Here is a 122654-nt window from a genome sequence, read left to right as displayed (position 1 = left end):
GCTGCCGGTGTCTTCTTCGATATCACCGTAAAACGCTCAAAAACAGGGCTGGAAGCAACAACAGATACAGTGGACCCAACAAGAGACACAAGCATTTCTAAGCCTCATCCGCACAAAAACAAAACAAATAAAAAAAAAAAAAAAAAACTTGTCACGTTCATTAAAGCCTCGCTCCATTACTGATCCGTGGTCCCTGCTAGTATCAACATCAACTTCCTGTTAGTACAGCCAACACATCAACATATGACGACGTTACGCTGTGCGTCTCCTGGTTATTATGCCTGAAAATTGAATTGAAACACAGCTACTCTTTAATTGCATTACATTGTATTGTATTGCATTGTGGCATTTTGAAAAATGTTTCAAATGCCACTTTAAATACATCATTGTCACGTTGCAGCTGATCACCTAATCACCACGGTTTTCTGTTGGGGTCTTAATGGACCATGAGAACTATTCACCTTGTTGCAGGGGAACATCATGGGTCATTTCCCGAAGATGCACTGCACAGCACCCTGAAGGCCGACCCGATACTGGATGGTAGCAGGCTGAAGAGGAAACATGGTCTCATCAATAGCAGAGTCCAGAGCCTGTTGTGGTGCTGTGGACCTCTTCTAGGTTGTTCATGGAGAACAACCTAGAAGAGGTCTTATCAGAAACTGTCATTGTTTTAAACACCGTCATCCCCGCATGACCACAGAAGAAGCTGGGATGTGCTTCTCAACCTTGAAAAGAATGAAAAATATTAGTCAGAAGCCAGGTGAGGCTGAATCTTCTGACCATGCTTTCCGTGGAAAACAGACTGGTTTGTGAAATCTTAGATCTCAATAAGAAAATCATTGAACATTTGCCGGCCTGAAGGAGTGAGGAGCCAAATTTATGTTCCAGTAGAGTTTGATGTAGTAATCCCTGAACTCTAGCGCATCCGCCCGAATCTCTGTTTTATTTTTATCACCAGCCTCAACTGCTTGTGAGTTTTGTTGTTGTTTTGTCATTGTAGCAGTTTCTGTGTTTTGTCTCATTTAGTTTTGTTTTCAGTTTTATGTGTTTTTTGTATCTCCATTCATTGTTCACTGTTTATTGTATTTGCTACGCATGTTTCCTGTGTTTATTTAGCTTTCCTCGATCCCTCTGTTTTTATGCTATGACAATTTGCCGTTCTCTCTCAGTTCGTAGTCTTGCTTCCCACATGGATGTGGTACATTCAGTCAATTGACCTCTTCTTGTGATCGTTCAGTTGACATTCCAATTACGTTATTCATCCTATGTCCTGTGCGGGTTCCCTCCCAAATTCCTGTAAGTTTGTCCTAAATAAGTATCCATCATGAGACTGTTTTCCTCTTATCTACTGGTCTGACTCAGCCCCGTGAGAATAAATGAAACTGGAATAGCAGCAGAAAGTTACCATATGAAATATAGACTGGAGGTGCCAAACTATTTTTTTTTAATAAGGAAAAAAGCTTTTAAAAAACATACAACATTGTCAGCCACCAACCAATTATGCACTATTTTATGTTGGTCAACATAAAATCCCTCTAAAATACATTAAGGCTTGTGGCGGTCACGTGGCAAAATGTGAAAAACCTCAAGGGAAATGAATCATTTTGTAAGGCTCTCTGTAGGATTACGATCATATTCTATTTCCTCCTTCCTCAGACTCATGCACTCTTCCTGAACCTTCAAACCCTGCTCCTGACTTTTCATCCCCTTATCATCTCTTTAATTTCCTCTAGTCTGCCTCTAACTGAACTTTTCTCTCCCCCCTCTTCTTCTTTCCACGTGTGAGGAAACGCTTTTCCCACGAATCCCCAAATACATTCACGCACACACGAATTCATTTCCTAGAGTCACTCAATTTATGCCGCACTAACCATCGTTGGTTTTGTCCTCACACAGAGCCTCGCGCACAGCTCCCTCGCCCAGCTCCGACCAGAAACCACACCCTGCCTCGAGCCCTCCCACACGCGCGCTCGCGACAGCCGGGGTCAGAGAGCGTGAGCCTAGAGTGGACTGTTTTTTTTTTTAGTGTGTGTGGTTGTTTTTGAGAAGGGGGGCTTCGAGTAAAGATTCCTGCTGTGCGTAACGTTTGGAGGCGTTTAAGTTTCTCTCGAATCTTTCAGTTTTATTTCTTGGAAACTTCACACACATTTGCTTCCTTCACGCTCCAAACTCGGTGAGTAAAGTCGAATTTTTTTTTTTTTTTTTGGTCCACTGAAATGTCTGGAATTCTCAGTTTATTCAGATATGTATTTATTTATTATTGTAAGTGTTTTTATTCTCTGGGAGAAAACTGCGCACTAATACCGGTATTCCACGAATTTTGCTGATTTTAGAGTTACTTTTGAGACTTTTAAAAAGTCTGTTTCCGTCCCGTTTAGCCTGTGGATATTTTTACTAAGCTCGTAACTCAGACGCTGCAGATGAAAGGGGCGTTGTCTGTGTGTGGTGTGTGTGTGTGTGTGTGTGTGTGTGTGTGTTGTGTGTGTTGTGTGTGTGTGTGTTTTAGGAAAAGCCAAAGTTTCAGGGCTTTTGAATGAAGGTTTGGTTCATTGGGAAGGAAGAGAAACAGTCCATCTTTGTTTCCTTCGGTTGAAGCAGGAAATTTGCAGGTCTCCCACGGTAACTCAAAGTTAATGAAGACTTTTCTTTTTTTTTTTTTCATACTTGCGCCTTCAGAAAAAACAAAACAAAAACATCCCCCTTCAAAGTTAAAACTGTATTTTTTACGGCGCATTTAAAAGCAAGAGATGGTCAAATTGCTGAAATCATCCCTAACTTTATCGGCAGATATAACTCAGAATTAAAAAAAAAACGCGGAAATATATCAATATACATTTACTCATAAAATCATCATAAATGTGCGTTGTTACACACATTATCTATTCTGTTTACTGTTCTAGGGGACTCATGCTTGTTCTTCTGTACAACCTCAAACCACTAAAATGGCGATTTCACGGCAATAGTCAAATGTCCTAATCATGACCAGTTGAAATGGTCATTATCAGTAGTAAAATGATTAGGGCTTTCCATTATAATGAAATGGGTATTTTAGTGACTTTGGGATACTTATACAAAAATTCGAGCATGTATGAGTATAAGTGGATTATGTAAAATATACATTTTATAATAGTTTTTGTAATAATTTGTCATGGATAGCGCACGTCTTTTTAATTTATATGTGGTAGTCCATCACTATTAGTCTCCCGCTACTTAGGGCGCCCTCTTGTGGATAAAATTAAAAATACATTGCTAAAAAAACATAAAGAAACTTTAATCAGAGTATAACATCTGGACAGTTAAACTTCTGGAGTGTTGATATGGTCAGTTCAGTGGTAGAGGAAGATGTTAATCTGCTTTGATGTTAAGGAAATTAACTACAGGTGTTCGAAATGGGTCAACAATGAGACGACACCTAAACAGAAATCCTCTTTTTTTGACTGCTTTTCAGTAGTTTTGCATTTGACCAGGGTCAGTGCCACTACTGCTGGCATGGGTCGATACCTGGACCCTAAAGAGGTCGTCCAGTGGGCCGTGGGCTCACTACCTGGTGCCATGGAGCTCGGCTGGCATTTCCCAGAGAACGTCTTAATTGGCAGGTTCGGCACTGGCGTCCTGTTCTTTTCACAGATGAGGGCAGGTCCACTCTGACCTCATGTGACAGACGTTATAGGGTCTGGTGAAGCTGCAGTGAATGTGCTGCTGCCTGCAACATTACTCAGGATGGTCAGTTTGGTGGTGGGTCAGTGGAGGCAAATCCATTTAGAGACGCACAGACCTGTAAAGGATAAATAATGACACCCTGACTGCAATTAGGTATCAGGATGAAACCCTTAGATCTATTATTATACCCTCTGCTGCTCCAGTGGGTCCTGGATTCCTCCAGGTGCATGACAATGCCTGGCCTCTTGTGGCAAAAGTGTGCACCAAGTTCCTGGAGGATGAAGGAATTGATACCATAAACTAGCCTCTATGCTCCCCTGACCTAAATTCAACAGAACCTCTCTAGAACGTCATGTTTAGGTCCATCTGACGCCACCAGGTTGCCCCTCTCACTGTCCAGGAGCTCAGTGCTGCCCTGGTCAGGACCTGGGAGGAGATAACCCAGGACACCACCTGCCTCCTCATAAAGAAGCACTCCTCAATAATATCAGACATGTTTACATGTGCCCGGGGCCATAGAAACTACAGAGGATCATTCTGAGTTGCTGCAGTGACATTTCAGCAGATTGGTACAGCTCGCCGTATCTGTTTCCATTTTCACTTTCTCCCTTTGGGTTAAGCCCTATGTGGGTTTATCTTTTTCATCAAATGATGTGCCATCCTTTAGTTCCTAACATATTACCTACTCCATATCAGTATGAATATCCAGCAGGATTGTATTTTTATCTGATACACTGCAACACTTTTTTTTTATTCTGAATCAAGGAAGACATTCTATGTAAAGCCACATTGTTGCTTTAATGCCACATGAGGTTTGGATAAGTCAGAATTAAACCCTCATAGAATGATAACATTGAGTAAAAAATGGCATGATGTTTCTGTATCACTGTATACTCAAATATTTTAATTAAATCTAATCACTTTTGACAAAAGTGATTTGATCATTTTCCCTTCCCTTTTCTGCATTTTGTTACTGTTTTGATAATGCTATTTATAACTTTTTAATTTATTGTTTATGGGATTTTGAAACAGGAAAAGTTGCAAGAACTACATTTAGTAGCAGAATATTGTACCTTTCTGTTGTTCCTCTCTTCATTGACTAAGATACCTCTACAAAGTTTATATTAGCTGGGGAAAGGGCTTGGATAACCTGCCTGCAGTCAGCTGCTTAACAGACATGCAAGTTGCTTGAAACAGTAATTCCTCAATGAGAAAGATGGGTGGGACATCCTTTGGTTTTCATATCATGCCTTTCCATGTGTTTTGTGACCAGAAATATTTAGCCAAATATAACAGCCAAATCTGTCTTTTTTTTTTTTAAGAGAGTAAAAAGTATAGAAACTTTCTTGTTGCCAGTTGTCCTGCAGTGCACAACAATCGGTGGGGTACGAAACTGGTTCCTCTGGCACTTCCTCTGATATCCCATTGGAAGGACTTTAAACTTCACAAATGATGTGATGAAAACAATTTTTGGATTTGAAATCTTCTAACTTCAAATTACTAACTGTCCTACAAATACAGGCAAGTATGGTATTAGAGAGTTTAAACCTACTTCTCTTTACCGAATCTCTAAATCCTTTTCGTGCCTTGGCAGCTAATTACCAACCCAAACCCTCAGCTTTCTCTGAAGATGGTTCTGTAGAATTCAAGTATGGAGACTGGCTAGGCCACTTCACAACATTATTTGCTTTACCTTTTGCCACTCCTCTGTTTCATTGGTGACATATTTTGGGCCTATGTTATGCCAAGAAAAAGAAAGAAAGAAAAACATTCAGGCTGAGATACAAGTTTCTCCAGGACTTTAGGACACTTAGTCCCTCAGGGAGGCATGGAAAAAGCAGTCAGAATCCATAATTGTTCCACCTTCGTGCTGGACTGCATGGATGGCGCTCTGTGGGTCATACTACCTATTCTTTTACACTGTTTCTCCTTAGCCTTCTCTGAATCATTTTGGAAAAATTAAAGGAGCTTTATGTAAGTCATCCTGGCCAGTAGGTGGCGTGCGCCCCTGCTGTCATTTAAACCTTCAGTTGTACTGTTTGCCAGCCGGTTGCCAGGTTCTGTAGTTGCCATTAGCAAACATTTAATGTACCTTTCCAGACGGAAAGATGCATCCTCTGCTTTCTTAAGTCAGCACCAACCCTCAAAAGCTTGACCGATGTTCACCCTTGTTTAGCTTCTCTTTGGTCAGCTTTAATCTTAGAAATGTAACGCACAGAAGAAGCCATTTGTCAGCACTATGACAGCACTACTACGATCTGGCAACACCTGAGCTCCCTCTCATGTGACTTCAACCTGCTGTTCCTATTGGTGCAGAATCCTTTTGCGGCCATGTTGCCGTCAGAAAATATTTATATATTTTGGACTTGTCAAAATGTATAAAACAAATATTTATATACTATAATTTTGTGAGTGAAATTAATCCTTTTCTTTTGCACAACACTAGACATTCTATGGATGTATTATTTTTTTTAAAATATTAATCGTTTTGATGAAGGTGTAGCTTTGATCTTTAAGATGAACCTGTTGCTCTCTGAAGCAAAGAGCTTAAAGTTGTGAGTCCAGTACTTGGTCCATTGGTGTTCCCGCTGGTCCCAACCAACAGAAGCTCCACCTGTGCAGTTATTGGCGGATCCCCCTGTCTGTCCAATTATCATCCTCACCTCATAAGAATAATCATTCAAAAAGGTATCACATTCTCATCAGGGTTCGCTTACTGTGGGTCTTGAAGGTCCTTTTATTGTTGTACAAATCGACTATCTTGTCCCAGATATCCCTTGGTATCTGTTTGCTTTAGTTCACGGTGGTTGGAGGTGCTGGTAAGTGCGTGCATCTGACAAGAGAGGTGTGCGATATTTTATAAATGGGACAAGAGCAAGGCATGTAAAGGGTTAGAAGCTGTGCTGACAGATATATTGCCGCTGAACAGAGTAGAGGGTTTAGGAGGAGAAGAAAAGAGGCAGACAACAGGGGAATAGTAAACAGGTGGGGATGGAGAGGACAGAAGAGATCTTCTTCCTGTCTCACTATGCCATTTGGAAGTCATTACTCAGGGCTGTCACATAAGGAATGTATGAAAAAAAAAAAAGGAAACTGGCACATAAAAATCCTGTTGGCAATCGACATGAAGGAATTCCAATGTCAGAGGGAGGTCTAAGCCGAGGAAGAAAACACTTGTGTGTGTGTGTGTGTGTGTGTGTGTGTGTTTGTGTCTGCATCATTTTTTTAGGCACCTTTGCAGCCGTCTAGACTTTAATAGCTCCACCAAGTAAAAATATTTGAAAGCTTCAGAAATGCTACGTTTAATGAACAGCGCAGATACAGAGGCATTTACGGAATTAGCTGACAGACCCTGTAGACTCTTAATTAGTTAAAGAGGTGTCAACTTTAATAACTTCACTTTCCGCTGTTCAGTCACTTTATGTTAAACTTTAGCATCCTTTCTGGCTTGGTTTATAGAAATGCTTCACCCAGTGAGTGCTGTAAATGAAGTATATTCGATCTATTCTTTCACTTCATCCAGTACTATCTGCTGGATTCAAGAAGCTGGAGGCTAAATGTTAAATGTCTTGTTTACTGTATGAACAATAAACATTCAGGAATAAAAATGGCGGTGTCCTTACTGGAAGCCTTGAAGGAGCTACGGGTGCAGTTGAGAGAACATTTAGAAAAAGATAATTAAAAGACAAATCCCCCCCCCCCCCCATTACCATATTGCACATTAAGTCTTCTTAAAAAGAGATGAAATACCTTTTAAAGATTCCACATTTGGGTGCATTACATATTTATTTTACTATTTTACCTGGATAGTTTTCATTCATCTGTGTAATTGCAATCGTCTAACTGCAAAACAATAACAACTATTAAAAAAATGACTGAGTGAGGTTCTACAAGAGAGAACAACCCTCCAGCATTATGTGCTTTGGAACCACGCCCACCGTTCACAGAACACCTAAATATGGAGAAGACTGAGCTTTATTCCTGCTGTGAGGGTACTAATGAACTCTGGATAAATGTGGAGAAAAAAATACTTCCCAGGCTGGGATAAGTATAAAAAAAAAGAAAATAGAATTTGGAAAGATATTTGGGCTTTCTATTCCCCATCTCCCTGTCTGTCCATAACTGTATAATAAACTTTTGTATTCACTCATAAAATAGGCTAAAAAAGACTGAGAAAGTAGGAACCTGGACTCTGTAAAAGTATGGCATTTTAACATGAGAATGTTTAGGGACCATGCAAAATTATATTATGCTGCCTCAGCATCCACAAAATTGTAAGAAAATGTATTGTTCTCCTAATTTATGTGCATATTTAATATGGGCCAGTTAAGTTGGATATATTATGGAAAATTTGGCCTTGAATTGGAGCCTATCCTGTCGTTGTACCCTCTGGACGAACTTTGCCTGGAGAAAAGTGCCTTCTCATCTGTTATCCAGTTTTTTTTTTCATTGTTTCAGAAAACCTTTTCCTGTTGTTAGAGTGGACTTGCTTGCCTGTTCTTCTCATTTAAAGGCGTATTACAAACAAAAGCGTTATGGATTACAGCTATTTCAGTGGTTTTATGTAATTATAACTAGAACTAAGTTGTAACTCTGTGGGACTGATGTTTACATTCTGCTGTGCGTGTGTGTGTGTGTGTGTACGTGCTTTTCTTGTGCGCTTCTGTGCGTGCTTCCTAAACAAATCTGTTTGTTTATTAGGTTTGGCGATGAGATGGGATGTGCTTTTTGTGTTTTCTCTAACAATAAACTACAGCATGGCTGCCAATGTAAAGACGCCTGGCTTCCAATTAAAAATGGCAGGGTTTTTTTTTTCTGAAAAAAAAAAAAAAAAAAGTACTACAGAGGATTTTTTTTCTTCAGTTTTTACAATGTTTCCATTTTAGCTGAAGGACAGGAGTTTTCCCCGTCTTTGTTTGGCTGGTAAACTCCAAACATTTTGGGTTTGAATCAGCTCTATTTGACGTAGATGTGAACGCACATGGTAGTTTTTGAATAAAGGTGCTGGAGCTGCGGTCAATGATCTTTACCTGTCTTCAAGGCTTGACGGCTCAATGGATCCCGTGAGCGGAGATAACAAATGAAGTCCAGCCGGTAAATAACAAAGCGGCTTAATTGTCCCAGAAACTTGTATTTACCAGAAACTGTGGTTTAGCACAGGCCACAGATTATAGCGTACCGTCACATTCTTGTGGTCCTAGCTCACTGACTTGCTCTCTTGGATGTTGTAGGAGTTGCTGACTGTAAGTCCGGTATTGTGTATATTATAGCCTTCAGAGTTCTGAAGGTTAACACGTTGCTACTCGCAATAACAATAGTGGAGCTATCTTTGGGGAAAAAAGTTTTGAACATTCTACTTTTACACTGAAAACAGACAAATCATGACTTTTATTTAGGAGCCTACCCAAACTGTAAAGGCCAGAAAAAAAACAAAAAAACTTGAATGACCAGTGCTCAGTGCTTGAGCCAGTGTAGAAGGGGTCCTTTCTGGGCTCTCATGGGACAAGGGCACCAATGGTGTTTGTGTTGTTACAGACAACATTAACATTGTAAGAAATGAAAGAACCTAAATTGTTGAATTCTAATTTGACCTGCCCACTTTGTCATTGTGAGGAATCCATACCTGCTGAGGTCCAAAGTGGATTTCCAAAGAGAAATGACATTTCAGTCTGAATTTTGGACCAAAGTAAGGGAGACAAGAAGCTGATATTATTTTTATTGTTCAACCTTCAGCCAGCTGACTATGCTTTAAATGTTCATATTAATTTCCCTTAAAATGGCATTTAAGTAGTTTCAGGTCTTTGTTTTGTTTCTTTTCTTATTGACAAAATGGATTTTATAATCTTTTTTTTTTAATAATCTGAGACTGATCCGTTTTATTTCAAGCGAGTGATATTTGTGATTTCCTATTATTGCTACTTTATAAATTCACTGATGTTCAGTTGACCTGAAAGTTGTTGTTTTTGTTGAAATCCACCCACATAAATACAATCAAGGCATAATTTTTAAATGTTGGTCGGATTTTTTTTAACACTCTATGCCAAACAGATATTTGAGTATTAAGCCTCCTTTTATAATCAGATTGAGGTTTTTCTGCGTACAAGTTGTTCAGATAGTGAAGAATATTTTTGATGTCTTTATATCTCAGTCACCCTTTTCCACAGCAGGGCTGAGAGAAACAGAGAGGCAGACAGAGAAAGGAAGAGTGGGACACTGCAAGAGACGGGGGGGAGTGAGACTCAGCAGCCCAGTTAAGTCTGTGGCTTTGTGTTTTATGAAAGGAGTAAAAAAGGACATTAAAAGTCAGCATTTTCCATCAGGCAAGGGAATCAGTACACACACACACACACACACACACACACACACACACACACACACACACACACACACACACACACACACACACACACACACACACACACACACACACACACACACACACACTGAGTACCCCAGCCTCCTATTTAAAGGCTGAGTGGAGAGCAGGAATGGCTGCATGTGTGCCGGCTTGTCTTTGTATGTGTTGGTGCGTTCAGGAAAGGTGGTTGGAGTTTATCTGTCTCTGTGGCTCTTTTATATTTGGTTCCACCAAGCCTGAAGTCAGAGTTTCCAAGCATCAAATACGGCGGATCCTCTCATGCAGTGCAGACTAAGCCCGGAAAATGGACTCAAGTTAAAGTGACTTGCATCATAAAAGCGTGCTTTACGTTTGGGTCTCTCTTTTTTCGTACTTCAGTACTTGTCTTTGGCTTTGACTACATGGGCTGTTAAATCAAAAAGTGACAAAATAAAAAAATCCACTTTTATTAGCTCCAAAAGCATTAGTCTTAGAAGGAAAACAGTTAGGTTATGGTCACACTGCAGGGAAATGCGACCCAAATCCGATTTTTTTTATTTTTATTTTGCCTATATGCAACCCATGTCTGTCTTTTTCGCTGTGTGAACGGCCCAATTCCGATCTTTTCACCCCCCAAAAAATCTGACTTCTACCACTTCAATATGTGGTACTAGTTCGGATAGAGTAAGCACATACAGTCCCATCACTTGTTTTCGAGCTGGAGGACTGTTTGGGTACAGAAGGCCCACATCTAATATGCACACAATACCGCTGCTTAAATGAGATTACCAATTAAAATATTTCTGTGATAAATGTAGACCTACGAAATATATGCTTGATGGATGCTTTGCTTTTAGTCACCCAAGGAAAAACTTTACAATCTTTAAATGGGTTTAGTGTATCAAAAAGATTAACGGAAAATAATAATGTAATAATGAAAATGTGAGGTGAGACAGTAGTGTTAATAGTATTTTTTGTTTCCTACATGTAAAACATTATATTCAAAGGAATAGACACACAATGAGGAAATTGCATAATTATATTTACATAATGCATTGCCAAATCATTGATTGGCTTTAATGTCCGGTCTCTATGCAGTTTAGGCTGTTGAATATTTAAAACAGATCCCCCCCCCTTTTTTTAAGTTCCTGGGTAAACCAAAAATATGTGTGTGTTTGTGTTTACACTCGTAATGTTCTTACTCCATTAGAAATTCTTTTCTTCTCACTCTGCCTCCTCCCCTTTTCACTGAGACTGATAGTAGTTACAGCTGCAACTGTGTGTGTGTGTGTGTGTGTGTGTTAAGGTTTATTTTGTTTCACCAAATAATTCTCCTGTCAGTTAGATTAGACCTGGATGTCAGAGGTGGATGTAGTCATTTAGTTTGCTCTGTAGCTTGTCTGATGTGTGGGGGCTGCACGGTGGAGCACTTAGTAGCACTGTCCCTTGCAGAAAGATGGTCCTAGGCTCAAATCCCAGCCTGTGGTCTCTCTGCATGGAGTTTGCATGTTCTCCTTTTGCATGCGTGGGTTCTTTGTGGGTACACTGGCTTCCTATGACCGATCAAAAAACAAGTTATTGGTTTCTCTAAAATTGCCCTTAGCGTATGGGTGTACACACTTGTTGGTCCTGTGTGTCTCTGTGTTGCCCTGAGATGGACTGGCGACCTGTCCTGGGTGTACCCCCACCTCTCACCCAATGACCGCTGGAGATTAGTTGCCCCGCAATGCTGCAAGGACAAGCTGGTAGGAAAAATTGATGGATGGATGATTTGTGTGGCCCTGTGAGATTTTTAAAGGAATTGGATAAAAGTCTTTTTGTGAATCAAATGACACATAGTGGACATTTGTGGAATGGTACTCGTAGTGACAGAACATTTTATAAAGGTGCTGTCACTGGGGAGTTGGCACACCCTGCTTTCTGCTCCTGAGAATAGGGGATCTAGGAGTATTTTTAGTATTTTGTGCAGGACTGCACTGCATTTTATCCTGCTCAGGAATTTAAATGATTTCTGTTTGGTGCAGAGGTGGGTAGTAACTAGTTACATTTACTCAGTTACATTTACCTAAGTAACTTTTTGAGCAAAATGTACTTTAGGAGTAGTTTTACTGCCCTGTACATTTTACTTTTACTTGAGTCCTAGTATTACTCAAGAATCGCTACTCTTACTTCAGTAAAATTTCTGACTACTCTACCTACAGTGAGTAACTTCATGAATTAAGAACATGCTTGTTTTGACCAAAAATGCACCAGTGCAAAAAACTAAATTTATGTTGAAGTGAGACTTCTTGTTTGTACACAAGCTTTGTTATTTTAATGTTATTTTCTATCTGCTGACCTCAATGAACCATTTGGAGGTCAAAGGAACGTACGATAAACATTAGACATTGTTATTAGAAGTACTTTGCACTGTTCTGACATACTTTATGTACATTAACTGCTTTAAGTATTGCTTTCAAGTTTAATGTTGAAAAAAAATATTTAGAAAAGCGTTTCTTCTTTAGTGTTTTTAGTATATCTTTTGTCTTTAAAATACCAGCATTTGCACATAACATTTTGTCTGTCTGATCTGTTATGATTAGTTACTCAGTACTTGAGTAGCCTTCTTACTGAATGCTTTTTTTACTCTTGAGTATTTTTTTTGCTGAATACTTTTACTTGAAAAAAAAATATGTTGAAGTTGTGCTACTCTTACTTAAATATAATTTTTGGCTACTTTACCCACCTCTGGTTAGGTGACAGTAGAAGGCGGGGCATGTCCAATTCTTGATAAGAACCGCCACTGGACACAGGACTCATAAAAAGAACAAAATGAATGAAAATATGGACCTCTGAAAGAGTCTTAAAGTTAAATATTTTATTGCCTTCTACTTGTGTTGTGCATGTACACGTGGGTGTAATTCACAAGTGATTACTATATACATTTTAGACACATTTACTTTTATATGTTTCATTCCAATTATTATTATTTTTTCCTCAGACGCTGCAAGTTAAAACTTACACCATACCTACACATTCAGATGCTTTATTGGGATGCGTGCCCACTCCAAATTTCAATATAAATGCTGCTGTTCCCCCTCCCCCCCACCTCAAACTGGGAGGTTCTGTTCCACGCCACAGCCACATGTACGGCTTGCACACAGAAATGATGGCTGGCTTCCTGTTGGTGGTGGGAGGTTGTTTTTATTGTAACTGTTCTTTGGCAGACAAGACTGATTCCACTACTGTCTGGCTGTCTGTTTTTGCCTGTGTGTCTGAGTGAACACACATGAGCCTTTACATGTGTAGGTCTCTGCCTCCACAGCTTCACAGTGTCATTGGGAGGCTGTTCCTGAAGTCAGATGGTGTAAATAATATCTCCACATAATCTGCACATACACGAGTTTAATGTGGGACACAAAACACAGAAAGCAGACGGTAGTTATTTTTATGTTTGTTCTACGGTCCTGTTTTAACCCACCTATATGCTTAAAGAAGTGCTATAAAGGTAGTTTATACAGATTTTTGGAGGCTTCTATATTTACCAAAGTCGGTGAGTGACACTTGTAGAGAAAAAAGGGAAGGTCAGATCTTAAAAGTTAGATATTGAAACACGTGTCCAAACTCTCAATAATGACAGTGATAGTAATCAGAGTAGCAAAGCTTTGGGGAAAAAAATCTTATTTAGTTATTAATACAGAATTATTTTGTAATAATGCCTTATTTAGTAATATTACACAGCAACAACTTGGTATTTTTTGGTATTCTGTTGTAAGTGTTGACATTTAACTCTTTTTAATAGATTTTTGGTATTACTTTGACATAGTTAAGTGAGCCCTGCTGATGCTATGGGTGGAACACTGGACAGGAAACACTGCATGTAAAATTATTCTTGAGATATGAACATCAACGGCTATTTTGCAGAGCTCAGTCTGTTTCAGTTCCTTAATTTCTAAAGTCACTTGAATGTCTGGCTAAAAATGTACAACATTAATGCAACAATTATAATAGATCAACATAAAGTGGTTTAAATTGTGACGTGGGAGGGAAGTGATACATGGTTTTAAAAACTTTATTTTACAGTAATATCTGAAAATTGTGCAGGGCGTTGTCATTTAGCCCCAAATACAAACCCAGTGCAACATCTCACTGAGCATTCTCTTCAAGGCTTCATCTGAAAATGGAGACACAACTGCAAACTTGCTAAGACATCGTCATCGACCTAAACTGATTATTCATCAGAGAAGCAGCCAGTAGGCGAATGGTAAATCTGGAAGAGCAGTTTAGCTCAGATGGGAGAATCTGGACATCTATTAGTTGTGCAGTTTACAAATCTGGCCTGAATTTTAAAATGGCAAAAAGAAAGCCATGTTCAGTCCCACTCCCCTTTAACACAAGCAATGTAGCGGACACCGCAAAGGTGGAAGGACTTTTTTAACCTGACGCCGCCAGATAGATTTGCTTCGCATATCCATCTGGAAACCTTCCGTTGAAGTAATTTTGGGAAGGGGCGAAAATACTGGTTAGCTGATTGGCCTATGTGGGTGATAGACGGGCCAAATAAACCAATCAGATCAACGAAGCATATGACGTACTCGTCAACATGCTTCGTCGTCGCTCTGTTACGAGCGACAACGAAAACACAACCACAAGCCAAGCTACTCTTGCTGCTGCAGGTAAAGGCTCGTTAGCTCAGCAAAGAAATACTCTGTAATTCCGATAAAACTTGCTCCATAGCCACGCTAACGCTAGTTTCATCGGCTGAAGCCGCCATGTTCTTTAGACTGAACTGTCGCGCTTCTCGTTGCGTCACACCTCAACCCGCCTCAAAGCCAACGCTGATTGGACGTTCGTTTGGTGAACGGCTCCAAATTTTCTTTAACGGAGAGTAGCCAGACTGATCTGCGAGTGAAACCTTGAAAGCTCGCGAGATCAGGATGGTCTCACGAGGCTAGGACTTTTTGGCTTTTGTGTAAAAACAATACATGTGAAGGGTAAATATCTGCTCATTACCTTAAGCACATCATTGTTGTGGTTAAACAGGTTGGTGGCAGCATTATGTTGTAGGGGGTGCTTTTCTTCAGTAGATACAGGAAAGCTGGTCAGATATGAAGGGAAAAAACAGGGCAATGTTTGAAGAAACTTTGTTAGAAACTGCAAGAGATTGAGACTGGGGATAAGGTTCACATTCCAGCTTGACAGCAGCCCAAATCATAGAGCCACAGCAACAAAAGATCAAAACATGGTTTAGATCAAAACATATTCATGCACTAGAATGGCCTAGTCAAAGTTCAGATCTAAATCCAATTGAGAATTTGTGCTAAGCTATTTGTATACTACAGAATTATCCAAAACTTTGTGCTGGTGTTTCACATAATAAAACATATTGAAGTTTATCATTTTAATGTGACAAAGTGTGAAAGAAAATCTAATGTTTTATTCACACTTTTGTAAGGTTCTGTAATATTTCATGAGTAATTAAATAAAAATGAAGTTTCATTTTAACTGTATCTTCTTGCACAGATTATAATCAAAGAATGCAGGGAATTGATATGTAAATGGCTGATAGCATGTTCATCAGATGGTCACACTTTTGTTATGACTTTTATCTGTGTTTTCTGTAGCCAAACCCTATGACTTTGTGTTATAACCACACAGATGCTGAGGGGACTCCTCAAACAACAAACAAAAGGACGAGCCCCGATCCAAACCAAAACCTTGTCTATACTTCATTTACAGTTTGTAGTTTGAATTTGGCTGAATTTAACGGTTCTGCTGTATATACATTGTCATGCTGTTGTCTCCAGCCTAGGACAGAATTGTATATTTAAAGTTTCTGGTTCACTCAACAAGACATTGTCTGAATTAAGGCCTTGAAATAAACACTCCCACTCAAAGCAGATGTATTTACTAACAAGCACAGGATCTCAGATGCAGGCTTAACGGCAGACACAACACAAACATTTCTCTGTAATTTAAAGGGAGACTTTGAGACGACAATTATTTTTTCTGTTTTATTACCGCTGAATTTTTCTCAGATGTTTGGTAAATGCTGAAGGCTGGGAATGGGCTCCAGATGTGTTGAAAACTATGCACAGTATGCACAGTAATGGTGTTTTCTTCACCTCTCATTTAGTTTAAAGTTAGCATACTTTTTTTTAAAAAAATGTTTGAATTTATTCTTATCTTCTAAGAAACAAAAAATTCCTTTCAAGAGTTTATTATGAAATGCTAGATGTTGGAGTGCAGCCTGCAGTGAGAATCTGTATGTGACATTCCTAGGTCTTAAAACTAAAGAACTTAATCTTGTGTTTCCAGTTAAAATATTATATAACAAGTACATTGCTCTCAATAGGATGTTTTTTTTTTTTTTTTTTCATGTGACAGACTTTCCTCCAGTCTTGACCGTCGCCCTGCAGCCCAGCCTGTCTGAACTAAAGCACAAGCATCCGTAAGCAGCCTTACCCAAAAATCATCAACATACATCTTACGGTTCCAGCCAGGGCAAGAACCCCTGAAACAACCTGTCGGCTACCTGCCAGCTGTAAACCAAAGAGACAGACCCTGTGCACTAGTGGGTCAGACTGAACGGGAGCCATGTTGATCATCTTAGCTTTCATCATCCTCTTTCACCTGGCTGCAGCCATTCTGCTCTTTGTTGCTACTATCCACAATGTAAGCGCACACTAATGATGTATGTACATCTTCCATACTCAACAATTTAAGATCTCTCTTATTGATTGTGTCAACTTATCCCTCCCTGTTAAAAGGCGTGGTGGGTCGTGTCACCAGCTGGGCGGGATGCACTCTATGTGGACTTGTGGTACTCCTGTAACACCACCTGCTACCCCGTGGAGAACAGCCACTCTGTCAGTGCTGGTAAGATAAAACATTGCCTCTGTGCTCCTAACCTAATTTTGTTCTGTTTGCATTTGAAACAAATTTTCAATTTTCTTCCTCAGCTTACCTACAGGCAGTCCAGGCTGCCATCATCCTGGCCACCATTTTGTGCTGCGTCAGCTTCTTTGTCTTCATGCTTCAGCTGTTCAGCATCAAACAGGGAGAGAGGTTCATCTTCACAGCTATTATCCAGTTGCTTGCCTGTACGTAAGACACACATGCAACCAGTTTAGCAGCGTGAGGTTGTCAACTGAAAATTACTACCACTGTTGGGTATTGCTACTATTAAAACTGGAGGTGTAACAAGACTTCTTGCCATGAAATCTTGCAAAATTAAAATAAAATAAAAAATGCAATCTTTCATAAGTCAGAATTTCACTGATCTGTGGCTATCAGGTCCTGCATGGGGTTTATAGCGAGAGCAGTATCGATTTTAAAGGAGCAATAAACAAAATGTCATTATTTTAGATAGAGCTAAAAATTGTTTTGTGAAGAACTATGGGGTAGAAAGGGGTAAATGGGTGCAGAGTGCTGTAGGTAGAGTTGGGCGTGGCTTGATACACATCTTGTTTAGGTCTATAGACAGTGCTCAAGCTCCACCTAGTGATGAAATATCACTTATTGCTCCTTTAGATCAACCAACATTATCCCTACAATTTTTCCCCCATCATTCCCCAGCATTGTTTTGGTGTGTTTTTGCAGTTCTGCCACTAAGAATATGCATCTGATGTGGGCAATAACTCAGGCAAAACACGGAGTCTGTGAATTCCCTTTTATGCAAAGCAATGTGCTGCAAGTGACCCGTCGACTGTTTTACTGCAGCTCTGTATTTTTATGTTGACCCTTAGGTCCACATCATTGATTCTCTTTTCCCTCTCTTTTTGTCTTTGTTTAGCTACACAGATGAGCTTATAAACAGTTTGTAGCTGAACTAACCGCAGCAAAGTGAAACTCAGCTGAATCTGAGCGGCATGGATCTCTGTATAACAATATAGTTCCTGTGATTCCATGGTTGTGATGTTAAAGAATCATCTGTTGGCATCCTGCTCAGCAGATGGTCCACCGTAAATTACTTGAGCAATACTTCAACGCATTTTTGCTCAAGTAAAAGTGGAAAAATGAGCCAATCAACGCACAAAAATACTTATGTGCAAAGAATAGTATTTTAAAGGTTAGAATAAAAATAAATAAATACAAAATAAGAAATGTAACCAGAAGAAACACTTTTGCAAAAAAGAATTCTACTTGAAACTCATGACAAAAATACTCAGAGTACGTAATTTATAAATGTAAGAACAGGGTAAAGTACTTCTAGTGACAATATCTACTGTTTACTGCATATTTACATGACTTCCAAATGGCCCAGCAGGCTCAGCAGAATAAAAATAACGGTTGTATAAGTTTGTATACAACCATGTACTCTCACTTAAAGATGAACTGTAGTGATGTGGGTTGGGTGCTTATTTGGTTAAAAGTATTTATGTTTGCAAATTATGTTTTTGCTTTGGCTAATTTATGGAATTTCACCATCGTCCTGTTGTATGTTGGATTGTTTATTAGTACATTTCACAGTGATTTATTCCACTTTTTTAATCATATTTGAAATAAGGCAAGTTCTTCTATAGTATAATGTCTTTTCTGCAGATTTATGTATAGGGAATGCATTTACTTACATGCACAATGCCTTATAATATATACATTATTTTAACTCTTCCCCATTTCTCACATTGCATTCACAATCGATTGATTTCATTGTGGTTTTATTGAATTCACCAACATAAAATAGCGCATAACAGCACATAATTAATTAATTAATTAAAGTAGAAGAAAAATTAGAGCCAGTTTTATCATGTTTTACTAATAAAACTCTAGAAAGCTAACTATGCATTTGTGTTTAGCTCACTTGAATATACCTATAAAGGAGCAGTAAGCAAAAAAAAAATCCTGGCCTTAAGAAGTCATTAAGGATATCTACTTTGTACAATAGAATTCACTTGTGTGTGATTTATATCACTGAATACTGGTGATTGTGACTTGACAAATAGGGGAAAGTTCAAGGAGTGTCAATGCCTTTGCACACCTGGAAACAAATGATAAAAATAATATACAAATGCACAGGTATATGTGGCAAAATGGTAAGATAAACAGGCAAATTCTAGGAAAAAAGTAACAAATGGGTAGCTTGAAATCATAGTTTCTTAAAAAAGCTAATTGAGTACTCTTAAGCTTTTTGAAATATTTAACATGTGACTGTTTTTACACATATTTGATTTTCCTGCTCCAGTAAAATTATCATTATCCAGTAAAATTATCATTATCATGTGTCGCCTTGCTAACTTGTATCTTTCACCTTTTATCTCTTCCTTCCAGCTCTATGTGTGATGATCTCTGTGTCCATCTACACAGCAGAGAATAAGAACTTCCATCTGTTCAGTCTCAAAGAAGGTTCCTACGGTTCTTCTTACATCGTGGCGTGGGTTAGCTTTCCCATGACTCTCATCAGCGGCCTTATGTACCTGGTGCTCAGAAAACGTAAATAGATGTGACACGCAAGCGACAATATTGATAGGACTTTTGGACAGATATGCATAAGAACAATGGGGCATTTACACATTTTCTTTCTAACCATCAGGTTTTTAGTATTGACATCAAGGAAAAAACAACAGCAGAATATCTAGTCATAAGTTCAGAACTGGGTTAAATCCCCTGACAGCAACGTGTGCATTCATAAGCCCTTTGCTAACACATTGTCTCCTCCTTTGTCCTTTCTGTTGTCCGCCAGTTCTGTCAGTTTTCACAAAAAGAAAATGTATAAAAATCTTCGGCTATGACACAGCACCCAGATTTACCAAAGGGTCCATTATTTCAGTAAAAGTCTGCAGCATTTTTTGTACATATTTGAAGTGTATGTTTAGTTCAGTTTATATTTTAGCAGTAGAAGTAAATAAGATATGTTAATCAAAGCATAAAAGCAGTGTAGCGAAATTATAGCGCAAGTGTCACAAGTAGGATTTTGATGCTTGGTTTGTGTTCTTGTAATGCTAATTTGTGTTTTTAACGGTGAAAGAGGAGCCAATGATGTAATGTGTTATTTGGGATTAAAATTAAATGAAAGAAGTAAACTTGAAATATGAATGAAGATTTTCTTTGTTACTGACTTTTGTCATAGCTTTTCTGAGAAGCTATTTATTGTTTTTAACCACTGTTTATCTTGTATTTGTTGAATCAGGTGATTAATGATGTTTGAAGTAATAAACCTTTGCCATGTCTTCCTTTCTGGTCAAGCTCTTGTCTGTTCCTTACTGGAACTATATAATTCATTTAATTTTAATAAAGCAATAGATTTATCAGTCTTATGCCTGGCTTTTATGTTTTAACCATTAAAGAGAACAACTTAAGGTGCTAATTTGCTATAGAAATATTGGCTGTAGTTTAGACCGCATTATATGTAGAGGTCTAAAAGAAAGAGGACTGAGAGAATTGATATGGACATGATTATGCTCTAACGCAAGCTGATACTTGATGAATGGAATACCATATTATAAGGCAAGCTTGTCAATTCCTTTTTATACCTACAGATTTGTTTATATTAAAGAAAATCTTTACGCTTTTAAAATGTACCTTTTATCTCTTTCATTTGAAATAATACAACTCAACCAGATGTCTTATAGTTACCCAAGTTTGACCTGGATTATCATAAATTGTCTTTAACTTAAAAAGGCGACACATTCAAATGAAAGTACAGTAGTCTGTCCTCTCTGATCCCTCATTAGAACCATTAAAAAAAATCCAGTTTATTTTCATCTGAAAAAGCTTTTTTTGAAGTATTAACTCCACATTGGTTGAGCATGTCATATTGTTAAATTAGATTTTTAAGTCCTTGTATTCAACACAACCTTTTCCAATGTAATGATTTTTCTTTTGTATAATTTTGCCTAAAAATGTGTAATGTTGCAGAGTACTGTTTGTGGTTTTTGTTTTATTTTTTCCATGCTATTGTTTTTGACCTCAGTTGCAACATCTCTGCCATCTTCAATCATCGATCAGACATGATGATTTGTTTTTCATGGATCCCATTTCCTAAAACCCTGTTTTTTTGTCTGCTACTGACACTACATGGACTGTTTGGGAACTGCAAACATTTGCTTTTAAGGAAACTGAAATTTGCTCTACATCTTTTGAATATTAATTTTAATAAATGTTAATGTATTAAAATGTTCCTTCATTTTTTTTCCTTCTCCTCTTCAAAGGATAGATAGAAATTAATTACTTCATGTTAACATGTGATATTGTTTTGAGGTGGATGAGATCGGTACTGGCCCCCTGAAGATCTGCATGATTTGGGGCTGTCTTAGTTTGAATGCTTGACCTACATTTAAACTATAAGCGAATCACAAAGTGACAAAATGGAAGCAAGACTCCAGCTGATCATTTGGCAGTGAGAAATCTGAGTGAACAAAGGTCACATATGGGGCTCAACAAGGCTCTGTTCTTGGCCTACTTCTATTCAATGTTTAAAATCTCCTCCCTAGCTCAGACAACCTAGTGTTACAGCATTTCTTACCATACCTATGCTGATGACACACAAGTCAGAATATTAGTTTCACTTGACCACCTTCTCTTATTGTCACATTAAGTGAGTACGTATAATTGAGGGTCTGGTTCAGAAATTCCTCCCGCTTAATGTGAAAAAGACAACTAATTTAAAAAGAATGAAGTTTGAAATGGGTGCAGTATGAGGGGGTGGAAGGTAGAACAATTCAAGGGCCTCCTGACAGGGGTTCCCAAAAAGAAAATGTATAAACATATGAACTTTTGGGATAATTTTTATTTTTATTTATTTATCTATTTATTGTCATGGGGCCCAACATTCCTGACGGTACCCCTGAGACCAGCACTCAATTAGACTTAACGAGGCTAAACAAAGCTGTTTATGCCAGAATCCGTAAAGTAAAAACAACATCAAGGCTAACGCTAAATCAACCAGGTAGTAAAGACCACTGCAACTAATGAGGGTTGGGTTTTAAAACAGGACAAAGAAAAACTGGTCCATAATTTTTGTCAGTAGCTTTTATTGTTGTCTTTGTACGTTTCTGTAAAAAATGATACTTCAAGCAACTGCAGCTCATCCAAAATGGAGTTGTCATCTGACAAATCAATAATGTACCCCTAGTATTTAAATCAGTTCACTGGCTCTTATTTTTCAGAGACCTGAGGCCAACTTGCTAAAATCTGGATCTGCATGAGCCTGTTGAGACAGTTTAAGATAAAGTGAGGATGCTTTCTGAAAAAAGTGTTTAAGACATGTCTCATCAACACCCTGGGAACTCTTCAGAGCTGGAGGAGGTGGTTGCAGAGAGGAACTTCTGGGGTTCTCGTTTCAGACTGTTCCCATTATCCTCAACAAAAGCAGTGGAACAGGTTAATTCGGTGTGTTTGTAAGATGTTCTTCAGTTCTTTCAAAATCCCCAAAACTAATAATAGAATATTAGTAATAACAAAAGTAATGAATATATTGATATTTTAGATATGTAAGATGCATTATTTATATGAAGAGTTATATAACAAAAAAAAGAGACGGATTAGATGAATGGTGTTAGTGCGAATGAGCATTTTAAATTCAACTGACTGGAGGAGACGCTATAATGCATAAAAAAATGTTGTTTTTAAAAGGAAATATTAACTTGATCTGAAAAATGATATGAAGAGGTCATGAATATTTTTATGGAATACAGAAAGAAATATCCGTAATGTTGGACAGCGGTCTTGAACTACTTGCTTCATCTGTTTTCTTCTGTTTAATTATTATAACTTGTTTTTCAGCATCTACTGAGCACGAGACCTGGGCACTGTAAAACAGTAAAAATCTGAACACTAGAATCTATTATTACACATCTCAGAGTAGGTCACACAGGTCTTAACAAAACACTAAAAGTTTCAGCATATCTTCCATGAATATGTGATCATTGCAGTTTGCCTGAGTATGTACAGCAAGTTTTCATGAAATGCAGACAATATGAACCAGAATAAAGACAGATCAAAGAAATGAATGTTAACTACATAATTCAAAATATTTGTGGTGTTATTACAATTAAAATAAAACCTCGAGTACAAGTCTATTAGAAAGAGTCTAGGTTTTTGTCTTTTTCCTGAATTTTCTGTCTACACTCTGGTCTTGTGGTGGTAATACGCCTTTATAGCTGGTCAGCTGACCCCCACTGAACGCCGAAACATTGCAACCGTGCTGGGAAAGGGAGAGGAGACTAACAGAACGTTTTGGATGGATAGGGAAGAAAAAACAAAATTTACTGTAGTCAAATTAACTGTAGTCCAACTGTTCCATTACCAGCAGTCCCTCCCTGGAGTAGATATTACATGGTCACCAACCGATACAGCTATACACCAATAGTTATTATGATTATATTCAAGTGTATACACATGCATCCAAAAGTTTAGGTGATAGGCTAGGTATTGCATTTTATGTTCCAGAATTCAATGTCAAAGTAAAAGAAAGAACAAATGATTGTCAGTATATACTGAGAAAAATGCTAGCAATATTGCCAGCTTTGCAATGGATAGAGGAAGTGAGACCATTAAGAGCAATTATCTGTTCACATTCAAGTTAATCAATAATCACTATACAAAATAATTTTACCGAAAGTAGATTAGACATCTTTGTTCAAATGATAGGTATTATTGTTACATTTGTGTGGCTACCAGCATAAATAGGAAAATTGCAGATAAGACTGCTAAGGTGGCATCAAAAAAACTTAGAACCATTGATACGATGATTAACTTAGGTAAGACAGAAATTAAAAGCATCATTAAACGAAGACTGAAGGAAAGGTGGCAGAAACAGTGGGAAGACGAGAGGAAAGTAGGATGGCTTTTAAGGATCCAATGGAAAGTCGGAGAAATGAGGAAAGCAGAGAGGAACAGAAGTGAAGAAACGGTTATTTCAAGACTTAGATTTGGACATACTGGATTAAATGACACACTATTCAAAATAGGAAAACATACTTCACATATAGATGTGAATATTGTGGACAAGAAGAATCAGTAGAACATGTAGTGATGTGTTGCAAGAGTTATGAAGAAGAAAGAAAGAACTTGGTTCGAAAGCTTACTGAGTAGAAAGTTACATTTGACCTGGTGGACATTCTGCACAAAAAAATAATAATTGTGTTATCAATATGTATTTAAAATCTATAATAATAATAATAATAATAATAATAATAATAATAATTAGGAAGATTTACTATTTGTAAATTATTATTTTACATATACAGATATATATACTGTATAAGCATATTTTGAAATACAAATCGCCATTCTGAGCCACACTCCTTACCAGTTGATGGCGGTAATGCACACCGATAAGATGTTTGCCAACCACCAACAAACTCAAGAAGAAGAAGACCTTAAGAGAAAGAAGAAGACGCTTCAGAAGAAGAAGAAGAAAAAGGAAAACAAACAAATGAAAGCAGAGGGACAAACCGAACATTTGTGAGTTACCATTAGTTAACTATTTAATGACTTTTAGTTTTCGTTTTGCAGAGATTAAAGCGTAAAGAGCAGAATCATAACTTAGTTTTCTAATGCCATCTTCCACTTGGAAGTAAAACAAAGCAAAACCGAGGAGCATGCGGCACATTCTAATAAACAGAGAAGCTGCTCTATATTGTTATTTAGTACAATCCTCATCTGAGGCGTACCTGCCAGAGACGTCTTTGTTTTAACCATAATACGAGTTTACCAGGGGTCTCACACCCCAGTCCTCAAGGGCCGTTGTCCTGCGACCTTTAGAGGCGTCTCTGCTTCAACACACCTGAGCTGATTAGCAGAGCTGGACTTTTAGGGCTGGTTGTAACTGGGAGCTTCATGAACTGTGCAGTTTGATGTGACCCTACATGCCTTTTTGTTGTGTTTTGATGAACTGATGACATTCTTTATTGTCACCGCGTGTTATTACCGTGGTGAAGTTTCTTTTTGGCCACTCAGAGTACACATAATGAAGGCAAACAAGCAATGAGCAAGGGTTACACTACAGTGTTTTTTTTTTTTTTTTGTAATGTTCAAGACAGATTGAATAATAAAGGATGATTAAGAGGTTTGTATGGTTGACCAGGGGTCCGTTCTTCGTTAACTCAGTAAAATTAAATCAAATCCAGCTAACTCAGTTAGCTGGATTTGATTGTTGACGATTTGGCATGATCTTGTATCGTTTGGTTCTTCGATAGACTTCCTGCACTTGTTGTCATAGCAACATGTGCGCCAGCTTAAGCCTGCTCGAGAGCAGGCTTATTTCATGTAAACAGTATTAGATCGCAGCTTTATAAGCGGAGGAGATGGGAAGTCTGTCGTTGCCATGTCCATTTTTACGACAGCAACCTGTTGCGGAAGGTGCAAGAATAATTTTTGAGTTTTTCGAATTAATCGTGTATTGCGCAATAGACAGGATCCTTTAGCGCAGCGCGACAGTGTAATTGTAGAGATATTTTTCTTGGTGGCTGTTATAAACAGACAAACACATCATTTAACAGTGGCTTTTAAAGAGGAAAAAGTTGTGTTAGAGCCATAAATAGAAACTATGTAAGTTATTTGTATGATGGTTTGCTTTTTATTTTTATCATATTCAGTAAGATTTGTTCAGGCCATTTTGTTGTGAATTTTAGTTTTACTTTGAAAGGCTTGCTTCCTGTCGAGCCGTATATTGTATTAGAAAAAAACTATGGATGGATTATCTAGACACGGAGCAATACAGTTTTACCGTGTAAACTGTGGATGACTTGGAAAAGGAAGAACTTCATTTTTTATAGATAAAGATTTTTCTTGTTAAAATTCACAGTTTGCACGTGTCCTTTACTTCCAGTGTCTAAGGAATGACACTGATATTGGATCTTTTGCATTAACAAGTGGCTTTTAAAAATACAGTATAATAATTAAAGGCTACCATTTAGTAGAATATTCTTGTACTTCACTTTTACTTGTTCCCATGTTCTAGTGGGTCCCGTGGAGGCTTTGATATAAAAGAACAAAGTAAATATCAAATTATTAAAATGCAAAAATACATACTGTAGAAAGTGATAGAAACATCTAACATGGACAGCACTTATGCATTCAATTTGTCTGCTACTTTTTGCCAGCCCTCTCTCCTGGCTTTAGCAGACTTTGAGGTGTTCACTGTCGTTTTAATTAATGACTCAAATTCGACATAACCTTCCATTAAAAGCTTGTGTTCTGCTTGAGAGAAAAACTGTGGGCGTTCTTTGTCCATGCTGAACAGCCAATAGCAGCGCTGCTGATCATTGTTTCTACTATCGACACATTTCCCCTTTTAAACAAACGCATGAACGTGCAGTTGTCTCAGATAACTCAATCCAGCCATACTAATCGTAAACAACAGGTGTGTTGGAAGAACCCAATTAGCCGGATCATGATTAGCCGGATGAAATCATCTTGGATGTGTCATTTAATCTCGGATGTTTTAAGCAACGTACGAAGAACGGACCCCAGGTGCCAGGTTGAGCTGGATAATGACAACAGCATCTCTTTAACCTTTGTTAACAGAAGAAAGCATAAAGTGCTCAAAAATATCCTGGTAGTCCATTACATCTGACAAAGAGCATATTATTATTATTATTTTATTATTATTATTTATTTGATCAATAACTTTATTTATGAAGCGCATTCATCCAAAGTGCTAAACAGTAGGTGATAAAAATAGTAAAACAAGAAATAAAACCATACAATTTCCAAAAGTAGATTAGACATCTTGATTGAAATACAGCAAGTATTGTATCAAATTCAATTGATGGGTATTATTGTTACATTTGTCTGGCTACCAGCATATATAGGCATTAATGGAAACAAAATTGCAGATAAGACTGCTAAAGTGGGTTAAAAAAAATAGAACCATTTGTACGATGATTAACTTAAGTTAAACAAAGACTGAAGGAAAGGTGGCAAAAGCGATGGTTTTGTAGGATTAAACGGAATGTCGGAGAAATGAGGAAAGCAGAGAGGAACTGACAAAGAAAACTGACAAAGAGCCCTTGTTGTTGTTATTAAATCAATAACTTTATTTATATAGCGCTTTCAGTCAAAGTGCTGAACAGTAGGTGATAATAATAGTAAAGAAATACATAAAACAATAAAATTTAAAAACAAAAGGAAACGCCAATATTGAAACCATATAGTTTAGGCATCAAATTAGGCTGGATAAGAAAAGGTGAAGTGGGTGTTTAGCTTGGCTTTAAAACCCACCACACAACATGCCTGCAGAATGTATAAAGGGAAATTGTTCCAAAGAGACGGGGCATGAGGAAAGGAAAAAGCATGCTCCCCTACAGTTTTTCTTTTAGCCTTAGGGACTTTTAAAAGACCTGTGATCGAAGCACACCGGGTGGAAGGTACAGGAACTTTCCACTACTGAGTAACAGCTTCTCCAATTGTAATAACTTCCCCTGCCAAATAGGGTTTTCATCACCTTAAATGGCAGCGCTCATTATATTGTGCTCAGTGAATGACTGATTTAGTTTTCTACCGCGGGTCTGTGCCAATGTTGTTGAAAATTGATTGGGGTCACCAGCCGATTTCGTCCTACATCTATTGAATCTGGTCTGCCAAACAAATTAAGAGTAAAAGTGAAGAGGAAGGAAAAGGAGGGTTTAAAAAACTGAAAAACCACATTAATTATTTTTGTTGCAGTCAAGCATGAAATGGGGTTTGGATACTTTTTCTTACCTTTTAATCGACCTGCTGAATTATTCTACTTTGTCAGTAATTTGTCTGCGCTTCTGCGTTTTACATGTTGCTTTTTGGCATTTGGCTTTTCCTGGCAGTGGTGTCAATATGGGACTGCGGTCTCTGCTCCACTGTAATGCAACAGTTTCTGTCTGTTTTCTTGAAAAGAATGAAGACGTTACCTCCTGCGCCGGGTCCAACAGGAGCCAGTGATATGAAGCTAAAGATCTGCCAATCACAGGTGAGAAAAAAAAACTGAGGTTTTGTGGCTGTTACTAATTTAAAGATAACTAATAAAGACAGATTAAGCCAAAGAGTTGAAAAGGAAGCATGCTATCCGTTGAGTTGTAACTATGTCAAGACTTTGGATGTAGGAGATATTTAAAAATGCAAAGAATTGCTGATTCTCACTGACCTTCTGTGTTTCTACAGGTGCAAGCTCTGATCGAGCAGGAGGTCCGTAAAGCAGTGGCAAATAAAGAACGGCAGCTTCAGAGTGTTATACAAGAAATTCAAGACACTAACAATGAAAGCAGCTTTGAAACTTCCATCCAGAAACTAGAGGTGGGGGGAAATGTTTGTGTCTTCTCTTTCTGGTTGATATGTTTTCAGCCTTGATCTCCTTTTTTGTGATTTATACTATGCTTCATTTTATTTCTGTTTCTGTTGCCTAAAATACAAATATTCTGACAACCTTTAAGCATCTATTCCTATTCAAAGAAACAAATCTTTGAGAATGTTTAGCAGAAGTTAACTTAAACTCTAAACTTAACTTAAAACTCTTGGCTTGATGGTATGGTTTTACTGCATTTTATCTTTTTTGTTTAGTATTTTTTGTCTGTTTTTGTCCTTTTTTAAATCTTTAATCAGTTATAAAGTACCTAGAAGAAGTGTTGATGCCAGTTTCACTTTGCACTTTATCAGGTTACAACTACTTATTTTAATTCCTGCATTTGTGGCATTATGAACCTACAGATATCTGACCAAACCAGACATTTCACTGAAAAGGCCCGTGCAGAAGGCTTTCATCAACACTTTAGAGTAATGAGACAGAGTAATGATCTGTTTAGAACTCTGTAAGCCTCTCTTGTCATCTGTCTGTGTCATGGGGCAGTCTTTCCTAAAGTGCTTGAGGTGTGGTTAATCAGCGTTTGTCGATTAGGGCGTGTAATGCTCCAATATCCTGACAGATTGGGAAACCACACCAAACCAGCACCGGAAAGCTTTTGCAGCAATTTTCATATTCAATTTGGATTTTGATTAACTTAAGTTGGTAAATCATTAAGAGAGGAGCATTGTGGCATGCCGTCATGTAGCACTGCTCAGCTCAAGGGAGTGCTAATGCTAACTTAGTATGTAGCACTTTCAGCATTTTGTTTTTCTTGTCTTTCCGCCTGGGACAGTGTCTCTGAATAACGATTTTGTGTTTATCGTCTATAAAGGAGGGTACATATTTTCTTCTGGTCGTTCTCCACATGTTAGCAAACATAAAAACTACCATGTAAATGTTATATATCGCAGTGGCATGTAATACAGTTAGGAAAACCTTGTTGGTATTTTGATGTTTGTTAGTTTTTGTTATACATATCTTCTTTGCTTCAAATAATATGACGGATTTTAACCAAACTATTTTACTTTATAGGTTATCCTTGATTCTATTTCATTGGATTAAATATTCAGTTCCAGTTTAAAGTGTCAGTACTGTAATTCTGAAAAGAAATGCATGATATACAAAGTCATATGAAGTGTTTTTGTAGCACATTTTGGTAAAATTATATTTAATACCTATATTAACATTACTGAAAAAAACCTAACTCAAACAGTTGGAAGAAACCTTTTGTGCAGTTATTCCAATAACTTTTTCTGCCTATTAGCTGGAAGATGTCAAAAAGCCTTGGTTTGGACCACAATCCTTGAACGTTTTATATGATTCAATGCAAACATCTATTGCTAACCAAGTCCTACACATGTATCTGTTTTTTTTTTTTTTTTAGGTGGTTCTTGCTCCTCCTCCCCTGTCACTTTCTTCTTCTCTTTCTCCTGTCCCTCCTCATCTGTCTCCTCCTCCTGCTATGACTGCCATTATTCTGTCTCTTTGCATCAACTCCACGGCTGAAACTGGCCTCCTCAGCTACAACTAACAATAACAGCAACAATAATAAACATTATAGAATTTACAGTGTTAGAATACAATAAAAAAACAACACAAGGAAAGTGCTAAACACCAAACATAGTAAGGGAATTACTCAACTTATTTCTTTTTCTTGGGCTTGTAAAAAATAGTTAATGTAGAAACACAAGAAAACAGGATGTAGTGATGCTGCTTGGTCCATTACTAGCCTGGCTGACTGAAATCACGCTGAACTTGGCCCCTCCAGTAAAGAACTTCGGCCCCACAGTTAAAAAACTGCGGTAAAAACTTAACTGGTTCATCTTGTGCACAGGCTGGTCCTGCAGACATTTTCTCTACTCATTTCTTTCTTCTTACCTTCCAGCATCTTTGCTACTTTAACTTGCTCCAGTTTTTCTTGTAGTATTATTATTATTATTATTATTATTATTATGAAGGCTTGTTTGTATCTTGCAAAATATCAGATTGAGCCTGATTTGCTGGGTTACCTGCGGGTGCGAGGGGGACTTCGCGGCTGCGTTGTATTATTTGGTAGAAAGAAAAAGGAAAAGCAGTTCAACCACGAGCAGTTAGGCCTGAAACAGACCGTCAGAACATCCCTGACTACCCCGCCCCTTAGTGTGACTGACTTTAGCCACAGTGTAGAGTAGATCCCCCGCAGTCCTGTTTCCTGGTCCATTTGAGAGGCCCAGAGGTGAACTGCCTCCACATTGGCCTTTCCTCGTCTCATAAGCCTCCAGCCTGTCAGCCTTTATGCTGTGTGCAGCATCTTCTCACAGCAACCAGGGCGGCCGCAGCTGCTCACTGTGTGAGGAATTGGTGCTTTTGGGCGCAGATTATTAATTTTTTCTTTTTTTTTTTTTAACCGCCCCTCCACGTGTCACTGAAAAAACTGCCACCCTCGTCAACTGCCCGGTTCACCCCTGCCAAAAACTGCTACTGTTTTTGTGAAATACTCTTTCAAAAGAAAAAAAAAATGCAGTTTCTGTTGAATACATTGGGGCTCGCCTACATTTATTCCCCCTTCAAATGGCTAACATTACACTGGAAGTGTATCACATTAGATGCACATTATCAAAAAATTGCCACTCTGTTTTTCAAAAGAGGTTTACCCTGTTTAAGTTTCAGATGTTTGGTTTGGTGAGTCCCTGACTGTTGGTGGAGAGAGTGAATACTATGGTAAGATCCAGAGTGCTTTCTGAGGTCTAAAAGGAATTGGAAACTAGCTATGTCACCTAAAATCAGAATAAAATACATGAAGTTTTTGCAACGTGACACAAATTTCAAGGGGACAAGACCTGAAGGGGTAATATTATAAATGTCCCTTATTTTAAATGACAAATTTTTACTGATGGATTCCTTGTTCCTCAGAGTCGAGTCGATGCGGTGTCCAGGAGAGCAGAGGTGGCTCTCGCCTACATGGCAAAAATTCAAAAACAGGTTTGTATAAACCACTACCCAGTATTTTGTTTTGATTAGGGTTCAGTTATTGTGATTCTATATAAAGGTGTTTTAATTTTAATATGAAAAATATGTCCTCAAGTTTAGTCTAATCTTCTGCGTCCTTGTAGACTTCTCCATCTTCTGCTGGTAACACTGGCGGCCTCAGGTATGTGGGACTTGCTTAGTTCTTAATCAGTGTTATAAAGACTGTTAAATGGGTGTGCAGCTTGAATAAGTGTGGAAATAAAGAGCTTTGTTGTGAACTTTACAGGCAAAGCCCAGAGCGTGTCCCTGTGGAGGCAATGTCACAAAGTAAGAATATTTATAGCAAAATTGTATCAAATATCCTAAAGAGTGCATTTGTTTTAATTGTCAGTTTTCTTTTAACCATAACAGGCACAAAGAAAACAAGCTGTGAAGCCAAAAAAGGAGCTCTTTTTGAACTCATGGTAAATATGTAGCCGTTCACCTTTTTTATTAGTAAATCATTTAAGTTGGTGTCATGTTTTTTTTTTTTTTTTTATCTTTAATCAAAGATCTCACATTTGTTTGAGAAACCTGCACATTGGGATGTGTGAATATGTGGTTTAAATGTGTTGAGGTTTATTTTTATTATTGCAATGACAAGAAACAGGCCAGTGTAAAAGATATATTAGAATGTTGCAAAAAATACTTCATTGTGTAGAGATGCAGGTAAACTCAACTTCATTAGCAGTTTCTGCATAGGGGATCAACCAGTTCAAGTGTGACATTCAAAACTGGTTGTTCACATGCAAAAGAGGTCAGACTACCAACCAATGGTTAGAGCCCTCTTAGTCCACTTATTGTCCCCAGGGGGCAGTCATGCTTGCAAAAACAACATTGTAAGAGAGAGACAGTTGGAACTGGAGGCCACCACTCCTGTTTAACAACGGGTGGTGTCTCTTCACAAAATTGCTTCCTTTCAAACCAACGTTCCTCCCTATCTAGAACGAGATCTCTATCCCTGAAAAAGTGACCGCTTTTTGTGGCCCAGATAATATCAGCCATATACTTTGAGTAAATACAACATGCAGCTTTTTCCTCTTAATGAAATAATCATTTGAAAACTCTGGTTATGATCAACAATCATGTCAAGATGCATGTCATTCCACATATATACTTGACAGTACAAATATTCATTCCACATTTATACGTGACATTAATTAACACATTCCCCCCTTAAAAAGTACAGTGGATAAAATCTGTCTGATATTAAAGTTTGATTGAAGTTTGATTCTGTCTTGTACATAAAGCTACTGATTGCTCTGACTCCTAATGCAACGCCTTTTTCCCCCCAGGAAAGCACAAGAAATGCATTAAAAAGGTTCCGTACACATAATGAAGGTAAGTTAATTTCATAGCTTGAAGAATTTTAACCTTTAATATTGAAATATGTTTTCCAGAATTTTACTTTTGCACTTATGTCGTTTCCTTTTTGTACGAAGGGTTGACCACCGCCTTGGCAGATTTAGATCAGGAGGAGCATCCACCTGTTCTTACTCCTTGGGGTTCTCCTAATGAAAAGGTAGAAATATATTTTTGTTAAATCAAATCCTTTGATTTTTAATATATTTTGAAACATTTAGGCATACATTTACTGCTTTCAATAAACCGTGTAGGTTTTTTTTTGTCAGCATCCAACTACAGGATCAAACTTTGTGAGAAGTAGTGTGAATCTGGACCATAATGCATAATCATAAAATGTTTGCAGATAACCAGACCATTGTTTGGCTAATTACATGGAAGCGCTTTTAAAAATAATCGCCTTTTTTTCCCCCCTAGGAAATAAGAGGGAGTATTTGTTCAAGTAATGAAGGTAAGTTGATTCGCTTACACCAAACATAATTTTTAGTACCGCAAACATTTTGCTGACATAGCATATTGTCAGTGGCACTGTTTTTAAATTTCAGATTTGGAGTTTTTCCTTGTCATATTTTTTTCCACCAACATCTTTTATTTGCAATGGATTAGCTGGATTTCAGTATAAAAACAATATCAAATGTAAAGTCCTTGTTTCAACTCTCATTCCGTTTCAAAGAATATGGTGAGGACAGCGGAGCTTGAATTAACGGCTAACACCGAAGCTAACCGCTGAGCCACAGGTCACCAACCTTTTTGAAACTGAGAGCTACTTCATTGTTGCTGTCAAATGAAGGGCTACCAGTATTGACCTTTTGAACTAGAAGAGTCAGCGCTCACCAATAAACATATTTGCAATTGTTTTTTTTAATGTAACATCAGAAACCAGCAAGTAACGTGCACATTGGCGTTACATGAGTGCGTCACAAAGATTGTCATGTGATACTCGAGGGACAGAGGGGAGTGAGAGCAGGACGAAAACTGACCATTCGTGCCATTCGGACCGAATGACCGGATTGTACAGAGTTTTTATATTCCTGCAGCTCTCACTTTCTACAATACAAGAAATTTTAACCTCCTTTCTCTGAATACATAATGTATTGACTACTGTCAGGATGGAAGGACCATTTCACCAAGTATAACAAAATGTTTCTGAACAGGATTACCAACTGTAGCTTTAACCAATCTTGTTTAGTTAAAGACTGGCTCATGCTTGTTCGGTATGAGGGATTGCTGCAAAGCCATGTACAATGCAGACGACTCTCCCTGTGGCTCTACGCTTCTCCAGGAGTGAATGCTGCTTGTCGGGACTTTGAAGCAATCAGCTGGTTCACTTATACAGGAAATTTTTTGACCAATCTGTATAATCTGATTGAATTTGACTTTGGAAAGTGCCTTGAGATGACATGTTTCATGAATTGGCGCTATATAAATAAAATTTTATTGAAATTGAATAGTTAGGCATATTATACATCCTACTCTCATCAGCATATGAACAAAATCCTTGCTGTTTGTTGTGATTCCTTCCTGATCTTTCTTCTTCGTCTGTGATCTGCGCCAAACTTTGACGGCTGCTGGGTCAGATTTAAGTGAGAGGAAGCCGCCACCACGTCTTATTCCCTTTGACTCTTCAGATGGTGTGGTAGGATCGGAGTCTGTCGCAGTAAGGACCTAACTTGATTATATCAGTAATTTAAAATTATTTTGAGACTTCTCTGTACTTCTATGTATTTGTTTATAACTTTTGCTTATGTGTGTTTTACTATTTACATTCCTTCTTTACCATTGCATGCTTTTTATCATTTTGTTTGTGCCTAAAGCTTTCATGGATGCACTGATAACCAATTCCTCTATCCACTTGATTGTAATTATATATGCAGACTTGCAATCCTATATAAGCCCCTAATACTATTTGTATAAATTCCTCTTGAGGAGTATCAGGCACACAGCAGCCTCTTTGTAGCCAAGCTTATGTCTTAATTTGAACTAAGCTCATTTGAATTGATTTGTTGCTTGTTAACAGACCCAGCTTAAGCATCAGCATTGCTAGCAAAATTTCAATTAAGTTAATGTTTTCTTTTTTCTTTTTTTCCATCCTTTCCTTAACTTGTTTAAATATGTTAGGGATCACTGATCTGCTGGAACATCCATCTCCAAGTTTCAATAGCTGAAAGGATGATTTAAGTTCAGAGTTGTCCTTTTCCCTCCCATTTTGCGTGCTCTGTCAGTGACAATGGCGGTGAAAGAAACCCTCAGCATGATACTGCCATCCCCATGCCATCCTCCTTTTTAAAAAAGAACCGTGTCACTGGGGCCACTTAGCCTAATCTTTGTACTGACTGACTGTAAAACATTTTCATTTTACTTGTCCATGTGGACAGTTGACAGATTCAGGTGAGCTTAAAGTTGCCGGTTTTGTCCCATATGCTGTATTCACACACGTGTTGGATCCGCCTAATATGTTGAGACTAGCAAGTAATTTTTGTGCCTCACCATGAGAAAATGTACGTTTTCACAACTTTGGCTCCATTTTCTTTACCCAGAGCTCACCGTTTCACCCCACCTGTCTCCTCCTTTGTGTCCAATGTTTCCCCTACCATTGTGCAAGTGGGGCGACTTCCCCATTAACCAGACCCCTCCCCTCCAAGAAGATACAGTAGATTATTAGCTGGACGTGTTCACAGTTGATTTTATTAAACTTTTTGTTTAAACCACAAGATTTCACTTCACTTCTTGTTTTCTGATTTTTCTTTTTATTTCCTTTTTATTTGTCAAATCCAGAAAGTTGCCAGCCAGTTGCCAGTTGAAAAAACAGAGCCAACTGATCTCCAGGAAGATGACCACGATGATAAGCTAAAACATCTTGAGCAAACGACGAAAAGGTTAAAAAAAGAGCATTCCTCTGCTGGCCACAGTAGCAGTCCTGAGCTCAAGGAAGTAGAAGGCATAGAGCTGATGAAGGATGTAGAGGTATTACAGATTCTCCACAGATGGAAGAAAGCAAACTTTTTGCGGGTCTCGTTACATTCTCCTCTTTGGTCTTCCACCCAATAGGATATGTTGTTCTGTCCACCTCTTCCCAAAATCCCTTTCCCCCCTGTCCTGAAGATGGAAGCAGCTTTGTACAGCATGCCTCAGATAGTAGAAGTAAAGCTGGCCTTCATTAAGAACCCAACTCGAATATCCGTTCTCTGGAACGTGGTGAACGAAGACCCCTGTGCACCACCTATGGAAAGTTACACGTAAGACACAATGCTAAACAAATAAAGCTGTTGTGAGACGTTCAAGTCAACAGAAAAACTTCCGAGAATCAGTTAAAACATAAAATGTTATTTCTCTCCCTGCTGCAGCATCTTCCTGACCATGGAGACATATAAAGGGAGCGGCGTCTTCCTGAAGTGGGACACGTATGACAAACTGGAAGCAAAGTCTCTGCCAATGTGCGCCCTCATCAACAAATTCAAGCGTGGGCACAGGTTATGTGCTGCTGTGGTGGGCAAAGATGTATTTGGCCGATATGGACCCTTTAGTAAAGTTGCCACTGCCATCCTACCTGACTAATATTCATCGATACTCTGAATATGTGCTTTTGTCCCTTAAAAGTTGTTTTAGTTGCAAATCAAGATTATTTTTGTGACTTTTGATCGAAGGACATTTGTCTTTGAGTTTAAATGTTTATTTTAACATAACTGTTGTATATTAATAAAATGCTTGCTACACTTCAGCAGGTCAATCTACTGGGTCTTTTGGGATGATGTATGTGAAGAACAATTTGTTGCACATCATCAGGTGTTTTTTCATGTTTAAAATGGTCAACCTATAGTACGTAGTGAATCAGATCATTTTCCTGTTTTAGGCCTGTTGGAACAATTGTATCAAGTTTTCTGCACGGTTAATGTGTTTGAAACGGCAACGGCTTTGCTCGTGTTTTGAGTTCAGTGCTTCATGAGTCAACCAGCAGATTGCTATACTTTTAAACTTCATACATTTTACCTGTTAATCCAAACAGACCTGTTAAATCTTTATTGGATTTAAACCTATAACCGTCAAAGTTCATATCATGCTTTTAAAAATGTTGTAATGCAACTTAAAATTGTTCATGTTGCAAACGTAAAGAAAACTTTTTTTATCACTAATTTCAGAAAGTAAAATTCATAGATTCATCGCACATGGAGTGAAATATAGCCAGCTCAAAAAAATAAAGGGAACACTTAAACAACACAATGTAACTCCCAGTCATTCAGACTTCTATGAAATCAAACTGTCCACTTAAGAAGCAATACTGACTGACAATCAATTTCACCTGCTGATGTGCAAATAGAATAGGTGGAAACTAAAGGCAACCACCAGTGTATTTCAAGCCTTCTTGTAAGATCATGATCTCAAGATCATGGCTTACAGATCATGAAACTCAAAATTTAGCCACTCAGAAAAGATCAATAGAGAAATTGTGAAGCTTCTGAATAGTGTGTGGATTTTTTTATGCATTCAATACTTGACTGAGGCTCCTTGTGCACAAATTACTACATCAACGGAGCCAATCAGCCTGTGGTTCTGCTGAGGTGTAATGGAAGCCCGGACTGGTTTGATAGCTACCTTCAGGTCAACTGCCTTGTTGCCTTCCTCTTAACAGGCCAGAGATTTTCTATGGGGTTCAGGTCAGCGGAGTTTGCTGGCCAATCATGAACAGGAATACCACGGTCACTGAACCAGCTTTTGATAGTTTTGTCAGTGTGGGCAGGTGCCAAGTCCTGCTGGAAAATTATACTGGCAAAGCTTACTGGTAGCAGGAATATTGAAGTGTTCTAAAACTTCTTAGTAGTCAGCTGTGTTGCCTTCAGAAAACACGGACTAATACCAGCAGATGACATGGCGCTCCAAATCATCCCCGACTGTGGAAACACACTGGACTTCAAACGAAGTGGATTATGTGCCTCTCCTCTCTACCTCCAGACTCTGGCACCTTGATTTCCAAATGAAATTAAAAACTTTACAATAATCTAAAAACTTTCAAATAATGCTGTTTTTCTACCTAGCCAGGTAAGATGCTAGCAGCCCATGTGTGGGTTTAGTAGCTCTAGATGCGCTGACGCCAGCCTCAGTCCACTCTTTGTGAATCTCCCTCACATTCTTGAATGAGTTTTGCTTGACGATCCTCTCAAGGCAGTTCTCACTATTGCTGGTGCACCTTTTCCTTCCACTCAACTTTCTATGAATGGATACAACCCTGTGAACCACCAGCTTCTTTTGCAACAACCTTTTGTGGCTTACACTTTTTGTGGAGGGTATAAAATAATGTCTACTGGACAGCTGTCCAGTCAGCAGTCTTCCCCATGATTGTGTATCCTACCAATCCAGACTGAGACAATGTACAGTGGGGCAAAAAGTATTCAGTCAGGCAACATGGGCTTTATTCTCTATGGGGTTGAGGTCTCGAGACTGGGTAGGCCACTCCAGGACCTTGAAATGCTTTTTACGGTGCCACAACCTGAGCATTGTGTTTGGGATCATTGTCACGCTGGAGGACCCAGCCATATTCCATCTTCAATGCTTTCACTGACGGAAGGAGGCTTTGGCTTAAAATCTCACAACACATGGCCCCCTTCGTTCTTCCCTTAACACGGATCAGTCGTCCTGTCCCCTTTGCAGAAAAAAAGCCCCAAAGCATGATGTTTCCACCCCCATGCTTCACAGCAGGTATGGGGGTGTTTGACTTGAGAGTCAGGGCGCGTTTTGTATGGGCTAAAGAGAAAAGCAGCATTTCTTGCTACATTTGTACAAATTTTATAAGCGCTAAACACACCACATGCTGTTTGTTAATGTTTAAAGCATCACCAGCTCTGATGAATGTCGAATTGGGACTTTCTTTCCACTTTGAAAAGGTTTGCATTTAAACTTACCAGCAACAGACGGACGGTAAATACATGCCTATTTAATCAAATATAGTCAAAATATGTCTGTTGTCTGTAGATTTATCCTGTATTTTCTTTTGAAGATATAGAAATGTGGTGAGGTAAACCCCACCCTATTTTTTTATCTAACATACTCTCTCTGTATTATTAAACAACAAAATGTTGCATTCAAGAGATTGCAAATACATGTATTGTATCTGCACTAGAACTAAAAGTGTAATTGACATTGACAGCATTTAAAACATTAACTTAAAATTTCAACAAATGCAACTGGGCTGTAATAACTCTGTAGCTCATTTCATGTAATTTATCTTAACATTCCAAACACATTACTTATATATATGAAATGTAGATAACAGCTTCTCCTTACCTACATCTTCTCAGACAACTAATTATTTCCCTAACAATATTGAGTTGCCAATCTTTAATTGTGCAGTAAATTTTAATACATTAGGAGCATGGAGGACCCAATACTGTACTTAGTAAGATGGGTCACACCAAGACTGAGTTGTAACCTGAGTGGGTGTCCATTTTATCATTCAAATGAGAACATATTAATATACTATTGGTATATACTAGTATGACTATTAAAGAACAGCAGATTCATCTTTAAGATATGTAAAGACCTATATTAAATTCATTGTGCGACCACATCAACAGGATAAATAATTTCTTGCTTTTTTAGTGTACCAAATTACCCTTGTAATGATGAAATATTTTGTGGACTAAGCCCCTGATGATGATAATGTCTAGCTCCGCCCCTGGTTTGTACTAATTTACTAATGGACAGTGTGATAATCTATGTACAATAAAACCAATGTAAATAGTGTTCCTCTGTTTGTATTTGTCTTTATCCTAATTCTAGAAGTAGAAATAATCAAATAAATAGCACTATTATTTTGTGGAACCCTAGTTATGCTATTATAACTAAGCAAAAGTCTAAACAAACAAAAAGCATCTAGTGTTGTTATAATGTATATAATGTAAAAAAAAAAAAAACACCTGTTGTTTATACCTGAACTGCCTCAAAGGGTCGAGAAACAGTTAAAGCAATAATAGCAACGAAATATTGGTAAAAGTGACATACTCACCTTTTCTTTTTCAGACGGCTGTGGCTAAGAATCTGAATTTTTAACAGCCTACAGTCTTTGCTCTTCAATCTTTCCAGCGGTCTTCAGAACTCCTGCCTCACACAGAGTGAGATTTATAAAAGAGATTAGGTTTCTGTTGATAAAATGTGTTATATTTCAGAATTTAATGCTATTTTGAGATGCTAATGTTGGTTACTTACATTTCTCAAGTTCCACAAATTAAAACTCTCTCCTGCTTCTTTACAGAACTGCGCTCAGCGGCTTTCACCTATATTAGTGCTGATAATATTTAGTTTTTTTAACTGGGACTAGTTTCGTTAACCTGACTCTCGCCAGATGTATGTCACTCCGCCTAGCTTCACTCACATCCATCTGGGACAGCGCCATAGGAATTGCCTTTTTTGAAGGCTGGGCCTTATCAAAAATCCTTGCATATGATTGGATAAGCCACTTGTCTGTCATCTTTATCGACGTGCTATTTCAACCACTCACACCGAAGCCAATCCGTGACGCTGTGAGAGCGACGCAGGAAAAAACAAAACTTTTTTTTTTTATGTGTTTGCGGCTCTAGTGGCAAGCGTTTTATTGACAGTGAGCTGACAGGAAGAGGGGGGAAGACAGGCAGCAAAGCGCCGCGGGTCGGAGTCGATCCCGGGCCAACCGCGTCGAGGACTAAAGGCCTCCTAATATGGTTCGCGCTAACCGCTGCTGTTAACTGTGGACGGGCCCCGGAAAACAAAACTTGCCAAATCTGGTCGGGAGAAGGGCGAAAACATGGTTTCCACCAACAAAAGCCTTCAGAGCCGTTCTCTGATGTTCTTTTAATGAAACAATATTAGGTAGATTGGACAACACGGAAGAAATAGCAGCATCAATGTTAACGCTTGCTTCCTCGACGAGCTGCCATTGCTATCAAAACAGTTTCACGTCACGGTCGCTTCTCCACTACGTCAAATCTATGAAACTCCAGCCCTGCGTCCTGATTGCCTAGACAATAAAATTGGTTGGAGAAATCACTCTCTATGGGAGAGGTCCCAGATGTATGTGAGTGAAGCTAGGCGGAGCGACATCCATCTGGCGAGAGTCAGGTTATAGTTTCGTAGCCTACCTACTCAAACCTACGTAGGTTGATTTACTCACACCAACCTCCTTGTCTATTGTAGATTCACTCTTTCCAGCCTGGTGCAGATCTACAATTTGTTTTTCTGGTGTCCTTGAACAGCTCTTTGGTCTTCGGCCGTGGTTGAATTTGGAGAGGGACTGTTTGATGATGTGTGGACAGGCTTCTTTTATGCAGATAGAGTTCAAACAGGTGTCATCAATACAGGTAATGAGTGGAGTACAGATGAGTTAGAGGTCTGTGAGGGCCAGACATGTTGCCTGTTTGTGGGTGACCAAATGCTTATTTTCCACCATAATTTACAAATAAATTCTTTAAAAATCCTACAGTGTGATTTCCTGGATGTTCTTTTCTCATTTTATCTATCATAGTTGAAGTGTACCTATGATGAAAATTACAGAACTCATCTTTCTTAGCAGGAAAACTTGCACAATCAGTTGCCGACTAAATACGTTGTTGCCCCACTGTAGAGGCTCAGAAAACCTCTGCAGATATATTGAGTTAATTAGCTCATTAGGGTGTGATGCCATGAGTTTCCAATATTTAGAGTTTTCACAGACACTGAATTTGCTGTTTTCATTATCTGTAATCCCTAATCATCAAAATCACAAGAAATAATGATCTGAAATATTTCACTCTATATGTAAGAAAATCTAGACAAGAGTTTCACTTTCATTTTTTAGTTTTCCATCCTGATTCAACACACCTGAATCAAAAGAAATAATTTTGTATGAGACCCCTGTGAAGCTTGATGAGATGCTGAGGACTGAATTCTTCCCACCGGCTGTTTGGAGCATCTAAAACATGTAGGACAGCTCTTGATGGCACTTGAAACATTTTGAAAAGAATAACGAGGAGATCTTTTCCATGTATACACTGTATGTGCAAAGCTCTTACAAACATGGCTAAAAGGCTACGGTGAAGGTTGTCATGTTTGGTTTAAGGTGTCTGACCCACATGCAGAGAACACTGGCAAACAGGAAGCAGTTTTAACAGTTTTTATTGATCTTAGCGACTGGATTCGGGTAGGGTCTCAGAATCGGGTAAACGCAGGGACCGACTCGGGCAGGTAACACGGGATCTGTGAGGTAAAGGGGAAAACGGTTAACAGAATATAACGAGGAAGGGAAGTACAACTAGGACCAAGACTCGACTCGCTGCTCAGCCCAGTTTACATGAGGATTGTGGAGGCATAACCAGGGATAACCTAAAACTAACGGGGTGTTTTTCACCGGAAAAACAAAAAAGGAAATCTGTTCTCGGTGATTACCCGAAACCACTAGTTCGAGCGGCTTGGTTTGATGAGTGATATACGGGAGATCTCCGCCATTTAAAGCAGACACACGAAAAGGTGACCTTAAAGGAACAGTCTCGCGGCGGGCGTGACTTACAATAGCTTGGTCAATTAAATTGAAGTCGCATCCCGAATCTAATAATGCGGACAACTTAAAAGTGTCCCGGGGGGTAATAATATTCGCGGGGAGACAAAGTCGCGGAGGAGTTGGAGCGCACTCCAATTGGCCCGCCGGTTTCTCCGCTACACCGGACGGGCCAAATCTTTTGGCCGCTCCGGGCAGGAGGCGATGAAGTGATCCGGCGAAGCGCAATAAATACACAGTTTAGCGTCCATACGCTTTTGTCTCTCCGTCAGAGAGAGTCGTACCCGACCCAACTGCATGGGCTCAGGGTGTGAAGGAGGAGCGAGTGTAGGGCGACTGGGGTTGCGTGCTGGTAGCGGCGCTCTAACTGGAAGCGGCCGTTCCATCCTACCCCGACTACGGCTTCTAATACGGTTATCTAAACGGATAGCAAGGGAGATTAGTTCATTTAGCGTCGCCGGTTCTTCCAGGCGGGCCAGTTCGTCCTTAAGGGGTTCGTCTACAGCCTGGAAGAAAACCGTCTTTAGAGCGCGTTGCTCCCAGCCGGCTGCTGCGGCCAATGTGCGGAACTCAACCGCGAAATCAGACAAGCGTCGCCCTCGTTGTCTGATTCCTAACAAACGACGTGAATCCTTGACTTCGTCGGACTCGGCAGAAAAAAAACATCTTAAACTCATTTATAAACTCGGGAAAAGAACAATCAAAACCTTGGTAGGCAGAGAAATGGGACTCAGCCCATCTTAAAGCTCTGCCTGTTAATAAACGCAGCACGTAGGCGACTTAGAAGCATCGTGGGGAAATAGTTTCGGAGAATGATTAAATACGAGAGAGCACTGAAAAAGGAAACCCCCGCATCTCCACTATCCCCAGAGAACTTCTCCGGACAGGGGGAATTGATCTCGGGGATAGGTGGAGAAGCGACGGCTGACGCAGGCATGGGGGCGGGGTCTGGTGGAGCCGGAGCGGAAGGCTGGGGCTTGACACTGAGTGAGCCTGTAAGCTGGTTGAGCTGAGCAGCGAAGCCCTGCAGCTCGCCTCGCATGGACATAACTGCCGCTTCAAGGCCTCTAATTTGGTCCTGTTGGACGGTAAGCGGCCTGCCGAATGTCTGGGTCTCTTTGGCCAGAGTGTTCTTCTGTCATGTTTGGTTTAAGGTGTCTGACCCACATGCAGAGAACACCGGTAAACAGGAAGCAGTTTTAACAGTTTTTATTGATCTTAGCGACTGGATTCGGGTAGGGTCTCAGAATCGGGTAAACGCAGGGACCGACTCGGGCAGGTAGCACGGGATCTGTGAGGTAAAGGGGAAAACGGTTAACAGAATATAACAAGGAAGGGAAGTACAACTAAACACGTACGCTTACCACGGAGCTCTAGGAACTAGACCGGGGGGAGTGAGATGGGCTCAGGTGATGGTTGAGTTGAGGAGCAGATGACAGAGTGACCGGTGAACAGAGGTTGGGCAGGGTCCGAGCAGCGCCGGCAGGTTCAGGGATCCGGAAGGAACAGCGGGAGGAACCAGGAGAGTCCGGGGGTGACCAGGGTGAATCCGGGAAGGGAGAACTCGCGCCCAACTTGGTACCACCAAGAGAGTTTGAGGGGACGGTCGCCAGAGCAGAATCTGAGCGGGTTGTGGATTCGAGAGCCTGGTCTTCACAGCTCAGAGTCACACGAGAGAAGATTTCCAAAAACACGAGAGCACTGGAGAAAACACACGAGACAATGATTAGATCCAAAACGGGGATCGAAAAACTCACTGGTCTGAAGCTCAGGAGGTGGTTGATGGCCTTTAGGCATACCGCCACAAGGTAACACTCTGGCATCCTCCCGCTGTTCGTGCGCTGATCTTATAGTGCGCTGAGGCGCTGCTGAACTCGCTGCAGGTGTGTCAGTCCCACCCACCGGTCAGCTGCTGTCACCTGTGAGCAGAGGAGAGCGCAGAGCCGGCAATGCTGCACGGCTCTGCCTGCTGAGCCCTGACAAAGGTAGTTCCTTTAAAGAATTATTTTTTTAAAATAAATTAAAAAACCGCACATCAATTAATTTTCACTTTAATTTTCAGCTCTACCTTGTGTTCATCTATTGTATAAAATCCCTTGGAGACATTCTGTGAAGAAAGTGCTGTTATATGCATTTTTGGCTGTAGAGGGCGCTGTGGTTTTGTATTGCCCGTGAAGAAATTTGTACTTGTGTTTGTAAAAAAAAAAAAAAAATGATGGTGGACGGAGTAACACGGTAGTTTTACCGTGACGCGACCGTGATATCCAATCTGGATATCTCAACCCAACTAGTCATAGCTGTTCTTTGTTGTAAATAGATGTATATTCATGGAAAAAAAGTAATATTTGAATATGCAGAAAACCAACACAAACACACCATTATCAAGTCATATTTACATGTTCATGTATGTGCTTCAGATTTTCCTTGATAAGCACAATTTTGTTCATTTAAATACTGACCAGGAAACAGTCCAGAACAAGACCCCCCTCTCATCCCCCCACCCTCTCCTGTGCACGTTTACTGAGTGGGCAGCTGCAAATGGTCCTGTGCATTTTTCCTGCCTTGCTGTGTTTGCATAAATTTGTCGATACGCGAACAACTCCTCAGGCAGCAAAGATGTTCTACCAGGTATTTGGACTGATTTCAGGTGAGCAAAAATAGTTCTGTTTCTAATTCAAATATTTCACTGTCTACACAGTAAATCAATTCTGACATTTTCAAAAGCAAGTAAGAGAATATTCATCAAAAAAAAGGAGGGAATATTTCACATAACCGGCATAACTGAAGTGTAGCCAGAAAATAGAAGATGGTTTTGGGTAGTTCACTTTATGTGGTTGACTTTTTAGACCATGAATTTGTAGCACAGAAAATTTCAACATGTCACTTAACTGATAACTGATTTTATTTTTGGTGGAATTGGTTCAAGAACAGTCATATGTCTTGCATAATGCAGTCATATTAATACCCTTTCAAATCAGATACACCAAAACATACTCTATGTCCTGTATTTAGCAGTGACTTTTTTTTTTACAGTCTATTTTTTTTTTCATCTTTTCAAAAGTGATAAAGGTTGATGCCTCACTGTTTTTTGTCCATCTAACCAAACATTTTACGTTTTTTCCAATACAGCTTCTTTTTTCCTGTGCTTATCTTCAGCTGCTGCAGGTTGGACCACTTCTCCAATGTTTGCAGCTCTGATTTGTGTAATACTTGTGTTTGGAATTAATGTTGTATTTCCTACAGAACACATCAGATTGGCGGGCTCAAATGAATACTGCTCTGGAAGAGTGGAAATATATCACAACGGTGTCTGGGGAACAGTCTGTGATGATTACTTTGACAACAATGATGCTGAGGTGGTCTGCAGACAGTTAGGTTGTGGTCGACCATCAACTGTTCATGCATCCGCCTACTTTGGTGAAGGCACTGGAGAAATCTGGCTGGATAATGTGGGCTGTTCAGGAAATGAAGCTTCTCTTTCTCAGTGTTCACACAGTGGATTTGGGTCAAACAACTGTGAGCATAGTGAGGATGTGGGTGTCACTTGTACATGTAAGTGTATTTGGAAATCTATTGTTTCAGGTATTACATTGCTTTCTTTCACAGAAATTAAGGACTGACAAGGATTTTGGTTAAAGCTGGTCCAGTCGTGTGAAAATTAATGATTTGAGTTTAGCTGTACCAATAGCAGTGAATGCAGTGTTCTCCCTGGTTATACTGATGCAGTCACAATAAGGGAGCTGATATAGCTAGTTCCAGCTTGTTGTTAATACACACCGTTGTTAAGTTGCAAAACAGCAAATGCTTTTTTCTTGTCTTTCTCTTATGTAACGGAAGTTCATCAAATCGACCCATATCTGTCATGCAGTGGAAATGTTCAAATTTACCATGATTTTGGATTGAGACCTGTCAGCTATAATGGCTTTGATATGAATGGTGCAAATGTGGCCTGCAGACAGATGGGCTGTGGTCCAGCATCATCGACCAGTTATTATTACCATGGCTACAACGTGCTGCTGGATGGTGTGAGCTGTTCAGGAAGTGAAATTTCTCTTAACGAATGTCAGCACAGCAATCCTTGGACATACCGCTCTGGATATGGATATCAAGCTTATGTTGCTTGTTCAGGTATAGCAATGTTTTTTTGTTTTTTTACTTTTCATGTTCTATGTATGATTAATATCATCATGGTTATTATGTATGTTCATTGTAAGCAATGGTATATTGTACAAAAAGACACATAACAACAAATAATAATAATAATAATAATAATAATAATAATAATAATAATAATAATAATAATAATAATACATTTTATTTGTAAAGCACTTTTCATAAAGTGCCACGGAGTACAAAGCAAAGCCAAAGCATAACAATGCATTTAGGAAAAGGCTTTTCTTAAAATATAGGATTTTAGGCCTTTCTTAAAAGAATCTGGTGTTTGAGGAGCCGTCAGTTGGTCTGGGAGGGAATTCCAGAGGTGAGGAGCGGCTAAGCAGAAGGCCCGATTATCCATAGTATAGAGCTTAGTCCTGGGGGGGTTGTAAGGCGACTTTATTTCCTGTGTGGAGGTTATGTGAGGAGGTTGGTGGTGGGAGGAGGTCTTTGAGGTAGGGTGGGGCATTCCCAAGAGTGCACTGATGAATTGGTAGAGCGATTTTGTAGTCGATCTTGGATAAAACAGAAAGCCAGTGGAGTCAGTGAAGGGTGGGTGTGACATGGTCATATTTACGCACCCTCATCAGGACCCTAGCAGCACTCTTCTGGATGCATTGCAGTTTTGTAGGCTGTTGCTAGGAGTCACGATGAGGAATGTGTTACAATAGTTGAGCCCTGAGGAGATATACAGTTGTGTGTTGTCAGCATAGCGATGGAATGATATTGCATGCTGGTTAATGATGTGGCCAAGGGGTACAGTCTAAGGATGAACAGGGTGGGGCCAAGAACTGACCCTTGAGGGATGCCACAGGTCCTGTGTCTTTGATGTTGCCCCTCCCATCCGTCCATCCAGCCATCCATTTGAATAGTTTTTTTTGGTGTTTTTGATAGGCCTCTTTGTGAACAGTGAGTCCAGATTTTGCTGTGTGCCGCTCAAGTACATGCCCAACCGCTTTCGTGGTCCGTAGCTTTGGGATGAACCAGGAGGCTGTGCATGTGACTGTTTGTGTTTCAACAGGGGCATGGAGATACAGGATACTACTTAGGGTGTGATTATAAAAGTCAACTGATTCATCTGCTGAAGTAAATTTTGCAGAGGGGATGTGATGGAAGTCCAATGTCATGGTGTCTGGGTTGACGCTTTACAGGTTTCTAAAATGAATTTGGGCATTTTGGTTTGATCTGGGGAGACAGTTTTAACTCCAGTAAAATGTTTTTTTTGGTCTGATGCTCCTATTTCATACACAGACAGATTTGTGATGGGGGCTAAATTAGTAATGACCATGTCCAGTGTGTGCCCTCTGTTGTTTGTGGGAACATCAACATGCTGTGTGAGGTTAAATTCAGCAGCGAGGTGACAGGAGGGGGAGTCTACATGAATGTTCAACTCGTATGATGTATAAGCAGATGTGGAACAGTGTGGGGAGAAGTTCATTGATCTCGGAGATGAGGGCTGTGTTTGGTCCGGTGGCTGATAGATGGGAAGACACGAGAAAAGGTGGTTTGGATTTGAATGCAAGGCATCAAAAAGTGGATTGTTAAGTCAGAGATATGAGGGACAGTTTCAGGTAATAGATAATAATTAACAAAATTATCACCAAATTCTTCAGTAGCAAGAAATAATTTATTTTTTCGTGAATTTTGGTCTTACTTTCTTTAAATTCATAAGAGGATTGTACATTGAGATAATTATGTCTTCAAACTATTCGAAAACCCATATGATGATGTCATGCATTTGTAGAGTTAATAATTTATAATGCGACACAATGGATAATCAAAATAAATCAGGCAACATATCAGGAAGCAGACTGCTGACCTCCACTGGTCTGGTTCCTCCTTGGGTTCAGTTTTCTTAGAGTGCCACTGTCATCAAGATCTTAATTTCTGACGTTATTCCCTGTGGTCTGATGAAACCTAATTGAAAATATGTATGGCTATAATGACCCTTATTGTGTTTGGAGAAAAAAAAGGGGGAACATGCAAGGGGGAGAACACCATCCCAGTTATAAAGTATGTTATGTGAATGTTTAGCTGCAGGAGGCACTGGCACACTTTGCAAAATAGATGAAACCATGAGGAAACATTAATGTGACTTCTCAACAAATAAACCAGGAAGTTAAAACGTGAAAATGTGTTTTCAAGATGGACAATGACAGAAAGGCCAGAGTTTTGTAGAGTCCATCACAACACCCTGATCTCAGTCCCATAGAATATTTATGTGCAGAGCAGAAAGGATCTGTGAGAAACAATTGGCCAAAATTCTAGCAAACTAAACTTGTTAGCAGTACCCGAAACATTTGACCCAAGTCAGTCAGTTAAAAAGGCAATTCTAACAAGAACAATAAAAATGTATAAATGTATGAATTTAAAGAAAGTTTCTTCTAGAATTTAATATATATAAATATTTTTTGTAACCTTGACATGCCAAACTTAGGGAACATTGTGTGAAATGATGTCATTTAGACACTGTAACCATCTTGTTTCTTCTGTATATCTTCTGTTTGTTCTCGAGAATGCATGTACACCTAATGGTTAATGATTACTATCTGAATCTAACATTATCACTTTTAGCTGACTGTCTGCTCCACTGTAAACTTTTTTATACTTTGCCCACCATCTCATCTACCTAACAGGTTATCCAGTCCGATTAGTTGGGCCATCTCGGTGTGCTGGACGTGTTGAAATCTACTATAATGGATGGCAAACTGTATGTGATGATGGCTGGGACTTGAATGATGCTCAGGTGGTCTGCAGACACCTGGGCTGTGGTACAGCACTGGCTGCCACTCATTCAGCCTACTTTGGAAAAGGGCCAGATAAAATCTTGCTTGATGATGTGGCCTGTACGGGGAGTGAAACACATCTGACTGATTGTTCACACAGAGGATATTTAGTACAAAACTGCACTCACAATCAGGATGCTGGCGTGATCTGTTCAGGTGAGAAAATGGTTATTGCTGTTTTGTAATTTTAATTCAAAATCAACATGTAAGCATATATATATATATATATATATATATATATATATATATATATATATATATATATATATATATATACACACACATAAACGCTATTGCACCTCTCCTCCACACGCCCTTGCATCTCTCTTTTTGCTCTATTTTTTTCAAAGTTTCCTGTTCTGGCACAAAGGCAACATTTCCTTATCACAATAAAACATTTGAACAGGAAGAAAGCCTCTGTGTTTGTGGAAAACTCCCACTTGCAAGCCCAGATATTTGCATGATATCATGATTTTCACACCCCTCTCGCAGACTAGATGGGGATAAATACACTACTTAAAAAATAAAGGGAACACTAAAATAACACATCCTAGATTTAAATGAATGAAATATTTTTATAAAATTTGTTGTTCTTTACATAGTTGAATGTTCTGACCACAAACTCACACAAAAATGATCAATGGAAATCAAATGTATTAATCCATGGAGGTCTGGATTTGTAGCCACGGTCAAAATTAAAGTGGAAAAACACACTACAGTGGGATCCAACTTTGATGTAATGTCCTTAAAACAAGTCAAAATGAGGCTCAGCAGCGCGTGTGGCCTCTACGTGCCTTTATGACCTCCCTACAACACCTGTGGGCATGCTCCTGATGAGGTGGTGGATGGTCTGAGGGATCTCCACCCAGACCTGGATTAACGCATCTAGCAACTCCTGGACAGTCTGTGGTGTAACATGGTGTTGGTGGTTGATGGAGTAAGACATGACGTCCCAGATGTGCTCAGCTGGATTGAGGTCTGGGGAACGGGCAGGCTGGTCCATAGCATCAATGCCTTCGTCTTGCAGGAACTGCTGACACACTCACGCGACATGAGGTCTAGCATTGTCTTCCATTAGGAGGAACCAAGGGCCAACCGCACCAGCATATGGTCTCACAATGGGTCTGAGGATCTCACCTCTGTACCTAATGGCAGTCAGACTACCTCTGGTGATCACATGGAGGGCTGTGCTGCCCCCAAAAGAAACGCCACCCCACACCATTACTGACCCACTGCCAAACCGGTCATGCTGGAGGATGTTGCAGCAGCAGAATGTTCTCCACTGCGTCTCCAGACTCTGCCACGTCTGACACTTGTGCTCAGTGAAAAACTGCTTTCATCTGTGAAGAGCACAGAGCGCCAGTGGCGAATTTGCCAATCTTGGTGTTCTCTGGCAAATGGCAAACGTCCTGCAAGGTATTGGGCTGTAGGCATAACCCCCACCTGTGGACGTCGGGGCCTCATACCATCCTCATGGACTCTGTTTCTGATCGTTTGAGCAGACACATGTACATTTGTGGCCTCCTGGAGGTCATATTGCAGGGCTCTAGCAGTGCTCCTCCTGTTCTTCCTTCCACAAAGGCAGAGGTGGCGGTCCTGCTGCAGGGTTGTTGCCCTCATACGGCCTCCTCCATGTCTCCTGGTGTACTGGGCTGTCTCCTGGTAGCGCCTCTATGCTCTGGACACTAGACATGTTTCCCAAGGACGTTATTTAAAAGTTTTAGTCAGATACCTTTGTATAATGTGCTGTTTTACATAATCAATGTTAGCCTTTTAATTATGCCTTGTACTGTTCATAGCTGGCCTGATCAGATTAATTGGGCCAAATAGATGTTCTGGACGAGTTGAAATCTACAACAATGGATCTTGGGGAACAGTCTGCAATAACAGCTGGGACATAAACAACGCTAGAGTGGTCTGTAGACAGCTTTACTGTGGTACAGCACTGAGTATCCATCACTTTGGAGAGGGATTTGGACAAATCAATGAAGTGACCTGCACAGGGAGTGAAAGGCATCTGTCTGAGTGTTCGCACAGTGGATTTGGAGCTCAGCACTGTAATCATAGTCAGGATGCTGGTGTCATCTGTTCTGGTAAGAACCCATTCCTACTAAGACTTACATTAAAAACTTAAACATTTCCTAGCTGTGTCTATATTAGATCCCCCAATGTGAACTGCAAAAAGCTTTACGATTTAAAGGCCAGAAGTTCATAATTCCTTTCTATGACATTCACTCAGTCAATGATTTAGGAATTCAAATGTTTTGCAACCCAAAAACCCATTGCCTATTTGACTGTATTGTTCCATGATTCTTGGATTGATATGTAAACACATACACCGTATATTTAGGAATTTGTAAACTATTTAATGTAACATTATGTGGTCTGTCACATCCAAAAGCAATACAATGTTTGAATCTGTTGTGTAATAAAGCGATCATTGAGCCAGCAAACACCAAAAGGTAGACTTTTTGCTGAAAAGAGAGTCTAACAGTTTGCTGTAATAAATGCAGCAGAACATTTATTTTCATTGTACATAACTGATGGCAAATCGGAAGTTAGACAATCTGTCATGATATTAATTTACCATGCCAAGGTGACACTGTATGACCGCCTCACTATGTATTAATATTTTTGACAGGTCCCATAAAGCCCAGCATCAGCCTGAATCCTCAAGGTCAAATCATCTTGGGTCAGAATGTCAACATAACTTGTTCTCTGCCTGGCGGAAATGTAGAGGGGATGTTTATCTTCAAGAAGAGCACAGGCACATTCAACCAGGCTGTGAACTCAAGCAGCAGCTCTGCGACTATCAATATCCCTTATGCCACTTTTAATGATCAGGGAGGGTACAAGTGTCAGTTTCAAATCATGCTTCCCAATGAAAACTTTAGCACCCCATTTAGTGACCTGTTTCAGCTAACGGGTATGTTTTCATCTGTTTACTTTAAAATTGTAAATAAATGTGGCAAAAAAAAATGAAAAGAAAAAACAAAACAAAAAAAACATCTGCCTTATTTTTCAGTGAACTTTCCAAGACCCAGCATCAATATTGATCCCACTGGTGTGATCAGCGCTGACCAGAATGTTAGCATCATTTGTTCAGTCACTGATCAACAAGGAGGAGGATCATTTCTCTTCAGCAAGTATCCAGGAACCTTCAATCAGACGGTGAACTCAAGCACCGGCTCTGCTACTTTCTATATCCCTCGAATTACCTTTGAGGATGAGGGATGGTACCGGTGTCTGTTTAAAGTGAGGTTTTCTAATGAGGAATTCAGTACCAGCTTCAGTGACTATGTCCAGCTGTATATAAAAGGTGTATTTTTTAACATATTCTGCCGGTTTATTGAATTCATCAATGGGTTTAAATGATTATGACAGGTGACCAAGCACTGTGGTATGTTTTCAGGTGTTCTACCGAAGCCCAACATCACAGTGCAGCCTGCCGGTCTGGTTTCCTGGGGTCAAACCGCCAGCATCACTTGTTTAATTACGAATGGATTGAAAGGATCGTTCGACTTCACAAAGACCCCGGGTCCTTTCAGTCTGAATGTAATCTCAAGCACAAACTCGGCTACTTTCCAAATCCCACAAGTCCGCTTGGGAAATGAAGGATTGTATCAGTGTCGGTTTCAAAGAACAATTTCGAATGAATATTTCCAGACCAACTTTAGTGACCCTGTCTGGCTAGCTGGTGATTATTTTTCTTTAGCTTTTACCATTTGAGTGAACTTATAAAAATACATAACATTTGTCTTGCTTTTCAGTGAACCTTTCAACACCCACCATCACCTTGGATCCTGCCGGTGTAGTGATGTGGGGTCAGAATGTCATCCTCACGTGTTCAATCACTGAGGGGCAAGCAGGAGGATCATTCATCTTTAGGAGAACGCCAGGTCCTTTCAGCCAGACTGTAAACTCAAGCGGAAACTCTGCTACCTTCCTCATCTCCCAAGTTGGCTTGAGAGATGAGGGATTGTACCAGTGTCAGTTTCAAAGGAGAGTTTCTGATCAAGACTTCAACACCAGCTTAAGTGACACAGTCCAACTATCTGGTAATCTTATTTTCACTTACATTTGCCAGTTCATATGAGAGCTCTAAAACTTTAGCGATTCTTTCCATCAATGTGAATTATAATGGAGGGCTTTGGAGCTTTAAGCCTAAGCTCAAGCTTCTTTCCTGTGTGATTTTTCAGTGGTTCTTCCAAAGCCCAACATCACATTGGATCCTGCTGGCGTGGCTGTTATCGGTCAGACTGTCAGCATCTCTTGCTCGGTCTCTGAGGGCCAAGTAGGAGGATTATTTATCTTTAACAAGGTCCCTGGTTCCATCACCCATGTTATAAACTCAAGCAGCAGCTCAGTTTCATTCCAAATCCCTCAAGTCAGCGTGGTGGATGAGGGATCGTATCAGTGTCAGCATCAGAGAAGGGATTTTAATCAATACTTGAGCACCAACTTGAGTGATTCTATCCTGCTAACTGGTAATTTCTTCCTTTTAAATTTGCAGATTGTTCATATATAAAAAAATAAATACAATTTGTGTCATTTTTCAGTGAACTACCCAAAGCCCAACATCACCATTGAGCCCACGGGTGTGGTTATGTGGGGTGAGGATGTCAACATTACTTGTTGGTTCAGTGTGGACATAGGAGAAGGATCATTCATCTTCACAAAGTCATCAGGTCCTTTCAGCCAAACTGTGCACTCAAGCAGTAGCTCAGCTACTTTACATATTCAACGAGTCAGCTTTGAGGATGAGGGAGTGTACCAGTGCAAATTTCAAAGTACAATTTCTGGCACCGACTTTAGCGATCAAGCCCATCTGAATCTGACTGGTAATTATTCTTCATTTAGCTTGAACAGTTAATTCAAAGTGTCTTTATAAATAACATTTCACATTGTTTTTCAGTGATCCTTCCAAAGCCAAGCATCATCATGGATCCTGCAGGTGTAGTTGGCTTTGGCGAGCTTGTCGCTATCACTTGTTCTATCTCGACTCAATATTTAGGCGGATCATTCACCCTGGAGAAGACCTCGGCATCATTCTATAAGACCCAACTATCAAGTACCAACTCCTCTACTTTCAGATTTCTTGAAGCCAATTCTAGTCATGTGGGAGATTACAGGTGTTATTATAATAAAACTCTGGATCATCAAACCTTTATCTCCCCTCTAAGTGACATTGTCACAATTTCTGTTACTGGTGGCTAAAGTGCATGTTGGATTAGCAATCCACCTGACCCTTCCTTAATGTAATTACATTTGCTGTTTACTCTGGTTGTTTCTATTTCATCGATAGCTATCCTATTCTATTCTAATCTAATCAATTTAGTATGTGACTGACGCATACATTGTCACTCTATGTAATCATATAACTGTCTGTGCTGCTGCAATTTTAGATCAGACATGGCAGATGCTAAATAAATCCTGCAAGTAAATGAAAATGTAATAGCTGTGTTTCACAAAATTGATGAGATGTAAAAAATCATAAAATGGCCCCTGTTTGACCTTCTATAAAAGGTTTAGGTAACCATTCTGTTAGATGGATGAAACCTGGTCCTCCATTGTCTCTACACTGAACAAGCTGTTGGAGTTACTTACAGATTCTCCAAACGGAGACCAGGAAGTATGCTGACACTGCATAGGTTCTCCACTCAACCCAAAAACACCACCCAACACAAAGATGAACTATCCCTTTAACTGCTACACGTGGGTTGGGGTTGAATTTCAAGCTGCAGAACAGCACTACTGGAGGTCTGTGGAGACTACTACTCCACATTATTAAGCTTTAAGCTATTTTTCGTTATTTTTGTACAAAATAATCCTTAAACCCATTTTTTTTTTGCAACTATGGTAGATAACAGTTGCAAATAAACAAATAAATAATAGAGTGAGTTCCAAAAGTCTCCAGAGTAAATTTCACATGGGTTTCTCATGATTTTGTCCAAACAATTCTGAAGTCTTTATCTAATATTATATTGTATTTTATCAGATCTTCTAACGCAAGCTGATACTTGATGAATGGAATACCATATTATAAGGCAAGCTTGTCAATTCCTTTTTTATACCTACAGATTTGTTTATATTAAAGAAAATCTTTACACTTTTAAAATGTACCTTTTTATCTCTTTCATTTGAAATAATACAACTCAACCAGATGTCTTATAGTTACCCAAGTTTGACCTGGATTTGTCATAAATTGTCTTTAACTTTAAAAGGCGACACATTCAAATGAAAGTACAGTAGTCTGTCCTCTCTGATTCCTCATTAGAACCATTAAAAAAATCCAGTTTATTTTCATCTGAAAAAGCTTTTTTTGAAGTATTAACTCCACATTGGTTGAGCATGTCATATTGTTAAATTAGATTTTTAAGTCCTTGTATTCAACACAACCTTTTCCAATGTAATGATTTTTCTTTTGTATAATTTTGCCTAAAAATGTGTAATGTTGCGGAGTACTGTTTGTCGTTTTTATTTTATTTTTTCCATGCTATTGTTTTTGACCTCAGTTGCAACATCTCTGCCATCTTCAATCATCTATCAGACATGATGATTTGTTTTTCATGGATCCCATTTCCTAAAACCCTGTTTTTTTTGTCTGCTACTGACACTACATGGACTGTTTGGGAACTGCAAACATTTGCTTTTAAGGAAACTGAAATTTGCTCTACATCTTTTGAATATTAATTTTAATAAATGTTAATGTATTAAAATGTTCCTTCATTTTTTTTCCTTCTCCTCCTCAAAGGATAGATAGAAATTAATTACTTCATGTTAACATGTGATGTTTTTTTGAGGTGGATGAGATCGGTACTAGCCCCCTGAAGATCTGCATGATTTGGGGCTGTCTTAGTTTGAATGCTTGGCCTACATTTAAACTAAAAGTGAATTATAAAGTGGCAAAATGGAAGCAAGACTCCAGCTGATCATTTGGCAGTGAGAAATCTGAGTGAACAAAGGTCACATATGGGGCTCAACAAGGCTCTGTTCTTGGCCTACTTCTATTCAATGTTTAAAATCTCCTCCCTACCTCAGACAACCTAGTGTTACAGCATTTCTTACCATACCTATGCTGATGACACACAAGTCAGAATATTAGTTTCACTTGACCACCTTCTCTTATTGTCACATTAAGTGTTTAAGACATGTCTCATCAACACCCAGGGAACTCTTCAGAGCCGGAGGAGGTGGTTGCAGAGAGGAACTTCTGGGGTTCTCGTTTCAGACTGTTCCCATTATCCTCAACAAAAGCAGTGGAACAGGTTAATTCGGTGTGTTTGTAAGATGTTCTTCAGTTCTTTCAAAATCCCCAAAACTAATAATAGAATAGTAGTAATAACAAAATTAATGAATATATTGATATTTTAGATATGTAAGATGCATTATTTATATGAATAGTTATATAACAAAAAAGGAGATGGATTAGACGAATGGTGTTAGTGCGAATGAGCATTTTAAATTCAACTGACTGGAGGAGACGCTATAATGCATCAAACAAAATGTTGTTTTTAAAAGGAAATATTAACTTGATCTGAAAAATGATATGAAGAGGTCATGAATATTTTTATGTAATACAGAAAGAAATATCCGTAATGTTGGACAGCGGTCTTGAACTACTTGCTTCATCTGTTTTCTTCTGTTTAATTATTATAACTTGTTTTTCAGCATCTACTGAGCACCAGACCTGGGCACTGTAAAACTGTAAAAATCTGAACACTAGAATCAATTATTACACATCTCAGATTAGGTCCCACAGGTCTTAACAAAACACTAAAAGTTTCAGCATATCTTCCATGAATATGTGATCATTGCAGTTTGCCTGATTATGTACAGCAAGTTTTCATGAAATGCAGACAATATGAACCAGAATAAAGACAGATCAAAGAAATTAATGTTAACTACATAATTCAAAATCCTTTTGGCATTATTACAATTAAAATAAAACCTCAACTCCAAGTCTATCAGAAACTATGTAGGTTTTTGTCTTTTTCCTTTAAATTTCCCATCTACACTGCGGTCTGGTGGTGTAGTATGCCTTTATAGCTGGTCAGCTGACCCCCACTGTACGCCGAAATATTGCCACCGTGCTGGGAAAGGGAGAGGAGACAATCAGAACGTTTTGGATGGATAGTGCAGAAAAAACAAAAGAACTTAAATTAGATCAAATTAACTGTAGTCCAACTGTTCCATTACCAGCAGTCCCTCCCTGGATTCTTCCTGAAGCTACAATAGATTTTACATGGTCACCAACCGATACAGCTATACACCAATAGTTATTATGATTATATTCAAGTATATACAGATGCATCCAAAAGTTTAGGTGATAGGCTAGGTATTGCATTTTATGTTCCAGAATTCAATGTCAAAGTAAAAGGAAGAATAAATGATTGTCAGTTTGATGTGACCCTACGTGCCTTTTTGTTGTGTTTTGATGAACTGAGGACATTCTTTATTGTCACTGCGTGTTATTACCGTGGTGAAGTTTTTTTTTAGCCACTCAGAGTACACATAATGAAGGCAAACAAGCAATGAGCAAGGGTTACACTACAGTGTTTTTTTTTTCGTTGTAATGTTCAAGACATATTCAATAATAAAGGATGATTAGGAGGTTTGTGTGGTTGACCAGGGGTCCGTTCTTCGTACGTCGCTAACTCAGTTAGCTGGATTTGATTGTTGACGATTTGGCATGATCTTGTATCGTTTGGTTCTTCGAAAGACTTCCTGCACTTGTTGTCATAGCAACATGTGCGCCAGCTTAAACCTGCTCGAGAGCAGGCTTATTTCATGTAAACAGTAGCGCAGCGCGACAGTGTAGAGATATTTTTCTTGGTGGCTGTTATAAACAGACAAACACATCATTTAAGAGTGGCTTTTAAAGAGGAAAAAGTTGTGTTAGAGCCATAAATAGAAAATATGTAGGTTATTTGTATGATGGTTTGCTTTTTATTTTTATCATATTCGGATTTGTTCTGGCCATTTTATTGTGAAGTTTAGTTTTACTTTGAAAGGCTTGCTTCCTGTCGAGCCGTATATTGTATTAGAAAAAAACTATGGATGGATTATCTAGACACGGAGCAATACAGTTTTACCGTGTAAACTGTGGATGACTTGAAAGAAAGATTGCAGTAACTCTACAGGATACCTTGCAGTGAATTTCAGTACAGGATAAAGTGCAGTGATAAATCGCAGTCGCTTACAGGATATGTTTCAATTGACTTCCGGATAAAGTGCAGCAGTGAACAGTAGGCAGTTGAAATGTAAACAATGTAAAACAAATGTAAACAAATATGCAGTAAGGTGCAGCAGTGATTTAAAAGTAGACAGTTGCATTGTAAACAGTTTTGCAGTACTTTTCTGGGTAAGGTGCAGCAGCAATTTTGCAGGATACGATACAAATGTGCAAATGTGCAAATCAGCGAGTCGAGTGTGGTACACAGTCCGTTTTTATATTTCAGCTGTTCAGCAGTTCAACAGTCTGATGGCAGCAGGGAAAAAGCTTTTGCAGAACCTAGTGGACCTGCAGCGGATGCTGCGGAACCTCTTTCCAGAGGGCAGCAGGGAGAATAGTCTATGGTGGGGGTGTGAGGGGTCTCTGATGATGTTACGGGCTTGAGACACACAGCGCTGCGATGAAATGTCTTTAATGGAGGGAAGAGGAGCCCCGATGATCCCTTCTGCTGTCCTCACCACTCTCCTCACGTTCTTCCAGTCGGAGGCACTGCAGCCTCCACACCACACAGAGAGACAGCTGGTCAGAATACTCTCTATGGTGCTTCTGTAGAAGGTCGTGAGGATGGGCGGGGGCAGGCGGACTCTTCTCATCCTCCGCAGAAAGTACAGTCGCTTCTGTGCCCTCTTCACCAGTGACGTGGTGTTCACAGTCCAGGTGAGGTTGTCCGTGATGTGCACCCCCAGGAACTTGGTGCTGCTGACCACCTCCACCGCTGAGTTGTTGATGAGCAGTGGAGCATGGTGAGGCCGGTTTTTCCTGAAGTCGACGATGATCTCCTTTGTCTTCTCCACGTTCAGGATCAGGCTGTTGTCTCTGCACCAGCCCACCAGCTGCTCCACCTCCTCTCTGTAGTCCTGGTCGTTGTCGTCTCTGATCAGGCCCACCACCGTTGTGTCGTCTGCAAACTTCACGATGTGATTGGTGGGGAACCTGGGGACGCAGTCGTGTGTCATCAGGGTGAACAGCAGGGGGCTCAGGACGCAGCCCTGAGGGGAGCCCGTGCTGAGGGTGATGACATCAGAGGTGTTCTGTCCGACCCAGACTGACTGAGGTCTGTTGGTGAGGAAGTCTAGCAGCCAGTTTCGTAGGGGTGTGTTGAAGCCCAGATGCTCCAGTTTTCCCACCAGATGTTGTGGGATGATGGTGTTGAACGCTGAACTGAAGTCCAGGAACAGCATCCGCACGTGCGTGTTCTTCTCCTCCAGGTGTGCCAGGCTCAGGTGAAGAGCAGAGGAGATGGCGTCCTCAGTGGAGCGGTTCCGTCGGTAGGCAAACTGGACAGAAGCGAAGAAACGGTTATTAACAGACCCAGCTTAAGCATTAGCATTGCTAGCAAAATTTCAGTTAAGTCAACGTCAAGACTGTTCTATAGTTTCAATAGCTGGGAGGATGATTTAAGTTCAGAGTTGTCCTTTTCCCTCCCATTTTGTGTGCTCTGCCAGTGCCAGTGGCAATGGCGGTGAAAGAAACCCTCAGCATGATACTGCCATCCCCATGCCATCCTCTTTTTTTTTAAAAAGAACCGTGTCACTGGGGCCACTTGGCCTAATCTTTGTACTGACTGACCGTAAAACTTTTTTATTTTACATGTCCATGTGGACAGTTGACAGATTCAGGTGAGCTTAAAGGTGCCGGTGTTGTCCCATATGCTGTATTCACGCACGCTGTTGGATCTGCTTAATATGTTGAGACTAGCAAGTCCTTTTTGCGCCTCACCATGAGAAAAAGTCTGTTTTCACAACTTTGGCTCCATTTTCTTCACCCAGAGCTCACCGTTTCACCCCACCTGTCTCCTCCTTTGTGTCCAATGTTTCCCCTACCAATCTGCAAGGGGGGCGACTGCCCCATTAACCAGACCCCTCCCCTCCAAGAAGATACAGTAGATTATTAGCTGGACGTGTTCACAGTTAATTTTATTAAACTTTTTAGCCTAAGTGGCTCCAGTTAGCATCCTAGACTATCGCTGTCTGAACATCACAGCTCTTCTACTTTCAGCTCTCCGTTTCTGATTCATGTGTCGCTTCGCACCGCAGGTAAACTCAATCAATCAATAAATCAATCAATCAATCAATCAATCAATATTTGTCAACTACAATTTGCATTTGTAATCAAAATTTCAGTTCCAGTTCAACCGTCCATCACATACATAAAAAAGCATTTTTTTTGGGGGGGGGGGGACGATTGACTAAGGCCTTGCATTGCAAAGGAACACAGCCAGACAGCCGCTGCCATTCGGCGCAGCCGTTAGGCGCATCCCTCCAAACTGCCCCGGACCCCACCTTACGCGGTGCCCACAGGGCGCTGCCCTTGAATCTGTGGAAAGATAGATTTTCACAATGGGGGGAGGAGAGGGAAGATAAAAAAAGACAGATGTGTCACACCCTATCCTCTCACGGTACAGTGTGAAACATCCGACAAAAAAACCCTCATTACACAAGAAGCACAAATATAACGAGACACATATAGCAGAAAGATAACATTGGAGATCATGTAAGTTCATGAGATAAATGAGCATCAGTAGTGTGTGTGTTGTGTGGAGTATTGTATGTCCGTGAACACCGTCCGGCAGGCAAGTGTCCTTGATACGTTGGAAAGTCTTTATCACTTCACGGCCCAGCTTGACGAATCCACGGATGTTTGCAGGGGAGGAGGGAGAGGGGGGAATAGTTCTGTCCAATTTCGCCATAACAAGCAGGGGTGAATTTAGATAGTGGGAAAGTCCGATTAGAATACACATTTTGTTATGAGAACAAGCTGAACCACTTTTCCTTCAGCTTTAAAGTCTTTCCATCACTGGCTTCAGGATCCAATATTCCAAATTAGTGGGCTATTTTCGCGTTTTCACTTCCAGATTTTATCCCATCTCACCTCTGAGTCCAACCACCGCAGCCAGCTTATTAAGCTTATTGGTCTGTTCATTTACCGCCCTAGTGATCGCGTCATGAGCCGCTGGCAGCATCATCAAGGCCAAATGCAGTGCCAGCAGTCTCTGAATTTGCTTATACATTTGAAATCCTCCGAATCCAATAAGAAGAAATCCAAGAATCATAAATCCGAACAGATACAGGTCTTCTAAGTCTTCGACGGAAAGAATTCAGAAGGCACACACCGTGGACCATTTATCCCACGGATCCAAGGTGTATCCCGCAAAGAAAGTTCCACCGGGACAGGCCCGCTCCCCGTTCTTTTGCATTCCAGTTGCAAAAATTTAATCAATGGCATTGAGAGACCAGCTGACGAGATCCATAATTTCCTTAGCTTCGGCTTCCGAGCTTTCGTTTGCTATGAAGGAATTGCACAAAGACACAAAACGAAGCAGAAGCGGAGAGGGGGCCGGGCGGATAAGGAGCGGAGAGCAGAGAAACACGACCGACCTCGAAGAAAGACAGAACTCCCACACTCTCTCACTCCCACCAGGAGAGAGTTGCAACATATTTTGCCTGCGTTGACAAACATATCTGCATTTTTTTTTTTTTTTTTTAAATTGACCCACTTTCTGACGATGGCTGTGCTAAAAGCTCCCACAGACGCTTTTCAGGTGTACAAAGGATCTACGAGCCACACCAACATCAGTGGAAACTGTTCTGTTGAGTGAAATGTACAGCGATCATTAAAGCAATAAGTGCTTATATGATCAAAGTAGTTATCCTGACGGAAGTCTTATCCTTAACATCAGGAGCGCGTTTGCTTAATACAAATACGAGGATGATTGCGTCCGTTTATACTTGATCATTATGAAAAATAACTTAATAGAGCACGTTCTCAACAAGTAAATGACTCCAACAAAAATACAGTTTGCTCTGATTGTCGCACATCAAATATCGTTCTGCTGGATACAGAAATCCACCCTACTGAGTCTGAAAACAGATGAAAAACAGGTGAAGACAGATGGCTGCTTTATGCTTGGGAAAAAAAAATTTTCTAGACCAGATGAATGGAAAGCAAAGGGGCCTTCAAAATATAACCATGTTTAGAGACAGAAACAGAAGGAGATAAATGTGGATAAACAAGGGAAAGATGGAGAGAGACAGAAGCTGTCTGCTCATATAAAGCTGTATTCTGAGATGGCAATGGAAAGCAATTCTGCTTCTCGTTTGTGTTCGTAGTAAAGAAAAATATTAGAGGTAGAAAATTCAACTCTGCAATTCCTGTATAAACCCTGTCAAATCTTCCCAAGCCCAAAATAATGACATTCATTCCCTACAGTGCCGCTGGCATTGTAAGCCTCTTACTAAAAATGTGTATGTTTATGCAATTCAGCCCTTTTCTCACTTCACTTCTTGTTTTCTGATTTTTCTTTTTATTCTCTTTTTATTTGTCAAATCCAGAAAGTTGCCAGCCAGTTGCCAGTTGAAAAAACAGAGCCAACTGATCTCCAGGAAGATGACCACGATGATAAGCTAAAACATCTTGAGCAAACGACGAAAAGGTTAAAAAAAGAGCATTCCTCTGCCGGCCACAGTAGCAGTCCTGAGCTCAAGGAAGTAGAAGGCATAGAGCTGATGAAGGATGTAGAGGTATTACAGATTCTCCACAGATGGAAGAAAGCAAACTTTTTGCGGGTCTCGTTACATTCTCCTCTTTGGTCTTCCACCCAATAGGATATGTTGTTCTGTCCACCTCTTCCCAAAATCCCTTTCCCCCCTGTCCTGAAGATGGAAGCAGCTTTGTACAGCATGCCTCAGATAGTAGAAGTAAAGCTGGCCTTCATTAAGAACCCAACTCGAATATCCGTTCTCTGGAACGTGGTGAACGAAGACCCCTGTGCACCACCTATGGAAAGTTACACGTAAGACACAATGCTAAACAAATAAAGCTGTTGTGAGACGTTCAAGTAAACAGAAAAACATACAAGAAACAGTTAAAACTTAAAATGTTATTTCTCTCCCTGCTGCAGCATCTTCCTGACCATGGAGACATATAAAGGGAGCGGCGTCTTCCTGAAGTGGGACACGTATGACAAACTGGAAGCAAAGTCTCTGCCAATGTGCGCCCTCATCAACAAATTCAAGCGTGGGCACAGGTTATGTGCTGCTGTGGTGGGCAAAGATGTATTTGGCCGATATGGACCCTTTAGTAAAGTTGCCACTGCCATCCTACCTGACTAATCATCGATAATCTGAATATGTGCTTTTGTCCCCTAAAAGTTGTTTTAGTTGCAAATCAAGATTATTTTTGTGACTTTTGATCGACGGACATTTGTCTTTGAGTTAAAATGTTTATTTTAACATAACTGTTGTATATTAATAAAATGCTTGCTACACTTCAGCAGGTCAATCTACTGGGTCTTTTGGGATGATGTATGTGAAGAACAATTTGTTGCACATCATCAGGTGTTTTTTCATGTTTAAAACGGTCAACCTATAGCACGTAGTGAATCATTTTCCTGTTTTTAAGCCTGTTGGAACATTTGTATCAAGTTTTCTGCACGGTTATTGTGTTTGAAATGGCAACGGCTTTGCTCGTGTTTTGAGTTCAGTGCTTCATGAGTCAACCAGCAGATTGCTATACTTTTAAACTTCATACATTTTACCTGTTAACCCAAACACACCTGTTAAATCCTTTATTGGATTTAAACCTATAACTGTCAAAGTTCATAACATGCTTTTAAAAATGTTCTAAAGCAACTTGAAATTGTTCATGTTACAAACATAAAGAAAAAAAATACATTTATTTCAGAAAGTAAAATTCATATATTTATCGCACATGGAGTGAAATATACCCAGCTCAAAAAAATAAAGGGAACACTTGAACACCACAATGTAACTCCCAGTCATTCAGACTTCTATGAAATCAAACTGTCCACTTAAGAAGCAATACTGACTGACAATCAATTTCACCTGCTGATGTGCAAATAGAATAGGTGGAAACTAAAGAGCTCTGCCAGAGCTCTGAAAAATGACCTCCAGCAGGCCATAAATGTGCATGCGTCTGCTCAAACGTGCAGGAGATTTGGTATTTCCCAGACAACACCATGGAGGTCTTTTACAGATGAAAGCACATCAAAGCTGGATCTGCCTGTAGTGTTTTTTTTTTACTTTAATTTTGAATGTGGCTCCAAATCTAGACCTCCATGGGTTATTAAATTTGATTTCCATCGATAATTTTTGACTTTGTTGTTGGCACATTCAACTATGTAAAGAACAAAGTATGTAATAATTCATTCATTCAAATCTAGGATGTGTTATTTTACGGTTCCCCTTATTTTTTGAGCAGTGTATTTCAAGCCTTCTTGTAATTTTCAAGATCATGGCTTACACATCATGAAACTCAAAATTTAGCCACTCATAAAAGATCAATAGAGAAAGCATTATGTGAAGCTTTTGAAAAGTGTGTGGATTTTTTTATTCAATACTTGGTTGAGGCTCCTTGTGCATGAATTACTACATCAACGGAGCCAACCAGCCTGTGGTTCTGCTGAGTTGTAATGGAAGCCCGGACTGCTTTGATAGCTACCTTGTTGCCTTTCTCTTTCTCCACTCAACTTTCTATGAATGTTTGGATACAACCCTGTGAAGAACCAGCTTCTTTTGCAACAACCTTTTGTGGCTTACCCTTTTTGTGGAGGGTATAAAATAATGTCTACTGGACAGCTGTCCAGTCAGCAGTCTTCACCATGATTGTGTATCCTACCGATCCAGACTGAGACAATGTACAGTGGGGCAAAAAGTATTCAGTCATGCAACATGGGCTTTATTCTCTATGGGGTTGAGGTCTCGAGACTGGGTAGGCCACTCCAGGACCTTGCAAGACTTTTTACGGTGCCACAACCTGAGCATTGTGTTTGGGATCATTGTCATGCTGGAGGACCCAGCCATATTCCATCTTCAATGCTCTCACTGACAGAAGGAGGCCTTGGCTTAAAATCTCACAACACACACACACCCCTTTGTTCTTCCCTTAACACGGATCAATCGTTCTGTCCCCTTTGCAGAAAAAACAGCCCCAAATCATGTTTCCTTTACAACAGGTATTGTGTTCTTGGGATGCAACTCAGCATTCTTCTCCCAAACACAATAAATTGAGTCTGTGCCAAAACGTTCTATCTCGTTTCATCTGACCACATGATATTCTCCCAATCTTCTGGATCATCCATATGCTCTCTAGCAAACTTCAGACAGACCTCGACCTCTACTGGCTTAAGCAGGGGACACGCCTGGCACTGCAGCAGGATTTGAGTCCCTCTTGGCATAGGGTGTTACTCATGGTAGCCTTTGTTACTTTGGTCCCAGCTCTCTGCAGGTCATTCATCAGGTTCCTCTCTGTAGTTTTTTTGCTCACCGTTCTCATGATCGTTTTGATCCAGGATGAGATTTTGCGTGGGGCCCCATATCGAGGGAGATTATCAATCTTTCTGTATGTCTTCCATTTTCTTCCAATTGCTCACACAGTTGATTTACTCACACCAACCTGCTTGTCTATTGTAGATTCACTCTTCCCAGCCTGGTGCAGGTCTACAAGAGCTGGAGCTGTTCAGGTCCTTGAACAGCTCTTTGGTGTTCGGCCGTGGTTGAATTTGGAGAGGGACTGTTTGGTGATGTGGACAGGTTTCTTTTATACAGATAGAGTTCAAACAGGAGTCATCGATACAGGTAATGAGTTGAGTACAGATGAGTTACAGGTCTGTGAGGGCCAGACATGTTGCTTGTTTGTGGGTGATCAAATGCTTATTTTCCCCGATAATTTACAAATTAATTCTTTAAAAATCCTAAAATGTGATTTCCTGGATGTTCTTTTCTCATTTTGTCTATTGTAGATGAAGTGTACCTATGATGAAAATTACAGAACTCGCTCATCTTTCTGGGCAGGAAAACTTGCACAATCAGTTGCAGACTACATACTTTTTTGCCCCACTGTAGAGGCTCAGAAAACCTCTGCAGATGTTTTGACTTATTTACCTCATTAGGGTGTGATGCCATGAGTTTCCAATATGTAGAATTTTTACAAACACTTAATTTGCTGTTTTCATTATCTGTAATCCCTAATCATCAAAATCACAAGAAATAACGATCTGAAATATTTCACACTATATGTAAGAAAATCTAGACAAGAGTTTCACTTTCATTTTTTAGGTGCCGTCCTGATTCAACACACCTAAATCGAAATAAATTATTTCTTATGAGACCTCTGTGGAGCTTGATGAAATGCTGAGGACGGAATTCTCCCCTTCGGCTGTTTGGAGCATCAAAAACTTGTAGGACAGCTCTTCATGGCACTTGAACCATTTTGGAAAGAAGAATGAGGAGATCTTTCCCATGTATACACTGTATGTGCAAAGCTCTTACAAACAGGGCTAAAAGGCAACGGTGAAGGTAGTTCGTGCAAAGTATTATTTATTTAAAATAAATCAAAAACCGCACATCAATTAATTTCCACTTTAATTTTCTGCTCTACCTTGTGTTGATCTATTGCATAAAATCCCTCGTTAATATTTGTAGCTTTAATGTGACAAAATGTTTATAGGTTTGGGATGTTGAGACACTGTGTACCAGTTGCTTTTTATGATAGGGCTTTATCTCAGATTAAGAGGCAAACTTAAAAATACATTTAAATTAACTTAAAATAACTGTGTTCTGGAAAAAATGGGACCTCTAAAATAGCTACTCTCACAGACTCAAGTTGATGTGTTGTTTGGTATAGCTGGGTTGCTGTCACATAAAAAGGAGAAAAGCATTTTTTTTTATCTGTTTTGACTGTGCGCTTGTGTTAGCATTGGTAAACTAAGATTAGTTCCCTGTTGATTTAGCAAGTAATTGGTTCCCAAACATACTAGCCAGCCTGTCAAAAGCTCTCCAAGTATGGAAAACATATTTATAATGTAAAATAATGTATCAGATAAATGTGGGGTGAACAAATATAACGAACAAGGAAAGTGGCGGGCCTCATGGCTGTGTTTTATTATGAGTGCTCCAGCAATCAATAAACTGGAGTTTCAATGATAGGTGACTAATTGTTCCAAGAGTTTGATGCTTTCCCTTATAAGAAAGCAAAACTATGCAATAGTGTCTGTGTTTTTCCATAATTTTTAACCCATTAGGAACAAACTGGATATCTCAACTAGTCATAGCCGTTCTTTGTTGTAAATAGACGTATGTTCATGGGAAAAAAGTGATATTTGAATATGAGGAAGAAAACCAACACAAACACACCATTATCAAGTCATATTTACATGTTCATGTATGTGCTTCAGGTTTTCCTTGATAAGCACAACTTTGTTCATTTAAATACTGACCAGGAAACAGTCCTGTACAAGGACCCCCTCCCCCCCTCCCACCCCATTCCCCCACCCTCTCCTGTGCATGTTTCCTGCCTTGCTCTGTTTGCATAAATTTGTCGATACGCGAACAACTCCTTAGGAAGCAAAGATGTTCTACCAGGTATTTGGACTGGTTTCAGGTAAGCAAAAATAGTTCTGGTTCTAATTCAAATATTTTAATGTCTACATGTTGTCTACAAAATAAATGCTGACATTTTCAAAAGCAAGTAAGAGAATGTTCATCAAAACAAAGGAGGCAACATTTCACACAATCGGCTTAACTGAACTGTAGCCAGAAAATATCTATATCTATATCAGATACACCAATCAGATACACCAAAAGCATGGTCAACATACTGTATGTCCTGTATTTAGCAGGGACATTTTTACAGTCTATTTTTTTATGTTTTCAAAACTGTGATGAAGGTTGATGCCTCACTGTTTTTTGTCCATGTAACCAAACGTTTTTCTTTCTCTCCACTGCAGCTTCTTTTTTCCTGTGCTTATCTTCAGCTGCTGCAGGTCGGACCACTTCTCCAATATTTGTAGCTCTGATTTGTGTAATACTTGTGTTTGAAATGATTGCTTTACTTTCTACAGAAAACATCAGATTGGCAGGCTCAGACTGGTTTTGCTCTGGAAGAGGAAATATACCACAACGGTGTCTGGGGAACAGTCTGTGATGATTCCTTTGACAACAATGATGCCGAGGTGGTCTGCAAACAGTTAGGTTGTGGTCGACAATCAGCTGTTCATGCATCCGCCTACTTTGGTGAAGGCACAGGAGAAATCTGGCTGAATAATGTGGGCTGTTCAGGAAATGAAGCTTCTCTTTCTCAGTGTTCACACAGTGGATTTGGCTCAAACAACTGCAATCATAGTGAGGATGTGGGTGTCACTTGTTTGTGTAAGTGCGTTTGGAAATCTAATGTTTCAGGTATTACATTGCTTTCTTTCACAGAAATGAAGGACTGACAAGCATTTTGGTTGAAATTGGGCCAATCCTTTAAAAAAGGAAAGATATGAGTTTAGCTGTACTAACAATAGCAGCGAATGCAGTGATCTCCCTGGTTATGCTGATTCAGTCATTTAGGGAGCTGATATAGCTAGTTCCAGCTTGCTGTTAATGCCACTCACATACACACCGTTGTTAAGTTGCAAAGACAGCAAATGCTTCTTTTTTGTCTTTCTCTTATGTAACGGAAGTTCATCAAATCGATCCATTTCAGTCATGCAGTGGACATGTTAGAATTTACCATGATCGGGGATGGAGATTTGTCAGCTCTAATGGCTTTAACATGAATGCTGCAAATGTGGTCTGCAGACAGAGGGGCTGTGGTCCAGCATCATCGACCAGTTATCATCCCTATAGCTCCGACTTGCTGGATGGTGTGAGCTGTTCAGGAAGTGAAGTTTCTCTAAACGAATGTCAGCACAGCAATCCTTGGACATACCACTCTGGAAATTATGTTCATGTTGCTTGTTCAGGTATAGTAACGTTTTTTTTTTTGCTGTATTGTTTTACTTTTCATATTCTGTGCTTCATTTCATCATGGTTATTATGGATGTTCAGTTGTAAGCAAATATACATATACTGTACAAAAAGACACACATGCTTGTCTTTTTCCTCACTGTCATAAAATTAGACTAAACATTTCCTGTTTTAGGTCAATTAGAATTAACAAAATTATTTCTATCAAGAAGAGGACTGCTGACCTCCACTGGTCTGGTTCCTCCTTGGGTTCAGTTTTCTTAGAATGCCACTGTCATCATGACCTTTATTTTTTAAAAAGTTATTTCTTGTGATCTGATGAAACTTAATTTTAAATATTTATGGCTATATTGACCTCTATTGTGTTTGGAGAATAAAATGGGGAAACATGCAAAGGTGAGAAGATCATCCCAATTATGAAGTATGGTAGTGGCAAGTTAAAACCTGAGTGAAAATGTGTTTTCAAGATGGACAATGGCACTAGATACACCGCCTATATAGTTGCAAAGAGGCATAAGGACAGAAAGGCCACAGTTTTGTAGAGCCCATTTCACTGACCTCAGTCCCACAGAAAATTTGTGGGCAGAGCTGAAATGATCTGTCAGGAAGAATGGGTCAAAATTCTTGCAAACTATTGTTAGAATCTCGTTAGCTGTGCCCCAAACAATTAACCCTTGGGTTAATTGTTTGGGGCACAGTTAAATAGGCAATTCTACCAAGAGCAATAATTTTTTTTTATAAATGTATGAATTGTATGAATCAAGAAAGTTTCTTCTAGAATTTAGTAAATATAAATAATTTTTGTAACCTTGACCCGCCTAAATTAGGGAACGTTGTGTGAAATTATGTCAGATTAGCTGTTTGTAAACATCTACTTTCTTCTGTATATCTTATGTTTGTTCTCGAGAATGCATGTACACCTAATGGTTAATGATTACTATCTGGGTCTAACACTATCACTTTTAGCTGACTCTCTGCTCCACTGTAAATCTTTTTTATACTTTGCCCACCATCTCATCAAGCCAGCAGGTTATCCAGTCCGATTAATTGGGCCATCTCGGTGTGCTGGTCGTGTTGAAATCTACCATAGTGGATGGCAAACTGTATGTGATGACGGCTGGGACTTGAATGATGCTCAGGTGGTCTGCAGACAGATGGGTTGTGGTACAGCACTGGCTGCCACTCATTCAGCCTACTTTGGAAAAGGGACAGATAACATCTTCCTTGATGATGTGGCCTGTACGGGGAGTGAAACACATCTGACTGATTGTTCGCACAGAGGAATTTGGGTACAAAACTGCACCCATGATCAGGATGCTGGTGTGATCTGCTCAGGTAAAAAAATGGTTATTGCTGTTTTGTAGTTTTAATTCAAAATTAATATATAACTATATATACATATGTATGTATATATGTGTGTGTGTGCATAGCCCCCACAAGCCCTTCCTTCTACCCCCCCCCCCCCCCCCCCCCCCCCCCAAAAAAAAGTTCCTATTCTGGCATCTCGAGAGAAGGGCAAAAGTGACCCAGACAATGATCAAAACAAAGGAGGACTATTTTGAAAACGCTAAAATAGACTAGATTTTTTGAGTCATTTCACAATGTAGTGTTTGATGCATAATTCTATACACTTTGAGTCATAATTTTGATGTCATCACTCAACCAATCACTGGCACTAGTGCAATTTTAATTGATATTTTTGCTAATGAAACTGGAAAGGCTGTCTACAGTGAATTCCTAATAAGTGAATTATTTATTATTTACCTATATTCAAAGTACATCACAGTAAAATTAATTAAACCAAGAACATTGACAAAGTAAAGCATTTTAGAATCAGATCAGAAGAAACAATGAAATTCTGTAATGATCTGTTAAAGGAAAACTGGAGTGAAGTTATATGTGAAGGATGTGAATGTGGCTAATGAAACACTTTTCTAACTATATAAAATGTTCTAGGATAAAAACTGCCCGATATTAAAGTGTCGCAATAATAAAAATGCCACTGTAAAACCCTGGATGACCAAGGGACTGTTAAAATCTTGTAAGAAAAAAAAAAGTTATAGAGAGATTTCCAACTAAATCTATAGAAATTAAATACAAGATATACACTCACCGGTCACTTTATTAGGTACACCTGTCCAACTGCTCGTTAACACTTAATTTCTAAGCAGCCAATCACATGGCGGCAACTCAGTGCATTTAGGCATGTAGACATGGTAAAGAGAATCTCCTGCAGTTCAAACCGAGTATCAGTATGGGGAAGAAAGGTGATTTGAGTGACTTTGAACGTGGCATGATTGTTGGTGCCAGAAGGGCTGGTCTGAGTATTTCAGAAACTGCTAATCTACTGGGATTTTCACGCATAACCATCTCTAGGGTTTACAGAGAATGGTCCGAAAAAGAAAAAACATCCAGTGAGCGGCAGTTCTGTGGGCGAAATGCCTTGTTGATGCCAGAGGTCAGAGGAGAATGGCCAGGCTGGTTCGAGCTGATAGAAGGGCAACAGTGACTCAAATAACCACCCGTTACAACCAAGGTGGGCAGAAGAGCATCTCTGAATGCACAGTACGTCAAACTTTGAGGCAGATGGGCTACAGCAGCAGAAGACCACATCGGGTGCCACTCCTTTCAGCTAAGAACAGGAAACTGAGGCTACAATTTGCACAAGCTCATCGAAATTGGACAATAGAAGATTGGAAAAACGTTTCCTGGTCTGATGAGTCTCGATTTCTGCTGCGACAGTCGGATGGTAGGGTCAGAATTTGGCGTCTACAACATGAAAGCATGGATCCATCCTGCCTTGTATCAACGTTTCAGGCTGGTGGTGGTGGTGTCATGGTGTGGGGAATATTTTCTTGGCACTCTTTGGGCCCCTTGGTACCAATTGAGCATCGTTGCAACGCCACAGCCTACCTGAGTATTGTTGCTGACCATGTCCATCCCTTTATGACCACAATGTACCCAACTTCTGATGGCTACTTTCAGCAGGATAATGCGCCATGTCATAAAGCTGGAATCATCTCAGACTGGTTTCTTGAACATGACAATGAGTTCGCTGTACTCAAATGGCCTCCACAGTCACTAGATCTCAATCCAATAGAGCATCTTTGGGATGTGGTGGAACAGGAGATTCGCATCATGGATGTGCAGCCGACAAATCTGCGGAAACTGTGTGATGCCATCATGTCAATATGGACCAAACTCCCTGAGGAATGCTTCCAGCACCTTGTTGAATCTATGCCACGGAGAATTGAGGCAGTTCTGAAGGCAAAAGGGGGTCCAACCCGTTACTAGCATGGGGTACCTAATAAAGTGGCCGGTGAGTGTATAAAAACAAATTAACAACGTTAATATGACAAGCTAACAAAGATTACTACAATTTAAAGTTAAGAGAGAATAGTTGTGATATGAAAAAAAGGAAGATTTGATATCATGCAAATATGTGGGCTTGCACATTGAAGTGGGAGTTTTCCCACAAACACAGAGGCCTTCCTCCAATGCTAACGTTTTACTGTGACAAGTACACTTTGCTAATGTGCCAGAACAAGAGACTTTGAAAACAAACAGAAGAAATAAATAGAGATGTTACATAACAAACATTAGTTTTGCCTGTAAAAGTGACCAAGGAGATGTGAACAGATAAACAGATGTTTGATACAATCCTTTTTTTTTTTAAATCATGATAAACATTTTCTAGTAAACATCCGTTGCATTCAGAAAGAGTTCAGTTACTTCACAGTTTGGAAGGGTTATGACAAAAAGCAACCAAAAAAGCCAACTAAACAAAACAAATGTTTTAACCATAACCGGATTAAAGCAGTTTTTAATTGCATTTTCAGTCTTTTTGAATTACTTTGAGTAGGATTTCCCTAAGGTTGGTTCATTTGCATCATATAGGTAAAGCCATAGTTTTCAGACATGTTTTCCATGGACGTTCAGTTTCAGTCAGATGCCTTTGTATCATGTGCTGTTTTACATAATTACATTTAGCCTTTTAATTATGCCTTGTACTGTTCATAGCTGGCCTGATCCGATTAGTTGGACCAAGTAGATGTTCTGGACGAGTTGAAATCTACAACAATGGATCTTGGGGAACTATCTGCAATAACAGCTGGAACATAAACGAGGCTAGAGTGGTCTGTAGACAGCTGGGATGCGGCACTTCACTGAGTATCCATCACTTTGGAGAGGGATTTGGACAAATCAATGAAGTGACCTGCACAGGGAGCGAAAGGCATCTGTCTGAGTGTTCACACAGTGGATTTGGAGCTCAGCACTGTAATCATAGTCAGGATGCTGGTGTCATCTGTTCTGGTAAGAACCCATTTTTAGTAAAAACATTTATGTTTCCTAATAGCTAAACAAATATTAAATCTCCCAATAGGAACTGGAAAAAGCCTTAGAGGCTTAAAGGCCAGAAGTACATAGTTCCTGTCTGTGACATTCACAATAATTTAGGAATTCAAATGTTGCTCCAAATCCCACAGACAGAAAAACCTGTCGCCTATTTTGATTGTACTGCTCCATGATTCTTGGAATGATTTGTAAACACATACACCGTATATTAAAGAATTTGAAAAAGATTTAAAGTAACGTTATTTGGTCTGTCACATCCAAAAGCAATTGTGTAATAAAGCGATCATTGAACCCTAACCTTAACACCAATATGTAGACTTTTTGCTGAAAAGAGAGTCTAACAGTTTGCTGTAATAAATGCAGTACAACATTTGTTTTAATTGTACAGAACTGATGGCAAATCGGAAGTTAGACACTCTGTCATGATATTAATTTACCATGCCAAGGTGACACTGTGTGACCGCCTCAAATAAATACTATTTGTGTCATTTTTCAGTGAACTACCCAAAGCCCAACATCACCATTGAGCCCACGGGTGTGGTTATGTGGGGTGAGGATGTCAACATTACTTGTTGGTTCACTGTGGACATAGGAGGAGGATCATTCATCTTCACAAAGTCATCAGGTCCTTTCAGCCAAACTGTGCACTCAAGCAGTAGCTCAGCTACTTTACATATTCAACGAGTCAGCTTTGAGGATGAGGGAGTCTACCAGTGCAAATTTCAAAGTACAATTTCTGGCACCGACTTTAGCGATCAAGCCCATCTGAATCTGACTGGTAATTATTCTTCATTTAGCTTGAACAGTTAATTCAAAGTGTCTTTATAAATAACATTTCACATTGTTTTTCAGTGATCCTTCCAAAGCCAAGCATCATCATGGATCCTGCAGGTGTAGTTGGCTTTGGCGAGCTTGTCGCTATCACTTGTTTTATCTCGACTCAATATTTAGGCGGATCATTCACCCTGGAGAAGACCTCGGCATCATTCTATAAGACCCAACTATCAAGTACCAACTCCTCTACTTTCAGATTTCTTGAAGCCAATTCTAGTCATGTGGGAGATTACAGGTGTTATTATAATAAAACTCTGGATCATCAAACCTTTATCTCCCCTCTAAGTGACACTGTCACAATTTCTGTTACTGGTGGCTAAAGTGCATGTTGGATTAGCAATCCACCTGACCCTTCCTTAATCTCATTACATTTGCTGTTTACTCTGGTTGTTTCTATTTGATCGATAGCTATCCTATTCTATTCTAATCTAATTAATTTAGTATGTGACTGACGCATACATTGCCACTCTATGTAATCAAATAACTGTTTGTGCTGCTGCAAATTAAGAGCAGACGTGGCGGATGCTAAATAAATCCTGCAAGTAAATGAAAATGTAATAGCTGTGTTTTGCAAAATTGACGAGATGTAAAAAATCATAAAATGGCCCCTGCTTGACCTTCTATAAAAGGTTTAGGTAACCATTCTGTTAGATGGATGAAACCTGGTCCTCCATTGTCTCTACACTGAACAAGCTGTTGGAGTTACTTACAGATTCTCCAAACGGAGACCAGGAAGTATGCTGACACTGCATAGGTTCTCCACTCAACCTAAAAACACCACCCAACACAAAGATGAACTATCCCTTTAACTGCTACACGTGGGTTGGGGTTGAATTTCAAGCTGCAGAACAGCACTACTGGAGGTCTGTGGAGACTACTACTCCACATTATTAATCTTTAAGCTATTTTTCGTTATTGTACAAAATAATCCCTAAACCCATTTTCTTTTGCAACTATGGTAGATAACAGTTGCAAACAAATGAATAAATAATAGAGTGAGTTCCAAAAGTCTCCAGAGTAAATTTCACATGGGTTCTCATGACTTTGTCCAAGCAATTCTGAAGTCTTTATGTATTATTATATTGTATTTTATCAGATCTTCTATTGGATGAAAGGTGATTGTTTCCTTTATTAGATTTTGAGAATGTGTTTATTTCTGCCTTTATACTGTGATTAACCATTGTTCCCCATAAGTATATATTTAATTTTGTTATTGCATGGTTGTGAATTTTAATAAACAATGTAGCCTGGTTGCTTAAAATGTTGTAGACTTTGATACTGATTCTTAACAGGTTTGAAGTGGCAACGTTATATAACCTTCTTTTCATTATCAACTCGTCAATAACCAGGAACAGTTTGCAGAAATGGATGAGCATAAATGTACAGTGCACTGCAAAAACAAGTATACTTGACTTAATGGCATGGCCCAACACAATGTAGTTCATAAAACAATCAATACTTTGTAGAATCATCTGCTCCTGTGATTAAGGGTTATAATTAGATTTATATTATGCAAGACCTTTGGGTTATGTCTCTTTATCAGCTTTGCACACATAGAGACTGAAATCTATGTCCATTCTGATTTACAAAATGGATCAAGCTCAGTCCGATTGGACAGAGAGCACCTGGAAACATTTATTTTCAATTCTTAGCACATAGTTTCAATGGAACTTAGACTTTGACTGGAACATTCTAAGCCACGAGTATGAATTGATGAAAACCTTTCCACTGTAGATGTGACTGGGTGTTTGGGGTTGTCGTGGATGTCCTTCAAACGACGTAATGATTTGTGCTAAGTCCTTCAAAAATTCTAAGTTCTCGGTAAGGCAGTTAAAAATATCCAACAGTGGTCAAAAAAGTGAGCAGAAGCAGCTGGGTCTCGGTCCAGTATGGTTTATAGCAATAATACAAGTCAACCACACGTGAGATGTTCACCGGTCAACATCGGACAAAGTACAGAAAGTGGTCTGCTTATATACATTCCCTGGGTCTTGGGGGCTCCTCCCCGAGCCCCTCCTATTTATTACGTATTTTCAACTACTTTTCCACGGATATCTTTGTTATTTTATTACATATCAGTGGAAACTTCCCGAGGGTGCATATTTTTAAAAACATGGTTACAAATCACTGCTCATTCCAAACATGGTCACACATCACTACCCATTTCCGATATGGTTACACGTCATTACCTCTTCCGAACATGGACCATGCATTTTCTGTGTACATTGCAGCCTTTTAGACCCTACATGTTCTGTTTACATTGCAAATGGCTTGCTCTTTGGTCCAGATGTCTTGTCCACTGCCCTGGTTTGTTTGCATTGACCCTCTACCTCCTATCTGGACTTGTAGCGTGACACACACACATTTTTCTTAGGTGAATGTTACAGCACACCTTTTAACCATTGTGATAAGAATATATTTATTATAAGATATTAATCCATTACAGTATTCATTGTAAGATATTAATCCACTACAGGGTTATTGTACTGCTGCATGGTGAACCTAACAGTGGCATCTCTGGCATGTTAAGTTCAGTGGGGCACATAAACTCAACACCTATTAGCAGCAACACATTTTTCTGTGATGCATACAAACTGACTTTGATCAATTCTAAATGAAACTGATAAATTAGCATAAACCAACACACTAGAAAATCAATTGTATATAAGCTAAATGTAATTTCATTTATACATAAAATTACAAATAAAGGCTCACTATTAATGTATATTTATTGAACAGAAAAGATTTTCATCGATCCTTCAATGAGCTAGCAAGGACAACCATCTCTAGATTGTTGCACACTTTCTGGCAGAACGTAAATGTAACGTGTGCAATTCCAGTATTTTGAATAGACGATCCGAGTTCGGTGCCCAGATTATTTGTGCCCCTCAGCTGTCTACTGAGAGCGTGCGCACTGCGATTTCAGATGTTCATTATTTAAACAAACGTTGGTGGGCCGGCCCCAGTATTAAGGCACCCCAAGAAGATTTAGCCTACTGAGCTTGTCAGTTTTCTGGCAGACTTAGATATATAGACACAGATGTTTATAACAGAATTTTATTGGTAAGGGAACCACTGATTATTGCAAACATGGAGCTCCACAGCGATATCTAGGGGGCCCCACTGGCCCCAAGTGCAGAGCCGCCGCTGTCTCAAGTCTTTCACAACCTCCCAATAGACGGCATTGCTCTCCATCTCTCTTACCATCCTGCTGCCACCATATTTCACTGTGGCTATGGTTTGTGCAGAGTGATTTGTGGTGTCACATTTCTGCCACTTCCGCTTTTTGCATGGAGGTTGAAAAGTTCAGTTTTGGTCTCATCAGACCAGAGCACCTTCTTCCACATGTTTGCTGTGTCCTGTAAATAGTTTGTGACAACTTTTTAATGGGGTGTCCTATGGCTTTCTTTGAACAAAGGCTTTCTCCTACCTGCTCGGCTGTGAGGGCAAAACTTGGCCTTTTAACAAATTCTCCCACACAAGCTGTGGATCTTTTCTATTCTTCCAGAGGTAGCATAGAGAACCAGACTGCTTCGAAGGTGAAGGCAGCATTGGAATTTTTTAGTTGGGTAACATTAAAGGGGGCTGAATACTAGTGATGGGTTGATGAGGCGTCATGAAGCGTTTCGACACATTGCCAAACTGTATTGATACTGTGCCGATACTGTGTCACTGAATACTGACACCTGCTGGACCTTAAAAATCCCTACAGGCAACCTGGTTAACAGAGTTAACTGACACTGATTTGATGACCAAGTATACACAATACAATTTAAATCATTGTATGTTGCATTGTATTATTTTATATTTTCAATTGAATTAAACATATATTAGATTTTTTTAGATATAGTCAATAAGTAACGTGAACTTGTATCATAATATAAGAACCTCTAAGTAAACATGTTGAGAACGAGGATGCCTGTGGACTGGCTTTTTTTATTTATTTATTTTTTACAAATTCTTTGCTGCCATGTCCTTTCAATCTGTTCTGAAATCGGAAATGCTGAGTATGACAAAGGGAGGAAGAACTACTCAGAGTAGCAGCTTTCTACTAAGGGTTGATCAGCCGTTTTTTTCAGAAACGACGCTCAGAACAAAGACGCACAGCGCAACCCGCCCAACCATAAAGGCGTCTGCCCAACCCATCCATCAGTGGTGCGCTCCGATCAGCACCTGGGGCTCACAGAGCGAGACTCTGGTACCATCACACCAGAGTTGCAAAATGGTTAAAAATTAACCATTATTAACCGTTATTTTGTTTACAGTTCAGCTTGGATTTTATTTACTGCGCAGCATAGCTTTGCTGTGCGCGCTGCTGTGCTCGAATGCACACGCGTGCAGCTTAGAGGGAACAGAAACAGTTTGGCGCGTCAGTCAGTTCGAAACAGTTCCTGTATCGGTCACGTGACTTTCCCGTGTCGATACGCGCACCGACACGGGTTTTGCTCTATGAGCTCGACACATGCGCCGACGCATCGGTGTTGCTGGACCCATCACTACTGAATACACATGCACGCCACAATTTTTAGATTTTTATTTGAGAAAAAGCGCTTGATGTGAAAAAAAACATACACTTTATTCTTTAACTGGGTAACAATCCTTAGATGCTGTAAACACAGCAGTGTTGGGTAAAAACACTTCTAACTCTTAATTATTTTGACCTGACATTAGTTTGATTGATAAAATCATTAATCATTATTTGTAGGATGTCTGGGACCTGTTGCCACAATGACCTGAGCTGAGATAAGTGGAAGACAATGCTTAAATTCATCATTTAACACAACTTGTTCCTTTTTTTAGTTTTTTTTCAGTAAGCATTTTAACTTATTAAGGAAACTAATCGCAGTCACAAAAGAAAAGAAAAATTAGACAGCTTATCTCATAATTATGAGATCTATTCTCATAAGTATGAGAAAAGGTGTCATAATTACGAGATCAGGATCTCATATGAGAAAAGAACAGTCATTGCTGACTTACACTACATGAAACGTGAACAATGAGTGTGCTATCGGATTTAATATGTTTTTATTTTCTTCTAGGTATGCAACACTGGGAAATATTGAGTTTCCTCAATGTGGATGGAATTGATATTAGTTTATCAACATTGTGCAGGTCCCTTAGGATTGTTAAATTAATGCATCTGAAATGCATCCAAGCTTATGGAAGTGTATTGCATTCACCAAAGAAAAACAATTAGAGGAGATCATGATCTCCTAACTATGAGATCTCTTCTCTCGGATCTCATAATAGGTGAATGCAACGCACTTCTGTACCTTATGAATCTCATAGACAATTATTAGAGCAAAAATTACAAATTTTTCAGTCTTAGTATGCATTAATACATACTTGGGAAATAATCAATAAATACTTAATTTATGAAAATGTGTATATGGAAATATTTTCCAGAGAAAACCTTTTCCCATGTTTGTTTGCTCATAGTTTTATCTGACTCCATCAACTGTCGCACAACCAATAGTTGTTCCTGGATGCTGGCTCTAAAAATATTATTAGATCATTCAAATGACATGAAAACTTCTATTCATTCAAAGCCCAGTACATATTTACATGATCAGATGCTCATTTGATATTCTTGCATTTGGGAACAAAGAGCATCTGTCACGTACATGGTTCTGTGCAGCAGAGGTGTGTTGTTATTCTCACCTTCTTCCTGCAAAGTGTGACTGGTGGACACCAGCCCTGGGTTTTTTCCATCTAAACCAATTAGGAGGAACACTAATTGCTAGAGACAAACAGAATATGTCAGAGCATTAGCTCACCTGGGCTTTATTTAGGTTCCTGACCAGACCCTTGGTCCAAGTAGGTTCCTTGTTCCAAGAGTTTCCCTGACTAATTCCTGCTTTCTCTCTTCATACGATCAAACCTTGTTCAAGTCCTATCAAGTTTTTCTTCAGTCATTATCACCCAGACGCTGGAAGTTCAGAACCCCTTGAGCATTCCTGGTACTCCAGTCAGCCGTTACTTCCCCTGGCTTCCTCAAGACACCATCTAGCCTGTCCACCCTCGACCATGGAACATCCATCAGCTCTAGAACCGCACCTCTACTCGCCCTCATTAACTGCAGCCAGACTCTACCTCTGGTCCATCATTATTCTCCTAAGTCACCCTCTGCCACACCATCTGACCAGCGTGTCTGTTGGTGCTCATCTCTTCTCTCTCTCACTTCTACAGGCCATGACCAGCGCCTTCCCAGGATGCATGTGGAGCCAGCCAGATCCATCTCCAGTACCCTCTTTTTCCCTTCTACTAATAAGCTTTTGAAACCATATACTGTCTGTGTTTATTGCTTCTGGGCCATCATGGACGGTAAGAATGTAACAGCATCACAAAGGGCAACAAGAACACCAAGAGTTAGGGGATAAAGTTGTGGAAAAGCTTAAAGCAGGGTTGGATTATAAAATAATAGCCTTAACCTTCAACTAATCCAGCAATCATCTGACAATGGAAAAAGTATGGCAAAAAATCTAAGACATGGGCGTACACATAATATAAAGGGGAAAGTAAGAGCCATAGTAACTCTGGAGGAGCTGTAGCAGTCTAAAGCTCCTAATTTTTAATTGTATATAGCGCCAATTAACAACACATGCCCTTCTCAAGGCATTTTACAATGTCAAATTTAATCAAATCATACAGATTGGTCAAAAAGCTTCCCATCTAAGGAAACCAAGTAAGTTGCATCAAGTTGACAAGCAGCATTTACTCCTCCTGAAAGAGCGTAGAGCCACAGTCGACAGTCATCTGCATTGCCGATGGCTTTGCAGCAATCCCTCATACTACGCATGCATGAAGCCACAGTGGAGAGGAAAACTCCCCTTTAACGGGAAGGAAAACCTCCAGCAGAACCAGGCTCAGTGTGAACGGTCATCTGCCGCGACCCACTGGGGGTTACAGAAGACAGAGCAGAGACACAAAAAGCACAGAAGCACACATTGATCCAGGAATCCTTTCTGTGTTATATGGTTATGGCAGATGATGTGTCCCCCCAGGATGATGTCACAGCTAACAGAACGCCAGACCACGTGTACATACTATGAATAAAAAAATGACAGAGAGCAAAAAGTTAAAAGCTGAAATAACAACAAACAATGCAAATTGGAGAACAGTAGAACTCAGCAGAGTGAGAAAAACAGGCCCTGATGTCCTCCAGCAGCCTAAGCCTGTAGCATCACAACTATAGAGATAGCTCAGAATAACCCAAGCCACTCTAACTATAAGCTTTGTCAAAAAGGAAAGTTTTAAGCCTAGTCTTAGAAAAAACCTTTAGCAACTAAGGAAGAAATACAATAATAATTGCTTAGTAGAATGAGAACATTCTTTGACATGTGGAGACTAATCTCTATTAAATGGAAAACACAAATATTTGGTTATATTTACTTGTTTATACATCTGTTTATAAGCTATTTAAAACCTTGTTTACTTCATTAACAACAACCACTGTCAGACTCACTGATGTTGGACCATAGATAATATGGAAAATCGCTGCTCAGTTTTGCTAAATTGGGAACAGGTAAATTATATATTCAAAACACTAAATATGTGTACTCCCTTGTTGCATGTGTATAAAATCTTCAGCGAGTTAACAGTCTTCACAGTTAACAAAATGTTGGATCATCTACTTATACTGGTTACAGGTGAGAGAAACTTAGCAATGGTTATTACGTACATAGTTCACATTAATTCGTAGTTTATATAGCCCAGAATGCTTACTTATAATTACATGGCAACATTTTACTCCACAAATTAATTCTAACATTTTTTGATAGCTTTGGACTTTTTCTTTACTATGATAGAAATGCATGAATCAACTCCCGAGTGGAAAAAAATGGAGAAGATATGTTTAACAAAATAGATTCTATTGTAGTTAATGGCAAGTTCATCAAGGGAACTTTTATTTAAAATGTAACAACTTTCATAGTTGGGGTGGGGGTTTAATGAAGAGGTATTCAAGGATTATGGGAAGGCAGGTCAAAAAACAGGAACACTTCTTATTAGTTTTAAATGTATTCTAATGGCAGGAAACAGCATGAGAGCAAAACATATTTTTTTGTTAAAGAGAGTAAGTCTGTCTGAAAGATGAAGCTCAAGGTTCAGTGACTTTTCAGGTATGCTAGTGCAGGATAAATGTTTGTGATGTGCAATGTACCTGGTTTATGCAGCTGAACAGCTGTTAATGAAAAAGTCTTGGCTTCATCAGCATTCAGGCCCATAAGCTATACAGTACATTACTGTAATAGAAATACTGACATACAAGTTTGTCATGGAGTATATGTGGCCACATACTGATGCATGTGTCTTTCATCTACCTTTAGGGTTCGGTCAAGTGAGTTTTCTTTTCAATCAATCACAGCTATTTTTTGGTATTTAAAGCAGCTTGTTGCACTTTAAATGTGTGTACGTGCCAGTCAGGTCCTGCTGCAAAATGAAATCAGAATCTCCATGCTCTAAAATTTGCTGGTAGACAGTTGCACACTTTTTCTACTTTCCATTGATAAATAAGACCCTTTACATCAATATTATTTTTGCAATAATTTTCTCTGCCTTGCTCTCCTTATGAAAAACATCAATGGCTGTCTTCTTACAAACTGGCAGGTCAACAGATGTGTAAACTATTGTGTGGTCATGATTTAACACTATTGTACAATCAAATTAGATATTTTGTTCTTATGTAAATATTCCAGTTGTCTGAGAAACTGGATTTTAGGTTTACAATATATGTAAGTAATAAGCATCAATACACTGGAAATTCTCTGCTCTCCGTGTAATGAATGAGTTTCACTTTTTGAGTTTAATCACTGAAACAAATGAAGGATTCAGTGAGATCTTAAACTTTTTTAAATCCTCCATTTACTTATTTATTGCACTCCAATTACAAATCTGTAAAGTTCAAAGAAAAAAGTCCAACAAATACTATTGGTTACAAGAGTTTAACATTTTGGATAGTTTAAGATACACCGAAAGGTCATCAGGTGCTCTAACAACACCCACAAACATAATTTTCAAGCTTTTGTTTGTGACACAGTGGCTTATTTTTCAAATGATCTAAAACTATTCTATAACAAATGTTAATGCTTTATAGCTGTTTACTCAATAATGCCAATATTATTTCCTCTCCTACAGTCGTTCTCTTATGCTCATCTTCAACTGTTGCAGGTCAGTCTCCCTTCCTTTGTGTAATGCATATAATGTCTTTGTTTTGTGCTTTTGTTTTATGTTTACTATATCTGTTTTAAACAAGTGTTTTTGTGTGTCTGCTGTTGTTTAGATAGCTTGGTCAGATTGGCTGGTTCAGATGGATACTGTTCTGGAAGAGTTGAAATATACCACAATGGTGTCTGGGGAACAGTCTGTGATGATGGTTGGAGCTACCAAGATTCTAGTGTGATCTGCAGAGAGGTAGGCTGTGGTCCACCAACAATAACAGCCGCCTTCTTTGGTGAAGGTACTGGACCAATCTGGCTCGATAATGTGGGCTGTTCAGGAAGTGAAGCTTCCCTTTCTGAGTGTTCACACAATGGATTTGGATCACACGACTGTGAACACGTTGAGGATGTTGGCGTCACTTGTAGATGTGAGTGTGTACAGTATGAGCTTTTCTTATATTTCAATAGTGTATTAGGCTGGTTTCACTGAGTCATTACACCATATGCTTCTTTGTAATGCTAGAACTGATATGAACAGAAGCAAAGGAGCACATATGCTCTTTTCTCAAAAGTTAGTTATATTCCATTTTATTGCTCTTTCGCTCAGTAAACTGTACAGCTCAAAAGAATGGGGATTATGTTCTGAAACTACAAAGAAGTATTTTGCCAATTGGTTGAGTGAGCACATGTTTTGCAAGTTTTTTTCCTTGTTTTGTCTGAAATACTTTTTTCACTATTGAAGATGAAAAGATGCTCGGATATACTTGTGGTGGATATATTCAGATATTCTTCAATGGTGTCTGGAGACATATCAGTAATACTGGATTTGATTCTAATGCTGCAAATGTGGCCTGCAAAATGAAGGGATGTGGTCCAGTATCTTCAACTCCCAGTACCTATGGTAGCAACAGCTATACTAGCGTCATTGTTCCAGATGGAAGCTGTTTAGGAGGTGAATCATCCTTTGAAGAATGTCACAACTATGAATCTTGGGCAACCCAAGATGGATATGCTGTTTCTGTTTCTTGTTCAGGTAGGATTCAGTTCAGAATTTGTATTGGTTTGATTTACATAACATATGTTAATATTTATTTAAAATTATCTTTGTCATTTGTGTTTTCTCATCTGTTTGTTACAATGACTATATGAGTTTTGTAAAGTCAAACATTCATAACATCCTCATTTAAAGGGCAGCATTTAACATTGTCCATGAGCTGTGGGATTTGTTTAAATTGTGGGAATGATCTTATCTACCTAACAGGTTATCAAGTCCGATTAATTGGGCCATCTCGGTGTGCTGGGAGAGTCGAAGTCTACTTTAGTAATGGATGGCAAACTGTATGTGATGACGGCTGGGACTTGAATGATGCTCAGGTGGTCTGCAGACAGCTGGGCTGTGGTACAGCACTGATTGCCACTCATTCAGCCTACTTTGGAAAAGGGACAGATAAAATCGTGTTTGATGATGTGGCCTGTATGGGGAGTGAAACACATCTGATTCAGTGTTCAAAAAGGGGATATTTGAGTCATGACTGCACTCATAATCAAGATGCTGGTGTTATCTGTTCAGGTGAGAAAATGTTTATCACTGTTCAGTTCAGTTTCAGTGCAAAATCAACAATGTGTGTTTTCTGTCAGAGATAAGCTGCTCAAAGATGAATGATGTGATGCAGGTATACTTTACATTTAGTGTAATGTATAAGTAACACATCCATATGTTCGTCCATCAGCCTACAGATCCACAGTGATTTAATGAATATCATTATTTTGCAAGAGTGTGGTTCAAGGTTTATTTGGCTTAACATTTATAGGTAGGATGCCTCTCTGAGCATCTGTAATGTTTTGCATTAATTCCAAATATTTTTAAAAATGGCACACCATATCCAAAACATGTCATCTGAATATTTGTGAAAACAAAACAATGTGTAATTTTTGGTTTCTTTATCTTAACAATGACCATGCAGATGTATTATCAAGATATTATTTGTAACAAAAGCACCATCTGCAGGACAGACCTTTTTTTAAAGGGGCCATGACAACAAATAATATTTTTTCTGAGGATTTGGGGGTATAATACGATCTGTTGTGCACTGATGAGGCCATGTGAACTTCAAAAGTGAGTACCAAAAGACGAGCTCTGGGTGGTCAGCTTTCTCTTTGGTCAAAAAACAGATCACAAAACAGTTTAATTTTCTACGTAATTCATATTCTCCAATAAGAGCACACTATCAAACAAACACAGCCTTCCCCCCAGTGGCAGCTCCATAGATATTTTTCTGCAGGTGCTAAGGGGGGTCTAAGCATTTTACTGAGGGTGTTATGAAGGATAATTTGTTTCTACATTTCTCAACACACACAGGTGCAAGCACAAGTGCAACCAGAACTCTGACATCTGCAACAGTCACCGATTAAGTGGATAATGAATATGTGGTATTCTGCTATTCATTTAGGGCATATACAAACTTGACATGTGACTGAATAGTGTAGTATGCAAACTGTTACAATGGATTCACTGTATTCTGTTTACCCCAGATGTATCTGTATATGTGGAAATCATTGATCCATTCAGCCTTTGTTAAAACCTCGCTGTTGGTCAAAACAGGCCCGATGATACTTTTGCAGAAGTGGTCCTCTTGGTCCATCTTGACTTTCGCTAAGATCCACTAGCCATCCACTTCTAATAAAGTTAGCATCTGGGTGTCTGCCTTGGCGCTCTGGGGGTTGGGTCTTTGGGTCCTCAGAACAACAATTTAGTATTTTTTTATGGATAAACCTTACATACACAAGTGCACTCTCACAAATAGCCACAGGTGCTTGGATCCAGGAACTTACAGATTCACTTCTATACAGAAAACCCCTATTATTATCTTTAGTTGTCATTTTATACATTTCATATCAAATCATACTGTATATTCTTCAGTGATGGTATCAAGGCATTGGTTGTACCTGTACTACTTTATTGGTTGGTTTCGCTGTTATTTTTATATCTCCCCTTGCAGGTGTAGAAGCAGACCCAGGGGATGTTGTATTGCTCTCTCCCTTTCCTCTCCTCTTTCTCTTTCAAATGTCCTCCCTTTTAGCATTTTTCCTCATCTGTTTCTCTTCTTTTTCCCCCTCTTTTACCAGTTTCAGTGTCCAGTGAAAATGAAACAGTGCCAGCATAAAACCAAATTAAGCTTCTTGCATGTATAGATCAACCGGAAAGTTTTTCCTTCTTCAAAGGGGGTTGCAACAAAAAACATTTGAGAAGCACTTGCATTGAGTTAAAAAATCCCACAGAAGGCTTAAAAAAATTGTGATGACCTCTTATAAAAGACAGTGAGAGGCTAAGCCTGGAAGAAAACAGTTCATATAGCTTAGTTTATAAACAAAATACCTCATTCTCATGTTTATTCCATCTAGTGTCTTGTGCATCAAGACCTATTAACATGCAATCTTCCATCTTTTCTCATACAGTGCTCCAGTGGAGTTAGTGGTCCAACCTGGTGTAACAGGATTCAGACAATTTGTTGAGGTTTTGAGGAGTTTTCAGATAACAGGGTCACAAAAAGCTGCAATGCCATAATCAGTAATATAATGACCAAATTACTGTTACATAAAAACAAACAGAAGAATAATAAATTAGAACATTTTACTGAAAAGTATTTTAAATTGAACGGTAAAATGCCCATATTATAAAATCAAGGTGCATTTTAGCCATCTCTCACTACAAATCAACACACAGTAGTAACACTTAGCTCTCCACAGAAGACCGTGTTAATAGCTGTGCTGCTTTCATCTTACCTTATTTGGTCTTGCTATGATATGGTCTCAGTATTATCAGCTCCCATTGCACCACAGCTTTCTTATAATAACAAGGAGAGACGCCGGTATTCCTGATTCTTTCTTTTCGATTTTTTTTAACAAAACTTTATTAAACACTCATAGAAACAATTACATTCTGTTAAGAATCTCCTTCTGTTATCTGCGCATGCGGGTCGCTTTGCGGTCTTGAACCGTTCAGACAGACATGTGATGCCGGTCACATTATGAACGACCACCTAAAAAAAAGAATCTGATTTCAGCAAAACATTGGAATTGAGCATCAAGACACTGCGTGAACGTATTAGTTTAAGTGTGTTTCAGCTATTTAATATTAACTTCCTAATAGATGTTTTTCAACTGAACTGTACAGGATACAGGTCACATTAATTGTTCCCTTTTAATATCCACATAGATACATTTCAGGATGGTACATTCATTATTACAGTCTTATATCCTACAGGAATTAACATGCACACATATTTAGGTTGTTTTTTTGTGTCTTGTTTTAACTTGTTTAAGTATTGCATACCAATTATGTCTTATGCTGTCCATAGCTGGCCTAATCAGATTAAAGGGGCCAACTCAATGTTCTGGACGAGTTGAAATCTACAACAATAGATCATGGGGAACTGTCTGCAATAGCAGCTGGGACATAAATGACGCCAGAGTGGTCTGTAGACAGCTGGACTGTGGTACAGCACTGAGCGTGCTTCAATTTGGAGAGGGAGCAGGAGAAATTAAAGAGGTGAACTGCGCAGGGAGCGAAAGATATCTGTCTGAATGTGGTATTCAAGCTCAGAACTGCAACCATAGTCAGGATGCTGGTGTCATCTGTTCAGGTAAGCCTTTTGGACTATAAATATTTCATTAATTCAATATAATGGATGTAGTGAGTTTTAAATCTAAATGTTAGTACACCAAAAGGAAAATTTTAACTATTGTACATGGCATTCATTTAGTAAATTTAGTCAAATTTAGCACCCCAGAAATCATTGTCAGTAAATTACCTGTTTGATAGATAAACTTTTAAGCAGTAAGTTAATTTCTCAAGAAAGCAATGGTTTTGGTCCTAACTGGAAACCATTGCCAGTCCTAACTGGTAACAGGCAAACTTGGGTAATGTCTTTTTTGGTAATAAAACAGTCATTTAGCCAACCATGTGCAGATACCAAACTAGACTTCATGGATAAAGAATGGTATTGTTAGTTTTTTTGAACAAAAGTGCAGCCATATCTGAGAGAACTAAACTTATACAACGCTATGTAACTTCATTTACTATGTTGAGTTGAAACTTTATGGATGTGACATTGTTTTCTATTTTGTTTTTGACAGGCCTGACAAAACCCAGCATCAGTATAAATCCTCAAGGAAATATTACCTTCGGTCAGAATGTCACTGTTTCGTGTTCAATCCCTGATGGACAAGTAGGAGGGACATTTGTCTTCAAGAACACACCAGGCACATTAAATCTGACTGTAAACTCAATCCGCAGCTCTGCTACTTTCCATATCCCACAAGTGAAGTTTGAGGATGAGGGATCATATCAGTGCCAGTTCAAAATACGGGTTCAGAATGAAGACTTTAGTACACAGTTTAGTGATCCTGTCCAGCTGAATCTGACAGGTATTTTAATATTATAATCAACTTTATATTTTAACTGAAAAGACACTCAGGTTGATTAAACATGAAAAAAACAAAACTTTGTTTTATTTTCTTAGTGATTCTTCCAAAACCAAACATCACCATAGATCCTGCAGGTGGGGTTACCTGGGGTCACCTTGTTGCCATCACTTGTTCCATCTCAACTAAAATTTTAGGTGGATCATTCACTCTGCAGAAGACCTCAGATTCATTCAATCTGACCCATCCATCAAGTACCAACTCCACCACATTCAGATTTCTTGAAGCCAGCGAAAAACATGTGGGAGATTACCATTGTTATTACCAGAAAACAGTGACAAATAGAGATTTTATCTCCCCTATAAGTGACAATATCAATATATCTATAAAGAGTTATTAAAATATATATGTGATTTTTTTTGACTGGCTCCTCAATAGTATTTTTCCACACTCTTTAAAAAATATTATATATTTGGATAAAGATGTGCTCTAAAGCAAGATTTTAAATGATCTGGTTTGATAAAGCTGATAATTTCAACTTTAAAAAACAAGATTTTTAAAAGGATTTTCAGTTATTTATTCATTGACATATAAAAATTGTGTCCAAATTGAAACCGTCTCAATTACAGCCATTAGGAGAAACTCTATTTCAAATATTCTTAAACCTCATCATGTCTGTACGAGAGACATTTGGATTGTCACCATTTGGCAAAAGAAAACAAAAACCTGACCAAAACAAAACAAAACACTTGTTTTGCTACAAGGGACAACAGGATGCAAACAAAACATCAAACACCATTTCAACATATCATGGGAGAAAAAAGATGAACAACTGATACTTGCAAAAGTGATGACATGTATGAAAACTTCAGCTAACGTTAACTGTTTTGAGATGAAGCTTCGCAGGAAATACTGTTTTCTATTATCTACAGCTTCATCCCACAACATTTCCAACTGATTATCTAAACATAAATGAACAGATCAAAAGATAAAAAACTGACTCTAAAGTTCATAGAAAATTGTCGTCCCTACATCTCTTATTATAAAGCTGATTTAAATTGGTCATGACTGCTTTGCAAGTTAATTGCAAGCATTAGTAGAAGAGTGTGAAGAATAGCTGGTACATTTATCGACATCACCCACTTGTTGTGCTTTTTTGAGATAAAAGAAAATCTCTGGTTTGAGTGAACTCAACTACAGCATCTACTTATCTTGAACACAGAAAGAGGGATTCATAATCGGTTCCAGGTTTATCAGACATTAATGTTCATTGTTTTTTATCTGTTTAATTTTTCTTGTGACCTGCTCTAGTTAAACAAATCCAGGATGAGCTGTAAGATGGTGGAGGGTGGTCAATGTTATGTGGTTGGTGTACAAACCTAAGATATTAACATATTATTGAGTCTTTGTAGTTTATTATTTTACACCTTATATCAAAACTTAAGTGGGATGATAGGGGATTTTATAATTTTTATATTTAGAGCATGTTTATATTTCTGCTTCTACTGTATATTGATTTCATGATTATTGGACATCACTAGTGTTTTTATGGTTCTCTTGCCTGGTTGAGATGTTCAATAAAACTATCCTATAACAACAAAACTTGTTGTCAGATTTAGTTTTTTATAAAAATGAAAATAAATTAAAGTGACAATGAGTAGAAATCTTTTTGGTACATTTCATTGTTAGACCATGTCTGTTTAGTTGGAAAAAGAAATCACAAAAATTAACAACGAAACATTTAACAGTAATTCAGACACCCATCTAATTCTTAATATATATATATATATATATATATATATATATATATATATATATATATATATATATATATATATATATATATATATATATATATATTATATGACTGCCTTTGAACTGGTATGGATAATATTAGTGTTATGCAATTAAATGGCGGATCGGACTATGGCTTTTACTCCCATCCCTTCTAATAAGCGGAAATGGCAACGCTGTTTCCCGCTAGTGTTGTGTAGTTCTTGAATCATTCGTTCAAAAGAACAAATCATTTGAGTAAACGAACTGAACCGAATAACTTCATTAACTGATCCATACATTTATCAGTACAGTTGAGGAGGAGGTCAGCATACGTCTTGGATGGTATTGGAACTACCATCCAAGTATTGGAACTACGTGTGATTCAATGATTTGTTCTACCGCTTCTTCTTGCAGGGGATATGTTGTCATGCCATTCGTACGTTTCTCCAAGCAACAATCACAAGTAAAGCCAGCCACATTATTTTAGTCACATTAAATATATTTTCTCTCACTGGCTGGAATCTGTGCTTATCCGCATCCAAATTCATAAGCAATGACTGTCAGAAATAGCACCACCACTTCCCGCACAGTATTTGTTGCTGTGTTACTAATGAACCAGTATCTGTTTCATCCAGAGATTTGCAAGCCTCCTTTACCCGTCTAGTACATCACTGATTTGGGATTCTAGTGTATTGCTGAACGCAGCAGCAGGCTGAATCACTAAGCACCTGGTTGAGTACTTGAATCAATCTGTTTCTCCCTCCTTCGGTCACTGAGTTGAGGTTCACAAACCTATTGAACCCCTGTACTGCCGAATTAACACTGATTCATTCAGTGTGAACATGACTCACACTGCGAACCCAGTACTGTGTGAATGAATGAACCACCCTGATTTGTGCAGTACGCAAATCTTACTGAGTGGCACTGTGCCACTGACTTTCACATTACACAAGGGACAGAGATGGACGGACAGATGTGATGTGGGATCAATAATGCATTTGTGTAATGGACTTTTTTTCTGAGGTAATCTGGAATTATATATTTTTCAGAAGTGATAGAAGACATTCCCAAAACTTCCAGTGTGCAGCCAGTGATCCAAAAGTTTTATTTTGAGATGTGCTTATTTTCTTTCCTTTTTTTCCGATCTGAGCTGACGTACTGCTAGAAGTTCTAAATAAGGTAAGGAGAGAAACTGAAAAGTCAGTTTAATTTTTATTACTTATTTTAACTGTAAATAAACAAAATAGGCTGTTAAAGTAATATAATTAGCATACTTAGTGTCATCAAAGTGTTAAGAATTTACCTGGTTGTGGTCACCCCAGGTTCTTTGCCTGAAGAATGTGGCGTTTCTATTGTAGACTTCTGTAGTAACAAAAAGACTCTTGAAACAGAAACTATAGAATCAGAATCAAGTTTAATCGCCAAGTAGGTTTGCACATACAAGAAATTTGACTTGGTGTTGATGGTGCAGACAAAAATAAGAATACAATAAAACAAAATAAAATTGAATAAAATCGATATATATACAGAAGCAATATACACTCAGTAAACTGTGCATTAATGTAACGCAGAAGCTTATAAGTCCTGAACGGGGGAGAGAGACTGTGTCCAGTGTCACAAGCAGCTCTTGGCCTTGTTTATAAGACCGATAGCAGATGGGAAAAAAACTGTTCTTGCGGCATGAGGTTTTGGTCCTGATGGACCGCAGCCTCCTGCCAGAGGGAAGTGTCTGAAATAGTCTATGACAGGGGTGCGAGGGATCAGCCACAATCTTCCCTGCACGCCTTAGAGTCCTGGAGGCATACAGGTCCTGGAGAGACAGAAGATTGCAGCCAATCACCTTCTCTGCAGACCGGATGACATGCTGCAGTCTGCCCTTGTCCATAGTGGTGGCACCAGCGTACCAGATGGTGATGGAGGAGGTGAGGATGGACTCAATGATGGAGGAGTAGAAGTGCACCATCATTGTCCTTGGCAGGTTGAATTTCTTCAGCTGCCGCAGGAAGTACGTCCTGCGGAGGGATGTACTCCTATTTTAACATGTTTAATCTAAAAGGCAGAGAGATGTTTACAGCTTCAGTACTAGACTCTCATACACAACAATGCGAGACCCCAAAGAGCCCCGTTCATTACTCATACAGACATTAAGTAGGACCAGTTGTGTACACCCATTCATGGGCATGCACTGTATGATATGAGTGTTCCTTTCATCACATTGGTGGAGAAGGTCATACTATAATGCAGACGTGTCCTAGCTGCCACATCCTCCCCTAATCAGTCATTCTTTACAGTCTAAGCATGTCAGGCTCTCTCTCCAGTATCTGTTTATCTGTTGTTTCCGTGGTAACTGCCTTTCACAGCGCAGTCTCTGTAATCTCATATTCCGTAACGAAAGCCATGCTTATTGCTATTTTTAATGTAAAGAAACAGATAATGCAGTTAAAGCTCTATGACTAGCACACTAAGCTATGGCTATAGCTTTGGCTAATATAATAAAAGGAGTGAAAATGTAGTTATAGGAACTGAATGTTATGGTGAACAAATCATTTGAGCAAATCATTTTAATGTACTAATTCTAGTGATTCAGAAAATAACTTCTCAAAGAACCGTGGTGCTTATCACTATTTACCCACTGGCGTGGCATACACATTACAATTCATATTACGGCTTGCTTGGCTTCAGGCAGTTTCATCTTTACACTTAAACTTTTTTATTTTGATTTTATTTATAAAGCACTAAATCATAACACATGTCATCTCAAGGCACTTTACAAAGTGAAATTCAAATTAAATCATCCAGAAAAATTGGTCAAAAGGTGTTCTATCTTGACAAGTAGCATTCACTCCTCCTGAAAAAGCGTAGAGCCACAGTGGACAGTCGTCTGCATTGTCAATGGCAAGTGACATTCTTTGCAGCAATCCCTCATACTGAGCAGATATCTTAACTTGGCTTTGTGGAGTCAATGTTTTGGTTGAACTAGAACACAGACAAGAGCTTGAGATGAATAGAAGCTTTATTAGGTAAATGTGAACTTACAAGCAGTAGACAAGGCATACAGGTTTAATGAGAACCAGGGACCAAGAACACGGCACAAATGAAAATGGAGGACCTAACAATGAAGCTGACAGAGAAAGCTGAACTTAAAGGGAAGTGATGGAGGAAAAGAATAGGTGGATAATAAAAGTGCAGATAAACTTAGTGTAATATTCTGTCTTGGTTCCTGTTTATGATTTGGTTAAAGTTAGCTTTTCCCTGCTTTTTGGTTTATTTGTGTTTTAGGTTCTGTCATAGTTGGAGTTCTGTCTTAAGTTTGGTTTGTGTCTTAGTGTGAGTTTTGAGGTTTCTTTTACAGTTAATGTTTTTAGTTTGTATTCTGATTTGGTCTTGTTTTGAGCCTGTTACTGTTTCACCGTGTCCCGTCTACGGTGAAGCACCCTCGGTGGACCCAGTTCGTTTTACCCAGTCAGGCGACCCCCACTTACTTATTACCTTGAATGTAGGACGCATAAAACAGACAAGTATGCTTTTAGTTATATTTTATCTAAGTAAAGACAGAGAAATAGTTACAGTCACACCAGCGCTGATGGGCCCCTGATCGGCAGGAGGCCTCGAGTGCTCATCACACAAACATTATAAAGGGATCTCGGGACACACCCATACAAGGGCGGTACACATCCAAACTGTGACATCAGCAGGGAAGCTGTGTCACCTCCGGGGTGGTATCTGATAGATATGTGCCAATCTTTTGGGTCAGTGCCATCTAAGTGTGCCATGCAGTTCTGGGATAAACAGCTCGTTCCACTTGACCTTGTTGATATCCTAACAGTCCCCCTGATGATGTGTCATTATGGCACATCACCAAAGATGATCAACCAGTGGAACGACAGCTCTCAGTCTGTCCCTCTCCCAGAACAGTCGGTCATTCCGTCCAGTCCAAGCAATCCAAGCACGTCAGCTTCCGGCTTCCAGAGTCCATCCATCTGTGATCTCCATGGCAGTCGATAGTGCGGTTCAGTCTCTGGGGTCACACAATCTCTGCTGGTGTGACTGAAAAGCACTTTGTAAAAACAGTCCAGTTGTCCGTTAGCCCCCCCTGTTGGTGTGCCCCAAAGGCACATCACAACGAAAACAGTTCCAAGAAAAGGGCCGGACAAACCACAATGGAAACATCTTAGCATCAATCAGCATGAATACTTCATAATTCAGCATTTTTTACTCAAGCCCACAGTCCAAGCATTTTAACTACAATTTAGGGTTCAACTATTTGAGCTAGGCCTGTTTTAGGTTCCTATGCGCACATTATTTTAAGTTTACTTTAGACTATATAAGCTAAAGGTGTACCTTAATCAAGGCCAAATTCGTCTACTCTACCCGTCTACAGATCCTGGTTCTCTATATAACAAAGCAAAAAGATTGCAAGAACTGTAGGTCTTGGTGTGTGTGTCTGTAACAGAGAGTTTCCATTCTTAGTCATAAAGCCATAGCGATCATCATAATGCAACATCACAGTATAAACATCATAACACATAAGATCAAACATGGTGATGGAAGTCAGTGGAGAAGAGAAAGGAAAAAATCAGTTTTGTGATATAAAAAGTGTCTGTACGTCAATAACGCAAGTAAAAAACGTCAGGCCAGTCTGAGCACGTGGCAGACATGAATCTATTCGCGCATAAGTGGTCAGCTCAGTGTTCTCAGGCAACTGCTCCTTCATGGCAAACAGAAAGAAGAAAACATAAAAAAAAAAATCCATAGGTCTCTGGCATGTTACTCCCAAACTTCTTAAGTCCTCTTCTTATTCCTCAGCATGGACAAAAACGATTTAGTTGGATGGTAATGAGTGTCCTGTCCTTAGGCAATAAGCATTTTTTCCCCAGGAAAATGCTCTGTTGAGATGGTTGGCAGACACCAGGCCTTGTTTACTGTTGGATAACAGAAACAAGGTGTAATTAGTGTTCTTATCAAGACTCCCAATCCTTCTTTCATTTACCTTCTTCAAACACTTTCACATCCAGATATTTCCGTTCACAATTATTATGCTCTTAGCTTAACCTCCTTTACTGTAATCATTAGATCTTGCATTACCCTTATATAAAAGAGAAATCTGAAAGTTCAACGTTATCTGCAGCAGCATTTCTCTATAATTCTTTCCCATGTGTGTCTCATCTTACAATTGTCCAACAGTTGAAAAGATCTCTGCAATAGAAATTTATCATCATATGTTTCATGGCTACTGTGACACGGTTCATCTCAATTTATCTAGCACACAAGGAATTGTATTAAAACCTTTCAGAAACTTCTTACTGAACCAGCTCCAAAATACTTCACATTTTTCTAAAAAGTCCAACAGAAAAACCCTTAAGTTTGTAAAAGAAAGCTCCACTATATATATTTGCAGAATAATGTTGTGATGTTAATAAGAAGCAGCCCTATGTACTTCTTGTCTTATTTTGAAAAGCTCAGCTAAGAGAAAGGAAGTGTGTGCATGCCCCTCGCCCACACGGAGTTGTGATTGGTTGCTATTCAGGAAGTGGGTGTAGCCCAGGGCGGAGACAGGAAGTAGTTCTGTGAATCACTTTCAGCTTGACGTGCATCAAACAAAAAGACTTTTAGTTGAATGCGCCCTCCACCTGAAGCTAAGAGCAATTCTAACCCCATTAATTCTTGATTTTTTAATCACTTCTGCTTGTTTTAACAGACCGCTTTTGTAAGCGACCCTAGTTTTATCTTATGTCCCCCTGTTTGAATCTTGTTTGAAACAAACCTTTAAACTGTAGTATGCTGTGAGCAGTAACTCATTGTTGCTTATTAAACACATCGCCCCCTGACCATGTAAGTAGCTCCATACTGCTCTAGGTCTTTAAACCGTTTTCAGTCATTCAACATTAGTTTAATTGATAATACATCCAAGCATAATTATATCCCCAAGTAAATCAACCCTTTAACAAGTATCTAGTTCTTGTTCTCATGTGTTTAGTTTATCCTTGAAAAACTTTAAGCAGACATTACTCCGAGTGATTTTCTTACATTCTCATACATTTATTATTATTACCTTTGTGATCTTATATCACCCAGTGATCTATAAATCCTTATTTTATGTTTTCACCGTCTTGTCCCAGCAGATTAAAAATTCCCATTTTAGAATTTGCTTTTTTGTTTCATCAATCACTGTCTGTTGTGATTATTGAAGAAATTGTGCAGTTCCTTTAAACCCTCTTAAATATTGACCACCCGTTGGTAAATGATCAGCTTTAAGTTTTGCCCTTCTTCTAATTCTTTGTTTAGCCTTAGTATCTGCACCTTAAATTGACGAATAGTGGAATTCTTTGTATAAACACTTCTCTATGTCCGTATTTGTTTTGGCCTCTATAATTTTTTCTTTGCATTTTAAGTGTGAACCTGGTCAGGATAGAGAAAGTCATCTCCGATGCTCCTTTTGGCAACCCCAGCAAACCCAAACATAAAATTGTTCACAGTCAGTGTTAGGTTATAGGTAATCCCTGTGGGAACACGACGTCGTCTCCTCTGTTCAACCTGGTTTCAAGCGCCTGGGTCATCGAAACACTCCACCACCTGCGACAAATCTCTGACATTTTCAAACCACAGCAGCAATTCCTGGGTGTCCCACACCCCCTGTCTGAAATGTCTCTCGTCGTAAGCCCAGGCTTTCAGTTTCTCTCCTGTTAAGTGTCCCCCTTTAGAGCCCATTTACCCCAAAGAGTCCAAGAGTGTGTTTTAGGTGCGTTTCCTGAACGCCAACCTCTCCATGTCATGTCCGTGAAACCTTGTAGTTGAATTCCATCACCTGTGAAGCAAAGCAGTCATGCATAGTTCTTTTCAAGATTTTCTTTATCACAGCAGTAGTGTCACTGTCTGATGCCATTGCAGCTCTGATGTTCCTCAGAGCCAACCTTCATGCATTGATATCATGTTGGAGCTGTTATCCTCATCTTGTGTCCAGGAGTGCTTCTGCTGTCCTGACCAGATACCAAACGTCCAACTAATCTAATTGACCTCATTACTTTTCTGCATGTACAAGAGGACGATCGTTAGATTATCCTGGTCTAAAAGACCACTAGGTTAATAGATGGCTAAACTATGTTTATGTGTTCTTTTCTTCTGGATGTTTTAACATTTAGTTAAAGAACAACTATTGTGCTATTTTGTGTTTAAACAGATAGTTTTTAAGTCTCCTCACACCTTTTAGGTAACTGCGTACAATTCCAAACTATTTACATTGGTGCTTTAATCCCTAATTTACCCAAGTTATTTATTAGAATAAGGCATTATTCTAAACCTGCAGTTTTATCCATTTAAGTCCTTAACCTTTGTGTTGCTTTACATCCTAATAATTAATTTCTTAGTTGCGCCTCTGCTTACTTTAAGATACCCAGTAAATGTTGTGCTCACAATTTCTCCTTCGCTTGAACAAGGTTAAAAGGTTTAGGGTTTATTCTGCTTATATTGAAAAATTAGCTTGCTTACTCGTTAGTTCATTCGTTTATGCTATTAACTGTTGCTGTAATGCCTACTTTAACTTTTTCGCCCACTAGTTTTTTCATGATCATAATTATCGCCCATTGATGTAATAGCATACATTGTTCTTATCCACTTTCCTTTTACGTTTAAACGGCCCCTCTATGTAATCCCCAATATAAGTTGTCAAACCTTTTAGGTTTAGCATAATTACTTAAGCTGCTCTATGCTCTCATCCCGTAACTTAATATTTTGGTGCAAAATGGATGTCTTTTAGCGGTTCCCCCTATTTCTTCTCATGCATGATGTATTTTATGAAGCTTATTGTATCTTAAAGGTGCCTCTTTGAATCTACTTCAAAACCCCTTGTGGGGTTAATAAAATTCCAAAACATATTTATATGTATTTTAAATGATTTAAATAAAAACCTTGTTAGAAAAGTAAAAGAAAATCCTTCTTATTAGCGGCCCAAAATCTCTACCAGCTTTGTTTCCAGACCAGTACCACTTGTCCGAATGCGTTTGACCCTCTTATCGCTCGCTAATAACAGCTCTGACTTAAAACAATTAACATCCTAGGGGTTTAATTATAATCCTGATTGCTTTGAATCTGAAAGTTTTCTTTTTCTAATCGCATCCGCCAATGTGTATGTTTCTAATGTGTGTTTCGTGTTTTAATTATGTGCAGGAAAATCTGATGTGAAATGCAGAAGGGGTGTCTGCCAACTCATCTTTGTTTCGTGTTGCGGTCCATTGAAGGTTATCCGATGCCTCTGTCTTTGCCCCCGCAATTAGTTGTCCATTTTCAGTCCTCATGTCTCATTTCAACAGACACAATATATTGTACAAGACATGACGAAGGCAACAATATCAGACAGACAGCTTGCGCGCAAACTTTCAACATTCTGTTCACATATGCTGAAGCCGTCTCCCCTGCCCAACGTGTAGTGTCATTTAAAAAGGCCAGAATCCGTACTTACTGGATAAAAATGTCCTCAATGTGCTCCAAAGTTGCCGTGCCACTGGGGCCAAAGGAGCAGCGGTTCCTAGTACGTCAGTTCCAGCAGAGACTTCAACCGCATGTACCTCTTGTGGTTCCAGGTATGCTGATAAGCCAGTCCTCACATCACCAATAGCCAATACATACCCGCTTAAAGTCTCCACGAATGCTTTGATCCAAAGGTGCGCCCCTTTTCTGGGATCAGGGAACATGTGCCTCAGATGAACGTTGTCAGCACATGAAAGAGGGCTGTAAACAGCTGCATTCACCTGTCCTGTAGCACTGTGAGTCTGAAACAATGGCAGTTGCACACTTTGTTTTGTTGCAGGTAAAGAAAGATCAGTTTCGCTAGAATGCAGGTTACATCTGGGTCTTACGTCACAGCTTATCTGTCCCCCACATAACACCATACCAGGCACCTGCACCGAAGGGTCTGATGAAGTCACCACACTCCTGGCCTTGGATAACAGTTCTCCCTTATCACCATGCAGATTGTTTTGCATAGTTGTGTACTTACCTTCTTGTTTGAAAGAAGATGATTCCCTTACCCCCTGCAGATTTTCACTCTCTTGTTGTTTGTCGAGGCCTGACAAGCACATGCTGAAATACAGTTCAGTTAGTTTTATCAAGCCTGCTATTTTGATTTCCTCTTTTTGGTATTTTTCTCGAGCAAACTCACCTGCATCACCCGTTTCTACTTGTGCTAGGGCTAATCTATTTTTTAACATCTGCAAATAGTAAGTGCACATTTGTGCCTCTGGTGGTGACCCTTCTGTATCACCAAAAACCCCGTCTCTCCTCATTTTTTCACACCACTCCTCAAATTGTTTTAAATGGTTTTCAGCATCTCTGTGTGGAAAGCTTGCCATTATGCTCCCTTTTCCTGTCTCCAGCAGTGTTCCTAAAGAACACCCCTGGAGCTCATTTTCTGCCTGATTCTCAGCCATTCCAGCACTCACACGTCTTGGCCAACCTGCTGGGACAGCGTCCTGACCCCGGTCCAATGAGAGCTTATTTTTTATCTCTCAGACACCAAAACTTATTATGTTCCTATATGCCTTATTATTGTGTTTTTACACGGCAATTTCAATGAGCCAGTGTACTCAGGATGAGAAGGCCGTTACCCTTCACTTCACTTCCACGGCTCAATGACAATAACGTGTCTCACACACACACACACACACACACACACACTCACACTCACACTCTCTGGCCAATCTTTTAGTTAACTCTGTACGTACCTTCGGTCTTGCTGGTTGTGTGTGCGTCCAGCTCACGGGTATATCTCGGCATTGCTGTCTCTACGACAGGTTCTCGGCTTCTCAAACTAGATATCTTGAACTCACTGGCTGATTTTCTATATTTGTCTGTAATCGGGGTTTTAACAGAGCCACCCTCCGTCAAACCTCCGCATTCATACTATTGTGTATTTGCCAGGTCTTGTTCTCAATCTCATACGCGCTCGTTTTTCGAAAAGGCAGCTTTTATATTTCCGTGAAGACGAAAGATTTTATGTTAGTCCCCGCGGAAGATAAGGGGCTCTAAACCCACGTTTTCTAGGCTACACGATGTTTTAGAAGCCACGCGTAATGGCGTGTCTGTCAGAATGGCCGCTTTTATGCTAGACACAGAGGAAGACGTATTTTCCTCTGTGCCTAACAAGGGACCTCTAAACCCAATATTCTCAAGGTTCACAATATTTTCAGAAGTTTGGCCAAAACTTCCCGGACTTTCACCTCTGTGACCGCACGCAAATCCCAAATCCTTATCGATTATCGACACGTTTGCAAACAATTATCCTCAAACCTTTCTCTGCCTTTAGGAATACAAAAAGTCGGCCCTCCAGGAAGAAAAAGACACTAGGAGATGAATGAAATCTCCTTACCTTTTGTGCGGCCGCACGCTGTGTGTTTTTCTTCCGGAATGACGTCCTGGCCGGAAAACGGAAGGTGGTACGCCGCCTTTTGGGTCCGGGTGGAAACACCAATTTGTTACTGTTTCACCGTGTCCCGTCTACGGTGAAGCACCCTCGGTGGACCCAGTTCGTTTTACCCAGTCAGGCGACCCCCACTTACTTATTACCTTGAATGTAGGACGCATAAAACAGACAAGTATGCTTTTAGTTATATTTTATCTAAGTAAAGACAGAGAAATAGTTACAGTCACACCAGCGCTGATGGGCCCCTGATCGGCAGGAGGCCTCGAGTGCTCATCACACAAACATTATAAAGGGATCTCGGGACACACCCATACAAGGGCGGTACACATCCAAACTGTGACATCAGCAGGGAAGCTGTGTCACCTCCGGGTTGGTATCTGATAGATATGTGCCAATCTTTTGGGTCAGTGCCATCTAAGTGTGCCATGCAGTTCTGGGATAAACAGCTCGTTCCACTTGACCTTGTTGATATCCTAACAAGCCTCAGCACTGATGTCTGGTCTAATTACTTACTCTGCACACCTACCTAACTCCACCCCTCCTGCAATCACCTCTCACCGGTTTCACCTGCTTCCACCTCCATAAAAACTGTTGAGGCCAGACATCAGTGCCAGGTCGTGTTGTTGAGTATGGGTGAGTCTCCTCCTGCAAGTTTCTGTTTATTGATTTGCGTTTGGATTTTTGACTCCATTTGTCTCCAGAAACCTGAGCCATCCTGTTCTGTCTGTTCCTGCCTTGCCTGCCCTGCTAGTCTGTTTATTTTTTGTGCTGTCTTTTGGTTTGATGGTCTATTTGGCTTTTTTCCTGCTTTTGATTTTTGTTAATAAAAGAAGAACCTGATCTGAACCTCTGCTGGTCTGGCTGAATTCTGGGTCCCCTGCCTCTGATCATTACACTTAGGTATGTAATCAGGCTGAAGGAAAGGAGGGATAATGAGCTAGCAGGTACAGGGAATAAACAAAACCTACAGGGGGAATAAAGAATGGACTGACATGGGGACAACTTAACTAAAATATTAAGGAACAGATCTAAGAGATAAAACAATAATCTGAGAAGTAAACTAAATCAGGAGCTGAATCTGATCATAATAATGTTTCCAATATATTGCTGAACAGGAACACAACTACTAAAATAATAAGAACACAAACTAACAGAAACTGGATCCAATAGAACAGAAGTTAATCAACTGGCCTGAACAGGGAACAAAATAGATAACACAAATGAGAACGTTGGAATGGACAATACAAAATAACAGAAACAGAGATAACAGAACTACTGGAATAATATATAGAACTAGAACATTTCTGAAGAAATTTAGAGAGGGGCCTGCCTTGTGGTGCCTACCGTACCATCAAAAATATTAACAGGAAGTAACACTGCGAATTTCAGGTTCCTACGGTCTTCACAGCCCCCGCAGTGGCCGTCGAAAGGTGCCATGTTAAGTCAATGGAGCACGTCCCTGACCTCCTAGGCAGGGCCGGCGATTGCTATAGGCGACCTAGGCAATTGCCTAGGGCGACAAATGTGTTGGGGGCGCCCTCTAGCGGCGCCCTTAGGCTTACTTCCCATTAATCATAGAATTAGAAAAAAAAGCGAATTAAACCGGTTATGAAGCGTACATCTGTTTGACTTAACCTTAAGTATATATATATCAAAATATAAACAAATAAATATACCACTAAGTTACAGTTTTTTCTGAATGCTTAAAGACAACCTTGATTCTTATAGCACAATTTGTAAAACTATTAATACTTATTGCAAATCAACTCACTGAGTTCACAAAACTAAAAGAACAAACTCTGCTTTGCTCTCAATTTGCAATTTTGTAACACACACTTTGCACAACTGTAGGCACAATTCACAGCACAGCACTCTTTGTGGAACTGTAAACACAACTCAATGAAGCACTTAACAGATGCTGAAAACAGTACTGGTATTTCGCACGGCAAAAGTGAGGGGGGGGGGGGGGGGGCGCAAAACTCAATCTCGCCTAGGGCAACCAAAGGGCTAGAACCGGCCCTGCTCCTAGGAGCCTCTTGGTAGCAGAGTTCCGTTGTCATAGAAACTCATTCACAGCTGCAGCCCTGTGTTACTCATTACCTTTATCATGTGTGGTACTGAGTGGAATGTGTGATTTTAGTGTCTTTGGAGCATTTCTGCAGCATGAGGCAAAAACAGGTCAAAAATGGATGTTTGACACCTCATAAAATAGACATGCTTTATCCAACATGGCCCAAATTTGTTGTGGAGCTTTCTCTCTAAAGGAAGTAAAGACTATGTCAAGCAGAAGTTGGTAGGACCTTCCTAGAGCTACTTCCGGTTAGCAACAGGCTAACCATTAGCAGCTAACATGGTTGTGTTCAGTATCACCGGGTGATGGTACTCAAACTTTTTAGGATTTTAGGACCAGTTTCTGCCTGAAATTACATATATATCTGAAATAAACCAAGTACAGCTCCAAAGTTATAAAGTGTAAATGTAAAACTTAGTATTTGTGTGACACAAAGGCATCAAGGAATATTTTTTCAGGTGGAACCATTATTGCAAATATCACCATGTCTCATTTATGGATGATTAAACAAAGAAAAAAAATAGCCTTGCCTAACCTATTTCCAAAATAAACTCTGCAAAACATCATGAAAACCCCTTTGAAATGATAAAAAACTCAGATTTTATAGATCCATATCTCAACTATAACTGTAACAAAACAGGACTGAATCAGTTTAAAGAATATTTGTTACACGAAGGTTTTAGTGTTTAGTGTGTCAGGCACACCTGTGATTTTGGCACAGTTGTGCCAAAATGAGGCAAAACTGTGCCAAATGTGTTTCACACCCCATAAAAGTGAATCTGGTCAGATAAAAGTACTGATTTCCACTTTGTATTTATAAACAAGTATTTGTTCATAAGATTTACCCCCTGTTTCATCACAATGTACCGTTGTGGACAACATATTAGGAAAATTAAGAGAAAATGAGCTCGATTGTGTCTCAAACAACAATTTTATAAAAAAATACTTACAACATTAGCAAAACTAAGTTATCAATAAAACAAGAATGAGAACAACTTTTCAATAGATAGTTATCAATATAGGTATGTGTGGCTCAGCGTCTGGTTCACCTGGAGAGTGCCACATGTTATCACTGTCATCCTTAGGCGGAGGGGTAGCTTGATTTGCCAGTCTGGGGATTGGCCTGGTTGAGTCGCTCTTTTTTTCTTGGGGCAGAGGCAACCGTGCGCTTCACTGGGCTTGGATCAGTCTGTAGCCGATGGGCAGGTGGCTGATACTCTTTATCTTCTGCTGCATTGTTGTCACTGAGGAAAGAAAGACATATTTTGAAGATTAGATTTGACTGTGTGTATCTAAATGGCAGGCCAAAACTAAAGTTGCATCTGACACTGGTTTTATAATAAGCGTAGGAATACAATGCTAATCATGTAATGACATATTTATTTTGTAACCACAATGGTATGCGGAATAGACTTCTCACCTGGAAGAAGAAGAGGAGGCCTCAATCGAAGTGGTTGGATGCACTTCCTTTCTGTATTAGATGGTCCTGCTTCTTTCTTGTTGTAATAATAAAGAGATAGGTTAGTTCACTGCCAGGTTTTTGGACAATGAGTTGATACATTATTTCCTACTGTTCTCTAAAAAACAGCAAAACAACAAAATAAGTGTTGTAAAACAACAGTGTATTGGAAAAGTGTAAATAATATGACTGCTTCATAAAATGCTTTTAGATCATCCAACATATAGCACAAGTACTTTGGTCTGCAGAAGCAGGGGGAGAGGGGTAATAAGTAAACTTACTGATTACAACACAAAACAACACTGGTATTAAACAGCAGTCGTATTGGGAAAGTGTAAATGATATGAACACTTTATATAAGACTTTTAGACCATCTAACTTAAAAAAAAAAAAGTAATTGTGCTGCTGGAGGGGGAGGAGGGGTGAAGCTAATCACAACACAATAAATTGTTCCCTACAGCTCTCCAAAAATAGCAAAATACCATAAAACAACACCGTTGTAAAACATTTGTTGTATTACAGTTTTTCTCAAATGCTAAAACACAAAAGCCAATCCTCTAAACCAAATGACCAGTTGTCTAAACACATTTACTAAATCTAGCCATCATTTTCCAATATCATAAACACATTTCACATGAAGACACAATTCACAAAACACAATCCTCCATTCACATAAATCTTAACACATTTTTCCTTGCTAAAACACAAGTTGCAGAAGAACTCTGCTCATATTCTCAAATGAAAGCTCATGTGATGCAAAATGCTTGCCACAGTCAGCAATATTTGAACAAAATGAACACACCTGGCTTCATTCATTACACACAACGACTCAAAATTGAAAACACCTGTTGCTAATGCTGTGACCACATGTATAAAAGCAAGTTCAGAGTGCACAGTTTGCTGAAGATTCCAAACAAACGCAATGGATGAAGGCAGAGTCAGGGGAAGAGGTAATCGCGTCCGAGGAGGGAGAAGAGCTGGCCAAGGAGGAAGAGGAGCTGGCCAAGGAGGAAGAGGAGCTGGCCAAGGAGGAAGAGGAGCAGGCCAAGGAGGAAGAGGAGCAGGCCAGGGTGGAAGAGGAGCAGGCCAGGGTGGAAGAGGAGCAGGCCAGGGTGGAAGAGGAGCAGGCCATGGAGGAAGAGGAGCAGGCCATGGAGGAAGAAGAGCAGGCCAGGGAGGAAGAGGAGCAGGCCAACAAGGGAGAGAAGGTCCAGGAGGGAGAGCAAGACAACCTCGTACCATCATTACGGATGAGATTCGAGCAACAGTCATTGACCATGTCATTGTCCATGGCATGACAATGGCTGAAGCAGGACTAAGAGTCCGTCCAAACCTGAGTAGGTTCACCGTGGCCACCATTATCAGGGCATTCAGACAACACAACAGGTATTGTACTCTATTGCTTTCTTTGTCACAATACAATTTTACAAGCCTGTGAAAGTAGTCTATTACAGTAGTTTCAAATCAGTTGTTACTGTATTGTAAAACATGTCAATTGACGACACATTTCTTTCTTTAGAGTTGAAAGAATGCCACATAGAGGTAGGCGGGTTGCCATATTTACAGCGGCACAAGAAACCCTCATTGTGGATATGGTTCGTGAGAACAACCTCATCAGACTCCGGGAGATCAGAGACAAAGTCATTGACGATAATGTGAACTTTGAGGGCATTGATGATGTCAGCTTGGCCACAATAGACCGAGTTCTCCGGCGCCAAAAGATGCGGATGAAACAAGTCTATAGGGTTCCCTTTGAGCGAAACTCTGCACGACACAAAGACCTACGTTACGAGTATGTGCAAGTAAGTATACATCCATGTTCACAGTACAGTTAGTAAACATACTGTGTTGCTCAGTGGCCTATATTACAGTAATATGCTACCTGATTGACTGTTGTTCTGAACAGCTGTGCACTTTCACATTTTCACAGAGGATATTACAGTTGGACGCGATGGCCAGACCTCATGAGTACCTCTTCCTGGATGAGGCTGGCTTCAACCTGCACAAACGAAGGCAAAGAGGCCGTAACATCATTGGCCAATGAGCCATCACTGAGGTTCCTGGCCTACAGGGGGGTAATATTACTCTTTGTGCGGCTATGGGTTTGGAGGGGCTTGTCCACCGGCAGGCTGTCCTTGGGTCTTACAACACCCAACGTCTCCTAACCTTCCTAGAGGAGCTAAAAGACATCCTCCTGGACCGCCAACAACACCATCCTGGGCCAGAACATCCCATTTATGTGATCATTTGGGACAATGTACGCTTCCACACAACAAACCAAATCAATGAGTGGTTCACCACCAACAGTAACCACTTTTTAAACGTCTGTCTGCCACCCTACTCCCCTTTCCTGAACCCTATAGAGGAGTTCTTCTCATCGTGGAGATGGAAGGTTTATGACAGACAACCATACACTAGAGAAAACCTCCTAAGGGCAATGGAGCTGGCGTGTGTTGACATCCCAGTGGAGAACTTCCAAGGATGGATCCGCCATTCCAGGGCGTTTTTCCCACGGTGCCTGGCAAGAGACAATATAGCCTGTGATGTGGATGAGGTGATGTGGCCTGATGCAGCTCAGCGACATGATGCCGCACAGTGATTGTGGTGTAAATACTGTAAAATGAATAAAAAAAAAACTTCACACCCTGATCATGTTTTCAAGAGTACTGTTGTGTGCAATAGATTCTGCTTTTGCAGTGAGTTGTGTTACAGTAGTGTACAGAATTTACTAAAGATTTATACCCTTCATATGAAACTCACAAATCTAAATGCCCAATCCTCTGCAGAACTCTAAGAAGATCCAGAATTGTAAAGTTTCTATAAATATGCATTGGCAGTAAAGAAACAAAGAACCTTCTCACAAATTGACCATTGTGTTTTCAATTGTTTTGCTGTAGTGTGTAATGATGTGTATAGTGTTTACATTTTTGAAAGCTTCGAGCTGCTCTTTGGGTGTGAAAGTTTTAGTTTTGAAGGAAGAAGGTGTGGTTGTGTTTATGTAGCTTTAGAAAAGGGTGTTGTGTTTAGACATTGGAGAACATGGACGAAACGTTTGTGAAATGTGTTTTAACATTTGAGAAAAACTGTATAAAGGTAATAATACTACCACTTCATAAAACACTTTTTTAGATCATCCAGCCAATAGTGAAAATAACTATAGCTTTGTTTTGCTGCAGCATGGTATGGAGGACCAAGTCTTCCATATTTAAAAATAAATACAGAAAAATACAAAAAATACAAAAATACAATAAACTAATAAATGTAGGTAGAAATTAAATTATACAGTGAGACATAAATGTATATATCTCTTTTTATTAGTTTCTTTATTTATTCACCTTTGTAATAATTACCTTATTTATTTATTGTCCATTATAATCTTCAACTTTATTTATTAATTACTTATTTTTTTCAGTATTTATTTATGTGCATGTTATAATATTTTTGTCTGTTTTATTCTTCCATTGTATTTTTTTTACCCTATAGATTTGTGTGATGCTACTTATTTCTGCCTATCCTTTTTACATTTCTGCCTGTCCTTTTTACATTTCTGTATACATTTCTGCCTCATAATGCAAATGAGGAGGGGCTGTTTCTTGAGGGCACAACTTCTGCCCATTGGTTGGTTAGCATTTTACTGCGTCGGTCGAATCTACATGGCTTTTCCCCCACACTAAAGCATTGTTTAGCAATGTCAAATTCAGCAGGTAGACGTTCAGTGTCCGACCTCTTAAGGAAAGCTGCTAGACTGGAAGAATTAGAACGCTGTACATTTGGGATCTGAAATGTTTTTCTGTGGTTTCAGATTCGGCTTTTTCAGATCAATAACTCATCGGTGGATGATTTATTCTACAAAACAGACACCTCTCCATAACCACAGCAAGGCAGACAGTGAGCTACAACCATAGTTTCCTCTCTTGAGAAACAAAAATCAATAATATCCGTGTCTTGTGACCACCTATGACAAAACTAATATAAAATAATGCCACTAAATAACATCTGTAAGGCACACTTGTTTTTATTCCATTTTAAGCTATTCTATTTTTAAGTTGGCTGAAGTAGTAGAACAATTTCACAAAGAATTTGAGTGAGTGGGTCACATGACCTGGAAGCTATTGAAGAAATAAATTATTTTTATTTTAAAAAATCTTTAAAAATAAACAAAGGCTTACAATGTAATACAAATGAGTGTGCTCCATCTGGCTAAAGTAGTAGAACAATTTGACATAGATTTGGAGTCAGTGGGTCACATGACATGGAAGCTATTGAAGAAAAGTCCCAATTTCTGTCTTTAAAAGTATCATTAAAAATTGAAAATAGCTTAAATTTGAATAAAAACAAGTGTGCCTTACATATTTTATCTATTATCATCAATTTATATTAGTTTCATCTTAGCTGGTCACAAGATAAGGAATTTATTGATTTTTGCTTCTCAAGAGTGCTTGGTTCAAAGATTTTTTGATGGTCCCTATCTGCACCACTGCATGTGGAAGGTTGGAGCAGCTAAGAGACGCTGGCTGAAATTGGAGTCCCTCAACCGGATCAGCCGTGTGCTAGATCCCACTGACTCCGCGGAGCTTAAATGTCCAATATCCAGCTTTAAACCAACTTCACCGCGGTTGATCCAGCTGCTGGACTTTACCCTCATGCGCTGCGCGCAAGGGATAAACAGTGGGGAAAATGCATAAATAAAGACTGTAAAGGACACCTTTAGAGGGAAGAGAAGAACTAATGGACCTGAGCTGAAGCCCCTGATCTTACAAGTTTCTTAAAAAGTCCGCTCCTGAATTACTTGTAATGTAATTTTGTGCACCTGAATTCAAGCGCAAGGCAGCAGCCCACCAAAGCACCACTGGCTCTGTGTCGTTAAATACAAAAGAGCATGAAACACAACTACTGACTCTCCTATTTTATTTTAATTGGGACACTTTGGTACGAGTGGAAGGACATTAAACGTAGTGATTCATGTTTTGAAGGTTGGCCGCTGATAAAAGCCCCTGGCTCAGAGGGAAGGCAGGAGAGAGGAGCTGACACAGTGCACGAAATTAAAAAAATGCAGGATAAATAAGAACGAAACCTATAAACAGACTAATGGCGTTTTAGAATGCATCTGGTTAGCAGAACTGTTTTCTAATCCAGCGTGCAGCCATGACTGGTTCTGAATGAAGGCTGGGAGCCGCTCAAAAAAATCCTGACTCTGATCGCTCTTTCTGCTGCTCTGTTACCTGCAGCAGAAATAAGATGTGAAAGAAGCTGAACCAGCTCTGCAGAAGGCAGGTCTAGACTGAGCTCTGGATGGACAGAAGTGTGAACGGATCATCCGCAGCTCAGATGGGCTTCAATATTTTTATGTTATTTTTTATTTATTTGACACAAAGATTTACTCGCCATGTGGCAGCTAGCCCTCTGAAATTCACTCGCCAGACCGGAAATTTACTCGCATTTGACGTCTGGCGAGTGTTAATTTCGGACCCTGCGTACAGCGTTCTAATTCTTCCAGTCTATTAGCAGCTTCCCTTAAGAGGTCGGACACTGAACGTCTGCCTGCTTAGTTTGACATTGCTAAAAAATGCTTTAGTGTGGGAAAAGCCATGTAGATTTGACCGATGCAGTAAAATGCTAACCAACCGATGGGCAGAAGTTGAGCCCTTAAGACACAGCCCTTCTCATTTGCATAATGAGGCAGAAATGTATACAGAAATGTAAAAAGGACAGGCAAAAATAAATAGCATCACAGTAATCTATAGGGTAAAAAAACACAAAGGAACAATAAAACAGACAAAAATATTATAACATGCACATAAATAAATGCTTAAAAAATAAGTAATTAATAAATAAAGTTGAAGATTATAACGGACAATAAATAAATAAGGTAATTATTACAAAGTCGAATAAATAAAGAAGCTAATTAAAAGATATATATATACATTTATGTCTCACTGTATGATTTAATTTCTACCTACATTTATTAGTTTATTGTAGTTTATTTTGGTGGCAAATAATTGTATGCTTATTTATTTATTGAGCATTTATTCATTTCTGTATTTATTTTTAAATATGGAAGACTTGGTCCTCCATAGCAGGGAGAGGGAGGGGTGAAGCAAAACTCTCTGATCATGGGATGATATATTATTACCCACAGCTCTCCAAAAATAGCAAAATACCATAAAACAACACCCTTGTAAAACAACAGATTGTGAAATTAACGCTGGCTTTGTGCTGCAGCCGGGGGGGGGGGGGGGGGGGGGGGGGGAATGAAGCTAAACTCTGATGACGGGATACAGTATATTACCTACAGTTCTGCAAAAATAGCAAACTAATATAAAACTGCCACGTTATTCATGACTAACTAATTGCAGTCGACATGTGGAGGAGGAAACAACACGTTGCAGTGCATAAACTTACCAAAACAGCATTTGGTCAACGAGACACATTGGACAAAGACGTGCTATAAGTTGTTGGAAAGGGCAGAGTGTCTAGTTTGCAGTAATACCAGCCATGGGGGGATGGTGCATACCATGTCCGTGCAGTGAAGCAGTTCCTGATAGACATTTAAATTGCATCTCCCGTGTTTAAAGTGCTGTAAAACAAAAAAGTATGTATGAAAAAATTGTGACTTGTTTTAGAAACTTTAAAGCCTCTTTTTTAGAAAGATATAGAAAAAAAGCGACCTAACTTTATAGCTGGACAAGAAAGTGGTGTAGAGCCACCCATAGTGGCCCATACCAGTACCAGTATGGGCGGGTTTAAGATTGTCAGAAGGGGAATATTGGGGCAGAAATCACATCTTGACTTGTGAACCTGACATTAGTCAGAAGTTTTTTCTTGGTTAATAAATGTTTGATTGTTTTTTTCAATTATGTATCTAGATATTCCAAAAAAGCAAAAAAACAGAAACAAAGTAAAAACAAATAAAATACAACAAAATAGAAACATTTTGAGTTTGCCAAAAGGATATTATTTATTTATTTAAAACAACATCATAAACTGCAAATAGTACATCTAAAAATATTTCCCACTTCACATTTTTGTTGGATAGCAGTAATAGCAACAAATATTTACCGTTAAACATGCAATAGAGATGGGAATACGAAATGAAGAGTAGTCTTAGAAAAGAGATAGAATACATTACTTGTGCAAGAAAGTTTTGTCTATGCATTGTTTTTGTCACCTCGGTGTTGTTTTACTTTGGTGACTTATGATATTATACGTGATCAAATATGAATGATCACGATAGTGTTGAATATACTCATTAAATTTAAACTGAGGGATTCATCTTTAGACATTATGGAACATAAGCAAGTCTGTGTATGTATATCTATCTATCTATCTATCTATCTATCTATCTATCTATCTATCTATCTATCTATCTATCTATCTATCTATCTATCTATCTATCTAAAGTGTGTGTGTAAGAAGACAGGCAGGAGACTACATACCAAAATGCAACTACATAGCCCTATTAGCATATGTCTTACCGCTCAACAAGTGTATTTTACTTTGTTACTTCCAACGTAAAAGTACCCCTGTGTGGCACTGTTATGTTTAAAGTAAATAGTGATACGATACCTTAAAGCAGGCGTCACCACCCTTGTAGAAGTTGAGAGCTACTTCAATGGTACTGTGGCATATGAAGGGCTACCTACTAACCTTTTAACTACAAGAGTCAGATATTACATTACCTTTATTTAATATAAACATGTTTTTAATTCATTTTGAATCTATGTAAGTACAAGTTTGATTAAAAAAGGAAAAGCAACTAAATAAAATATAATTTCAGATGCAGCTCACTGGAGAGTTGTACTATTTTTTTAACATGCTTGAGGGCTCTACATATGGTGGTGCCCGGGGGCATCATGTTGGTAACCCCTGCCTTAAAGTATAACTCACCCACACCAGAGCCTTACTCTGCCCAATCTCATACTTGATAAATGTACTGAGTCAGAGGCTGTGCCAGGCAAACCAGGAAAACTCATTATTCAAACTCCAACTCGCTACGGAGGCACAAGACGGAGCTGCTTTTATACCCCACAACAGCAAAGCTGCTGACACATTAGTTTCTACTAGTGACGTCACAAAGACTTTTGAGCCAATAGCAAAACTGATTCAAAATTCAATGCAAAACATCAGTTGAACCTTAAGAAGGCACCAAACTGACAGTTTTAGACAGGATTACAGCAAATATGCTCTAAACTGTCAAAATAATTAGCAGGATATGTACAGAATTAGGCAAGACCTGGCCACCTCTCCCTTATTAACCACAGGAGATAGGCACCATCCCCACTGCGACCCTGCACATAAAAACAGGTATAGAAAATGGATGAATGTTTGATGAGTAAACAGTTTAATAAAATTGTTTCAAAGTTTATCAAAAAAAAAAACTTGGTAGCTTTTAAAGATAAACTTTTTTAAAGCTTATTAGAAATCAAACTTTATCAAACTTTTGCGTAAAGTTAAGTTATTGTTTAAGTTAATCTTGGCTGCTGTACCTTGTCTGTCAAGCAGGTATTTTTGGGTTGGAGTGAAAAAAAATCCATAGTTTGGCAGGAGGCTTTTTCAGCTATTTCTTGTGCAACTGGCTTCTACAATGTTGCTTCACATCATGCTCCCCATCATGTGAAATTAAAAAATAGCTTTGGCAAACTTCACAAAAAGCTCTCTAAGAATCACTTTTCTCTGGCCTCACCCAGTTAGAAATCGTTCCCTAATCTTTGTAGCAGCATTTTCTTACTGACATAGTTTCCTTAATATATGCATCAAAAAACTTTTTTTTATTATAAACATCCTGCCGTGCTGCTGATGCATATTTTGATTGCCAGCTGTCACTGACGATGATTGCAGCTTTGCCTTCTTTATTTCAGAAAAGTGCATGTTGAATACATTTTTGACTTATTTGACACTGCCAAATATGGAGTATTGTTTCAGTTTGTCGGACACCGGGACAAGGGTGAAAAATGCGGCACAGTCTCGCACAAAATGGAACATCTGGTCATATATATCATGTATATACTGTATTACCCACAATGTGGGTAATAAAGATGAACTTCCCCACTCATGCAAATTTTAAATCAACAATTTCTTCACATCCTTAAATTGGTCTTTTTCATGCTTCTCCTCATCTTCTCTTCCTTTTTACAAAGTTAGCTACATTTACATGGGCAAAGGTAATCGGAATAAAGAGCCGATCGGAATACAAATGCATCATATAAACAAGCCAATCAGAATATTATTACTGGATTAACCTCAATCGGAATGAAATTATATTCTGAATGAGATGGGTGGTTTATGCCGATTGATAATCCGATCAATGTGCACATAAACACTTGTCAGGCTCAAGTTATTCTGAATGTGGCAAACTGACCTAAGTGCGCATGAGCGCTCGAGGTAAACGTGACATATTTCTGTGTTGATGAGTGGGGGAAATACATTGGGAAGCAAAGCTGTCGGGGCTCACGGTACAATCTTTGTGTTCGAAAAAATAAAAGATCTCAAAATTGTTGCTTACTGAGTAACGTTTCAACTGTAATTAGAACATCGTGCAAGTCCAGCCTGGGTGCTTGGAAGACAAACAAACTAGTATAATACTTCTTTGTTTACCATTTTTTGTTGTTTAGAAAAGATGGAAGTACTTCTGTGGAATTTGATAACTGCGCATGTCAGAGTGGTTATATTCTGAATAAAACCAGGTACACATACATGCACATTATGATTGGATTAATTGATTGTGTGCCGCTATAAATGGTACAATTTCTGAATACATTTTAATCCAATTGTGACATTTTGTGCATGTAAACATAGCTACTACGAGTTACAGGAGACTGTGGGGGAGGGGTGGTGGTATGTTGCAGAGGATTGGTAAATTTACAAGTGTAAATTGATGCCTCATGATTAACAATCAAGGTTATGTTTACAGACTTCTTTGGAGTTTAAGAAAACGAGTATATCATTATTGAATGGTTAAGGATGGTGTGTATTGTTTGCAGTGGTTTTGGTGTGGTAAAATACAACAAAATTCTTACCACAGGAAAATAAATTTAATATAAAAAAAAGGAAAAGAAAAACAATTATTTCCAGTGCCCCTTCCGCGGTTCACCACCCCAGGCAGTTGTCTATGTTGCCTATGCGATGACACATCCCAGACTATAAGACACCCATGTTCACACTTGCCTAATGTACGGAAATTGATTTTGGTATGAGGTTCTCTTAAGGGCTGTGCATTGTTAGATCAGTGGATGCGCCAGTCTGTCGCAGGGCTGTTGCCCTGCGACAGACTGGCGACCTGTCCAGGGTGTACCCCGCCTCTCGCCCAGTGAACGCTGGAGATAGGCACCAGCACCCCCCGCGACCTCATGAGGGATAAAGCGGTTCGGAAAATGGATGGATGGATGGGTTCTCTTAAGTGTTTATTTTGTTTTGGTTTTTTTGTAATTTGTTTTTGTAAATTATGTTATGACAGTGAGAAGATTTGAATCATCTTCAATGCAAAGCGTAGAGGTATGTTCAGGCTGGAAAAAAAAGCATCAAAGTGGATCTCAGGGAGCTGACAGTGAGGGTGACTGGAGTATAAAGCAATCTAAACCATGAAGGAGGATCAGGTAAGGTCTCTAGATCTCTTCTAGATGTTACTTTAAACATCTGTAAGATAAATTGTAACATCTGCACTTAAAGGAGAGGTTTTATTTTGATATTTCCCCATTTTTTCATAATAACAGTGATAATCTCCCACATGATTATAGTTGGCTTCAAGAAATCGGAATGTAGAAGAGTTGGTATTTGATAGCTGGGTCTTATTGAATGAGCCAGAGGTCTTCCTCAGAGTGAACGATCCACCTAAAGCTTGAATCGGGATTGAACAAGTGATGGCAACAAGTTGTCCAAAGATTACTGCCCCAGCAGGATCCATGGTAATGTTTGGTTTTGGAAGGCTCACTGAAATAAAAAAGAAAAAAATGTTATTTGCTTGTTTTATTTAGTCAGTTTCTCATTTTAAATGGAAACCTTACCATTTAGCCAGACGGTGTGACTCAGGAGGCTGCTGTATTCCTCATTTAAAACCCTCACTGTAAAGTGACACTGGAAGGAACCCTCATCCTCAAAGCTGACGTGTGCGATATAGAACGTTGCAGAACCATTGCGAGTTTCTACACTCTGATTGAAAGAACCAGTGGACCCTTTAAGGATGAAAGTTCCTATAACTTGTATGTCGGGGATTGAACATTTGATGCTGACACTTTGACCCCAGATAATATTACCGGGAGGATTCACAGTGACTATGGGCTGAATTTGATCTGTTAAAACACAGTAGAACAAAAAGTTATAATTTTCACCAAGTTTTGTCTTAGACATTCCAATCCAAAATGCATCAATAATTTTAAAATGTAAAAGTTTTAAAATAATGCACATTGTTTTTTTGTTTTTTTTCAAGGCAGAAAAGCTGTATGACAAAATTGAATGGCTTTATTGATGATGGTAAAACATTAGTTTTGCCCCCATTTGTACAATAATTTTAATGTACAAATTGAAGACTGAAGAGTTCCTTCATTATACCATAAACATAAACATTGCATTGGCTGTTAATGTAATAAACTAAGTTAAAGTATGGTAAGTTAGTTGATCTTATTTAGGCATTGAAACAATGTCCAACCTTATTATGTAAAGGATCAGGATGAGATGGTGCTAATGTGCAGTGTCTTTTATGGTTACAAACTATTCATTTATTTTAGTTCATTCTGGTGTGCTATATAATATCTGGTTATCAAATGATTACAGTATTTTCTGGACCATAAGGCACATCGGCTTATAAGGCGCACAGTGAATTAACGTGTCTTTGTGCATCTTTGTCCACATATAAGGCACACCGGATTATAAGGCACGCTAAATATTCTTCCAAGTGTGTAGTATCACTCTGCCCCTTCATGTACACAGCTCTCTCTAAGAGAGAGAGATATCTGTATCAGCCAGGAGAACAGACTAGTTGGACTACACTGCCCAGTTCCTAACATAAGGCCAAAATAAATGTAACATTTATATTTAATTAACTTACTAGGTTTATTACTGACTCTTAGCGGACGTTTTACCCTTTGTAGTCGAGCGTACTATTGCCTGCATTTATTATGGCAAATTTCTATTATTCCCACACTTTCTGCCAGTGGGATGAAGCGGTAAAATGGTAAAATGTGTGATTAGCTAGCTGAGCACTTAGAGCCGTTTCTTTTCCACCAGGCTCCCACCTGTCAGTGAGAACATAGAGGGACAGTGATGCTGCGCGTCCTTGAGACCGCCTGCTTGAAGCAGCTCAGTGTATCAAGCTCGGTGTCAAATATAAGACAGTTTGATGTAAAGGCTGCTTGCCACCGAGAATTTTATAGTGTGACACCACGTATGCGGTGGTAAAAATTGAGCTCTGCACGTATCTGTATGCGCAGAGTCTGCCATGAGTACACCTCGAATATGCATGGACCTCCGCGGAGTGAACTAGGCCCGAGAGTGTTGGAGCCTTTACATGAATGCACTTTTAGTTTTGACATTACAGTGAGGCAGTCTTGTAGACAGCTCAGAGATCTGATCAGGTAGTGACACAGTGTACCATAATGCTCCGACTATCCATTGAGCGGAGCGGCTTCGTTGCTAACCAAAGTTGTACTTACACATTTTAACAGGTTTTTGAGGGTATTGCACAACATAAAATCAGTCAGTAAGCACAATGGTAATCATATAAAAGGCACACTGGATTATACTGCGTAAAATCGATTTTTGAGAAGATTTAAGGATTTTAAGAGTGCCTCATAGTCTGAAAAATACATGCTGCACAATGTATCCAACCATTTGCTGGCTATAGTCAGATTATAAATTTCCTTCCAGTTTTCTTATTTGGTTTTCATTGAGGATGTTACCACTGTCTTTAAAAATATTAGTAATACATTTTTTGTTTCTTACCTGAACAAATGACACTAGCATCCTGACTATGAACACAAGTATGCATCCCGAGTCCATTGTGTGAGCACTCAGAGAGATGTCTTTCGCTGCCTGTGCATGTCACATTATCAAGCCAGATTTTATCAGTTCCTTGTCCAAAGTGGGCTGAGTCAGGGGCAGCAAATGCTGTACCACAGCCCAACTGGCTGCAGACAACCCTGGCATCATCTATGTTCCAGTTCTCATCACATACTGTACCCCATGTATAATTGTAATAGATTTCCACTCGTCCAGAGCATTGAGAAGACCCAGTTAATCGGACTTTGTAACCTATCAGACACATAAGATAAAGTACTCAATATTGCAAAAATCAATCAATACAGCATCCACTGATCTAACAATGCAAAGTCAAACACAAAAAGAAGTCCTACATCTTTAACAATGAACAACACATCCATGGTTCTAAACAACAAAAACAAGATGATGATGATGATGATGATGATGATGATAATAATAATAATAATAATAATAATAATAATAATAATAATAATAATAATAATGTACAGTGTATATTATTATTATACACGCCACAAATCTGGTGTTTGTTGAAGATTGGAAAGAAGAAATCTATAAGATGTCTTGTTTGTACCTTGCCACAAGAAACAGAGGAAATATGTGAATGGAAGTCAGACGAGACCAAAATGAATTTGTTGGCCTGCATGTAATCCAGTTTGAAGGATAAAAACTTCATCTTGAACATGTCATCTTAAATTTTAACCATGGTGCTGGCAGCATCATGCTGTGGTGACAGCAGTGACAGCAAAGCTGGTTGGAGTTAACGTGAAATGGATAATGCAGAGCAATCCTGGAACAAAAACTGTTGAATTCTAGAACATATTTTGAGACTGGGCTGAAGCTTTACCTTACAGCAGGGCAATGACACTAAATTTAAAGAGCTACAACTAAATGGTTTAGATCAAAGCCTAATAATGTGTTTTATTGCCCCAATCAAAATCCAGACCTAAATATAATTGAACATACAAATGTTGGCAAAATTTAAAAATCATTGTATAAGCAAACTTGAACCATTTAGCAAAAAAGAGAATGGGGACCCACAATTATTTGGAACCACAGACTTAATTTGTACAGCAAAAATACTGTAAGATCTTTAGTTTTTATAAATTTGAATAAAATATTGTCACACAGACATTGCCATGTTGTTTATGCTGCAATACATTCTGGGTAAATGACATATGCCAGGTCCTTGCAGTCTGAGCCTCGGCAGCGTTAGCTTCCATTTTAGTGAACACCAACGTTCATACTTTATTCCCAGGGCTATTCCAATGTTTTCCCTCTAGGAATCATATGTTCTTCATTGTTTCCATTACTTTGCTGGGAGATGCTAATAGTCGTTAGCCGCTTCCTTGTTTCATCCCCTACTGCACATGCGCAGTGTCGTACTTCCGTTATTAAAACTAAACATGAAGGGCTTTATTTACTAACATACTAAGCAAAACCAAAGCGAAAAACAGCAAAATAATAACCAATACGCCAGCAGGATGTGATAATCTTTCATAAAAACTTTGTATTTAACCAGAGTGAGTTACTGACGTATAAATAAATGAAAAGTCAAATAATGTGGCTTTGCACCTTTAAACCTTTTCAGTTTAAACCGGAGCATGTTAAAATGGATACCAATGTCATAGTAGTAGTAGTAGTAGTAGTATTAGTAGTGATAATAATAATAATAATAGTAATAGTAATGAACCGATGAATGACACGTACCACTCGCAGGACTGTGTGAACTGGCAAGTTGTGCTCTGTGTGCGGTTTCAGGTCCAATAACACTTGTTTAGGATCTAATCGGTCCAGTCTTTGGTCCATTAACATTTGTTCAGGGTCTGGTCTTTGGCCTGGTGTTGGGTCAGTGATTTCACATTTGGTACCAGCAGCAGTGGCAGTATCTTTATTTAAAAGGACTTCCAGTGTTCCCTGTCTCTTATGTTTTTCCCAGCGTTTCGCTCGCAAGGTGACGAGGTTTAGGCACTTTATAGATAAAAATAGCCGGCATGGTGGTTGGTTTTAGCTTATGAGGGTAACACTCAACTGTTTCCTGCTTCATCAGTTTTGTTGGTACAAATGAGTCAAAGTCTTCTGGAGAGAAGTATTGAGAGCACAAATGTCGGTCCTTCGGAAGATGTGTGCCCCCAGTGACTTCCCATTGTGCTTTTCTTTTTTTTTTTTTCAAGAGGGAAGCCATGAAGGCTCAACTCATCTTTTTTGTTGTTTTCTGTTTTGGAATTACAGCCAACAGCGACACCGTGTGGCATAAATTTACACTAATCAAACGTAATACAATACAAAATTTGGATCACTCTGTAGGTTCCAGTCCAGTAGGACCCAAGCACGTGATTGCTGACAGACGTGGAGCCAGTGTCACATTACAGACAGGGCAAGGGCTTGTAGTGTGGGCACTTATAGCGTTTTGGCTATTTCACTTGTTAACAATTCCCATTGCGGATCAGGGGTCTCATTTATAAAGCTTGTGTACACACAAAATGGGTTCTGAAATATGCGTATGTGGCTTTCCATGCAAAAGTTGGGATCTATTAAAAATAGGGCTGGGCAAGTTAACGTGTTAATTTCGCGTTAACTCATTAGACTATTAACGGCGATATTTTCTTTAACGCGCATTAACGCATGTTGCTCACATGCTTTTATTTTGTGAAGGTCTGTTGCTGCGGTGTAGGGGTTTGAATCAGAACAGTAAGTGGCGATAATGCGCCAATAACCTCGCTGTCAGCCAAGCCTCGGATTCAAAGAAGAAGAAAGGTGCTGGCCGGAAAAAAACAAAGCCGACATGCGGAAGGCGGTGTTTCCCGCTTAGGCGAGGCGGTGAGTTGACGGCCGGAACAAGTTTTGTGCGGAGCGGAGCGGGGGGGGGTCTGCATCGACGCCGTTGGTGAAGTCGCTTCTCGTTTCAAAGTATCCATGTGTTTTTGCCTGTTTTTCCCTGCCATTCACTATATGCACAACAACAAAAAAACGCGTGTCAACTTCAAATAAACGCAAGCAACGCAAGCATATCGAGTTAGCAAGCATTTCAGTTTAAAGTTCTTCCAGCATTGAATATGACAGAAACAAGTTAGTTGTAACCACTGCCAAGTTAAACTTTGGTATTGAACATAAAATGGTAATGCTGCTCCCTGCTGTTACCTCAGAAATTGCCTGTTTTTGGTAGATTTTTCCCCCATAAATAATTCCCTGTCAGTGGCAATAAGCTTTAATTTATTATTATTGCTATTTTTTGTTTTACATGTTTAAGTTGAGCTTTACACTAAATATGTGTTACTGATAAGTGCTACAAATGTTACAACACTTTTGTTCATATGGCAGCAGAACATTAAAATAAAAGTGCTCTTTACACTACTTTTGAATTCATTCTTGGAGTTTGTAAATACAATGCGATTAATCGCGATTAATCGCGATTAATCAGGGCGATTAATCGCGATTAAATATTTTAATCGTTGCCCAGCCCTAATTAAAAATAAACTTGACGGGAAAATGTGCGGCCCTCACGGCAACTCTGGCCCATACATACACTCATTTTCAGAGGAAATTGGCGACACAGATGGTAAAGTGGTGAATCACAGTCAAGTTGCATGACGATTCCTCTTGGACGACCAATTTCACTCCAGGGACTTTAATTTTAGCATTCAAAACCACAGTGTTACTCATGGTTGCGCTAGTGACACATAACTATACAACAGGACCTTTCAAATAAAAAAAAAATGCCTGTAAGCCATTGTTATGCCAGAAAGCTGTTTGAATATGATTATTATTATTAATTATAATTTGGTGTTATAATTTTATTAATAGGTCATTCAAACTCAAATAGTAGCTATAACAAAATATGGCTCTAATGGTGGTGATACCAGGGTTCTAAGCTTGTAATAATTTATGCCACATGCATTTATTAATTAGCTGTTATGAACTCAGTTGTGCTGGAACAAGGTGATCTGATCTGTTCCTGGCCGATGAGATTTATCCAGCAGCGTTGATAACTCAAAATATAACAGCAATTAGAGTTTAAACCGTTACTCCTTTATCACCAATCCAATGATATTGTCTCTGTATTAATGTCAAATGTTAACTCGAAAAGAGATAGCTCTGTATATTCTGATGACCATGCAAACTCTGAATTGAAATGAACACAAACAATTACTATTCCACCGGTTGCTATTTATTGAACCGAAGCAATTCCCTTTTACAGTAATTATTCTAATTCAGCAACCTTGTAAACTCTACTCACTACTAACATAAGCATGCAAAAATATATGAAAATAAAGGTCAAAAATTTATTAAAATGAGAGGTAGCAAATCTTAGTTCAACTCAGTTGTTTAAACATCACATTCAAGACGTCGGTACTGATGTAGCAGCATTGAAAGACAAAACAGCTTTGAGAATCCAGATGGACACTTCAATGTTTTCCAGCAGCTAGCTACAGCTTAGCTACGCTGCACCTTCCCAAGATGGAGACTATGACAAGACGTGACCTACAACCTTGCGTGATGTGTAAGTGGAAGTCTTAATGACGTAACCAGTGCTTACGCTAATGTGGGGTGGTGCCTTGAGTAGGGAGGCGGCCTGAATAAAAAATTCACGGGGAGACCACAAACTGAGGTTTAACAAAGAGATTCAATTCACTTAAAAGAGGACAGGAAAGAGAGAAACGGGGAAAAAGATGGAAAAAGCGACCCGCGGCATAGTCACTTATGAACCACAAATCAACACAGCCAAAATCACTTACAAAATGCATGCACATACATCAGAAATATTCAGCAGTTAAAACAAAACTCCATCTTGGAGTAATTAAGCATTAAACTAAATCCTAATAATACTGCCCAGGCACAATTAAATCACCGGATGAAAAGAGAAATAAAAAAAAAAGGGGAATCTTTCTTTACTCTGACTTTGCCTCGGCTGGTGACCTGTGGTGCATTGAGTCCGCGGATCTGATTCAGCTCAGCGAGCCGGTGCGTCGGACAGTGGGGAACGGGATGGGCAGGTAGGAGTGGAGTCCCTTCGTCTCTCTATCTGGGCTTTTCAGACGCTTTGTTCGGCCAAAACAAAAGCGTGGTCCCTTTTACGATCACCAGGAGATAACGGCTCTCAGTCTTCGATCGAAGTGGGTTCAGAAAGTACTTTTAAAGTCGACCTCCTGCTATGATCAAGCAGGGATAA

The 122654-nt window shown here is 39.3% G+C and overlaps 6 protein-coding genes across 6 annotated transcripts in view; 5 read left to right on the top strand and 1 right to left on the bottom strand.

Annotated features, from left to right (window-relative positions):
- The first annotated feature begins 1990 nt into the window (after window positions 1-1990).
- Window positions 1991-21091, top strand: LOC118556558 (epithelial membrane protein 2-like). The gene is made up of 5 exons (XM_036148259.1): window positions 1991-2173; window positions 16364-16651; window positions 16747-16855; window positions 16939-17079; window positions 19247-21091. Exons 2-5 carry the CDS (start codon window positions 16574-16576, stop codon window positions 19414-19416), a joined length of 498 nt encoding a protein of 165 aa, XP_036004152.1. The 5' UTR covers window positions 1991-2173; window positions 16364-16573; the 3' UTR covers window positions 19417-21091.
- Window positions 21092-24276: 3185 nt separating this feature from the next.
- Window positions 24277-36313, top strand: LOC105923702 (activating transcription factor 7-interacting protein 2). Its single transcript, XM_036148258.1, has 14 exons — window positions 24277-24382; window positions 27791-27863; window positions 28055-28186; window positions 31125-31193; window positions 31325-31362; window positions 31468-31508; window positions 31593-31645; window positions 32516-32561; window positions 32663-32742; window positions 33000-33033; window positions 34160-34239; window positions 35358-35546; window positions 35631-35818; window positions 35927-36313. The coding sequence occupies exons 1-14, from the start codon at window positions 24354-24356 to the stop codon at window positions 36135-36137; spliced, it is 1263 nt and encodes a 420-aa protein (XP_036004151.1). The 5' UTR covers window positions 24277-24353; the 3' UTR covers window positions 36138-36313.
- Window positions 36314-45275: 8962 nt separating this feature from the next.
- Window positions 45276-55740, top strand: LOC105923703 (platelet endothelial cell adhesion molecule). The gene is made up of 11 exons (XM_036148255.1): window positions 45276-45630; window positions 45916-46206; window positions 48870-49175; window positions 50819-51112; window positions 51661-51945; window positions 52045-52338; window positions 52432-52716; window positions 52790-53077; window positions 53219-53506; window positions 53579-53860; window positions 53935-55740. Exons 2-11 carry the CDS (start codon window positions 46008-46010, stop codon window positions 54234-54236), a joined length of 2823 nt encoding a protein of 940 aa, XP_036004148.1. The 5' UTR covers window positions 45276-45630; window positions 45916-46007; the 3' UTR covers window positions 54237-55740.
- Window positions 55741-62546: 6806 nt separating this feature from the next.
- Window positions 62547-63525, top strand: LOC105924985 (activating transcription factor 7-interacting protein 2-like). The gene is made up of 3 exons (XM_012860748.3): window positions 62547-62774; window positions 62859-63046; window positions 63155-63525. Exons 1-3 carry the CDS (start codon window positions 62760-62762, stop codon window positions 63363-63365), a joined length of 414 nt encoding a protein of 137 aa, XP_012716202.1. The 5' UTR covers window positions 62547-62759; the 3' UTR covers window positions 63366-63525.
- A 4689-nt stretch (window positions 63526-68214) lies between these two features.
- On the top strand, window positions 68215-74069 carry LOC118566328 (deleted in malignant brain tumors 1 protein-like; the record flags this gene model as incomplete). Its single annotated transcript, XM_036148043.1, has 5 exons — window positions 68215-68420; window positions 68720-69001; window positions 70032-70340; window positions 73026-73319; window positions 73858-74069. Coding segments are annotated over exons 2-5 (1005 nt in total), but the record flags the coding sequence as incomplete, so codon positions are not given.
- A 48361-nt stretch (window positions 74070-122430) lies between these two features.
- LOC118566327 (deleted in malignant brain tumors 1 protein-like) overlaps window positions 122431-122654 on the bottom strand; it is a 5932-nt gene continuing 5708 nt past the window's right edge. Inside the window, exon 6 of the mRNA XM_036148042.1 lies at window positions 122431-122523. Coding sequence (XP_036003935.1) covers window positions 122431-122523 — 93 coding nt within the window. The remainder of the gene's footprint in view (window positions 122524-122654) is intronic.

This window comes from Fundulus heteroclitus, chromosome 16, assembly GCF_011125445.2.
Source record: "Fundulus heteroclitus isolate FHET01 chromosome 16, MU-UCD_Fhet_4.1, whole genome shotgun sequence".
Lineage (NCBI taxonomy): Eukaryota > Metazoa > Chordata > Actinopteri > Cyprinodontiformes > Fundulidae > Fundulus > Fundulus heteroclitus.
Note: the sequence above shows the minus strand (reverse complement) of the source record. Positions and strands in the feature narration are given on the sequence as shown.

What these genes read in the sequence shown, in the direction of transcription:
- LOC105923702 (XM_036148258.1), top strand. Translation starts at nt 24,354, where the DNA reads ATGAAAGCAGAGGGACAAACCGAACATTT. An exon ending in GAGCTCTTTTTGAACTCATG is followed by an intron (nt 31,646 to 32,515) that starts GTAAATATGTAG and finishes TTTTCCCCCCAG; the next exon opens with GAAAGCACAAGAAATGCATT. An exon ending in AGCTGATGAAGGATGTAGAG is followed by an intron (nt 35,547 to 35,630) that starts GTATTACAGATT and finishes TCCACCCAATAG; the next exon opens with GATATGTTGTTCTGTCCACC.
- LOC105923703 (XM_036148255.1), top strand. Translation starts at nt 46,008, where the DNA reads ATGAATGGTGCAAATGTGGCCTGCAGACAGATGGGCTGTGGTCCAGCA. An exon ending in TGACCTGTTTCAGCTAACGG is followed by an intron (nt 51,946 to 52,044) that starts GTATGTTTTCAT and finishes CTTATTTTTCAG; the next exon opens with TGAACTTTCCAAGACCCAGC. An exon ending in AGCCCATCTGAATCTGACTG is followed by an intron (nt 53,861 to 53,934) that starts GTAATTATTCTT and finishes ATTGTTTTTCAG; the next exon opens with TGATCCTTCCAAAGCCAAGC.
- LOC105924985 (XM_012860748.3), top strand. An exon ending in CCACCTATGGAAAGTTACAC is followed by an intron (nt 63,047 to 63,154) that starts GTAAGACACAAT and finishes TCCCTGCTGCAG; the next exon opens with CATCTTCCTGACCATGGAGA.
- LOC118556558 (XM_036148259.1), top strand. Translation starts at nt 16,574, where the DNA reads ATGTTGATCATCTTAGCTTTCATCATCCTCTTTCACCTGGCTGCAGCC. An exon ending in TTGTTGCTACTATCCACAAT is followed by an intron (nt 16,652 to 16,746) that starts GTAAGCGCACAC and finishes CCCTGTTAAAAG; the next exon opens with GCGTGGTGGGTCGTGTCACC. An exon ending in CAGCCACTCTGTCAGTGCTG is followed by an intron (nt 16,856 to 16,938) that starts GTAAGATAAAAC and finishes TTTCTTCCTCAG; the next exon opens with CTTACCTACAGGCAGTCCAG.